The sequence below is a fragment of the Dama dama genome, chromosome 15 (genome assembly GCF_033118175.1).
Source record: "Dama dama isolate Ldn47 chromosome 15, ASM3311817v1, whole genome shotgun sequence".
In the NCBI taxonomy this organism is placed as follows: Eukaryota; Metazoa; Chordata; class Mammalia; order Artiodactyla; family Cervidae; genus Dama; species Dama dama.
Window position 1 is genome coordinate 82,576,771 of NC_083695.1, and position 107,500 is coordinate 82,684,270.

At 38.9% G+C, this 107,500-nt stretch overlaps 2 protein-coding genes across 3 annotated transcripts; both read left to right on the plus strand.

Annotated features, from left to right (window-relative positions):
• Positions 1–12,472: 12,472 nt before the first annotated feature.
• Positions 12,473–41,791, plus strand: PNLIPRP3 (pancreatic lipase related protein 3). The gene is made up of 12 exons (XM_061161346.1): positions 12,473–12,692; positions 16,018–16,178; positions 21,211–21,330; positions 21,980–22,111; positions 23,656–23,764; positions 28,776–28,895; positions 28,979–29,101; positions 32,146–32,264; positions 35,129–35,261; positions 38,255–38,366; positions 41,277–41,444; positions 41,728–41,791. Exons 1-12 carry the CDS (start codon positions 12,473–12,475, stop codon positions 41,789–41,791), a joined length of 1,581 nt encoding a protein of 526 aa, XP_061017329.1.
• A 43,384-nt stretch (positions 41,792–85,175) lies between these two features.
• PNLIP (pancreatic lipase) lies at positions 85,176–104,211 on the plus strand. 2 transcript variants are annotated; one of them, XM_061163169.1, is made up of 12 exons: positions 85,176–85,221; positions 86,769–86,938; positions 87,671–87,793; positions 89,662–89,796; positions 93,188–93,299; positions 94,538–94,657; positions 94,772–94,891; positions 95,395–95,513; positions 99,050–99,179; positions 100,510–100,618; positions 101,719–101,883; positions 104,138–104,211. In XM_061163169.1, exons 1-12 carry the CDS (start codon positions 85,176–85,178, stop codon positions 104,199–104,201), a joined length of 1,413 nt encoding a protein of 470 aa, XP_061019152.1. In that variant the 3' UTR covers positions 104,202–104,211. The 2 variants fall into 2 exon arrangements, with proteins under 2 accessions (XP_061019152.1, XP_061019153.1); XM_061163170.1 differs by having other exon boundaries at positions 86,769–86,923.
• Positions 104,212–107,500: the final 3,289 nt, after the last annotated feature.

Consider the following 107,500-nt stretch of genomic DNA (forward strand, 5'->3'; position numbering starts at 1 on the left):
ACTGAAACAAATCATCACCCTCTCATTTCTTACCTATAAGTCACCTTCTTGTCCTTGGACCTACTTTTCTTGTTCTTCTTCCTAAAATCCCTGCCCATCAACTAACCCTTTGCTCACCCATGCCTACCTACCTCATCATCCTTCCTCCTGAGTCAGTCTTCCGTGACTCTCCCTGTGGTTCATTTCTGTTGGGTCCACATTCCCTCACAATTGCAAAAGCCATTTACATCCAGACTTCCCTATTGTTATTTCACTTTCTCAAAACACCTACCCACTAATGATCCTCTCTTTCAGTCCTGCCTTTGTCCTAGGCTTGTTTGGACAAGTACCTAGCCTTTCTCAATGACATTCACTGAATATCTCCACACATTAACAGGAGACTGGATTGGACCTAAAAATAATTATTATAGCTCCTAATTATAGAATGTTTGCTATTTGCCTTGTGCTAAGCTAAGCCCTATATGAGCATAACCTCATTTTATCTTGACAGTAATACTCTATGGTATATAACTCCATATCACTCAGTCATGGTGATCATTTCATGATTTATAGGTATATCAAATCATCACACTGTATACTTTAAATATATACAATTTTACTTTTCAGTTATACTGAATATAGCTAAAGGAAAAAGAGAAATGAATAATTGGATTAAGGATAAAAGGCAAACAATAATATTCAAAATAGAATTAGTGCAGGCAAGATATTGAGACATATACTTACTACTTAACATACAGAGGGAGTCTGAGGCTCAGAAAAATTAACTAAGTTGTCAAAAATAGTGCTGCTAAAGAAGTCCTGCCTGGCTTGAACCCAGATCCAATTCTAAAGTCCAGGCTCCACATCACCATTTCTTCCCCTGATTCTAGAAGTGAAGCCTTTTCAAACTATATTGAAATCCCACACATGATTTGCCAGTACTTAATGCAGGTATAAATCCTCCCAACCTCTCCTTTCTTTACAACTGCCTCTTCGATTGTGACATTTTTCTTTATTATATTATTCTGACTTTGCTGAATGTGAAAGAATTTAACTTTCCAAAGTGTAATTTTAATATGTCACATTCTAGTATGGCAAATTACTATTATGAGAAGTGTGCTACTTGGAAACTTCAAGTAGCCTTCTAGAGTAACTTGTAATTATAATGAATTGTGTTGATGTTATGTGCATTTTTATTGTATATAATTTAACAACTATGTGATGACTATCTAATTATAGTCTATAGTTCACAAAGTAATAGTTTACAACAATATTTCCTCAGTAGAAGTTATACTTCCACATGAGGTTCTTGTTTTATGTCTGCATACAAGTGGTGTATTACTACAAAATGTGCATACAAATAAAGCCTTACCAACAAAAAGAAAAAACTTTGGAAGTATAATCTGTTTTAGAAACATATTTTCCAAAAAAAAAAAAAAAAAGAAACATATTTTCCAAAATTTGCAGAGAAAATTACATCCCTTAAACCAATCAAAGTAAACAATTCATTAAAAGATTTTTGTCCTGTCAAACATTGTAAGGAATATCCTGGCAATAATTGTGAGAGAAAAATACATTATTCAAGAATAAATCGGAGGAAAAAAAAGTAAATTTGTCTACCTCTGCAAGATGCACTGGGTATACACCTCAATCATTACATCCCTTAAGTGCTAAATCAAAGAACAGAGACAACAACAAAAGGAAATCTTGTTGACTCTTACCTTCAAGCTACATCCTGAGCCCATCCACTTCTTACCACCTCCATTGGTACCTTCCTGTCCAAACCACCATCATCTTCACCTGGATCACTGCAGTAGCTTTCCAACTGGTCATCTGGCTCCTTCCTTCCCTCTCCTACAGTCTGTTGGCAACAGAGCAGCCAGAAAGACCCTGTTATAACCAAAGTCAAATCAGATTCCTTCTCTATTTAGAGGCTGCCACTGGCTTTCTTTTCTCTGAGAGGAAAAGCTGAAGTTGCTACAATGACCAACAAGACCTTGCCCACTCTGGCCTCCAGACCCCTCTCTGACCTTGTCCTCTATTATCCCCTCCTTCTCCCTCTGCCCCCGACACACTGGCCTTTCTGCTTTCCCTCAAAAATATGAGGCAGATTCTTGCCTTTTGACCTCGGCTTACCTGTCCTTTTTCCTGAAGTGTTACTTAGTCACTCTCTTTTGCTCATATGTCACCTTTTCAGTGAAGCCTCCCTGGACCACCAAAATTAATAGCAATCTACTCTGCCAATAAATTCCCAGATGCCCCAGTCTCCTTTACTCTGCTTTATTTCGCCATAGTTTAAGCCACCTTTTCACATACTTTAGAATTTACTGGTTTACTGTGTTTATTGGCTGCCCCTGGTAGCTCAGTTGGTAAAGAATCCTCCTGCAGTGTGGGACACCTGGGTTCGATTCCTGAGTTAGGAAGATCCCCTAGAGGAGGGCATGGCAACCCACTCCAGTATTCTTGCCTGGAGAATTCCATGGACAGAGGAGCCTGGCAGGCTACAGTCCATGCCGTTGCAGAGTTGGACAACTGAGTGACTTGCACTTTCACTTTCCTCACTATAATATTCAAGAGGGCAGGGTCTTTTTTCATTGGTGTATCACTGGAAACCAGAAGAGTTCCTGGCACATAGCAGCCACTCAGATATTTGGCGAATGAATGAATGAATGAATGCTAAGATTACTCAGGCACATGTCTTTGTATTTCACTCTTTCTTTGCTTCCCCAAAATAGCCATGATGCCAGCCTCCCTGAAATCTTGGATAATTCAAAGAGCTGTGCATTAAGAAATAGCCTAAAAAGTTATTTAAGAAATTATAGCCATGTTATTCAGGGTTCTGACATTAATACTGAAATATTCATCATTACATACTGAAAGGTTCTCTGCCTTACTAAATTTTCAAAATAATTTATCACACCAGGGACAGAATTAATTGAATTATTTTCTACTCTTGAGTCAAGAATTCAACCGATATGCTGTTTTTCCTCCATTTTAGTGTGCTGTCATATATAAGCACAGATCTGATTTTGTGATGAGCTTTTAAAAGCTATTGTTAATTGTTCTATGTGACATTTTTCAGGCAGAACTGCCACAATTCCAGTGAGCAAATAGGATTCACCAGTATCTGAACCTCGTTAAACATAATTGTTAAAGTATAATGAGTCTTTAACTCTCAGCATGATAATCTCTCTAGAGGAAGAATTTCCTTGAATGATATGAGATCAATGAAATCTAAGACTACATGTTTTTCTCAACAAAGATTGACCATATGTCTACTATGATAGAATTATTGCTAGATGCTGGAGCCCAAAGATAAACAAAAACCTGCCCTTGTCCCAGAATGATTTAGTCTGGGGAAGGAGACTAATAGGTAATTGCCTAATAAGTCTGTGATATGCTAAATGCTATAGCAGTTTCATTGAAAAGTTCTGTGAAAACATCAAAGAGAGATTTTTTTTTTTTTCATTTAACCATGTTTATTAACCACCTCCAGCACTGTGGTGCTGGAGAAGACTCTTGAGAGTCCCTTGGACAGCAAGGAGATCAAACTAGTCAATCCTAAAGGAAATCAACCCTGAATGTTCATTAGAAGGACTGATGCTAAAGCTGAAGCTCGAATACTTTCTTGGCCACTTGATGTGAAGAGCTGACACATTGGAAAAGCCCCTGATGCTGGGAAAGATTGAAGGTAGGAAGAGAAGGAGCTGACTGAGGCTGAGATAGTTGGATGGCATCACTGACTCAATGGACATGAGTTTGAGCAAACTCTGGAGGAGATAGCGAAGGACACAGAAGCCTGATGTGCTGCAGTCCATGGGGTCGCAAAGAGTTGGACACAACTTAGTGACTGAACAACAATATTAATCACCTGTTCATGTAGACATGAATAAGATGCAGTCTTCTGAGAGGTATAGTTTATGTTATTCATGCTGGTCCCACATGTGTGACTGAAAACATTGGATCTTGAAATGCCACTTGGGAACAATGTCCAGTTATAACTGGTGAAACTTTTAGGGCACACCTTTTTTGTGGTGTAGTTACTGGACTCAATGTGCCAGGCACTGAGCTTGGTGCTGCTGGGTGGTTTAGGCTCTAATCACTAGATGTCTGCACGCCAGGGTGGACTGGCTACTATGAGTTCCAGGAAATACTGCAACCAAAAAACACCCGAGACTTGTAACTAGTCTTATTCAAAATCTCTCCTTTGTCTGATTCTTGCACAGTGTTACAAGTTTTATATAAAAAGGCTGAATGCTTCATAAATAATTTAAAATTTTAATGCTATTAGGGTGAGAGTGAAAAATTAAGAAACACTAAGAAATACTTTCAGCCATCTTCCATGAACATTTAAAAATTGAGAAACTGACCAAGGGATATCTGTGAGTTGAATTGCTCATCACTTAATGAAGTAGCCAAAAAGACAAATTTGTATTACATTCAAGTGTATTATGAATCCTGTGTACAATGATGTATACCAAGTGTACAAGGGTATACTTAGCTATATGTGAACATAAACTTGCTCTTAGAACAATTAACATACTTGAAAATGACAATAATAAAATTTACACAATATAGTACTTACTATATATTAGGTACTATTCGTATAGTAAGTAATTCAGTCATCTAAATGACCGTATTAGGAACCAGGATTATCCCTGGTTTTTTACAGGCAGAGGAAAGCACAGTGAGCTTACTAGCCCAGGGTCATTGCTAATAAGTGGCACAGCCAGAATTTGAACCCAGGTGATCAGGCTCCAATCACCAGGTAAATTCTATGCTATATTGCCACACAGGTAAGACAGCCAAATAAGCCATGTTCATTGTTTAATTCATAGCATATTCTGGCAGGGCCTTGTATTAAGTGGATGTTTTCACTCAGAAATGTGTTAGATAATATTCCATTGTTCCCTTTCTTTATCTATTCATCCATCAGTGGACATTTAAGTTGCTTCCATGTCCTGGCTATTGTAAATAGTGCTTCAGTGAACATTGGAGTGCATGTATCTTTTCGAATTATGTTTTTCTCTGGCATAAAAAAGAATGAAATAATGCCATTTACAGCAACATGAATGGACCTGATTGTCATCCTGAGTAAGTCACACAAAGAAAGACAAAAATTATGTGCAATTGCTTATATGTGGAATCTAAAAAAATTGATACAAATTAACTTATTTATAAAGCAGAAATAGAGTCACAGATGTAGAAAACAAATTTATGGTTGCCAAGGAGGAAAACTGGGGGTGAGGGATAAATTGCAAGATTGGGACTAACATAAATAGACTACTACATATAAAACATATAACTAATGAGAACCTACTGTGTTACATAGGGACCGCTTCTCGATACTCTGTAATGCCCTGTATGGGGAAAGAATCTGGAACACATGTAAATCCATGGCTAATTCAAGTCAATGTATGACAAAAACCACCACAATATTGTAAAGTAATTAGCCTCCAACTAATAATTTAAAAAAAAAAGAGTGAATGTAAGTGTTTGTATAACCAATTCACTTTGCTGCACAGCAGAAACTAACATAACATTGTAAATTAACAACTGACATTTAAAAATTAATAAAAACTTAAACAAAAATTAAAGAAATGTGTTAGGGGAAAATACATAAAATGTATAATCCTAGTTTGGAAAATTTTTGCTTTTTTTAATGTTTCTTAACTATAATACCATCCCAAAGTACTAAAATAACTTTCAAGAATGACTCAGTTTATGCCTAACCAAAATATTGCTAATGATGAAACAGCAACACCTCAGAAGTTTTAATTACCCATCACATAACGCAAGGCACACCCTGCTAATTATATCTCTTAATGTGAAGTTAGAAGTCCAGACTATGACATATTTACTTTGCAAGGCAGAAGAATTAAAGGTGGTGTGAGTCCCATGCTCTTCTGGACCTAGAACTTAAATACTAATTGATACCATTTTGAAGAAAACTGCTTGATATTTTTATAGTGCAGTGACTTTGCAAGCAAAAAATTTCAAGATTTTACATGATTTTAAAAAAATCAACTCAGATGTTTGGAATTTGGATTGCTGCACTTTTATTCTTTGACAAATCACCAGGTAAGACTCGTAATTTATAATTTCTTTGAAACAGAGTATATTGACATCTTAAATGTAATTGACATGGACTTTGAAATATTGGCTCTGTTTATATTTTATTCTTCATAACGTTATCTAAAGGAAAATGCACCAGTTCCATAATAATGAATCTGACAAGCATATGAAAAGCATCAATTTCCAATAAAATAAAAGTCACTGGACAGTCTTGTACTGGGCCTCCAGCTTCATCATTTAGTAGCTTTATGGCCTTGGACAAATAATTTATCCATTGAAGTTTCAGTTTCTTCACTTCTAAGATGAGTATGTAGCAGTAAATAAAGACATACATATTTCCATTTTCAGTACCTGATTCACAGTAGATGCTCAATAAATGTTTAAATGAATGAATGAATGATTAATGCTGATTGGAAACTCCACATTGATTTTTTCCATTTGTGTCATGATCTTACACCTTAGCTCAGTATTTATTGACCTCTGAACTTTATATTGTAAACTCCTTATGTATTAACATTACCTATGTAGTAGTTATTGGTTTCTTTTGTTCTTACCACCCTGCTTCAACATTGTGCATGTAAGCACAATAAAAGTTAGTTGATGCATTTTAGCCAAAATAGAATCAAAGGATTTCAGTGTGTTTTAGTCCCTGCTCTCCAGCTCTCCCTATGGAATAAAAATAAAGGGATGGAGCTCTTGTTAGTTTTAGTATATGCCAGGAACTGTGCTCTATTTTCCATGATTTTCCTACCCCAGGACAGTTCCAGTTGAATGCTGAAAGCAGATTAATGAGTTCCAGAGCAGAATTAACTGAGTCAGGTATGCCCTGGTCTATTTTCTTGTATTGTCACATCTCTTCTCAGTGGTATCACCTCCTCCTAGAGTTCAGAGACCTTCTTCTATCTCTACTCCCAGCCCACCCCTCAAAATCCTCTCTGAACAAGGATATGAATACATTTTTCTTTTAAATCAACAAATACAGTCGCCTGCTATGTGCCGAGTACTATGTTAAGCTCTGGAGACCCAGTTATGATTGGTAAGTTCCATATCCATCAGAAATACGTGTTTTTCAAATATTTGCTTTTCAATAGGAAGTGACTTCTGTTTAGAATCTCACTGAATTAAGCACAAAGTATAAAATGGCAAGTACCAGAAGACTGAAAACAAACAGACTCTATTAAAAATTGAATAGGTGTGATATAGTTTACAAAACAAATGTGATATGGACTCAGTTTTTAAATTATGGCAGCTAAGATATGTATGTGTAATAGAAATATATATAACCTAAATTTTATATAACTATTTTTAAAAAGGCATTTGATCTGGCAGCTAACTCTCTCCTCAGTCCCCTCCTTACCCAGGTTAAATGTGATCAGTCATGCTTTTTCCTTGGTGTGCACACTGGACTTCTCTGCTGCTCTTGATTCACTTGGTCAACCATGACCCTGATTAAATCTGACACTTTGCAATATTGTGACTGCACTTGTATAGCTGAATGTGCCTGGAGAAAAACACATACCAGGCTGACTGTCTCACTGTGAAATCATGGTTGTTACACTAAAGTGGAGCACGAATCTGCCAAGCCATCATATTCAGCTTCCCTGGTTGTTTCATTTTCCCAGGCTCCTGGGTTACTTCATTCTTCTCCCTTCTTCTCCCCTCTACTCAAACCTCCAGTGCCTTCCTGTGCACTAACACTCTTGGCCGATGGGCTCATTTCCTATTTCGAAAAGAAAATAGAAATAAAAAGAAGAGTCCCTTCATAAATCCCCAGTACCACACTTATCCAGTTACCTGTATTTCTATAGTAAAACTTATATGTTCACATTAAGTGGAATAAAGAAAAAAATATATATATATGGCTTTAGACCCATTTTTTTCTACCGAGTTTGCTGAAAACTAAAAAAAGGAAACAATAAAAACCCCACTTTTTTCCTCAAAGACTTTTAGATTTTGAATTTGCAGACTAAGGTGTCGTGGACCTGCTTCTCCCCACACCCCCCATCCTATTTCTTCAGTTCCATTCAGGGCAGCCTCCTCGTAATTCTTCATCATACCAGATGTGCTTGTACTTCTTCTTCCCTCCACCTGGAATGCCTCCCAGGAAATCCATAAAGTTTACTCCTCATCTCCTCCAGGTATGGATTCAAATGCCACTCTTCTTCGCTAGGTCTTCCCTGGCCACTCTATTTGAATTGTAACCCCTCCTTGACAGAAACACACTTGCACCTTCACCCCTGTCATGTTCTGTGTTTCTCCCAGCACTTGCCACACTTAAACATATACCGTATTTAATTTATTCTTATCCATTGCCTGTCTTCTACCCCCAACTAGATTACATACTCCATGGGTGCCTGAACTACTTTCTCCACTGCTGAGTCCTCAGTGCTGAGAACCACCCCTGGCATATAATAGGCACTCAGATAAATACTTCTTGAATAAATTAATGAGTCTATTTTCCAGCTTTTCTATGTCATTGAAAAAGGCTGTACACAGTACCATAAAGAAAAGACTCATTTAGAAAGTGGAAATTAGGGAATCTGGTCTCATCTCTTTATGGCAAATAGATGGGGAAACAATGCAGTGACAGACTTTATTTCTTGAGCTCCAAAATCACTGCAGATGGTGACTGCAGCCATGAAATTAAAAGACGCTTGCTCCTTGGATTGAAAGCTATGACCAACCTAGACAGCATGTTAAAAAGCATAGAGATCTTTGCTGACAAAGGTCTGTCTAGTCAAAGTTATGGTTTTTCCAGTAGTCATGTATGCATGTGAGAGTTGGACCAAAAGAAAGCTGAGCACCAAAGAATTGATGCTTTTGAGCTATGGTGGTGGAAAAGACTCATGAGTCCTTTGAACTGCAAGGAGATCAAACTAGCCAATCCTAAAGGAAATCAGCCCTGAATATTCATTAGAAGGACTGATACTGAAGCTGAAACTCCAATACTTTGGCTGCCTAATGCGAAGAACTGACTCATTGGAAAAGTCTCTGATGTTGGGAAAGATTGAAGGCAGAAGTAGAAGGGGATGACAGAGGCTGAGATGGTTGGATGTCATCACCGACTCCATGGACGTGAGTTTGAGCATGCTCCAGGAGTTGGTGATGGACAGGGAAGCCTGGCGTAGTGCAGTCCATGGGTCCACAAAGAGTCAGACCTGAATGAGCAACCAAACTGACTGAACAGAGGTGGCTCAGCAGGTAAAGAATCTGCCTGCAATGCAGGAGACAAAGGAGACATAAGTTCCATCCCTTGGGTGGGGAAGATTCCCTGGAGGAGGAAATGGCAACCCACTCCTGTATTCTTGTCTCAGAAATCCCATGGACAGAGGAGCCTGGTGGGCTACAATCATGGGGTTGCAAAGAGTCAGACATGACTTAGAAACTGAATGCACATGCCAATTTATCATTTCTTAGCCAATTAAAGCTAGTTTCATATAATGTGCTATATTTCAGATGCTCCTGTAAAGAACTTTTAGATCAAAGAGGAAACAAAACATTTCAGTTGAAAAATACAGCAAAATATGACTCAATAATAGAAGAAACTATAAAAGAACAATTAACATTGAAAGAAAATTTTAATTAATAAAAATATAGGTTAATGCATTAGAAAAACAGTAAGAAAACAATATAATTGATAAATTTAAGTGGTAGTTGCCACATAAACGTGAAAAAAAAAAAAAAAGAAGCCATCATGGCAGTTTTAAATAAACAAAGGGAAATAACCATGGATGTGAAAGACATTTAAATGATTACATTTTATATAAATTTATGCTAACAGAACTGAAACTCTGTATCAAAGTAAATCCCAGATAAATGAACATTTAAAAGTAAAAGAGTAAAACAAAAATATTATGAAAACAGAGTGAAATTGTTAATAATCTTAGAGTGCAGATGGTTTTTCTAAACAAGAAAAAACTCCAAAGCCATAAAGGAAAAGATGAATTATGTTGTTGAATAAAATGCAAACTTCCATATGACAAAAAGTAAAATCTATTAAACAAAAATATATAACAACTAGAATGTCTTTGCTAAATATCTGAGAAAGGGTGTAAATATTTTTAACTGTTCAAAGAGTTTTTAAACATAAATAAAGAAAAATAACCTTTTAGGAAAATGTGCATACAGCATGAAAAATCTCACCCGTTAGACAATGTGCAAATGCCAGAAATGCACAAAAAGATGTTCAAGTGTATAGGTAGTTAAAGAAATGCAAACTAAAATGGCAAAAGTTGGTGCATATGGGAATTTAATGTGCATACCCTTCTGCGGTAGATTTTATTCTTCCCCCTTATTTACCCTGCTGCCGCCCCCAAAGGGTTCCACAGAGCCGCCTTTGTCCACAGGACACCGTACAGCAGAGAATAGTGCCACGTCTGAAGGCCTGCTTGAAATCTGCCTGGTTCGGCTGTTACATCCATTTCCTTGGCCCCAAGAGTGCTGAACTGGGTCTGTTCCTTAAGCTTGGATCCTGGAATAAAGAAGACTGATAGCTCAGAGCCACATCCAACCTAAAACCATTGCAGTCAAAATACAACATGAATAAGAAATGAACTTAATTTTTATAAGCCAGTGAGACTTGGAAATCATTTGTTACCACAGTGCAACCTAGAAAAAACTAATTGACGACATACCTCCCAGTTCTGTTTAGTGATAGATTGACCTGCATTATGGTTTATTTTTGCTTATGAAACATTGAACAAGGTGATCACCTTTCCTAAGTCTTCCTTTCATCACACATGACACATAGGGCTTAATCTGTTTTTGCTTTTTTAATTATCATTATTATAAGACAAAGAAGCCAATGTGGACATAATTTGGTGGAAAAATACTTTTTAGTTTTGTGGCTTTTTTCTTACTACAAAGGTAATTTATATTCATTATTGAAAATTTGAGACCATAAATGAATAACATGTTGGAAAAAAACAAAAACAATGCTAACACCATTGTTAATATTTTGGTGAATTTCCTTTGAATTTTATCTTTTCCCTCATACATTTTAAATGAAACTGTATATTCCAAGTAGTTTGCTTATCTGTCTTTTCCCACCAACACTGTCATTCTCACTTTCTTTAAATGTTTCATTACAAATTCTCTGTAAACATTTAAATGGCTAGATAATATCTTTAATTCTATAATTTTAGAACTATATCCTTTTGTATTTAGGCTATTTAAATTACTGGCCCAGTTTCAAGATACTAATTTTATACCAAATGTGTATTTTTAAACAGCTATTAATCTTTCAATTTTTTTTCCTAAATAGTTTTAATAGCTTATGATGTTGATAAGCTATTGTGTATTAGTCGCTCAGTCATATCTGACTCTTTGTGACCCCATGGACTGTAGCCCGCCAGGCTCCTCTGTCCATGAAATTCTCCAGGCAAGAATACTGGAGTGGTTGCCAGTTAAATCACATCTAATTTTTAACCACATCTAATTACTTCTACTTTAATGCCCTTTCTGTTGCCCTATGGGAAAAGGGCTTGATGACCAATACCCCTGATAAGTTACAAACATAGAAAACATGCAGTATTTACAATCTTCATTTTTAAACCCAAACTCTCTTTCCTTGACTGAATAATGTAGTTGAGAACTTAAGAGTGTTGCAGTGGTGGGTGTGGGGGCGTGGGGCATGGAATGGAAAAACTAAGGCAGCTGGACTTTCTATGAAAAATAGATGGTTGTATTAGAAAGCTATTATCCAATATGAAATCATTGGTTCAAATTGGATCTGAATGTATATGTGCTTCAAGAGGAAAAACAGAATGGATTCCAGGCAGGAGAAATACTGATTGAGACGCGGCACTGTTCTAGGGATATATTGAAGAAGGCACATGTTCACACTTCCAACAGGAGGAAACAAAGTCAGCCAGAGAATCCTAGAAAACAGAAATGGCACACAAAAAGCATGATCTGAATGTGGAGCCAGATAAAGTGACACTGACCTGGAGGAATTTGTGTATTGTGGGAAATAAGAGTTCATTTGAATATTCTCCTTTGAAGGGAAGGGGTATGTGAACAATGGAAGTGCCGAGAAGGAAATAGCATGCTGGCTGGCTCTGAAGAGAAGAAATATTTATCTGGTCATAGTAATATAAATTTGGTTTATTGATTTTCAATTTTTTTAGAGGCAGTGTACAGATAAGACAGGGGTGATTTAATTATCATCATAGAACAAGGACTGAATATTATCAGTCTTGACAGTATGAATGTAAAATTGCAGCAGACAGATATCAGAGATGGAAGACAGGCAGAGATGCAGTATCTCTTCAAACTTTGTCTTGCAAAGGCATGGAGACCTGGGTTCGATCCCAGGGTTGGGAAGATCCCCTGGAGAAGGGAAAGGCTACCCACTCCAGTATCCTGGCCTGGAGAATTCCATGGACTGTACAGTTCACGGGATTGCAAAGAGTCGGACATGACCCTCAGACACTCACTTCGCACAGACACCCATCCGGGAGCAGCAACAGTAGTTTACGTTTCCCTAATACTCGCAGGGCCGGGTGCAGGCTGCCCGCTCAAAGAGGCCAGCCCCAGCCAGCCAGCACCCCTTTCTCAGAGGCCTGAATACCAGCACCAACCCTGCCACCTCTTCTGTTTCTCTCACCAGCCCTTCTGCTTAGAGCCGCTCCCTGGAGGTTGTTCTTCCTTTCCTCTTCAGGTCTCCAAAACCTGATTAGTAACAATGTATTGTATTAAACTCTCACAGTTAAAGTAACTAGAGTGGTTTCTGTTTCTTGCCCTGGATGATCCAGGAAATAGGTAGATTAATGAAATCCTCATTTATTATTGCAGCAAGTTAATAGATCATGTGTGACTGACGTTGATAAATCAAAACCTAGTAGTGTAAGCACATCATTTAGAGATATGGAGGTAACCATAAGAACTGCAGACATGTGTTTTAAGTTGTTGCCTCTGGGGAGAGGGTTGGGTGTATGGGTGGGTAGGTGAAAGATCAGAACATATTTTTAGCATACACACACTTCTTTGATTAAATATATATTTTAATTTCCTCTCATCTATATTTATATTTAATATAAATGTATTTAATTATATTTATATTAAATATAAATTAATAAATATACAATAAATATATATTTAATAATGTATAATAAAATATATTAATTAATAAATATATCTCATATATATTTACTATGGAATCTTATTCTTAGGGAATGAAGCAAAGCAAAATTTCCTAAAACTATGAAGTTAAAAAATAGTGGACTTGAAAATCAAGATTTATTTAATATATTTTGGTAAGGAATGAAAGAAAATCCTCAAATTCAAGTCTTCAAATAGCTCTAACCAATATTAATAAATAATCATAAATTGAATAAATTATCAATTTTTGAATTGAATAAATCATAGTTATAAATTAAGATCATAATTGAATAAGTTAAACTATCACTCTGAAAAACAGTATGAAATAAAGTTTTTAAAGCATTTATTTATACAAAACAAAAAAAACAGTTGACCTGTTTATCCCAGGCCCACAACCTCCTGCCTCTGGCAACCCCCGGTCTGTTCTCTGTATTTATGAGCTTGATACATCATCGTTATCTGATTTGTTTCATTTAGCACAATACCCTTGAGGTCCATTCATGTTGTTGCAAATTGCAAGATTTCATTTTTTAATGGCTGAATAATGTTCAAATGTATAAATGTATGTTCTACACTTTCTATTCACCAACTGATGGAAACTTAGATGGCTTCTCTCCTTTTGCTATTATAAATAATACTAAAATGAACATGGGTGTGCATGTGTCTTCTGAGGTTCATGTTCTTATTTTCTTCAGATAAATACCTGGAAGTGAACTTGCTGGATCATATGGTAGTTTTGTTTATTTATTTGAGGAGTCTCCATACTACTCTCCATAATGGCTGTGGTGGTGATTTAGTCACTTTGTTGTGTCTGATTCTTGCTACCCCATGGACTATAGCCCACCAGGCTCCTCTGTCCATGGGATTTCCCAGGCAAGAATATTGGAGCGGGTTACCGTTTCCTTTTCCAGGGGATCTTCCCAACCCAGGGATCAAACCTGTGTCTCCTGAATTGCAGGCAGATTCTTTACTACTGAGCCACCAGGGAAACCTATAATGGCTTTACTCATATATATAATATAGATATATCATATATATAACATCAATATATAATATTATATAATATATAATATACTCATATATATATATATATCATATATATAGTATCAATATAAATGGCTATACTCATTTATATTCCCACCAACAGTGCATAAAGGTTGCCTTTTCTCCACATGATGCCATTCTAACAGGTCTGAGGTGATATTTCATTGAGGTTTTGATTTGTATTTCCCTGATGATTAAGCTGTGGGCCTGACATATATGGCCTTTATTGTGTTGAGGTATGGGCTTCCCAGGTGTCACCAGTGGTAAAGAACCTACCTGTCAAAGCAGGAGATGTAAGAGACGCAGGACATGTATGATCTTTTTCATGTATTATTGAATTCTGTTTGCTAAAATTTTGTTGAGAATTTTTGCATTGATGTCAATCAGAAATAATAGCCCCTAAGTTTCTTTTCTTATGGCGTTCTTGTCTGATTTTGGTATTCAGGGTATTACTGGCCTCGTATAATCAATTGGAAGAGTTCTCTTCTCTGCTATTTTTTGGATGAGTTTGAGAAGGACTGCTATTACTTCTTCTTTGAACGTGTGATAGAATTCACCGGTAGAGTCATCTTGTCCTTTTGTTTACTGGGAGCTTTTTGACCACTGATTCAATCTCCTTAGTAATTGATCTGTTCAGATATTCTATTTTATCATGATTCAGTCTTTGTAGGTTTGTGTTCCTAGAAATTTATCCATTTCTTCTAGGTTGTCCAATTTGTTAGCATATAATTGTTCATAGTAGTTTCTTATGATCCTCTGTATTTCAACAGTGTCAGTACTGGCTTCTCTTTCTGTTCTGATTTATGTTTTTGAGTCCTCTCTTTCTTTCTTGGTGAGTCTGGCTGAAGGCTGGTCAATTTTACCTTTTCAAAGAACCAGCTTTTAGTTTTTGTGTTCATCTATGAAACACATGAAAGTGTAAGGGCATAGTGAAAAATGAATTAGAGTCAATGAATGAAAGAAATGATCAAGACCTAGTTTCCCCCAAACCTCTCATTTTAAAGATGAGTAAAGTGAACTCCAGAAAGAAGAAACAGTTAAAACTGAATGAAACTTTGCCCTCATTTATACTCTCTGAAGGGATTCCTAAGTGGTGCTAGTGGTAAATAATCCACCTGCCAATGCAGATAAGAGCCACAGGTTTGATTCCTGGGTGGGGAAGATCCCCTGGAGGAGGGCATGGCATCCCACTCCAGTGTTCTTGCCTGGAGAATCCCATGGACAGAGAAGCCTGACTGACTACAGTCTGTATGGCCTCAAACAATCAGACACAACTGAAGCAACTTAGCACGTAGGCATACACTCTGAAACATTTTTCAGACTGTGTGCTGTGTGCCAGGCATGGTACTAGGCTCTGGAGACACAAAGATACCTTTCATCAAGAGTTATAAGTCTTATAAGAAAAAGAAGTCCCTCAGGGAAGACACAGTATCCAATCTTATGTCTCTGGCCCATTTTAATGAGGACTATCCTGTGTAATGGTTCATTTAATCTTCATAACCAGGCTGTAAGGTAAGTGGAATTATCTCCATTTTACAGAGAAGGAAACTGAGACTAAAAAAGGTAACATAATTACCCAAAGCCAGGGATGCATCATGTCAGATCTCCTACACTCTCATCTGCGGTGCTGAAGTCCACATGGCCATGGCCGTGAGATGGAGAAGGGGTGGGAGGGGAAGCGGAGGGGAGAGCGTTTTTTTTGAAAAGACTCTCCCTGACTCACACTTGTTTAAAGACTAATTTCAATAAACCCTCTTAGTGTGAAACACAGCTGTTCTCTGGGCCTGGTTCCTATAATACTAACACTCTATCTTTTAGCTGCAGGGGAAGAAGTTTGCTATGAAAGGGTGGGATGCTTTAAAGATGGTCTGCCATGGACTGGGACCTTCTCAAGACAGTTTGCAGGGTTACCCTGGTCTCCAGAAAAGATAAACACTCGCTTTCTGCTCTACACTAGACAGAATCCCAAAGTCCATCAGGTAAGTTAACCCACTGCCTTCACACACGTATTATTCTAAAATAGAAGATGTTACTCCAAGCACAGAAACCATAGATGACCTATTCTGGTAGAAACTCTTGAGTTAAAGGGAAACATTTCTTTTTAGTGTTGTGAGCCAGATATTTCTCTCATTATTTGCCCTGTTATTTAAAAACAAGGATTGCTCTGAATATATGTTTCATATGGGATAAATTTGATATTTCGTTCAGTTAATATATTAATTGAGAACCTTCCACATTGTAAGACTAAAGAAGCAACAATACCTATTATGTACTAAATTGAATAAACAAGAGAGTGCCTTAAATTTACTACACTAGGAGAAGTGAGATATGTAACCTAACAGCTTTGTTGCAGCATGATTTTGATCTGTGATGTAAGTAACAGATCAAAGACTTTGGGAACAGAGAGAGGAAGGAGTGGGGATGGGAAACAGGAAAGACTTTTAGGAGGGTTTGAGGTGTGTCCTGAAGGAAGGGCAGGGTTTTCAAATGCAAAGACAGGGAAATGGTGTGAATGCGCGCGCACACACACACACACACACACACGCACACACACACACACACACACACACACACACACACAGAGGAGAGAGACAAGAGGGAGTGTTTGATAAATGACACAATGTTGGGTTAGACAAGGCAGAGAGGAAGTCTTCAAATGTGGAGTGAGTTAGAAACACAGCTTTAGAAACAATTTGTATAATTCCTTCCTGGGGAGATGGGCTATTACCCTGGGAGCCATGAGGACCCCCTGTGAGTTTTTAGGAGGCTTGAAGACCTTTATTCTAGCTGCAGTGTACTTTCTGGCTTGGAGCTGGGAGAGCAGGGGTTGGGGGTGGGGAGAGGGAGGCACTGCCAGCCGGCTTAGTCCTCTGCTGCCTAGTCGCTAGCCACATGTGGCTCTCGAAATAAAGCTGAAAATTCAGTTCTTCCGCCAACCACATTTCAAGTGCTCAAGAGCCACACATGACCAGTGGCTACTTTGTTGAACGGCACAAATATAGGACATTTCCATCATCACAGAGAGTTCTATTTGACAGCACTGAATAAAGCTCTAGTGCGATTTGGATCAGACACGGGAACTAACCAGAGCCAGAGTAATGAGAGTGAGTACTTTAACAAAAGACTGACATGTTAAACATGTCCTGAGATTTCACATATGCATGATAGGAAGAAAAATTACCCTCTTATCTGAAAAATTTAGGGCAAAAGAAAAAGTTCAATTTTTGACAAGTGAAGTTGGTTTAGACTATTGGAGATGTTAGTCGTACAACTTGGCAGGCGGTCTGGAGCTGCAGAAATACATTCAAAATATTTTATGCAGAGGTGAGAGTTGAAACTCAGAGTGCATGAGATCTCAGGGGAGAGAACAAAGCATGATAGGAGACCCAGGTGGAGCATCTATATTTAGGGGGCAGGTGGGAAAGGAGCCAGGGAACGAGCAAAAATCATCTCCAGTCTTTACCTGCATCTATAACCTTGAGGCTTGCTTTCCACCAGACCCGTCACATGCAGGGCAGGTCTCACCAGCCAAGACAGCCTTCTTCTAGGCCTTCACACCCTGCAAACATAGCTATCTACTTACCAGACTCACACATACATATGTACACATAACTCTTTACTCAAATATACCATCTGCTCTATAGATTATGGCTCTAGTGAGAACAAAGAAGAAAAGACAAGACTTTAATTTGAGTACAGAGAAACTTATAAGGAAAATGTCTTCAAAAGTCTGATTTCTATAACTGTCAAAAAGGAAAGAGAAAAGTATTACCCAGCTGTAGAAAGGAAATGAAATTCTAATAGATGGTACAATATCTTGCAAACGTTTTGCTAAATTGAATATGCCAGACACAAAAGGACAAATATATGATTCCAGTTATATAACATACCAAGAATAGTCAAATTCATAGAGACAGAAAGTAGAATATCAATAGTTACTAGGGGTTGGGGGAGGCGGTGATGGGAGTTACTGTTTAATGGGTACAGAGTTTCAGTCCCAGATGATGAAAAAGTTCTGGAATGGTGGGATTGCTTGCACAATGTGAATGACAGTGCAAGTGAATTTTACTCTTAATGATGGATGAAACAGTAATTTTATGTTATGTGTATGTTACCACATTTTTAAAAAATGTAATACAAATGTTTGGGGGCACCTCTATCCATTTGGGACTTTCAGGGTGAATTTTTCTGCTCAGGACTAACTATATCCCCTGATGTTGACCCTCAGCCCTCATAGGACTTGCTGATCCGTTATCCTTCTGGACAGAGACATGCACTAGAACTTTGTAGAGCATAGGCAGTAAAACAGAAGGTGATGAAGACCAGTCTTCAGGCAAGGCTGAGCCCAATGGGCAGTGGAGAGAACATCAGAAAACTGAATACTTTCCTAAGAAAAGGTCCATAAAAACAGTGCTTTCCACATCTTTCCCACTCCCTTCCATTTGGAAAGAATCATGTGTGACAACACAGATCTGTACCCGAATTTTGCAATAGATAGACACCTGAGGGTTTGTTGTTAATGTGGTTTTTAATAATAGCTAGGTTGTAGACTGAGTCATGGTGTGATGCTAAAAGCAAGGATCATCACAGGTTTGACTCATATGCTATACTGTATACATTTGATTACCTTTGTTTATGAGAAAGAAGTAAATCATGCAGTAGCTTAGCAGTTGAGACTTAGCAATTTGGGAATTACCAAATAAGGAACTAGTAATCAAGGCTTAGCAGTTGGTGAATTGTCAAGGATCAATTTGTTGATGTAAATGGTCTTCTGAGGCGTAGGTCGCAGCTACCTTCCTGGAAGAATAAAACCAACTTTTTTTCCCATCAATCTGTGACTTCTTTTTTTCTTTCTTTCTTTTTTTATTTTTTAAATCATGAGAGTATAGTATCCGTGACTTCTTAACCTTAAGTGACTCATTGCCATTGCTAGTCGTGATGCATGGTTGTATAATTACAGTGGTTCCTGTTCCTGCAGCTTTTGTCAAGACTAGAACATGCCCAACTGGTGACTGTTTTTGCCTCACTTATAGGATGGGTTGATTCCATGTCAGTTAGGCTCCATGACCACTCAAAAATAAGAATGTTAAGAGAAAACACCCCAGCACCCAGCTAGACATCAATACTCTACTCTTATCTCTAGATAACCTGTTCTGTCCTGACACCCTTTTTAGTTTCTGTCCTTGTGGGATCCAAATTGTCTGCTTTTGATTCCATGATGTTGTTTGGGAGTTTCCCATTTCCTAAGTTAGTGTGTCATTTTAAAGTGGTGTGCTAGATTGAATGCACAGTGAACAAAGTTGTTTTGTTGCCTTTTCCTACGTTAATAAATCCTTAGTGGTTTTTGTGACAACAAAGAATGCTTGGATACCATAATACTTGTCAGATTGCCATTCTGAGGCTTGTTCGAGGTCCCACTTCTTCAAACTATTCTCATGACAGTGGAAAACTATACGTACTTTTTCTACTAAATGACATTTCCTAAATAGTTTTTTTTGGTGTAGAAACAGGAATACAGTAGGTGTTTAAGGGGCTCCAGCCAGAATTGGAATGGGCATTAAGTTCTTTTAAATACATAGATATACAAACATCTTTGCACTTGGATTCGATTATTTAACAGAGAAGTGCTTGCTGAAAAGCCCCAGTACAATAGATTTTATTATCTACATCACAAATTCTTCAGCTGGTATGCATCCCATCAGGGGAAAGCACTATGATCAGATCACAACTTGAAAGCCCAGTGGTGAAGTGCATGGCTTTAAAGAGAGACCATGTGGGTTTGAATCCTTCTCCAGGATTCATCAGCTGCAGTACTTTTGGACAAGTGACTTCCTTTCCCATTACACCCCTTCCTAACCTGTAAAGTTCGTACCTACGTCACAGCATTGAGAAGGCCAAATGAGCTACTCTATAGAGTACCCATAGGGCTTCCCTGGTGGCTCAGAGGGTAAAAAATCTGCCTGCAATGCAAGAGACCTGGGTTCGATCCCTGGGTCAGGAAGATCCCCTGAAGAAGGGAATGGCTCTCCACTCCAGCATTTTTGCCTGGAGGATCCCATGGACAGAGGAGCCTGGTAAGCTTCAGTCCATGGGGTTGGATAGAGTCAGAAACGACTGAGTAACTAACACTTTCACTCTTTCACAGAGTACCTATAATCTAGATAGATACGAGTTTTATCTGTATTATAATTATTGCCATTTGTAAACCAGCTTGGGATTCTCTTAATTGTTTGTTCACAGTCTTGGAGAAACTTTAGTAGGTCGTATGATTAATCGTATATACCATTAAACACAGGTAGCTAGTAATCAGCCATTCATTTCAGTTTCATGAGTATCTAAATTTGCTGCTTTGTAGTTTAAGATCACCATTGTCAAACTTGCTATTTGCTGATTTGACCTTTTATTTTTTCTCTACTTAATTGCTTATACTTTTGACTTATAATTTTTCTCTTAATAACAAAATCACTTAAATTAATAGTATTCTAAAGCCTTCAAGAGTTTTGTCATAAAAACCATCTAACAAAGTACAAGAAATACAAAACAATATTTAACACCATCACATAAAATATCTTAAATATGCTGTTGTATTTCATGTGATAAGGATCTAACCTCTACTCCTCGTTCATAAAGTGTGGTGGACAATCTTATCTTGTCACCTTTGGAATATGCATCTAAGCCTTGGATAAGGTAATTCTCATGAGTTATGTTGACAACTGAAAAATGCTGTACAAAAGTAAGGCTTACTGAAATTCTAACAAGCATTACCTTGAAACCAAACATTTTGATTTCTTTTCCATATGATAAAATTTGTATGTTGCATTTTGTAATGCATTAATAATTCCTTGGTACTTTTGCAATATGTAGCAGTAACTATTCCTTTGATAAAAATGTATTAAAGATGGTTATTAAAGTCAAACTTAGAGGAAAACTTTTTAGCAAATTTAGAATATTTCTACTAAATGTTAAATAACTTTCAATTATTTTACCTTAATTTCTTTTCACCTGAAACAGGAAGTCAGTGCAGTTAATTATTTAACTATCCAAGCCTCACACTTCACAACAGACAAGATCACACGTATCAACATACCTGGATGGAAATCAGATGGCAAATGGCAGCAAGACATGTGCAATGTATGATGTGAATAATCTCTTCTTTATAGTGTATTAAAGCTTTATGTTTAATGTGAATGTACTTTGCAAGGTACTAACGTGTATTCATGGAAATTCTCCATTCAGTTATTCACATTAACCATATTCCAAGACCCAAATGAATTACCCATTTCACATTTATTTTCACTGGTTATGAATTGCACAGATTATGATAGAAGATTTTTATAATTAATCTTAGTAAATTCTCATCTTTGACAAAAGATTGAATGGTATGATAAATTTCTCATTTAATTTAAGGAAAACATTTCCAAGTTCACTCCAGGAAATTAATTTTCCTCTCTTCTACTCAAGATTAATAGACTGCTAACGTAGTAAGCAATTAATTATTTACAAGCCATACAGTGTGGTAGAGTCAGGCTGTCTGGAATATTATGGTTCTATTGACTAGCTCTGTGGTCATGGGCAAGTTAATTAACCCATATTTGCCTAGGTTTGCTTATCTTTAAGTGAATATCAAATAAGTTAATATATGTACAAGTGTTAGGACAGGGCCAAGCACACGGTAGGTCCTCAATACTTGCAGATGTTATTTCTTGTTGTAGAATCAGTTGTTTGGGCACTCTGGTTTCCTTTATTTCTTATTTTTAATACTTACAATAAATCTTTTTAGGTACTGCTAAAAGTGGAAGATGTGAATTGCATTAATTTAGACTGGATTAACGGTTCACTGCAATATATCCATGCTGTAAACAATCTCCGCGTTGTTGGTGCTGAGGTGGCTTATTTTATTGATGTTCTTGTGGTAAGAACAGTTGATTGCTTTAACATTACACTGAGCCAGCTTTGTATCATAACACCAAGAATTTGGGGGCAAGTCTATGTACTTTTTTATTCGTTTACACAAGTACCGAACATGTGAAATAATAAGTTGGTGTATGGTAGCCAAAAAGGGAATGTTAGGTTCCTTCTGGTGAAAGAAGTGCCTGTAGTTCTACAAGTCGCCACTTGGTGGCAGTGTGTCTTCACCGGCTCCTCACCAAACCCATCCCCGCCCCTCAGGGTCGCCGCCTGGGTCGGCCTGGAGGACCATCTCGGTGCCTTTTAGCGCAAGGTAAACCTGTCCTTAACGGTAGAGAAGAAACCGTTTCTGCGTTATGGGCGCTATCTGCGCAGAATGTGAAGTGCGTTTTCCCCACAGAAACTGGGTTCTATGGCAGTGAAATAGGTCCCTCGGCCAGTCCAGGCACAACTCTTGAAGCTACACATTTTCAGAGAATAAAATAGGCTTTGCTATTTATGAGGGCTATACTCTATGAGACATTTATAAATCTCCAAATGCTCCACCATAATAGAAAGTAGTTTCCCACCATGCAATGCGGTGAAGTAAAAAAAAATCTAAAGATTTATGACCCTTTCAGATTCTTAAGATTTCACTCCTTACAGTCAACAAATATTTCACTCCGCACTTGGAGGGACACGGTGAGCCAGACAGCGTTTCTGCCCTGACGGAGTGTGGGGACAGGACTGTGGGGAAATACAAGGCAGCGGGAAGGGGACTGGCCGGCGCCGCAGCTCACTTTGAGGGTCGCTCAGGAGAGCGGGCCCAACACTGAGCCCAGTTAGGACTCAGGCCGGAGAAGAGTCAGGGAGCCGGATACTCACGGCTGCCCTCCCTCTTCTCCATCCACTCTTCCCGCTCATGAGGGGAGGCTAGGCTGCAAGGAGGAACTTCGACTGTGTCTTTGTCCACAAAGGATGGAAACGGATTCATCTCCTCTTCAGAGAAAATCCAGGTCCAACTAAGCTTTCGTGAATTTCTTCCTTGATCTTGGGGCCTCAACTATGGGCTCGTAAAGGCTCATTAAAAAAGTCGGAGGAGATTTTGCTGAACTGAAGGGGAATGTGTTGGCTGACTTAAATGTTCAGTGAATCGTTTACCCCCCCCCCCCCCCCCCCCCCCCGGGCGTGAGATGCCTTTAGCCCGTGTGGGGGTGTGCGGGATGGTTTGGGCCTCAGGAAGGATGAACATGGACTGGAAGCTACAGAAGGGTCTCTGGGCTGGTCTCCTTCCTGTTCCCAAGAACTGCGAGGCCCTTTAGCACAGGGAGAAAGCGCCGACAGAAGGTATTCCTCCGGCCCACATGATGTTCTCTCCCTCAGCTAGATAAGGATGTAGGTGGACATGGGGTTGCTTTGTCATTTTACCAGTCTCCTCATCCTGGGGGGGGAGAGGGAGAAACATGTCAGCTCCTTTTTCATTTTAAGCCAGTTTCAGCCATTCCACCTGCTTTAAAAAAAAAAAAATAATAATGCTTGTTCTGTTTTCCTTTTAAAATATCCTCTCAGAAAAAATTTGGATATTCTGCTTCTAAAGTACACTTGATTGGCCACAGCTTGGGAGCTCATCTGGCTGGGGAAGCTGGGTCAAGGACGCCAGGCCTGGGAAGGATAACTGGTAAGCCTGCCCTGCAAATGGTCCTTGGGTTTGTTTATGTCTTTGTTTGTGTACAAAGTATCAAATATCTGAACACCAAGGAGGTCACAGAAGCAAATGGAAGACAAGAGAAAATGTGACCTTCCCTAAACTAAAACATGAAATGCTTCCAAAGGGTGAGTGTGTGAATCCATTTTCAAGAGTGTTCACCGTAGCATTATCTGTGGTGACAGAGGAATGGGACCTGTGATCATCCACCTGTCGGGGATGGTCGACTGAAGGATGACACATTCCATGCTTTGCGATTCCATAATGGCTTCTACACAGACTGAGACAGAAACTCCACCGTGGTCCTGCTCACCCAGTGTAGCTGTAATGCTGGACTGTTTTGTTTAAGGCCCATGCTATTCTAGTTGCTAAACTTTGAATGTTGTCCCTGAGTGTGCCTGCTTCAACAACACATATACTAAAGTTGAATATTGTTCCTGAGTATAATGTTAAACCTGAAAACAAGTTGCGAAGTGAGTCCTACAAACAAGGTGTTGGGAATGATATTTAATTGCATCCCTTCCCTGTACTCTTGACTTCCAAACTACTTGAGTCCATTGACTAGAAATCAAAATATCAGCTCCATTATTGGTAAGTTGGGCTGACCCCTCCCTACTCTGTATCCCCCACCAACAGTCAGTCATCAAACCGCTCATCTCCTCCATCCTTCAATCTTCTCCTGCATCTGCGTTGTGCCTCTTTGTGGCCCAGTCACTGTCCCAGCTCAGGCCCTCTCCATCTCCTGAGTTTTTGCCATTCATGACTGGTGCCCTGCCTAGTTCTGCCTGCCAATGAAACATACGCGATGTGGGTTCGATTCCTAATTCAGGAGGATCCCCTGGAGTAGGAAATGGCAACCCACTCCAGTATTCTTGCTGGGAAAATCCCATGGACAGAGGAGCCTGGTGATTACAGTCCATGGAGTTGCAAAGAGTTGGACACTCCTCAGAACAGGCTGGTACACCAGCCTTACACAGGTATTGCCAGTGTCATTATCTTTCTAAACACGGGCTGTGCCACTCCACTGCTTGAAACTTTTCATTGTCTAAAGCATCTGAACTTGTTGTATGAATGTTTCATGTTTCTTCACATATTTTCATGATTCTGTGCCTTTGCAAGTCCTGTTCCCCCTCACCCTAAACACCCGCTGGTCATCCTTTGAGAATTTTCTCAGATATTTCTTCCTCAGACAAAGTTAATTTTCTGCTTCCCACACTCTTTGAAATATGCCTTTATTATATATGAAGACACAAATGTTGTATCACAAAGTCTAATTAATTATTCATGTGCCTGTTATTTTCAGTAGACTCTGAACTACTTAGAAAGACTTCCTTACTGCACTCCCATCCCAGTCCTGGCACATAGTAGGTACACACTTTGTGTTCATTGAAACAGTACATTGCAGCTCTGGTGTACACACACACACACACATACACACACACACGTGCTTTAATTTCAGATTTAAATTTAAAATATTTTTTCCAAATTCTAAATTGGGTTTAAAGTATTAATATATTGCCTCTGCAGTCTCATGGTATAACAGGCTTTTCCTGCTGAAAGTTTCCTCTTTTTCCCAGATCTCTGATTCTAACTCCAGCCCTAGCCCACCACTACCATTTCTACATAGAATATTAAAATTTGTATATTTACCCTGAAGTTGTTGTTCTTTATTCAGTCACTAAGTTGTGTCTGACTGTTTGCAACCCCATGGACTGCAACATACCACTCTACGCTGTCCTTCACCATCTCCCAGAGTTTGCTCAGACTTATGTCCATTAAGTCGGTGATGCCATCCAACCATCTCATCTTCTGCCACCCCTTCTCCTCCTCCTGCCCTCACAATAATAATCTTTCCCAGCATCAGGGTCTTTCCCAATAAGTTGGTTCCCAAGTTATTGTGTAGCAAAAATCTTTGCCAGAGAATGGAAGAAATGGGCCCACCGTGTACGAATGGAATCTCATGGGGCCTAACAGCCTAGGGGAGCATTTCAGCTGTAAATTAAAAGGAAGAACATTGCCATAAATGTGTCAAAAATTCACACTAGTTTGCAATAAATTTATGGAGATTTTGTTTTCCTGAATTCTTATTTCACAACTCGGATAATTTTTAACTTCAGGGTTTCCTGCCAAGTGAATTATCCTATTGAATAAATAGACAATAATAGGTTTTTAAAGGCTCTAGTCTAAACATCTGAAGGATCTGCATAATTTGGATGTTGCAGTCTATATTCCTTCTAAGTGGTTAGTCTTTGAATAATCACTTTCCTTGGATAACAAAAGAACCGAGATCTCAAAAAAAAAAAATGTTGGCTTTATAATAAAACCAGTTAAAATATGGTAGATTTTAGGATATGCATAAGTTTCTGTGTCTCTGATAATTCTCTATAACTGGTAGGCAGTTATCATAGATGACTATAGCATGGGGGTTACTCAGTCAAGGTTTTGTTTTCCTTTTATCTATAAATAGCATCAGTGTTTTCCTATTGGAGAAGAGGTTATTCTCTATGCTGATACACTCATGCATCCAAATACATACATATTAACAAACTCAGCTTCCAAAGGGTGAAGCTTTCATTCATGCAATAGGGGTCATGCCTCCCCAACTCAGATCAATGAAGAGGTTGAACCTTCTAGTTCTCCCCTCTGTTGATCTTCCTCCTGAGATCTTTTAGAACCACAGATCCAAGATTCTCTCTTCCCTGCATCTTGAAAACACTAGTTGTCTTTTTAAAAAAAACATATCTGGTTGCCTTGTCCTCACATCAACATCATCTGAGGTGTACCTGCTATATTTGGATACATCTCTACCGAGCTCCCGAAGATTGTATCTAATTAGCAATTGTATATTAGCATAAACAATTCTCCCTAGAGTTGAAGATTAATTGTGAGACAAACACTTGGGCAGCTTTCTTCTGTTGGTTTGCTTCATTGGCCCTCTGTCTAATTTTATTTTTCACCTGTGCTCTGAGTCCCTTGCCAGCTTTGGGGACCTGACTGTCATTTGTCTGCTTTTCTTCCCATCTTGTCAAGTTCTTTTCCTCAACTCTATTAGAACTGACATGTCAAAAAAAAAAAAAAAAACTGACGTGTGCCGGTTCCTGCTTAGGCCACAGCCTCTTCTCACCAATACCCTAGCTTGCCTCACTCAGATTCCAACTCCTCTAAAAGGAAGTGGCCATGTTTCCTTGAGGGCTGTGCTCTCCTCAACCCACTGCAGTCTGGTTTCTTCCCCAGTCCTGCTTGCAAAACCACTATGACCACCAACGGCTTCTTAGTGGGACTCTTCCAGGCCTTTCCCATCTTTACTTTCCTTGGCCCCTCTGCAGAATTTGACTTGCTAACCCCTCCTTGCTGTTGGAACACCCTCTTTTGGCTCCTGTGGTTCCCCGTCTTGCCTTTCCTTGGTTGTCTTTGTTCTTGTCTGACAGCTTCTTTCCAGGCTCCCTCGCAGGTTCCTTTTCTTTCGCCTTTCCTTACATGTTGGTGTTCTTCAAGGTTCTATCTAGGCCCCCTCTTCTCTCCTCTCCTTGCCTCCTCTCATTCTATCATTTCTTTCTCATGATTATATGATTCAGAAAAATAAAAACAAAAATGGAATCATTTAACAGTCTATCATGCCGAGGTAATAAACACCCCACAGCTGTGGAACATTCATCACTCACTCCTGCTGCATTTCCCAAGGGGTCAGATACAGCTCAGCTCTGAGTCCCCTCCGCTCTGAGCCCTGGTCTCCACTTCATAGCAAAGAGGCTTTGCTAAAATACAAATCTGACTGTAAACCTCCCTTTTGGCAAACTTGTAAGAGCTGCCCATTGACAACCAGGTCATGTCCAAACTCATCATGGCTCAGCTAGTTACATCTGGCTCCTGACTACAATGCTGTCTTCATCTCTCTCCAAATTCTGAAATCCTATGCACCGGCCCTTGAAAGCTAGTTGCAGTTTCCCAAATGTGATTAACCCTCTCGCCTGATGGCCACGTATACTCTCTGTCCTCTTCCCAGGATGCTACCGACCTCATCTTCACCCTGGCTGACTCTTCTACTCGCTCAGATCTCTGCTTGCATTTCTCATCTCTAGCAGAAGCATGTCCCAGTTTCCCAAGCCTGGGTTGCCTGTTGCTTCTCTGTATTGCGTAACACCTGCGCTCGCCTGTCTCAGCACTGAGCACATTGAATTGCGGTGCCTTCCCCTCCAAACAGAAAGCTCCTTGAGGACCTTATTCCTTGTATCCAGTTGCAAGACCCTGTTGCTGGCACATAATAAGTGCTTGATAAATAATCGTCAAATATGTAAATGAAGAGTTATGTGAACGATCATAACATTTTAGAGACCTTAGATATCTTAACCTTTGCTTTAGTAGACATTTGAATGGGAGACAATGGACTGAAGTCTGACCACCATTTTGCATCTAATATATGATGGTCCATTTTGCATCTAACATATGATGGCCTTGTCAAGTCCCTTCACTTCTTTGGGCTTCAGGCTTTTGTTTGTAATACGATGAATGGAACTAAGTGAGCCTTAACTGAGGACTATGATTCTATTATTTTAACTGTGTTGCTTTGTGATTCATCTTTACATTTTAAAGAGTTCTTAGCTTTTATTTTTTATTTTTTTACATATAAATGTTGCTTTTAAGGTGGTCTGCAATCCATAACCTTAGTTGTCTGTATGGTATTCCATGTACAGACCCTAGAGTAGCTGCTTTGACTTTTCTGACTTTGTTAGCTGGTTTGGTATTATCCAGACACAGCCTTGCTTGTGTGTAGGAATCTGACATTGCAGTATATACAGATCCTGCATTTATAAATATAAACACATCCTACAGTTTATGTATCTGTCCTTCAGGCTGAGTGGTGTTTGACCTACATAAATCATATAAGAAAGAATACTTTGCCTTCACCATCTATCCTTCCAAAATAGCAACACTGTCAGTGTACTTTTATATGTCTTAGTTTAATACACATTATGCTTTTTCCTAGGGTTGGACCCAGCAGGGCCGTGTTTCCATGACACTCCAAAGGAAGTCAGGCTGGATCCCTCAGACGCCAACTTTGTTGATGTTATCCATACAAATGCGGTTCGCCTCTTCTTTGAGCTTGGTAAGTTTTTAACACAAATCAAAAGTGCACTGAAAGATGGAGGAGAGTTTTAGAAGCATGTATCTTGCTTTTTTAAATTTCAGGTGCTGGAACTATTAATGCTTGTGGTCACCTTGACTTTTACCCAAATGGAGGGAAGCACATGCCAGGATGTGAAGATTTAATTACACCTTTATTTAAATTTGATCTCAATATTTACAAGGAAGGTAAATACTTTCTAAACTGCAGTTATAAACTCAATGAGCACCCTTCTTGGATAGAATATGCTTTTGAATATAATATAATGTAAAAATATATTTTAGTCCAAAACACAGTAGCATGTATGAAGTTCCTAGCCGTCGTGAGGTCTGCAAGGTCAGGGTCCATGTTTTAGTTAAGTCTGTTACCCCAGGGTCTAACAGGATGTCTCACTCAGTATGAACAAGGAGGATGTAGTCATCCAATAGGTATGTATTGAGTGCTTACTATGTGCCAGGCATTATTCTAGGAATAGCAGATGTAGGAATGCATACAAAAGACAAAAATTAGTAGGAGTTAATACCCTACTTTGCTAGAAAAACAGTAATAGAATAAGTGCTCAGGAGACAAAAAGAAGCATGTAATGGGAATATGATGTGTTGGTGACAGTGCAGGTGACCTAGGGGAAGGAGGTTTTTGATAGAGTGGACAGGAAGTCCTTACTGAAAAGATGACCTGAAGGAGTTAGCCATGCAGGTACCTGGGTGAAAGGCCTTCCAGGCTGAGGGGTGGGAATGGCAAGTGCAAAGGGCCTGGGGCAGGAGCCTGTGAGTTTCATGGCAGCGAGGAGCCTATTGTGGCCAGAGTGAAATAAAAGAGAGGAGAGTAGCAGGGCATGAGGTTAGAGAAGGAACAGGGCAGGGGGAGATGATGTAGGGTCTTATGGACTGTAGCAAAGACTTCAGCTTTTTCTTAAGGGGGATGGGAGCCATGGGAGGATTTTGAGCAGAAGAAGTACATGGTTTGATTTTCTTTTTGACAGAATCACCCTGGATCACAAGTTAATTTAATCACAAATTAAACAAATAGTATTTAGCCCTTTATAGCAGTTTCCAATAATAATAATAATAAGGCACTTTATAAGACACCAGAAAGTTATTATTTGGGAGTTCCATTCCTCCCTATCTCTATATCATTATCATGTAAATAATGATATGTATCATCCATAATATATGATAAAGCCCAGTAATATAATGTTTGATGACATGATAGTAAATTTTTGGATGATTCTAAATATCCCACTGCCTGATCCCATGTGGTCAGAATGTCTAGATGATGTAATTATTCTATTTTCCATCTGGCAGTTGTAGAGGAAAAAAAACACAGATCCCGGCATTGAGAGTAGCTTGAATTTCCTCTTAACTGGCACTAAGTTACAAAGTTTTACTATCTGTTTTGAAAGTAAATGTCATTAGAAATATCCATTTGCAATGACTGCTTAAAACTGGTAAAACTATAGATACTCAAAATGAGAATTAAAGCCAGTTCTATCTAGTGCTGGTTAGCAAAATTCTTTCAAAAAAGACCTATTGTAAAACTTCTTTCTCATTATTTGTTTTATTATGATTTGAAATCATTTCTATTAGGATAAAACATAGATCATAAGACTCCTTAACATAACTATATTAATTGTTATATACTGAGTACTTGAAATTCTATAAAATAATGAATTAAAATAAGCCAACATTTATCATAAGCTATCATTTTGAGATACTATAATTTCTACAACTTTATTAGATTAAAAGCATGTTTATCATTCATATCTTTAGATGACTTTTCAGCTTCAAAATATTTTATTTTACATTATATTTATTACTAAGAAGTCATTTACTTTTAAAATTCATAGTTCCCTATGTCTTAAAGAACCATCTTGTCTAAATCACAATTAGTTATGAATACAAATTTGTATGTAAAGAAACCTGATATAAGAGAAGTCCTCCTTAAAAAAAATGATGTCAATTCTTTAACACTGCTATGTTGCATTTCTGAAATGATCTCAGTTATCTATTGTATAACAAACCATAGTGGCTTAAGAGAACAGTGGTTTATTGCCCATGATTATGAGGCTCAAGATTCAGGCAGAGCTCTGCTTTGCTCTGTGTCCATTGGGTGAATGCACGTGATTGCATCCAACTGGGAGCTGGGCTGGGCTGGGCCAAGCTGGGTGGGAAGGTCCAAGATGGCCTTGCACGTGCAGTGTCTTGGTACTAGCTCTCCTCTCTAAGTGGTCTGTTTTCCTTGGAGCCTCTCTCCCCAGCCAGTTCACCTGAACTTCTTAACATGGAGACTGGGTTCTAATAGAGCAAGAATAGATACTGGAAGGTCACTGAAGACCAAGGCCTTGATACTTGCTCACTGTCAGTTCCTCCACATTCTATTAGTCAAAGGAGTCCCAAGACTAGCCTGTAATCCAGAAAGGTTTTTCAAAAAGTCAGTTCCATCTCTTGATGGAAAGAGTAGTAACATTATTTTGCAAAGAGGTGAGGACCTAGGAAGGAGTGACTCTTTGGAGTCCACATTTATAGATAAGTGATTTGCCACATACACCAAAACCAAAATCGAGTGACTCAAAGGTGAGCCAAGTCATGTAGGTCATGACAAGAATAGCCCATGCCATGTAGTAAAAATGTTATGTAAGGAAAAGAGAGCATAAATGACTGGAGTGTATTTCAGAATACACAAATGTACTTAGAATTTTTATGAATTATTGCAGCAATCCTAACTACTAGTGGCAGTAATGCTGTGCCTGACAATGACAAAACCAATTTGTCTATAGCATTCTTTACAATACATTCCACCTGTCACATCTTGAAACTCAGCTGAAGGTGTGCACTGGTTAACCTTGCTGGCTGTTTTATGACTGAATAGGAGGGAGTCATAAGCAGAAGCAGGGAGACAAGAGAATTAATTGGTCTAAGGCCGAGATACTGTGTACACAGTGATACTTAAAACTCTAAGTGCTATGTCAGATATCTGGGAAGTGTTGGGGATATTAGTATCAGAACACAGTCATCTACATTAAATGTCCCTTTAGACTCACACAAAGAATTCTTTGGTACAAGGAAATTATATGTAATATTAATAAATGTGCAGTATCTAAGACTACACACAAGGTCTGGTGACCCAGATCCAAGTCAAGAAACTATCATTTAACATTACTCTTTCTAGGAAATGTTTCATACTATCAGTTATCAGTTCATTGCTACCAGTTAATTGGAAATTGTTTTCACAGAAGTGTTTTCCTTCTTTGATTGCAACCATGCCCGAAGTCATCGCTTTTATGCTGAAAGCATTCTCAATCCTGATGCATTTATTGCTTATCCTTGTAGATCCTACAAATCTTTTAAAGCAGTAAGTAAAGCATTTTGCTGTGTAATTCAATTAGCAAGTCATTTTTTGAAGCATGATCAGCCAACTAAAAATTAGAACATTGAGTATGTAGCAAAAAAAATGCATCTGCCATTTTGGTAAATAATAGATTGTTTCTGTGCTGAGTACTGAACAGTAGCTGGGGTTGCTGAAGGGCTTAAATAACTAAACCAACTCTTTGTATTCTGGTTGTTTCAGTTCTTTTGAATTATATCCAATTTTGCTTTTTTGGTCATTTGTTATGCAGTTATTAGGTGTTGTGTACCAGGCATAAGTCCAGTGCAAAAATTTTTGTGTGTATATATTTTAAATGTCATCCTCTAAGATGCCCTGAGAAGGCTGAACCAATTAATAGCTACTATCAAACATATTACTGTTTACCTGGAACATGAGAATTATTTTATTAAAATTTGATTATTGATACAGAGCAGGACTGAGGCATAGATAGCTCACAGGAATTCCATGCAGATCAGTATACATTACAAAATACCAAATCTGGTTTTACTTGAGTCATGAAGCACGTGGTGCCAGATCTGAGCTGACCATATTTTTCATTTGCTTATCACTATGAAAAGGTAAAGAGGAAATCTGTTTTGAAAGTAGAAAGATTTTCCTGCTTGTGCTTTAGAGACCTATCCCCTGTTTTATCAAGGTAGAAAAATGTGGAGTTTCAAACCAAAGTGTGTTATAAGCAATAGCATTTTGTGAATAAGAACAGTGTTGGGACAGGAGTAAGTGTTTCCCTCCTGTTACAGATCAAGGTGAGTGAGCCCTCAGGCTGTCTTCTCAGTTCCTGGGCATGTCTTCTTTGTTAGAAGAATGTGGCTGGTGAACTGCTATTCTCAGAAACCTTGCCAGACAAGCACTGACATTTCCCCTAAACCGCCTTGTCCCCAAACTCATCCTTCTTCAAGCCCCAGGTGCTGCTCTGAATGGCTAAGGGGATCCTGACATTCACTACATCAAAGGCAGGTGAAAGCAGGTTCTCAGAGTCACAGTATATTTAGAGTTAGTGGGGTTCTATCGGCTAAAAACTGGAGAACCATAGGCTCCTATGCCACATAGATGCTAATTATGGCAACAAACTAGAGAATGTTAAGTCAATTTCCTTGACTTGTTTTATTGTGCTTTTACCCAACAGTCATAAAAAGTGAGATGGAATTTTAAAAAATAAGTAAATAAAATAATAGGGGTTTTAGTGCTACGCCATCTGATTCACATTCTTGCGCCTTCACTTAATAGACAAACAAACTCAGACAAATTGCTTACTTCTTTGGGCTTTAGTTTCCTCATCTGCTAAATAAGGAGACTAAAAATATTATAATAATAAGCAATTTTGTGAGGATTAATTGACCTAAATGCATATAAAGTGCATCAAACAGTGCCTTGCACATGGTAAGCACTCAGTCAGTCAATATGAGCCCTCATTATTTTGTTAGTATTTTTCCTCATTAAAAATGGAATTTTAAATGGGGTGTTTTACTATAATCCTAGGCTTCCCCAGTGGCTCAGCAGTAAAGAATCTGCCTGCAGTGCAGGAGAGGCAGATTTGATTCCTGGGTTGGGAAGATTCTCTGGAGGAGGAAATGGCAACCCACTCCAATATTCTTGGTTGGAGAATCCCATGGACAGAGGAGCCTGGAGGGCTGTGGTCCACTGGATCACAAAGAGTCGGACATGAATGTAGTGACTGAGCATGCACGCGTGCACTATAGTCCTAGCCTAAATATCCATAGTTTATAAGTCTGAAAGTTCAAAAACCTAAAATAGCAAATACTCCAACATTAAATTAATATTTTGTTAGTTTTGCTTTAGATTTTAAAATACACAGATAAAATTTAAGTACCTTATATTCGCTTCATGCCCTTCCCCAAGGCAAACTTTGAGGGAAATTTATATACATATATACATGGCAACCCATTCCAGTACTCTTGCCTGGAAAATCTCATGGACGGAGGAGCCTGGTAGGCTACAGTCCATGGGGTTGCAAAGAGTCGGACACAACTGAACGACTTTACTTTATTTCATTTATTTATATATATATAAATATATATATATATAGAGAGAGAGTATCTTACTATAAGTGTCTTTCTGAATTTGCTTTTAAATTAAAATTTATAAGGTCTACATTGACATATATGGACCTATTGCATTTAGTAGGAATTCTGTAGGAATCGGCCACATTTTATTTATTCATTCCCCTACTAACGTGCATTTTGGTTGTTTGCAGTTTTCGTTATTAAAAGCAATTCTGCAATAAACACCTTTGCGTATCTTCTTATGTACTAGTGTAGAAGTTGCTTTATGACATACAATAGAAGTGAAATTGTCAAAGCATATATGCATTTCCATCTTTATTAGACATTACCAAATGTCTGTCTGCAACGTCTGTTAATTTATATTCCCATAAGAAGCAAATGAGAATTCCCCACTCCATATCTTACCAATACTTGGTATTTCCGATTGCCTTAATTTTTGCAAATCTGCTGAGTATGAAATTGTATGTTGTTTTAATTTGCACTCCTGACAGCTAGTAAGATTGAGCATCTTTTTACATAGCTATTGACTATTGACTTTCCTCTTCTATGGACTCTCTGTCTATTCATGTTATTTACTCATTTTTCTGACAGCCAACCCCTTTCCCTTATCCCTCAGTTGTTTTTGTTTTATTATGTTTTGTTTTTCAAAACAGGCAGGATGGTCTATTAGGCAACTTAGTCATTCTTAAATGCATATACTTTATTTAGACTCGAAAGATTTATTATAGTTTAATAGTACATTCTGAGTTTATTGAAAGTCAGCATTTCTAATTACATGTCTAATTACCTCTTATTTTCTGTCACCAGGGAAATTGCTTCCATTGTCCCAAGGAAGGTTGCCCTACAATGGGTCATTTTGCTGATAGATTTCACCTAAAAAAAATGAAGCCTAATAGATTATATTATTTTTTAAACACAGGGACTCTTGCGCCGTTTGCCCGTAAGTATCATAGCTGAATTTTATTGTAATGCCTTAAGGCACTTACCTTTAAATATTCAACAGTTTTTACTGAGTGTCTACTAAATCACTGGGCATCGGGCCAGACTCTGAGGATGCAGTGAAGAACAACACAGTGAGTTTAGGCTGGGGGAAAGAAAAGGAAAATTCTCAGTTTCAACCCTGAGTAATAAACTTTCTGTTGGGAGATGCAAAGAAGGAATTTCTGCACTCAGATCAGGGAGCCTTCCAAGGAAAGATGCCTTTGACGCTGATTCCTGAAAGGTGAGTAACAGAGGGAAGGAAATAGAGTGTTCCAAGCAAAAGGAACTGCATATGAAAATGCCTGGAGATAAGGGAGAGCTGAAACTAAAAAAGATCCCCCTGCTGAGATTGTAGAGACCAGGAGGAAGGTAATATGAGGCAGGTAAGATGAGAGAGGTAAATCGGGTCAAAATGAAATTGTGCTCCATATGGGAAGTTTGGGTTTTATTTTTGGGCAGGAAGAAGCCAAAAGGACCTGAGTGAGGAGTTTCCCTGGTGGTCCAGTGGCTAAGACTCCATGCTCCCAATACAGGGAACGTGGCTTCAATCCCTGGTCAGGGAACTAGAGCCCACATGCTGTAACTAAAGATGGAAGATCCTGAGTGCCACCACTAAGACCTGGCATAGCCAAATAAATAAAAACAAATAAAAAGAGTTTTAATTAAAAAAAAAAAAGGAACTGGGTGAATGGGTTTGTCAGTTCAGTCACTCAGTCGTGTCCGACTGTGTGTGACCCCATGGACTGCAGCACACCAGGCTTCCCTGTCTATCACCAACTCCTGGAGCTTACTCAAACTCATATCCATCGAGTCGGTGATGCCATCCAACCATCTCATCCTCTTGTCATCCCCTTCTCCTCCCAGCTTCAATCTTCCCCAGCATCAGGGTCTTTTCCAATGAGACAGTTCTTCACATCAGGTGGCCAAAGTATTGGAGTTTCAGCTTCAGCATCAGTCCTTCCAATGAATATTCAGGAAAGATTTCCTTTAGGATGGACTGTTGGATCTCCTTGCATTCCAAGGGACTCTTAAGAGTCTTCTTCAACATCACACTTTAAAATCATCAATTCTTTGGCGCTCAGCTTTCTTTATAGTCCAACTCTCACATCCATACGTGACTACTGGAAAAATCATACTTTTGACTAGACAGTCCATCTAGTTTTTCCAGGAGTCTTATATGGGTGTGAGAGTCAGCCTTGTCTAACTCAATGAATGGGTTTGAGGGATGCAGAAAGTGGAGAAGTCAAGGATGATTCTAACTGGGCGGATGACATACCATATGCTGAACTTGGTAACCAGGCAGAGAGGCTGGTTTGAAGTAAGTTGATGGGCTCTGTTTGTTACATATTAGGTCTGAGATGTTGTTAGGATTTGGGCATGTGCAGTTAGATTGGCTGTCAGCCTCTGGAGATCACCGTGGTCCACAGTCAAAGATTCGACTGTTTGTAACCTAAGCTATGAAGTGGATGATGTAATTATCCAAGAAGAATGTATCAGATGAGAAGAAAGAGAGCAGAGAAAGTGGTCCCTGTGAAGGACACTGAGGAATGAATAAAGAGAGAAAAGATAAAACCATGTGGGAGTCAAGAAAAGAAAGATGATGAGGAAGGGAGAATGCATTCACTGTCCCCAAAGATAGGTCCAATGAGACAGGGCCCAAAGGAGTTCGTGGGATAAGTCCCGTCACTGGTGAGTTTAGCTTTCAGTGGAGAGGTGACGGTGGCAGCCATAGTGCAGTGGAATGGTCAAGGAGAGAAACGGAGCTTTCTGACGATGATTAATTTGTGAACTGAAAATTCTCTCTAGTAAATTTTTTCCTCATTCAGAGACTTTTCAAACAACTTTTTGAAGAATTGCATTTTTTTCTGTGTTTTTAAGCATACAACAATTTTAGAATTCAGAATGAAAGATCTGTTTAGTTCTAGAGTTTTTTAAAAGTTACACTGGACTGTTTGCAAGGGATTTATCCTGCTGGCAGGCTTTGTGTTGACTCAGACCTGTACTGACTGGGAACTCCTAGCACAAAGCCTGGCGGGAGAGGAAGGGACAATTCATTCTGCCTCTGAGTCATTAAAAAAAAACAGACTTTCTTGCTCAATAGGTTTTCTAGATATTTTTCTGGATTAATTGTCAAACTATAGCAAATTAGAATTTGGCTATGGAAAGCAAGGAGTCCCTTGGACTGCAAGGAGATCCGTTCAGTCCATCCTAAAGGAGATCAGTCCTGGGTGTTCACTGGAAGGACTGGTGTTGAAGCTGAAACTCCAGTACTTTGGCCACCTGATGCGAAGAGCTGACTCATTTGAAAAGACCCTGATGCTGGGAAAGATCGAGGGCAGGAGGAGAAGGGGATGACAGAGGATGAGATGGTTGGATGGCATCACTGACTCATTGGACATGAGTTTGGGTGGACTCCGGGAGCTGGTGATGGATAGGGAGGTGCTGTGGTTCATGGGGTTGCAAAGAGTTGGACACGACTGAGCGACTGAACTGAACTGAACTGATGGAAAGCATACACACCACAGAATACAAATGTAATGGATGGAAGAAGACACACACATTTTTCTGAAGTCCAAAAAATGTATGGAAAAGTAAATAATTTTCTCTAAAACATATCATTAAACTATTTACTCTGCAAAATCAACATGTGATAGTTTATATGTCTTTAAAAATATAATCTCACCAAATTCACTCAAGCTATATAAAGTTGTATTATTATTTTCTCATGAACATGAACAGCCCTCTTCCACTTTAACCCTGAAAGTTACTTTTACATTAAAGTAGCCAGGAGATAGTGAAGGACAGGGAAGCCTACTGTGCTACAGTCCACGGAGTCTCAAAGGGTCGGACACGACTTAGCGACTGAACAACAATAACAAAGATGTCATGCTTTCCACGTGTTTTAAACCCTTCTCTCTCTCTCTCTGTCTTTCCTATTTTCTCTGTTTCCAGGTTGGAGGCACAAACTGTCTGTCAAACTTGATGGGAACAGTGTCACTCAAGGAAGTATATTTCTCCGTGTAGGTGGAATGACTGGGAAGACCGGGGAGTTTGAGCTTGTCAGGTAGGCAAGGATGATAACCTGGCAGGTAACAACGCTGCCCTGAGTTCGTCATACTCAGTAAGGCTCAGTCTTTTCTTTTCCTACAGTGCCATCAGCTATCATCTGATAATAACTTTTCTTTTTTCCCAAATATAAAATAGAAATCATAGTATCTATTTCATCCACAGTTCCAGCTACAAACAGAAAATATTAGGAAATGTTAAGATGGAAATACAGATCTAGATAATAAAGCAAGTGGGAAAAAAACAGGAAACAAGATAATGCTTTTAATTCAGTCTATTATTGTTATACAAATTTGGGGATATCACTTTACTTTTAGGGCTTCCCTAATAGCTCAGTTGGTAAAGAATCTGCCTGCAATGCAGGAGATCCTGGTTTGATTCCTGGGTCAGGAAGATCCACTGGAGAAGGGATAGGCTACTCACTCCAGTATTCTTGGGCTTGCCTGGTGACTCAGCTGGTAAAGAATCCACCTTCAATGCAGGAGACCTGGGTTCAATCCCGCAGTTGGGAAGATCCCCTGGAGAAAGGAAAGGCTACCCACTCCAGTATTCTGGCCTGCAGAATTCCATGGACTCTACAGTCTATGGGGTCACAAAAACAATATATGCTTTTAATTCAGTCCATTATTATTATACAAATTTGGGCATATCACTTTATAGATTCCATATGAAATAAAGTATTTATATGAATGGCCAAATTTCTAATAAGCTCCCTAAGTAGTACTCACAGGTATAGGATATGTGGTAAGATAGTCAAAGGTAGGAATAATTCAGTAGAGACATTCACCCTGCACTCTCATAAAAGGCTACAGTCTCCTTTTATCTTGAGTTTTCCTTAACTTTTTCTTTGATCAGCCTTAAAATTTTTGAATTATGTCTTCCACTTCCATCACTTAATTCTGCAACTCATTTCAGAATTAACATTGTACACACTAATTAGATGTTACCATTTTGTGAACTGATTAATTAATTAGATGTTTTGGCTCTGTGATTTACATCATCTTCAAATACAAGGCAGAGGCACAAAAAGCAGAGGCTTTGTGGTTGTCGGTTGAGGGATATGTTGGATTAATCACTCTGGCAGCCTTTGTGCTTGTTATCTTGCCTTGGTGCAGCTGCCTGTAAAGATGAGTTCAGTCAGTGATTGTCTGGATCCTGGTTCACACACAGGCTCCAACCCACGATTTCTAGCCGTGCCTCCCACCATTTGGCTTTGTTCATCTTTGGCTTAGCCACATTACCCTGATTACACTACCCGGCATTAAAATACATCTCACCCTTTCCTCCCTTCCTGACTTTTATCCATGCTGTTCCATGTTCCAAATACCCTTCCCTGTCTTAGCAAGTCTCATGTCCATTTGTTCTTCACATCTGCATTAAGCTATTCCTCTGAGGACAGTTCAACACAATCTTGTGTCTGTGGCTCTAGGCCCACAGTGCACTCATTGCCTGAGGCTGTGGGATTTGTGTTCTGCACAAAGGCAGCTGACCTGGGTCAGGTGAGGAGAAGTGCGTGGTCCCCACCCCTTCTAAAATGTTTTGTCATCTCTCTACTTCTTTTGCTAATGTCTAAAGAAACTATTTGTCATATCCTTGCATAATTATCCAATCCTCTTTTTTAAGAATAATTAAGCATTTCAGGTCCACAGTAAATGTTTCATCTTGCATAGAAGTCTGCTAAGTGAATTTGTGTGCTGGTCTAGTCCCACTCTTCAGTCAAGCTTTGAGTCTGGCTTCACCATAGATTGCATGCTTGCATGCTAATGCACTCAGTCGTCTCTGACTCTTCTGTGAACCCATGGACTGTAGTCTGCCAGGCTCCTCTGTCCGTGGGATTTCCCAGGAAAACATACTGGAGTGGCTTGCCATTTCCTTCTCCAGGGGATCTTCCCAACTGAGGGATCGAACCCACATCTCCTGACTTGGCAGGCAGATTCTTTACCTCTGAGGCACCAGGGAAGCCCTCACTGTACATTATATTTTAGTTATTTGGGTTTCCAGTGACACCATCATGACGAGCTGTACTGTGTGTGTGCTGAGTGAAGGCAGTTCATGGAGCAACAGGGAAATGACCCCTTATAACCTGAAAAAAAGTTGTCCTCTAGTAATGAAATCAATTAATTCTACATGTAATGGAACAAGACAGACCCTAGGAATAGCAACATCCATTCATGCATTCAGCAAACATTTAAATGCCTATTGTATACCAAGAATTGTTATAACTGCTGGGGAAACAGACACGGGTCCTGCTCTCATGGAACTTTTCCTCCAGTTAGAGGAGACAAGCAATACATTAGCAAAGTAAGGAAATAGCAGAACTAAAGATATCTCATCTAGAGTAATTTTGGCTTGCATAAAATATGTCTTATGTCTCAAGTCTCTTATGACTTATTCTCTCTAATCTATTTCCACACTCACCAAAACACCTTTCTTTATCATTAGTTTGGTTACCCAATTCTTTTTATACAGATGAAGAAGGTAGCAAGGGAAGGCTAGGAGTACATTTTGGTTAATGAAAAGGAAGCATTGCACCAGTGTGAGCTGATAACAGGCTTCTAGTTTTTCTTTAATTTTTGTGTGAATTTAGTCTATCATTGATAGTCCGATGATTTTTGGGGTGTCAATAAACTCTAGTTTCTGATACCATGAAGCCAAGACCAAAGCTTCACTGGAGAACTAGCCCCTAAAAATCAACTAGTCAGGCTTCTCATTTACCTCACTCTTTTTTTAAGCTTTAGAATTGTGCTGTTCTGAGATGCTGACCAAGGTGAATGGCAAGAATAAATCTCCTATAATCAAATGCAGGGAAATGAAACTTTCTCTTCCATGATACACACAGATGTTGTCTTCAACTTCAATATTATGAATACCCAGTGCAAGCTTATGAGTTTTATTTTTCTATTGATAGTGGAACACTGAAGCCAGGCATGACTTATACAGATTTAATTGATGCAGACATTAATGTTGGAAACATTACAAGCATTGAGTTCATTTGGAAGGAGTATTCATTTGAACATTCTCAGAGTAAGCTGGGAGCAGAAATGGTGATAGATATATCTGGAAAATATGGATATAAGTAAGTCTTACTTTTTCCTTTGCATTTTCAAACACAGTTTAAACTTTGTAAATGACATTTAAAATCCGTATATAATTTTAAATTTGCAAATAGGATAAAAATGTGTGCCCCTCAAAAGTTTGCAGTTAAAGAGAAGAAAAATTTAAGAAACCAATACTGTATTTGTGAAAGTGTTTATTAAATAATAACTACTCATTAAATTAAAAGACCTACCTACATTTTCTACCTCACCTACACTGGAATCATATTAATATTGTCTTTTTTCCCCCTTTAAATTTTTCAGATCTGCTTTCTGTAGCCAAAACATCGTAGGACCTAATATTGCCCAGATCCTGAAACCATGCTAATCTCAGATATAATCTTGATGGATTTATTTAATGGGAGCAATGGGAAAATTAATCTCCTTCTAGCTGGCATCCAGACCAAACTTGGCCCTTGTAAATAAGATAGAAAGGTACAGTTGCCTTTTTTCTAAATAGGATGTTTTTCTTATTGAAAAGCTTTTATCTGAACCTTAAAACCAGACTGAGCCCTGGGACGAAGTACAGTACTGTGACCTATAGGATTCTGGTTTTCAGTGACCAAATAGAGTTGTGTTACAATTTCTCTGAATTAAGAAGAGGTGCTCCAAGAATGGTGGTACAGACTTGTCAGTGAAAATGAGCCTCTGTCTGATTGAGTGTTTGAAGTACACTTAGAGCATTTCCAGGTGGAATAACCATTGTTCAAAACTGCTTGAAGAATATTTACTATGTTGTTAAATCTTGCTAAGACAAATTATGTCTATAGCTCATGATGTATAGTAGATGGTAACCCCATGGGTTGGTACATCTGTTGATTAATAATGAAAACTAATGAGAGCACATTAGTATTTTCAAGGTGTTCCTTGGTCTTCAGAGTGAATGTGAGGTAGAAGAGATTTTGGAGCTTATCTGTGATGTTTGCATCAGTAAGTAATAGGTCTTGAGGATCTTCAGCATCTTCTTCTAGAAGCCTCCTATCACAGAATTACTTATCCCTCTGGGCCTTGAAGGTCCCATTAAAAATTTGTATTTATTCTAAGGCAGCATTTCATTTCCAAAGCACTTGATGAATACTTTGCATTTATAATAATAATATTGTAATTTCTAAATGTGTTTTCTCTTTTATTTTGCTTCAATTTCATCTAATTCAGGTGTCTTCACCCAGTGAAAATAAAAGACGAGCGTTTTTATTTGTTCTGTTTTCTGTCACTGGGCTCAGTGTTTAGCACTAGGCTATAAATATTATTGGAAAGAAATAATGACAGATACTCTGCAGGGTATTTCTTGATTCTCCTTGGTGCCTGGCTGCCAACTGAACCTTAAGAAGAGACCCGTGGCTGTACATGAGCTTGAGTTGTGGTGGAAAGCAGAGAACAGAGTGGGGTTACTTTCCCATTGAACAAGGAGGAGGTAGAAGGTTGATTGGAGAGCCAGGCGTAGTGGAAGGAGGAAAGGATATGAGGATGTCTTTAGCACGGTCGGGCTGAGCGTCCTACCTCCCTGGTGCCGTATCAGCCCGAGGCCCACGCCAGCCCAGGAACAGGGTGGCCAGGAGCAGCCCCAGCAGGAGGGCCTGACCCCTACTCACTGTGTCACAGCCCCAGTACTCCTGAGCGCCCTGGCAGTAGAGTCAGCTGCCTGGCTCTTGGGGCCAGAAACCTCCTGTGAGAGCAGCTGCCCTAAGCCTGCACCACTCTCTGCTCAGCCTTTCTTCCTTTCAGGACGGTCTCCCCAGCTGGAAGGAAGAATTATGAGCCAGGATGCTGCATTAAACTCTGTGAGTCCTGGCTTGCTTCCTTGTTCAAGGGATCTCTGGGCTGGCTCTTTCTTAGCTTGAAAAGACAAATTGGAGTCAATTAACTTCTGGGATTCCCTACTTTAATTAACTATAGAATTTCTGTCCTATTGTTCTTATATCTGTCCCCTTTTTTGCTTTATAAGAATGTTGTGAGTATGAAAAATAGCGCAGGAGCCAGCCAGGCAGATCTGAGAGTGCAGGGTGACAACACTGAAGTACACTTAGAGCATTTCCAGGTGGAATAACCATTGTTCAAAATGATTTGAAGAATATTTACTATGTTGTTAAATCTTGCTAAGACAAATTATGTCTATAGCTCATGATGTATAGTGCATGGTAACCCCGTGGGTTGGTACATCTATTGATTAATAATGAAAACTAATGAGAGCACATTAGTATTTTCAAGGTGTTCCTTGGTCTTCAGAGTGAGTGAGAGGTAGAAGAGATTTTGGAGCTTTTCTCTGTATATTGCGACCTAGGAAAGCTCCTTCTAAAAAATTCTTTTTCTCTCTGAGTGCCCCGCGTTACTATAGAAGGGTATTTGTGGTGAAGACCGTTAGGAAATTCTTCTGCTTCTTGAGTGAGCTGCCCTTAGTGCTGAAAAGTGACTTCCCATCCCATTAGCCATCACTTCCTTCACTGCCCATTGCCATCGATTTACACTCCAAACTTGTTATCACATCACCCACAAACACCGCCTCTAAACTTGCACGTGGGAGCATCTTGCTCTTGGACCATATCTGCTTCCTCTTTAGGCCAATGGAGTGAACTTCAGATCTTACATGTAATACCATCTCTCCCACCTACACATCAGTATGAATCTGTAAACAATAGATTTGTTGAACATAACCATAATATCTATCTTATAAAAATTGACTAATTTTAAAATGGATTTAAGATTAATTAAAAGAATTAACAATAATTCCTTAATATTATCTTACATTCCAGTTGTTTTTACTTTTCCCAGATTGTCTGAAAAAGGTCTTTGGGCCATTGACTGGTTTAAATTTTTATCCAAACAAGATCCAAAAATTGTATATGATTAGTATGTCCCTGTCTCTAGCGATTTCCCCTCCCCCTTCTTTCCACACAAGTTTTTAAATAAACCAAATTACTTGTCCTGTAAAATTTCTCACATTCAACTGATGGGATTCCCTTGATATCTTTTAGTACATTCCTCTCTCCTGTGTATTGCCTATAAACTAGTTACTTAGGTCAGGATACTTGTTGGGATTCAGGTGGGCATTGACCCCTTCCATGCTCGTCTGCAGGATAGACACTTTCTGCACCTTACTTACAGCTTTCAAGTTAACTGGTGATCTTTCTTTTTAAAAAAAAGTCTTTGTTGAATTTGTTACAGTATTGCTTCTGTTTTTTGTTTTAGTTTTTTGGCTGCAAGGCATGTGGAATCTTAACTCCCCCACCAGAGATTAAACCCACACCACCTGCATTGAAAGGCGACGTCTTAACCTCTGGACCACCAGGGAAGTCCCTGCTGGTCATCTTTTATTCATTCAAAGGATTATGTCTGTACTAGCACTTCATAGATTTGAAAGGGCTATACCAGGTAGAGTTGTAGGTAAAATAAAACAGTGAATGTCTTTGACTTTAGTTGCTAAATGGCGGGGTAAGAGGAGAAAGGTGACTTGAAGAAGGTTTACAAGGGTTTGTGCTCTGGGAGGACTGGAAGAAAGGGGCAAATTGTGTAAAGATCCAGTTACGGAGGAGGCATTGACCTCTGCACTATGCCTAGGGCTGGAGGAGGTGCATCATAAATGTTTCTGCAGAAGTTAAGGAAAATTCACATAGCTGCTTATGTTGTGTGTCTGTTTCCCCAGGCTCCTCAGATCAAAGTGAATAATAGAAATCACCCTGTGTAAAAGAGCCCTCAAGTTTTGTTGACTCTGCAAGTCTTCAGAACAAGCAGAGCATTTCAGGAACAGAAGTATAATTTATGCCAAGTTACTGTTTGCCAGCCTTTTAACATCTAAGCTCATGTTAGATAAACATAAAAATCTCATGTCCCTTCTGGGATCTTTATTCTTCTACTTGGGAAAATCAATTTTTTTTTTCTTATACCCTCTGGCTAAAAAGATTTCGTAAATCTTTGCTTTCTGCAGATTGTGTAATAAAAATAATAGGTATGTTTTGTGTTATGTTGTGTGATTTTCCCCCCCAAATACATACTTATATTATAATACCAGATGGGCTTCTTGATTTTACACATGATTCTCTAGAGTTCTGCTCTAAGTGATTTAAGTCTTATACTCAGGAGAGTGGAATGTTTCTAACTAGATTTCACTCCAATATGAGGGAATGTCTGAATGCCTATATAGACGGGGCCAGAGATCTTTGGTAAATGTTTTCTCACTTATACAGTCTATTTTTAAATTTTATTTTTATTTTTATTTATTTTTGGCTATATTTGAGTGGGCGCTATTCTCAAGTTGTGCTGAGCAGGCTTCTCATCATGGTGGCCTCTCTGATTGTGGAACCATGGGTTCTAGGACTGTGGGCTTCAGGAGTTGTGGCACACGGGTTTAACTGCTCAGAGGCATGTGGAATCTCCCCCAGACCAGGGATCAAACCCTTTTCCCCTTGTACTGGCAGGCAGATTCTTAACCACTGGACCACCAAGGGAATCCCAGTCTATTTTCAAAGTTTGAGTTTTGCAAACATTTCACCTTTACATAGTCATATATCTTTCTTTTATTTTCATAGGCTTTTAAAAATTCATTCATTTAGAAAATATTTAACGAGTTACATTTTATGTGCCAAGCATTGTGGCTAAGTCATGGGGTTATTTGAAATATACAAGAGAGCATTGCAGAGGACATAGGAAAATAAATCTTTGATCATAATACATCATGGTAAGAACTATACAGAAGCAGACACAGAGGTGACAGTGACACAGAAAAAACCAGCTTATTCAGCTAATCTCACACCTTCACCCTTCACTCATTGATCTCCTATAAAAGCAATAATGATAAAGATAGAGCAGTAGGTTTTCATTTCTGAATTCTGTGGTTGTCATAAGTATTTTTATAAGTGATTCTATTTTGGAATTCAGTGTACTTTATTTTTCCAGTGTCTTTGGTCCTGGAGAAACAGAACTGATATTTCACTCAAACATTCACACATAAATCTATCCATCACAGATCCACTGACTGTCAGCTGTGGCCAGAAGAGCAATAATTTCCTTGAAGGTCCCAGAAAGAGAGAGCAAATGTCATGCACAGTAGATTTAGGATGATGCCAACCAGAGCATGACTAGTCTGCTCATCTCAGGCTCCTCTAAGACACAGTCCAGTGGTCTTAGTGGAATCAACTGTGGAACAATGCCCATGAGACATGAACACAGATACAGTTATCAAACTTCAATCCATCATTTAGGTATAACCACAGCAAACCTAGGCTTCTCAGATGGCGCTAGTGGTAAAGAACCTGCTTGCCAATGCAGGAGACATAAGAGACGCAGGTTCGATCCTTGGGTCGGGAAGATCTACTAGAGGAAGAAATGACAACCTACTCCAGTGTTCTTGCCTGAAGAATCCATGGACAGAGGAGCCTGGCAGGCTAAGGTCCACAGAGATACAAGGAGGCAGACAAGACTGAAGTGACTTCACATGCACAGCAAGCCTAACATTTAAAGTAACTGAAGGCTAAAGATGTATGAGTGTATAGAGATGGGTATTTGTGTTTGTCGCTCAGTCGTGTCCAACTTTTTGCAACCCCTTAGACTGTAGCCTGCCAGGTTCCTCTGTCCATGGAATTCTTCAGGCAAGAATACTGGAGTAGGTAGCCATTCCCTTCTCCAGGGGATCTTCCTGACCCAGGGATTGAACTCGGGTCTCCTGCATTGAAGGCAGATTCTTTACCATCTGAGTCACCAGAGAGATGCGAATGCTGCTTTAAAGTAAATGAAACACCATTTTTTCTGGACTTTTACCTCAAAGAGCTTGTGGGCAGCAGGTAATGCTTTTGAACCTTGTTCATTTATATGAGACAAGACCTTTGTTTAAATAAGAACTCTATTCCAATCGTAACACAACATGCAAGAGTGAGAAAAAAGGAAGTGTTAGTGATTCCCTTCTGGCTTAAAATGAAAAGATATGCACACTTAGAGCTTCTGGAAAGCAGAACAGAATTTAAATTTTATCTCCACAGCCAAATGTTTTTAAGTCAACCAATCAGATTTAGACCTTTTATAGGGCGAGGGTTATTGTCACAGGATATAACATCACCATCTAAATTCCAGGTATTTTACTAACATTTTCATTATACACAACGCGATTTGCTTTTTCTCTGAAGCTGCAGGAGACAATACAACATTTTTCCTGTATTATTTACAGAGGTTTCTTTTACCAGTACTTCCAAAGACTCATGGATTTTCAAGGGTAAAAATTGTAATTCTGTTGGTTGTCACAAAAAGAGAGACAGGCCCAAGGAGTCCAAAACACACAATTTGGAGAAAGAAAACTACAGAAAACAAATGGAATACAAGACACATACTGTTTTGTACCAACAATGCGGATGATGTTTTCTGAAATCTCAGAAACAGAAGGCTATTTCTTTTTGAACTTCCAAAATATCTTAAGATTTAATGTAGTGAATACAGAGCATGGAATTGTGAATTGGAGATCTGGTCCTGATTTCAGAATCAACTAACAAAGTGAATTCAGGCAAACAGTTTCATTTTGAGCCCCCGTGTGTGTCCACCTTTAAAATGAAGATCATATTTATGACTTCTGGGATTGCTTTTCCATTTTTAAATCCTTTGGCTAATTAGGTGAGGCTTTACAAACACAAAGGCTTCACTGTGGTTCAGATGGTAAAGAATCTGCCTGCCAGGCAGGCGACCCAGGTTCAATGCCTGGGTTGGGAAGATCCCCTGGAGAAGGGAATGGCAACCCACTCCAGTATTCTTGCCTGGAGAATTCCATGGATAGAGGAGTCTGGTTGGCTATAGTGCATGAGGCCGCAAAGGTTGGACATGACTGAGTGACTAACACACACATGTATACATGAATGAGTGGATAGGTGGGTGAATCAATCATTTAAAAATAAAGTTTAGATTTTTTTCAGTGTTAATAATTTTTCCCAACCATATAATGCTCTCATTATATGGTTTCATAATGTACAGTAATTGTCCCTAATAAATTCATGTTTTCTTAAAGTTTGATTTATCTTTCTATTGCAGAAAGCCTTGCTTACTTAATATATTATTTATTAAGCTGCCCTCTAGTGGAGGAATGAGTGTTTTATGTCATCCAGTGATAGCTTAATGTCAACAAACCACTGAACGACATGATACATTTTTAATGAATCAAACTTCTGTGCTATATGCAGTGAAATTTTTAGTTCTCAAGATCTCAATATGGATTAAAGACCTAAATGTTAGACCAGACACTATAATACTCTTAGAGGAAAACATAGGCAGAATACTTTTTCACATAAATCACAGCAAGATCTTTTTTGACCCATCTTCTAGAGTAATGAAAATAAAAACCAAAATAAACAAATGGGACCTAATTAAATTTAAAAGCTTTTGCACAGCAAAGGAAACCATAAACAAGATGAATAGACAACCCTCAGAATGGCAGAAAATATTTGCAACTGACAAGGGATTGATCTCCAAAATAATACAAACAGTTCATGGAGCTCAATATCAAAGAAGCAACCCAATCAAAGAACGGGTGGAAGACCTAAATAGACATTTCTCCAAAGAAGACATAAGATGGCTAATAAACACATGAAAAGATGTGTTTTATTATTAGAAATGCCAATCCAAACTACAATCAGGTATCACTTCACACCAGTCAGAATGGCCATCATCAAAAAATAATGTGTAAACAATAAATTCTGGAGAGGGTGTGGAGAAAAGGGAACATTTACATTGTTGGTGGGAATGTAAATTGATACAGCCACTATGGAGAACAGTATAGAGGTTCCTTAAAAACTAAAAATAGAATTACCATTTGTCCCAACAATCCCACTCCTGGGCATATACCCAGAGAAAACCATAATTCAAAAATATATGTTCACTCCAGTGTTCATTGCAGCACTATTTACAATAGCCAGGACATGGAAACAACCTAAATGTCCATCATCAGCAGAATGGATAAAGAAGATGTGATACATATATACAATGGAATATTACTCAGCCATAAAGAGGAATGGAGTTGTGCAATTTGCAGAGACATCAAAGGACCTGGAATATAGAGTAAAGTAGTCAGAAAGAAAAAAACAAATATCATATAATATTGCTTATATGTGGAATCTAGAAAAATGATGCAGATAACCTTATTTGCAAAGCAGAAATAGAGACATAGACATAGAGAATGGACATGCGGATATTGGCCGGGGTGTGGGGGGATGAATTGGAGATTGTGATTGACATATATATAGTGCTATGTATAAAATAGGGCTCTACCCAGTGCTCTGCGGTGACCTAGATAGGAAGAAAATCCAAAAGGGGGATGCATGTGTACATATAGCTGATTCACTTTGCTATATAGCAGCAACTAACACAACATTGTAAAGCACTATACTCTAATAAAAATTAATTAAATATGTATATATATATATCACTCTGGTTAAGTTCACTCCAAATTCTGATTTTGAACCTGAAATTTAAGAATAACAACATATATTAAAGGTAGAATATAATTTTTAACCCCCACCCTGATCATTGAATTGTTGCTCTTGGAGGAACAGTGTGTGCTGGATTATATAAAACATGGAGGACATTTTGTTTACCAAATGCATGAATTATGTCAGTAAAGAAGGAGAAGCTTGTGGTCCTGGACTCTTTGCTGGTTTGTTGTTTGTTTTCCCAGCATACGTATCAGGTCAGACAAGGAGTGTACCCGTGGAACTGAGAAGCTGAGCACTAACTGTAATAGTGATGGTCCAACCTGGTGGCTCAGACGGTGAAGAATCCGCGAGATTCTTTGGGTTCAAGAGACCTGGGTTCAGTCCCTGGGCCAGGAGGATCCGCTGGAGAAGGGAATGGGAACCCAACCCGCTCCAGCATTCTTGCCTGGAGAATCCCACGGACAGAGGAGCCTGGTGGGTTACAGTCCACAGGGTTGCAAGTAATCGGACACAGCTGAGCACCTAACACTTTCATTTTCACATTCAGCTTCTCAGAATGTCTAGTATACAGGAGGAGAAACAGCAGACCTTGTGGGCATTCTTCAGGTGTCTGTCCTCAGGTCGTATAGGAACTGAGAGGTCTTAGTCACTAGCCTCTGTTTCAGTGTAATTGTTCTTGGTGTGGTAATCAATAAAGATATTTCTCTCCAGAGACTGAACTTTCCCCTTGGTTGAACAGCACCCAGCAGTGTGTAAACACAACATTTAAGCTCTGTCCACAAGCCAATTTAGCACAATTAACCAGTTTTATTTTTGAAAACTAACAAAAGCATTTTAGTCAAGCAGCAAGTTAGTTTTTTAAACAGAATTTCACCAGCTATTGATTTAATTTTATTAATAATATATCAATTCACTAGTTCATCCAAAAAGATAACATTTGCTGTACGTATAGACTGTTATGGAGAAAATAGAAAGCTGTAAAGAGATATGGTAACTTGAATGTCACAGAGTTACATAGCCACCTTGAGTAGTATTTTATGGGGTGACATTTGACATAGTAAGTTTATATAACAGCTCTTCATATTAAATTTATATTATTCCTCACAGCAAAGGACAGAAAATAAGTAGCTCTATGACAACTGATTTAACGTAAGATACATTTCTATTTTATGGAAAGATTTTATGATTAATGAATCTGAGGCTCTGATTTTTTTTTCTTTGCATTGAACAGGGCAAAACCTTACCATCTCTTTGTAGCTTTTGTCATTAGATTGACTTATATTTGCAGGGATCCTCTGCATCTTTAATCCTCACCCTTTATATCCTATCCTTCTGTTGTTCACCCCATTGATGATAGACTGGGCTGAGTGGGTAGCCTTTCCTTTCTCCAGGGGATCTTCCCAACCCAGGGATCGAGCTCAGGTCTCCTGCATTGCAGGTGGATTCTTTACCAGCTGAGCTACAAGGGAATCCCAAGAATACTGGAATGGCTAGCCTATCCCTTCTTCAGCGGATCTTCCCAACCCAGAAATCGAACCGGAGTCTCCTGCATTGAAGGATGATTCTTTACCAACTGAGCTATCAGGGAAGCCCAGTGGGGTGCTAGAAGGAGGATAAATGGGGCCTTGGTGGGTGAATCATATGTTGGTAAAGTGAGTATAACCCAGGCCACTATATAACATGGACACCACCAGGAGAAGGACTTACATGATTTGTTTCCATTTTCCTCACTTCACTACTTCATTTCATTTCACTTCACTTCATTTTTACTGAAGTACAACAAACATACAAGAAAGTGCGCAAACCATAAATGTGCAGTTCTGTGTATTTTTAAAAGGTAAACACAACTTTGTACATTAAAAAAAAACACACTAATGACATTACAGAAATCTCCTCTGTGCATATCTCAATCATTACTCACCCAAAGGTAACCCCTCTTCTGATTCCTGTTACCATAGGTTAGTTTTGCTTGATTTTCTTAATTTGATGTAAATGCAGTCATAAGCATCTATTCATTCTTAGTGTGGCCTGTTGGTGGACACTTAGATTGTCTCTAATTTGAAGTTATTACAAATAATGCTGCCGTAACTATTTTTGTATGTGTGAGTATTTATATTTTGGGTGCATTATTTTGAGTATAAACCTAGGGATAGACTTGGAAGATTCATGAAATGTGCACATACTCAGCTTTACTAGGAACTGTCAGGAAGCTCTGCATGTGAGTGTAGCAATTCATACTCCTATCAGCACTGTTGAGAGTTTTATGTTTTTATTTTTTTGGGTTTTTGCCCTCACATCTTCACCACCTTGGTATTGTCAGTTCTTTTAATTTAGCTATTCTGGTGAGTGTGTAGTGATATCTCACACCACTCTGTGGTTTTCATCAGTTCTAAAAGATTCTCAGCTAGTATTTTTTAAAACAAGCAAAGCACCATACCTTCCAGCTTGAGGTTTATTAATAGGGGATGAGATCAAGAACCCAAAGATATCTTTTGAGCTCACATTCCTTGTAGTAAAAACAGGCTCAAGTCACAGTATTACAGAAAAGCTTATGAATCCAGGATCAAGGTCAGAGACAGACATTTTTGAGAGAGCACAGAATGAGCTATTGGTGAAATTCCTTTATCAGATGAAATTGTTGGACTTGCATAGCATTGTAGGGGAGGAAAATGATACCTTTTTCCTCTACCCTTTGCATTGTTGACTGGGACCTCTGTAATAAAAAACATTAACAAGAGAAAAGCATACAATATAAGATTAATGTGACACAGGAACCTTCCTAAGGAAATGAAGACTTGAACAAACAGTTACACTTGAGCACTTTTATGCTGTTTGGTGAGGTTTGATGAGAGTGGAAAGTCATGGAAAGATGTGATAAGGCAAAGAGTAGGAGCTAAGTGCAGTAAACTGGGGGAAATTGTCAAGGCTTGTTCATTCACATTCCTCTCTGTGTCCCTTCTTCTGAGTACAGAAAATCACCTCTCACATGGGGGTTTAATGACCTGCTTTGAGGGAAGGGCAGAAAACCCTTCCTGTGCATGCCCTTTCTCAAATTCCTTCAATTTAAAATATTCAGTATGCCGAAGGGTCATACTTTGGTGTAGTATGTCCTAAACCCCATTGCTACCGACAGCACACAACTCATGGAATTGCTATCATTTATGTTGGGGAAGACTCTTGAGAGTCTCTTGGACTGCAAGGAGATCCAACCAGTCCATCCTAAAGGAGATTAGTCCTGAATATTCATTGGAAGGACTGATGCTGAAGCTGAAACTCCAATACTTTTGGCCACCTGATACGAAGAACTGACTCATTGGAAAAGACCTTGATGCTGGGAAAGATTGAAGGTGGGAGGAGAAGGGGAAGACAGAGGATGAGATGGTTGGATGGCATCACTGACTCAATGGACATGAGTTTGAGTAAGCTCCAGGAGTTGGTGATTGACAGGGAGGTCTGGTGTGCTGCAGTCCACGGGGGTTGCAAAGAGTCGGACACGACTGAGCAACTGAACTGATGTGAACTGTAGGCATACAGGTGTAGAAAACCAGACATGTAAAGCTGTGCGAGGGAAGATGTCTGATGACTTCTCCTCCCACTATAAGTCCATGCTGCAGGCAGAAGCACTGTAAACGACCAGTTTGTGAGTTGTAAGATAAACTGGAAAAAGTATACTGGGCACAGTATGAACAGCATCAGCTGTGTTGGCAGCAAAAACACTGTGACTACACAACTGAGAGTCACCAGAAGGCCAGCTGACGCGTGGCTGGATTCATGGGGAACAGCTGGTTGACAAGACACCTTCTGATCCTGACTTGGTGTTGAAAAAAGTGGTGACATTTTGAATTTGATCGTGTTGTGGCCGTGGAAGCTGTGTTTGGCGTGCTGTGTGCAGAGAACTATGCTTAAATTCCAAGGGGAAGTGTGTTCACATGAAGGAGACCAAAACACTTTCAACACCTGTTTTCAATGCCCCAGTGATACCTGATCCTGGATTTTAAGTGAGGTACCTCGACATTGTGTTCCTTTTCCTGAATAGCCTGAACTTCTCACTTCTTCGATAACTTAACTCATAAGTTTTAATGTTGATGATAAAATTTTAAATTTTCTAAAAAGAGCAAATTCTGGTAGAAAACTGCTTAATCTCCAAGATTTCAATATTTCCCAACACTTGTTAATTTTCCCCTCCATCCCCAGAATCCCTATTCCTGCCCCCAAAATAGACATATTTTTAAGAATAAAGAAGAAACCTCCTAAACACCCTCCGTTAGGATGTTTAGAATGCTGGATTCTCAGATATTCTTTATTCTTTCTGTAATCACACCAACTGGTATCTATAGCACAGTGACTCAGCTATATGCCTGTTCTCGTGCATTATCTCCAGGATATTTGCCCATTGTAACTTGTTGGTATAGGGACCCAGTTTAATTAAACATTGTGCCATCATCCTTATAAATGATTATATCATCTCACTTTAACTATAAAAATACACCCCAAAATCTCATGGGAGCGTTAAAAATCCCAACATCTAGATCAGTCTCTAGCCCAGTTGATACCAGCATCTCTGGAGGTGAGTCCCAGGTATCAGCATTTTTTAAAAGATCTTCAGATGATTTCAATGTGCAGAAACAAAGATTGATCACAAGGCTAATTTAAGTAGGAAACAAAAGAAAAATTTCTGCACAAGTTATTAGCTTGGTTTTATTTCTCCTCGTTGTTTTTTTTTTTTTTTTTAAATCACAGCTCTCAGTGACCAGACTATCTTCACTGGTTCTGAGGAGTTCTACCTCTTTCTTTTTGGGATCCCTTTTACTGAGTGTGGCACTTGACAAGTCTTCTCATTACCATTTTGGAAACTCTAGGATGTAACCTAGCTTTATATAATTGCTGATGAAGTTTGAGATAGTGTGAAAGGCCATTTTCCTCCACCTACCCTGTGTCCCCCAAAAGTCCTATATGCATAGGCATAGTGTCCTTTTATGTTGTTGTTTCATCACTGTCTGTCCAACTCTGATTCTTCGTGACCCCATGGACTGCAGCACGCCAGGCTTCCCTGTCCTTCAGTATCTTCCCAGAGTTTGCTCACACTCGTGTCCATTGAGTCGATGATGCCATCTAACCATCTCATCCTCTGTCTCCCTTCTCCTGCTGCCTTCAGTCTTTCCCAGCATCAGGAAATGAGTCAACTTTCCAGTGAGTCAGCTCTTCACATCAGGTGGCCAAAGTATTGGAGCTTCAGTTTCAACATCAGTCCTTTCAATGAATATTTGGAGTTGATTTCCTTTAGGATTGACTGGTTTGATCTCCTTATCATCTTCTTAATAACATGCTAAATAGACATAGAATACTTAAAGAGGTTGAGAAAAAAAATATCACAGCGGGGCTGGGGTGGAACACAACACCAAAGGGCAAGATTTCATGGCCTGGAGGGAATTACTGTACAGATACCCTCGTAATGCCAGCATAGCTGCCTGAATCATTGATGAGGGAGGCTCCCGAGTGTTACCAGGTATGGTGTAGGCAAGAGGCAATGCTTCTGCTTGAGCAGAATGAAGGAGAGAAAAGAGAGGGGAGAGGTGATACAGATGTCAGCCCTGTATCCCCTGGCCTTTGGGGAATTCCACTCCTCTGCTGAGCCTCATTCTCAGAATCCAGCCTCTGCCACCTCTCTAGAATCCATGTGGGAAGACACAAGAACAGCTGTTGGTCTTTCTGCAAGTCTTTGTTTCTTATCCTTTCAAACTCATGCTCACTTACTTATTCAACAAATACTTGTTTCAAGTAAGAACTTGCTTGTTGTGTTTGAAGAACAGTGCAGGGTTCAGGGTGGTCAGAGCCCAGAGCACAAGGAAGAAGGTGAGAGGACATGACATCAGGGAGCAGAGTGACCAGCCTTACAAGACGTGGTGAGAAATTTGGAGTTCACTCGAAGAAAGTTGGGGGACCAGTGGAAGATTTTGTGCTTTCTAAAAGTTAACTCCCTAATAAAATAACTTTGCCATTAACTTTTGCAGAGCTGTTGGCTAAAGATGTGTCCAATTTTTGTGAAGAGGTTTCCTATTAACAGACTATATCAGCCTGGGAAATTTGGTAATCTTTCGTGCTTTTTTAATTCTCAACTTCTTATTGGGTATTTTATTTAATGAATTGATTCTTTTGAAGAATGACTTCCTTGCAACTTATCTGCAAGTAAACATCTTTTCTTTTTTAAATGCTTCTGTTTCCAAGTCATTCTTTCATCCAACCCGCAAGCCTTAGTGATTTCGCTGTGCTCAGAAAGGAGAGCAAATTCACGAGAACTGTCTTCCCTCCTCCAGCAGCTATAATGGGTGTGGACCTGAGCTGGGCAAGGGTGATTGCTCATGGCTGGGCTATCTCAAGATGTGATGTATGTTTGGAGGACAGGTTTTGGTGGCAAGTCCACACAGCCCACCTTTGGTATCTGAGTGCTGTCTGTGTTACTGATCCATTGGGCAATTCAGCCTCACAGAAATGGTGTCTGAAGACCCAGGCAGACACTGGGTGTCCCTTGATCTCAGACTGCCTGGGAATCACAGTTCCCACAGGCATGATAAGTAACAAGCATTGTAACAAATGCTCTACAAATCATGGATTTTAATTTAGTGACAGCAAATGGAAAGGGATTTTTTTTCTCATATGCTCTTTTTAAGATATAAGGGTTATAAGCAAATACTGTTTCTTCAGAAATACTGATAAGAATGGCCCAAACCATTAATGATGTTTGCAACTTGTAGGAGATTTTTTTTTCACTTGAACTTTTAATGGACTTTAGGGGGAAATCACTGGAAAATGAAATACTGAAATATTCTAAACTACTTTTCTACTGGGAAATAAATGGCACTCTAGAGGCCTGAATAAATCATTACAGCTAATAAAATTTCCTGATATTGTCTCCTGTAAATTTGCACCGGGAAGATTGAATTTCCACAGATTTATACAACCAAATAAGGTCAGTCTATATGAAAGACTGCTGTTTATCCAGCATGGGGGCAACATAAATTTAGACTATTCATTATGTAACCACACCTTCAGTGGGAGCCCTTTGTAGTTTTTCTGAGACTGGAGGCTAGAAGGCTTACATTGCTAGTAGTACTTATTACTGCCAGTAAGAGAGGGCTCTATAGGATTTGTTCCAGGAGATTTGACTCAAAAGTCTGTGTCTTTAGTCATGATGGGCTTATTTTTTTACCTCATCAAACTGATATCTCATTTTAATTTGCATCTCTCATTACTATACTTCATTTTTACATTGATATTTTGTTTTTACATATAATTTTCACTTTTTATTATTACATTTACACAGATTTTAAATTTCTGAATATCCTTTTTATGTGCTTTGCCTATTTTATCTGAATGGTTTGTCTTTTCCTTATTGGTTTATAAAAACTCTTTGTATATAAGAGGTTTAATTTTTTGTCTGACCTACATATTGCACTTATTTTCCCCAGGTTGTGATCTGTATTTTGTTTTTATACTGTGGAGATGTTTCTAACTCTTATGAACTGTCAGGTTTGGCGTAAGAAATGAGGTTAGGATGGACTTTAATTTTTTTTTCGAATGGTCCATTAATTATCTAAAATTCATGATGTTTCACTGGTTTAATGACACCTTTTATTAGATTATACTTTGATAGGTAGTTGGATCTAATGCTCCTTTCTCTACTCTCTTCTATTCATTTTTGTCTGTTTTAGTTTCTCTGCCTTCCACTATTGCCATTTGTGAGCCAGATTATTCTTTGTTTAGAACCAAATTATTGTCAGGGATGGGAGTGAGGGTTGTCCTGTTAGATTTTTAGTAGCATCCCTGACTTCTGTATACCAATCCAGCCCCCATCCCTGAGTTGTATGATCAAAAATGCCTCCAGATACTGCCAACTCTTTAAGGGGCAAAGCTGCACTAGTTTGAGAACCCTGGTCTGTATCTACCCCAGTCCCTCATTTTTCTAATAACTACAGCTTTCTAGTATAGGTGGTGCAGTGGTAAAGAATTCACCTGCCAATGTGGGATATGCAAGAGACGTGGGTTCAATCCCTGGGTCGGGAAGATCCCTTGGAGTAGGAAATGGCAACCTACTCCAGTATTCTTGCCTGGAAAATTCCACGGACAGAGGAGCTTGGTGGACTGTAGTCCAGGGGTTTTGCATAGAGCCGGACACAACTGTGTGACTGCGCACACAAGGCAAATTACCTTTATTTTTTCTCAGAATTTCCATGTTTAGGTTTCCAGAATTTAGAATCATTTGGCAAATTAAGAAAAAAACCCTGACATGAATGATTATAAATCAATACAATTTAACATTAAAAATTCTGTCAGGATTTTATTGGGTTTAAATTAATTCAAATATAATCTGTTAAGAATTGACATCTTTCATGACATTCAGCCATCCTCTTCACAACATGTGTTAGCATTGGTTGGTCGGTCATGTGCAGCTCTAGAACCCCATGGACTGTAGCCCACCAGGCTCCTCTGTCTATGGAATTCTCCAGGCAAGAATACTGGAGTTGATAGCCATTCCCTTCTCCACGTGGTATTCCTGACCCAGGGATTGAACCCTGGTCTCCTGCACTGCAGGAAGATTCTTTACTACTGTCTGAGTCACTAGGTAAGCTCTTCTTTGCAACATATCTTCCCTGAATTAGGTGTTTTTATGATCTGTTAGTAGAGTCCTTTGGTTTTCTTTGTAAATAGTAGGGCGGGGGGGGGGGGGACCTATGAAAGAAAAAAAATAACCCAGTAAAAATGGTCAAGACTTGCCTAGCGGTTAAGATCGTGAACGCTGGTTCAAATCTTTACTGTGTTCTATGGATGACCTTGGCAGGTTACTGAGTTCTTCTGCAGCTCAGTTTTTCAGTTACAAGATGAATAGAGTAATTGTGCATAATCATAGTTTGCTTTGAGAATTAAGTGATAAATCCCTCACCCTCAATAAGGGCGTTAGTGGCAAAGAACCCGCCTGCCATTGCAGGAGATGTAAGAGTCTCAGGTTCAATCCCTGGGTTGGGAAGATCCCCTGGAGGAGGGTATGGCAACCCACTCCAGTGTTCCTGCCTGGAGAATCCCATGGACAGAGGAGCCTGGCGGGCTACAGTCCATAGGGTCGCAAAGAGTCGGACGTGACTGGAGTGACTTAGCACACATTAGTTACTCTTGGAATCCCTAGGTATCTAGTGTCATTGTTTTAGTGAGCAGAATCTCTTCTTTTGGATGTGAATTATTTCCATAGAAATGAATCTGTTGAATTTTGCATTTAACTTTTACAACTGACCATGTTACAGAATTTTCTTATTGTTTTTGGTGATTTTTTTCATAAATATAATGATAGCTTCTGGAAATAAGAAAATATCACCTCCTCCTTCCCAGCTGGTATATTACTTGTTATTGAAATGTTGCATTATTTAGCACCTTCACAACAACTTAAATTATGGTAAATAACAAACATCTGGTGTAAATGAAAATGCTTCTAGTCTTTCATCATTAAACATTGGTTCCTGAGAGGTATTATTGTTATGTTAAGGAAGTAGCTTTCTATTCTTACTCTCTAAATTGTTTTTTTAAATGAGATGTTGTTAATCAGCAAATGTAAAGTTTCAGTTATTTTCGTTGCTGTTTAGTCACTCAGTCATGTCCAACTCTTTGTGACCCCATAGGCTGCAGCACACCAGGCTTCCCTGTCCTTCACTGTCTCCCAGTTTGTTCAAACTCATATCCATTGAGTCAGTGATGCCATCCAACCATCTCATCCACTGTCACCCGCTTCTCCTGCCCTCGATCTTTCCCAGCATCAGGGTCTTGCCATGTAGGGCCGCCTAAGACAGATGAGTCATGGTGGGGAGTTCTGACAAAACATGGTCCAATGGAGAAGGGAATGGCAAACCACTTCAGCATGCTTGCCTTAAGAACCCCATGAACGTGTGAAAAGGCAAAAAGTTTCAGTTATACAAGATGAATAAGTTTGAGAGATCTGTTGTATGATATTCAACCTATAGATAGCTATCTGTACTGTACACTTAAAATATGTTAAGAGGGTAGGTGTTCTTATCATATAAAGAGTTCTTATCACAATAAAATAAAAATTAAAATAATAAATGTTGAGTAAAAAAGCAAAGAGATCTATGGAACAAAAGATGAAGACCCACAAAAATATAGAAATGGTACAGTTTTGAACTGGAATCTGCAGAACAGTAGGAATAGATTGGATTTTTTAACAAATAGTGCTTGAACAATTGGTTATACATATGTGGTTGGAACCTCTACATCATACTGTGTAGTTAAAAAAAAAAATCTATTCCAGGTGGATTAAGACTTACATAATAAAGGAATAACTACAAAACAATTAGATATTATAAATCAAATATCTTTGCAACTTTTTCTTCAAGAAGGATAACTGACAAAGGAAATACATATTTAATTACACTAAAATTATATGACATAAAAAAAACCAGAATGATACTAAGAGTAGACAATACAGAAGAGCATTTCTGAAAGCAGAGTAATAGGAACTACCAAAAATGATACATAGAGAGAAAAGAGAAGAAGAACTTTTGAAATGAACAGAATATCAGTGAACTATGGAACAACTTTAAGCAGCTTAATATACACATAATTGGAGCCCCGAAAGTAAAGAGAAAGAAACAGAAAACATATTTGAAGATATAAAGGTCATTTTTTTTCTAAATGTGATGAATTTCAACACATCCCACGCACAAGAAATATGAAGAAAATCAGACCAATGTACATCATTATCAAATTGCTTAAAGTTAGTGATAAGAGAAAGTCTTAAAAGCAAGGGATATAGTTACAATACCTACAGAGGAATAAAGACAGGATGATGACAGATTTCTCATTGGAAACAGTACAAGTGAGAGGACAGTGGATCAACATCTTTAAAGTACTGAAAGAAATAAAACTGTCAACCCAAGATTCTACACCCAGCAAAAAGAGTTTTAAAAAATTAAGACTTTTTCAGACATACAAAACCTGAAAGAATTCATTACCTGCACTATAAGAAATGTTGAAGAAAGCCATTTAGGCAAGATAAAAATGAAACCAGATTGAAATCAGAATCCATGCAAGAGACTGAAGTACATAGTAAGTAGTAACTAAATACTTGAGTTGTTATGTGATTTATTTTCTTATTATCTAAATATGTTCAAAAGATAATTGACTAATAAAAATAACAATGTAAAAAAAAAGAACTTCTGTTCATGAAAAGAAAACATAAAGTAAAAAGTCCACTATCCCATAGTCAGAAGAATATAGTGACATGTGTAACTGATAAGTTATTTATATCCAGAATACGTAAGGAATCCTTACAAATATGAAAGAAAAAAATAACCCAATAAAAATGGTGAAGAGGCACTTTACAGAGGAAGAAACCTAAATAGCCAAAGAAAAGATGCTGAATGTCATTGATAATCCAGGGAACACTGACTGAAACCACGAGGTGATTTTGTTGCCAACAGACTGGCTAAACTGTCAAAGTCTGATAACATCTAGTTGGTGTAAGGATGTGGAGCAACCAGAGTAGATGTACAGTGCTGATGGAAATGTAGATTGGAACAGCCTCTTTAGAAATATCAGGAATTTGACACAACCACTAAAGAGCAAGAACAAAAGACCCAACAGCCTATCAAGTCCAGTCCTAGATATGTAATCTGAAAACACACAGTCACACAGGTAGTGTGTAAGAGTGTTCACAGTGACAGTTTTTGTAATACCAAAACCAGATATAATCCAAATGTCAATAAACAGAAGAAAGTGGATAAGTTAGTGGTGGTATAATCACAAAATTTTATAGGCCAAAGCTACTCACAGTATGGATGAACTTCAAAAACGCAATGTTAATGGAAAAGCCAAATCGCAGAAGAATGCATACATACAGTATGATTGCATTTATAGAAAGTCAAAGCTATGAAAAACTAAACCATATGTTTTTAGGCATACAAACACATATTGTATTTCAAACACACAAAGTTGTTTTTAAAAATGCAGGGTGGTGATAAACAAGGTTAGATTCATGGCCACCGCTGATTGAGGAGGAAAGGGTGGAGTGGAGGAGGGTCACGGAGAGGATTTGTCCTGTTCCTTCAGTTGGGTGCTAGATACAGGGGTGTCTTCTCATATACACACACAGCAAATATTTACCCAGAGCCCTATGTGTATGAGGGGAGACGACTATGAACAAGACAGACATTGTGCTCTTTGGAGCTGACTTCTGGCGCTAAAGTGATAAAGAACCCGTCTGCCAAAGCAAGAGATGCAGGAGACGTGGGTTCAGTCTCTGAATCAGGAAGATCCTTTGGAGAAGGAAATGGCAACCCACTCCAGTATTCTTGCCTGGAGAATCCCATGGACAGAGGAGCCTGTTAGGCTACTGTCCATGGGATCACAAAGAGTTGGACACGACTGAGCATGCACACAACTGGAGCTTAGAAATAAACCAAAAAATATGATTAATAAATAATATATGTTATTTAGTGATAATAACTAAAGATTTTTTAAATGAAGTACAGAAGGAGATGAGGAAGGAAGTGTTGACTAGGATGAGTTGAAATTTTAGGTAGGGTGACCAGGGAAGGCTTGCTGTGGAGGTGGCATTTTTCCAGTAGTCATGTATGGATGTGAGAGTTAGACTATAAAGAAAGTTGAGCACCAAAGAATTGATGCTTTTGAACTATGGTGTTGGAGAAGAGTCTTGAGAGTCCCTTGGACTGCAAGGAGATCCAACCAGTCCATCCTAAAGGAAATCAGTCCTGAATATTCATTGGAAGAACTGATGTTGAAGCTGAAACTCTAATACTTTAGCTACCTGATGCAAAGAGCTGACTCATTGGAAAAGACCCTAATGCTGGGAAAGATTGAAGGTGGGAGGAGAAGGCGACAACAGAGGATGAGACGGTTGGATGGCATCACTGAGTCTATGGACATGAGTTTGAGTAAACCCCGGAAGTTGGTGATGGACAGGGAGGCCTGGCGTGCTGCAGTCCATGGGGTTGCAAAAAGTCAGACACAACTGAGCGACTGAACTGAACTGAACTGACCAGGGAAGGCTTGCTATAGAGGTGGCATTTGGATGAAGTCCTGAAGGCAGTGTGACTCAAGCCCTGTGGCCATGTGGGGAAGAGAGCTGCATACGGAGAAAGGCCAGAGGCTTGCTATGGGAGCAATCAGCCCTCCAGGAATAGGGAGAAGTCAGGTGGCTGGAGCCCAGCTGAGGGATGGAGGGTGGGGAGGTTAGGGGTGGGGGGTGGAGGGTGAGTAGGAGACATATTGGAAGGTGCCAGGTGGGAGTGCATCACAAGGAAGATTTTGGTTTTATTCTGAGGGCAACATGATGCTATTGTGGTTTTGAGCAACGAATTAACCGTCCTTTATCATGATTCTTTATGCCACACACATATTTTACAAGTATTCTTTTGTGACAATTCAATATGAATTTTTAAGCATATTTAAGAACTAAAGTAAGTCCTTCTCCCTCTGCTCCTCTCCTTCTCTCTGCTTTATTCCCATGGACTTATGAAACAGGAGACAGGTGAACATGCAACTCAAATGTTTAATTAGTAAATAAGCTTTGAACACAACTATAAATAGCAATAGTCATCAGAGACTTGAAGGTGTGCTTTCTAAAGCAGCCAAAAGAAGCTATGGAGAACTCACTTTTGTAACAAGCCCAGACTTAGTCTCTGGCTGTGACTGAAAGGTTAGCTTGATATTCACATGACCAAATGCCTTGAAGAATTAGGACTGTGATTCTTAGAAGTTTCTGTTCTCTGATGTTTTAACCCAGTTCTGAGATAACGAGAGCTCATTAAAATACCCATGCAAGATTTTACAGACAGCTGGTGTGATGATGCCTATTGAACACGATAATTCACTCTTCCTCTATCCATAACTAATCTGACTTTATCAGAACTGGTTCTTTTCTCTGTGTGTGTCACTACAAGCAGGTCACTCACCAAACTTCTCGATCATTCATTATACACAAAAGCCTCTGCCCTTTTATTCCTCTTGCTTTCTTTTTTTCTGCACCTACTCTCTTATCTGGGTATGGAGTCATCTTTTTTAGAGACACATATTCAGGACTCAAAGGCACCGGCTCTTTGTCATGAGGCTCGGCTCCTGGCCTCACAGAGCACATCTGAGCAGGTAGACTAGAGAGATGCTGTACACATAAACCTCCAACTCTCTTCAAGAGAATATTTTTTCTGACTTTTTTTTCCTGGACAGAATTTTCTAAGTTGAATCTCAGCTTATTCTTTCCCTCATAATTTCATCCGATGGTCTATAACTTGTTCTTCCATTATGCATTAACCATAGCTCCTTCACTTAGCTCACTTTTTCTTCTGCATTATTGTTGAGAGGTTAAATTGGTTGGGCATCCTTTATTCTAACTTAAAATACACTCATTTTTCTAGAATGACTGAATGACTTGGTTGAGTTTGCAGTGAAGAATTATCTTCAATCTCCTGTTTCTGAATTTACTGAGGTTTAGTCAAGCTGTTTATAGAAAAAATACATGGGCAGGTACTTTTTAGGGTTTATTTGGCAGCCTTCCCTAACAGGCTCCGTGGTAACAAAGTCTTTTTCAACCACAAGCATATTCCAGAATTATGGAATTAAAAAGAACCACAGTGAAATAGTGACTCATTTAAGCATTGCTTACTCAGATGTAAGAAGGGCATGGCAACCCACTCCAGTATTCTTGCCTGGAGAATCCCCATGGACAGAGGAGCCTGGCGGGCTGCAGTCCATGGGGTCGCAAAGAGCAGACATAACTGAGCAGCTAAGTACACACACACTCAGATGTAAAGATAAATTTAATGGATACACATGACTTTCCCTCAATGTTGAATGATAAAAGTTTTTCAATGGGTAATATTGGAAACATTTTATGTTCTCTTTCTTTGGAATTACAAGCAAAGGGAAACATTTACCCATTAAAGGACATTTCTATTCTAGCACAGTATACGGAACCTCCTGAAACTGCCTGGTGAATGGGGAAATTTTGTCCTATTTAGTCAGATATTGCAAATGCTTTTCTTAAAAGAATAAAACATACTTCATACCTATCTACCTTTAAGTTAAATTTAAATATATCATGGCTTTGAGTATCCTGTGTCATATACACTTAAAAAATGTCACTGTTAAATATCCTTGAGAGTTTTTAGGTATAATTTATGTAAAGCAAAGTGTACGATATGGCTTGAGTGTAGGGCTTGATGCACTCTTATGTATACTGTGTAACCTTTACTCAGATCAATATGTAAAACATTTCCATCACCCTAGAGAGTTCCCTTCTGGCCCTGTTCTCTGCCTCCCCCACTCAGAGGTAGCCACTTCTCTGACTTTGTCACCGGATGATAGTTTTCTGTTTGTGACCTTCATATAATAGGAATCATACAATATTATTACACATGTTTTAAAGTTTTTAAAACTGAAATTATTAAGTAGAATAACCATTTGATCCAGGAATTCCATTTCTGAATATAGGCCCAAAGAAATTGAAAGCAAGGCTTCAAACAGATATTTGTACACCCATGTTCATAGCAGCAGTATTCACGATAGTCAAAAGGCAGAAGCAATGAAGTGACCATTTGTGGATGAATGGATAAGCAAAATGTGGTACATAAAAATATTACTCAGCACTAAAAAGGCAAAAAAGAATACTCAAGTTACATCATGGATGATACTTGAGGATATTGCCAAAGTGAAATATATCAGTTACCAAAGGAAAAATACTGTGAGTCCAGTTACATGAGATGCCTAGAGTACTCAAGTTCATAGCACAGAAAATAGAAATGTTGGTTGCCAGGAACCGTGGGGAGAAGAGAACTGTAGAGTTATTCTTTAATGGCACAGAAAATCAGTTTAAGTGAAATAAAACTGAAAGAGATGGATGGTGGTGATGATAGCACAGCAATGTGAATGTTTAATGCCACTGAACTATAAACATCAGAATGATTAAGATGGTAGACTTTGTTATTAGTATTTTACCACAATTTTTAAATCAAATTATTTCAGTCATTTTTCCAGTCTTTGAAAGCTAAATTCAACAGTTTTTTGCACTTGTTTGTAGATGCTGCTGTTGGGGGCAATGGCAGAGAAACACAAATACTGTGTTTCAAGAGTTATCTAATGAAAGCCTTTGTAAAGTGCTAAAACCCTATACTTTCAAATTACTCAACAGGTAAAAGTTTGGTTATGCTGCATATTTTTTAAATTTAAAGCCTGTATTCATAAAATAGCCTTAGAATCTTGAAAGAAAGCCATACACTGTTTTATTTATAAGTGCATTTGGATCCAGGATATCTCCAGATCAAGCCAGGGATGGAAAAGTTGATGCATGAAAAGGGAAGTCTTCTGACCAGGATAGGACTCTTATGCTCGAGTTTAAAGCCTAAACCAAGAAAAATCAAAACCCAGTATTTCTCCTGCCTCTGAATTAATGGTCATGGCCACCAGCATTCAGTGGGAAATAAGGTTTGAAAGTATGACTGACCTGAAAAATGTCAGGGATAAGATACTTCTCTGCTTAGAAAAGAGCATTTTTGCTGATGATATTGCAGATGATTGTTGACACATTTGTTTGGATGTTTGGATATGAGTTGCTCTGACAGAGGAGAGAGGGGAAAGACATACCTGCTACAATGTGTGTGTGTGTGTGTGTGTGTGTGTGTGTGTGTGTGTGCACGTGCGCATGCATGCACGTAGGAACACAGTATGAGATCTTACCCTGATAACAAGTCCTTCAGTGTACAATACAATATTGTTGACTATACGTACAGCACTATACAGCAGATCTCTAGAGCTTATTCATTTTGCTTAACTGAAATTTTATGCCTTTTGATTATTAACTCCCCATTTCCCTTTCCCAGCAACCACCATTTCACTCTGTTTCTGTGAGCTTAACTATTTTCAGTACCTCATATAACTGGAATCATGCAGTATTTTTCCTTCTGCAACCTTATTTCATTTAGTTCAGGTCCTCAAGGTTCATCCATGTTGTCACATGTTACAGGATTTCCTTCCTTTTAGAGGCTGAATAACATGCCATTGTGCACATGCGCCATGTCTTTATCCAATCATCTGGCAATGGACACAACTCAATATCATAAAAACTAATAACCCAATTTTAAAATGAGTGAAAGATTTGAGTATCCCTTTCTCCAAAGAAAACATTAAAATGGCCAACACCTGTGGCTGATTCATGTTGCTGTTTGACAGAAAACAACAAAATTCTGTAAAGCAATTATCCTTCAACTGAAAAATAAATAAAATTTTAAAAAATTTATGAAAAAGTGCTCAGTATCTCTAATCATCAAGGAAATGCAAATCAAAATGACAATGAGGTATAGCCTCACCTGTCAGATTGGCTATTACCAAAAGAACAAAAGACAACAAGCTGTAGTGAGGATGTGGAGAATTTGGAACCCTTGTAAAATGTAGATGGGAATACAAAATGGTACAGCTGCTGTGGAAATCTATATGGGGGTTCCTCAAAAAATTAAAAATAGGACTACCATGTAATCCAGCAATTCCATTTCTAGTTAATTATCCAAAAGAATTGAAGTCAGGAGCTCAAATAGGTATTAGCATCCTCATGTCCACTGCAGAATTATTTACAATAGCTGAGATGTGTAAACAAATTTTATTTTGACTCTCCATGTTCCATTTGGCAGAGGAAGGTCCTTAAATTATGTTCTGGATAAACTTGAAGCTCATTTTGGAATGCTTTCCACATAATTTTCCATGAGCAGCCATTTGGAATCCTCCTTGGGGAAAGATTTGAATATCTGCTCCTCTAAGGATAACAGAAGCAAACTTTTAGGACTACTTTTTTTTTTTTTTAATGCCTATGTATTTTATCTAATCAAAATGAAGTTAAACTTATAAACTTTTTTTACTTATGATGCTGTAATTCTACTTTTGATATATGTTCACCTGAAATTGCAGTTTATTTTTGCCAAAGAGCTGTGTTCCCAACTCGTAGTATACTGCAGTAGCCAAAAACCAGAGACATCTCACTGTCTGCCAGTAACAAGGTGGCTAAATAAATTGTGGTATGTTCATGCAATGAAGTAACACACAATTTTTAGAAAGAAAGGACTACTGATATATTCAGTATATCAGTATACTGGGCTTCCCTGGTAGCTCAGACCGTAAAGCGTCTGCCCACAATGTGGGAGACCCAGGTTCGATCCCTGGGTCAGGAAGATCCCTGGAGAAGGAAATGGCAACCCACTCCAGTATCCTTGCCTGGAGAATCCCACAGACGGAGGAGCCTGGTAGGCTACAGTCCACAGGGTCGCAAAGAGTCGGACACGACTGAGCGACTTCACTTCACTTCACGTCACTGATATATTCAACAACACGAATTATTCTCATAAACATAATATTTAATGAAAACTGTCAGGCACAAAATAATACATACCATATGAGTCCACTTATATGAAGCATAAAAACAGGCAAAACTAATAAACAAAGGTGATATAGGTCAGAATAGGATTCTTGGGAGTAATTTCTGACTCAAAGGGCTCCTAAGGAAGTCTTCTGGGTGCTGAAATATTCCATGTCTTGATTTGAGTAATGTTACATGCATGTATACATGCATAAAAATTCATCAGGTGGTATGCTTTTTTTCTATATAAGCCCTTAATTTTTAAAATGCTAAATTTTAAAGTCTAGAAAACTTCAAATAGTGAAATTGTATGTTTGGGGATCTTTAGAGTCAGTAAGCCCAAGTCATTTATGTAATTTAATGTTAATTAATATATTACATTGGTATTATTTTTGTTCTTCCATATAATAAATATATTCTATTATTAATTGCTTTTTTCCCATGAAATGAGGCTTTTGGTAACATTTCCTCATAGGTCTATTTTTAGTCAACTTTGTCACAAATTTTGTTATTTAAAATAAACTGCATTCAATTAAAGTAGATGATTTGATCAGTTCTGACGGTTGTATAAGCTGTTAAAACCTTCACCATAATGAAGATATACCCTCAAAAATTTCCTTCTTTCCCCTTTACAGTCCATTCTTCCCTCCACCCTGGCTCTAAGCAACCATTATGTTTTTGTATATGCAAAAAAGATTCACTTGTATTTTCTAGAACCTTAAATAAATGGCGTCAGACAATACATATTCTTTTGTTTCTGGCTTCTGTCACTCAACATGATGACTTTGAGATTCATCCACGTTCTTGTGTGTGTCAGCAAGTCACTCCTTTACATTGATGAGCATTACTTCATTGTATAGACATGCCACATTTGTTAACCCAGTTATCTGTTGATGGATACTGGGTATTTCCAGGTTTGGCTATTGGAAAGAGAGACACTATGAACTTTCATGTAGAAGTCTTCCTGTGTACATATTTTAATTTTTCTTGTGTAAATACCTGGGAATCAAATGGCTGCATCATTTGGTAAGTGTATATTTAACTTTAAGAAACCAAGAAGTATTTTTCCTAAGTGGTTATATATTATTGCATACCTACTAGCTTTGTATTTTTCAGTTTCTCCATATTCTTGTCAACACTTGGTATTGTTAGTCTTTTAAATTTTAGCCAGTCTAATAGGTATAGTGGTATCTTATTATGATCTTAATTTGCATTTCCCTGATTATGCTAATATGTTCAATGGTATAAAGGAAATTATGTCATAAGAAATGAACAAAGAGAAAATCTTAGAAGAGAAGTAAAAACTATACAAAAGAATCAATTAGAAATTCCAGCATGAAACCGTAAAATATATTAAAAATTCCACAAATGGCTTAATAGGTTGATGATGACAGAAGAACTTGACTATAGATCAGTAGAAATTATCCAATTTTAAGAACAGAGAAAGTATTGAAAAATAATAAAGAACAGAACCTTAACAACCTGGTGAACCATATAAAAAGTCTAACATACTTATTACAGTTTGAACCCTGGAAGAAAAGGGACAGATGGTACATTACAAATATTTGAAGAAAAATTCCCAAATTTGCTGAAAGATATAAATTTACAGATTCAGTAAGCTTAGCAAACTCCAGGGAGGATAAATGCAAAGAAACCACACCTGGGCACAGTATAATCAAAATGCTGAAACCGAAGGTAAACTCTTGAGAGCAGCTGGGGAAAGCAACATATGACACATGATTTAAATAACTGCTCACTCCTCACTGGAAATCTAAAATCCAGAAGAAAACAGCATGTCTTTAAAATGCTGAAGGGAAAAAGCATCAGCCGTGTATCTATATCCAACAAAATACCCTTCAAGACTGACATGAGAAGAAAACAAAAATACTGACTAGAAAACAAAAATACTGACTCAAAAAGATACATGCATTCCCATGTTTAGAGCAGCATTATTTGCAATAACCAAGAAATGGAAGCAACCTAAGTATCCAACAGATGAACGGATAAAGAAGATGTGATACAGCACACAGACACACAAAAAGTGAACAATGGAAGACTCATGCTCAGTCACTAAGTCATGTCCAACTCTTTGCAATCCCGTGGACTCTAGCCTACCAGGCTCCACTGTCCATGGAATATTCCAGGCAATGATACTGGAGTGGGTTGCCATTTCCTTCTTCAGGGAACCTTCCCTACCCATGGATCAAACCCAAGTTTCCTGCATCTCCTGCATCACAGGTGGATTATTTACCACTGAACCATCACGGAAGCCCAGTGGAATTCTACTCAGTCATTAAAAAGAATGAAATATTTTCATCTGCAACAACATGGATGGACCTTGAGAGAATTATGCTAAGTGAAATAAATCAGACAGAAAGACAAATACTGTATGTTCTCACAAGTGGAATCTAAAACCAAACTAAGCAGCAGCAAAGAAAACCCCAAGCTCATGGGTAGAGACCAGATCAGTGGTTGCCAGGGGTGGGGGTAGGAATGGGGCAAGTGATATGGGTTAAGGAGATCTAAAAATACAAACTTCCAGTTATAAAATAAATAATTCATGGGATGTAATATACAGCCTGGTGACTGTGTATTCATATTTAAAATTTGATTAGAGATTAGATCTTAAAAGTTTTCATCATAGGAAAAATAATTGTAACTATGTTTGGAAATGGATATTAACTGGACTTACTGTAGTGATCATTTCTCAGTATATACAAATATTGAATCATTATCTTGTATACCTGAAACTAATGAGATGTTATAAGTCAGCTATATATGGTGTGCTAAGTCACTTCAGTCGTATTTGACTCTTTTGTGACCCCACCAAGCTCCTCTGTCCATGGGATTCTCCAGGCAGGAATACTGCAGTGGGTTGCCATTTCCTCCTGCAAGGGATCTTCCTACACAGGGGTCGAACCCATGTCTTTTATGTCTCCTGCATTGGCAGGCGTGTTCTTTACCACTAGCGCTACCAGGGAAGCTCCTCCCCACTAAAAAATAAGTGGTGTGCCAAGTCGTTAAGGTGACAGAGAATGAGATAGTTGAATGACATCACTGACTCAATGGACATGAGTTTGAGCAACCTCCAGGAGATAGTGAAGGACAGGGAAGCCTGGCATGCTATAGTTCATGGGGTATCAAAGAATCAGACATGACTTAGTGACTGAACAACATGTCAACTATACCTTGATTTTTAAAAAAAGATTTTAAAAACAGTTCAGAGAATTAGGGAGCCTTCTCTAAGAAGAGTAATGCAAAATTATGAGTGTAAAATTAGGCATAGAACCTTGAAAAGACTCAAGCACCTGAAAGGAGCTCTAAAATCCAAGCTCCATTGGTAGATCTGGCTTGAGATGGTTCCTGCTGGCATTCTGCTTGCAGAAAAGTTTCTCCTTTTTCAAAGACGTAATACCAGTTCTTAAAATATAAGCCTTCTGTCCTGTCTGTCTTGACTAGGGCTTAATAACTATACTTCTATTCCTCATTCTATTTCTATTTCTGTTCCTAATTGCTATTTCTCAATTTGAGTTAACTTGAGAGCTGTCAGAAATGGAAGTTTCCTGGTAAAGTCCTTTACAATGCAAAAGTCCTCTGCTCTCAACAACCTTTCTTTTGTGGCCTGAATCTTATTGTGTCCCATGATTTTGGGCAAGAACAGTATCTTTATATTGAATTTCTTTTAACTTAGAGGGCACTTGCATTTGTATCCAGAGCACTTTCCTCAGTAATCTGAAGTCTTTCTTGTTAAGAGGTTTTTCTTCCTTTTCTTGTCATCTCTAATCCATGCATTAGTTACTTTTCTGAGTTACTGCAATTTCATTGGTTCTCGGGTAGCACTAGTGGTTAAAAAAAACAAAACCCTGACTGCCAATGCAGGAGACATAAGAGACATGGGTTCAGTCCCTGGGTGGGGAAGATTTCCTGGAGGAGGAAAATGGCAACCCACTCCAGTATTCATGCCTGGAGAATCCCATAGACAGGAGTCTGGCGGGCTACAGTTCATGGGGTAACAAAAGAGTCAGAAACAATTGAAGTGACTCAGCATACCCGCATAAGCATGAATGCATATTCTTGCTTATAAATAACTAGCTTAGTAGAAAGATTGTGGAATTTCAAGTCAGAGGATCTGGATTTAAGTGCTGACTTACTCTACGTACAATCTGTATTGTCTTGAGTAAGTCACTTAATACCTGTTCTCAGTAATTTGTCATGAAATGGGGATAAGGTTACTGCGAGAGAAAATCATGTGGGAAAGCAGTTGTAAAAGAAAAGAATGTGTTTTAAAAACAAGAGTGAAGTGAAATGAAGCCAGTTTTAGATCAAAGAAAACAAAGTGAATGTAGGCCTGCTAGACTACAAGAAATTCCAAAGATGGAAACTTGCAATGAAACACATCAGAGATGGTAAATATGTGGGCAAATAAAACAGATTATCTTTCCACCCATAAAATTTTTAAAATCTGTGGCTTGATTGTAACATTATCCTGTGAGGTATGTCTTATTATATACATGTAATAGATATGACAACTATAGCATAAAAGGACAGTGAATGGTACGAAATGAACCTACATAGTTGCAAAGTTGTTAACATTTATGTGAAGTGGTACAATGTTAACTCTAAGCAGACTGTGAAAAGTTAAAGATACATGTCTCCCTAGAGCAACTACTAAAAGCCAATAGAGAGGTTAAAATAACACAGTAGAAATTAAAGTCGATGAATTTGTATAATCAGAAATAAGTACCTGAAGGGACTCCTGGGGCATAACTTAAGGCCAGAGGTGTGTGGGAGGAGGAACACAGTTCCACCTCAATGAAAACAGCAGTATTAGTGCTCAGCCCCAAAGTCAGAGGTTTCAAGGACTTTTCCTGGGTAGATAGATAGACTGACAGGTATTGACAGATATCAATAGAGGTGGAGAATAAAGCTACAATACAGACAGTTGGGGAAAGCCTGGCAGTGGGGCTTGGAGTCTGGTCTGGACTCTGCAGTAATTGATGCTCTCTCCCTGTGCAAATTACTTTCCCTCTTTGAGCCTCGACTTCTCTAATTTTGGTGAAATTGAGAATGTTAAAGATTATTTCACAAAATACTTTGGCCACCTGATGTGAAGAACTGACTCATTTGAAAAGACCCTGATGCTGGGAAAGATTAAAGGTGGGAGGAGAAGGGGATAACAGAGGATGAGATGATTGGATAGCATCACCGACTCAATGGACATGAGTTTGAGTGAACTCTGGGAGTTGGTGATGGACAGGGAGGCCTGGCATGCTGCAGTCCATGGGGTTGCAAAGAGTCAGACACAACTGAGCGACTAAACTGACTGACTGACTGAAAGATTATTTCTAAGACTGCTTCATTTAAACGAACAGGATTTGGAATGAGGTTAGGATAGTTCTAAATTAATTACTTTTAAGTTTTGTTGTTGGTGGTTTTAGCTTTCCCTCCAGCTCTAACATAGTACGATTTCATTTTTTATTTTGCTTATGACATTCTCCTCTATCATAGACTCCCCACATTATAAAGCTCTGGTGAATATCTGTATGTTTTCATTCGAAATAACTTTCCATTGATATGTATTAATGGTAGAGATGTAAAAGTCATTTGATGTTTTTTTAATGGTCTTTTAATCATGGGAGAAAAAAAACTTTTTTCACTTCCCTTCAATATATTTAGTTAAGGGGCCCTCTAGTGGAAGAATCTTGCATATAGCACTACAGTAGTTAAAGATGCTTACAGATTGATGGCTCAGATGGTAAAGAATCTGTCTGCAATGCAGAAGACTTGGGTTCTATCCCTGGGTCGGGAAAATCCCTTGGAGAAGGGAATGACTATCTACTCCAGTGTTCTTGCCTGGAAAATTCCCAAGATAGATGAGCCTGGCGTGCTGCAGTCCGTGGGGTCGCAGAGTCAGACACAACTGAGCGACTGAACTGAACTGATACGTTAAAAAATAAAATATCTATGCTTATATTACAATAAAATTCCCAAAATTCAGGCCCTTATTTAAATTAAACTTCTAGTGAATTCAATATCAAAATATAAGACTGCATAGATAAGATTATAAATTAAATTCTTTCTGTCCCAATTATTGTTTGACTACACATTATCTAATCTACCCATTAGATTACGCATGAGAATGTATAAAATAGAAGTGATATTATGTTTTTCCCCAAAAATGTGTCCAAAGAAAAGACACTTGAGTCCCATATCATTCACCTCTTTCCTATAGAGTGTCTGCATTTTTCAGGTGAAATAAAGACTGTGTTGACCGGAGAGAAAGTACACTTAGGACCCGAACTTGGGTTTCACAGAGTGATGGTGGGAGCCGACACGCATCTTTTGTGGGTGTCGGCCAAGTAACTGCGGAGTGGGGTAACACTATAAAGTGGTTTCCCGAGGCATTTCCCCTTTTGTTTACATGGTCAAAGGAGAATCACAAACACTTCTAACTATAAAATATGCCTTATGAAAAAGAAACAGACAAAATCTGACATGTTACCAGGTTCCACAGGTTTCACCCTTAGGGGTTTGTTCTAAATCAGTTGTTAAGTGTGATAATCTATACACATTCTCCCCTTAATTCAGCAGAAAAGTCCTGTGAAAGACAATGATTTTTAAGCTTCATTCAGAAGCCAGTTTGACCTTATTTTCAGTCAATTATGCTTAGCAGCAGCAGCAGCATACTTAAAAGATATAAATATATCTAAAGCAATTTAATTAATCAATCTGGTGTTTATACTGAATTTCAATCCATTATTAGTTTTAGCTTTAACAAATTGATATAATCCATCTAAAATATCAAATTGGTTGTATTAAAAGGAACCTCAAACAGCAAATGAAAAACTGAACCTAGCAGAAAGAGATATGAAAATCATCTTAGACTTGAATTTCATGGGGGTAAGTAACTATTTTAGGGCTTCCCTGGTAGTGCAGTTGGTAAAGAATCTGCCTGCAGTGTAGAAGACCTGGCTTCAATCCCCAGGTCAGGAAGATCCCCTGGAAAGGGAAATGCAGCCCACTATAATATTCTTGCATGGAAAATCCTATGGACGAAGGAGCCTGATAGGCTATAGTCCATGCGGTCACGAGAGAAGGACATGACTTAGTGACTAAACCACCACCAAGTAACTATTTCATTATTAGTTTTAAAACAGTTTCCTAAATTGGTTTCTGATGAGAAGAACCTTAAATGACTCATCAATAAATTTAGCTTTCTTTTCACAGTAGAGGGGCAAGATAATGACTCATGGCAACTGCCTTAAGAGTTAGATGTACTCTTATTTTCTTTATAAAAACAAAGGAAAAAAAAACATGGCTAAAAATATTTGGAATGCTTTTCTATCTTCCCTTGAGTGGACCTAAATCCCACTGTTCCTCTTAGATATTACCGTCGGATTATCTTGTTAAGTCAAAGTGCCAGAGGTTTCCACTGCATATGCTATTTTATTATTGACTCATTTGGGCACGTTCTGAAGCAGTTTACTGTCTGAAAATGGACACTTGTCTTCTGAGGTTCACGTCACTGGAGACTCCTGGCTCCCAGTCTCCTGGGAGGGCTGAAGGGAGGACAGATGGGGCCACCAGGCAAATCACAGCCTGTCCATCCTGCAGCTCCGAGTAGGAAAGGCAATGCATTTAAGTCCCCTGATTATAATCCAACTGATAGTACTCTATCCCACTGGTGTATCCTGACCAGGATAATAATTAGGAAAAAAGAAAACTATCTTTAATGTATAATCAAGTCTGATTTCACTAGAGAATTTAGGATGTATAAACATTTAAGAAGTAGTTATTCTAGTAGAATTCTCAACTCAGAGAGTTTTGCAGGATATCCTTGCCCTTCCTGTAATGTTTAATTGAGAAAAATATTTATCATGACGTGGAGATGACTAGGGAATGGATATCACCCATAAAAAATAGGACAGTATTTCCAGTAATTTTTATGACTCATACAATTTTCTCATACATTTAAGAAATTCTTTATATAACTGCTTATCCAGGAAAAGGTATTTTAGAGAAAGTGGAATTTTAATTTAACTGTAAACTATATTTAATATAACTTAAGTTATCCAAATGATTGCCTTATCTAAAGTATTTACTTTTCAGCAACGTGCTCAGTACTCTCTAGACAAAGTTATAGTCATTCTGTAAATGAAGAAAACAAATTGGCTTAATTATCTCTTACTGTGTTAACTGTGATTTTCCTTATGTGCTTTCAATTACTTGCCAATTATTTCTCATAGTCAAGTACAAAAATACACATATTTATTAAACTCAGACTTGGTGAATATGTATCGTTTCACAATTAAAATATCAAATTATGTGTTAAGCATGTACTTTTAATCAGAGGTAAGATATTTTGGCCTAGAAGGGTTAAAGATTGAGTTTAATTAGAAAAAAATAAAATTAATTGTTAGTAAATTATGCAAAGCTTTATAGAAGCACAAATAAAATAGGAAAAGTTCATCAGAATAACAATAATAATAATAAATAAATCATCTACTCTATACCAGGCCCCATTCTACATGGTTTCCTTTATTTACTTCTCACAGGAGCACAGTGAGATAAGTTTTATAGCATCTCTATTTTATAGATGAGGAAATTGAAACACAAAGATCATTAGATTTCATTAGTTTTTCTATGATGAGCACCTGTGTGATTTTCATTGGATTTATCCTGCTTGGGGATTGTTGAGTTTCTTGTATGTATGGATTCATTTTTAAAAACCGATGTTAGACATTTTCAGCCATTATATCTTCAAATATTTAATTTAGCATCTTCCCCAGGATTCTAGTTTTGTATATGTTAAACTGCTTATTATTTTCTCACCAGTCACTGCGGTTCTATTCAATTTTTCAGCCTTTTCTTCTCTATCTACTTCAATAAAATAGTTTCTACTGCCATGCTTCAGTTTACTGACCATTTTTGCTGTAGTGTGCAATCTTTTGTTATACCCATTGTTAAAATTTCTATTCCTAACTCATATGTCCATGTTTTCCTTTAGATCTTGAATATATTTATAATGTGTGTGTGTGTGCTCAGTCATGTCCAACTCTTTGTGACCCTATGGACTGTGGTCCTCCAGGCTCTTCTGTCCATGGGATTTCCCAGGCAAGAATACAGGAGTGTGTTGCCATTTCCTCCTCCAGGGGATCTTCCCCACCTAGAGATCAAACTCATGTCTCCTGCATTGGTAGGCTGATTCTTTCCCACTAGCACCACGTGGGAAGTTATATTTATGATAGATATTTTTAAATTTTTATTTGCTAATTTTATTATTTCCATTAATTCTGGATCTCTTCCTATTAACTGGTAAGTCATATTTTTCTGCTTCTTTGCATGTCTAGTAATTTATCATTATTGCTGGTCATTTATGATTTTACATTATTGAGTATATTATTGTCTTCTACCAAAGAGAATTTTATGAGTTTAATTTTTCTTTTTTAGTTGAAAGGAGCACTCAGTTAATTTAGTTGCAGATCAGTCTAATCTTTTTGAAATTTGTTCTTATGTTTTGCTAAGATAGATTAGGATTAACCTTTATTCTTGGGCTATATTAGCTTTCCTCCTATGGCATGGGCTCTTGGAAGATATCTGTTGAATGCCTTGATCATTCAATTAAATCTTTTACGTTGTTATGCCAGATGTTTCCCAATTGTGTGTGAGCTGCAGTTGTTCAGATTATAAATTTTTCCCCAAACAGTTGATCTTTCCCTAATCAGTTCAGTTCAGTCATTCAGTCATGTCTGACTCTTTGAGACCCCATGGACTGCAGCATGCCAGGCTTCCCTGTCCATCACTAACTCCCAGAGCCTACTAAAATTCATGTCCATCACGTCAGTGATGCCATCCAACCATCTCATCCTCTGTCATCCGCTTCTCCTTCTGCCTTCAATCTTTCCCAAAATCAGGATCTTTTCGAATGAGTCGGTTCTTCCCATCAGGTGGCCAAAGTATTGGAGTTTCAGCTTCAGCATCAGTCCTTCCAGTGAATATTCAGGACTGATTTCCTTTAGGATGAACTGGTTGGATCTCCTTGCAGTCCAAGGGACTCTCAAGGGTCTTCTCCAACACATCAGTTCAAAAGCATCAATTTTTTGGCATTCAGCTTTCTCTATGGTCCAACTCTCACATCCATACATGACTACTGGAAAAACCATAGCTTTGACTAGATGGGCCTTTGTTGGTAAAGTAATGTCTCTGCTTTTTAATATGCTATCTAGGTTGCTCATAGCTTTTCTTCCAAGGAGCAAGCATCTTTTAATTTCATGGCTGCAGTCACCATTGCAGTGATTTCGGAGCTCCCCAAAATAAAGTCTGTCACTATTTCCATTGTTTCCCCATCTATTTGCCATGAAGTGATGGGACCAGATGCCATGATCTTAGTTTTTTGAATGTTGAGTTTTAAGCTAACTTTTTCACTTTCCTCTTTCACTTGCATCAAGAGGCTCTTTAGTTCTTCTTCACTTTCTGTCATAAGGGTGGTGTCATCTGCATATGTGAGGTTATTGATATTTCTCCCAGAAATCTTGATTCCAGCTTGTGCTTCATCCAATCCAGGCATTTCACATGATGTACTCTGCATATAAGTTAAATAAGCAGGGTTATGATATATAGCCTTGACCTACTCCTTTCCCAATTTGGAACCAACCTGTTGTTCCATGTCCAGTTCTAACTATTGCTTCTTGACCTGCATACAGATTTCTCAGAAGGCAGGTCAGGTGCTCTGGTATTCCCATCTCTTGAAGAATTTTCCACAGTTTGTTGTGATCCACACAGTCAAAGACTTTGGCATAGTCAATAAAGCAGAAGTAGATGTTTTTCTGAAACTCTTGCTTTTTCGATGATCCAGCAAATGCTGGCAATTTGATCTCTGGTTCCTCTGCCTTTTTTAAATCCAGCTTGAACATTTGAAAGTTCATGGTTCACGTACTGTTGAAGCCTGGCTTGGAGAATTTTGAGCATTACTTTGCTAGCGTGCAAGATGAGTGAAATTGTGCGGTAGTTTGAGCATTCTTTGGCATTGCCTTTCTTTGGGATTGGAATGAAAACTGACCTTTTCCAGGCTTGTGGCCACTGCTGAGTTTTCCATATTATGCAAGATTCAAGTGGACCCCCACGCCATTTTCTGAAAACTCTTCATCTTTATAGCTTCCTGCACTCCAGTACTTTGCTCTGCACCTTCTATCTACTTTAGGCTCCGTGAACTCTGCTCTTTTTCTCCTTGGCTCAATTCGTCTGCCTTGCTCCAGCTGGTACCTCCCTCCTTGTGCTGAGGTTCAGGAAATGCCTCTAGGCATATAGCTAGAGTGATCAAAAGTCTCACCTCATTTGTTTTTCTTTTCACCCCATTTATTACCTATTTACCCCATTTATTACCTATTACCTGTTTACCCCTATTACCTATTTTACCCCTATTTATTACCTATTACCTATTTACCCCATTTATTACAATCTTGCACTACCCATTGTTCAGTCTTTGCAAATCATTGTTATATTGTCCAAGCTTTTAATTATGTATGGTAAAAGAACAGTCCTGATGCTTCATCATGACTTGAAGGAGAAATCCATTAGCTTATAATTTTTTAAGTGGATTTTGCCAACCTTAAAACGTTATTTATGAAATGCACATGGTGAGACAGCCTCTGGCTTTGCCTGCCCTCTGTCAGTTTCCTCAGATCTTTTCTAATTGTTTGATCCCCAAAACATCTCAGGTATAGAAAAAAAAGATTTTTGTACAAATTATTAGTTTAGTATTTTTCTTTTCCTTTTTTTGTTATCTCTGTTTTGTCCCTCTTTCATCATAGCTCTCAGTACCCAAGCTGTGACCTCTGAGTCTGTTGAATTTTGCATCTCTCTACCTATTTGCTATTTCTTCCTGCTCAATGACATCTGCTGAATCTTGTTATTTCATTCTTTAAGTACCTTGTAGTTGCATCCTATTAAAACCTCTTGAGAGCTCATGTCTTGAAAGGAGTTCAGAGTGGCTAGAAAAAGGTCCAAATGGGTATGCAGCAAGGTTGGAGACCTCAGAGAAGCTAATCATATCTATAAAGTCTTACTTGAAGTGAGGAATACAGCAGACACTAGCTACACGTGGCCACTTGAAATATGACACATGTTGAAATGATAATACTTTGGACATTTTAGATTAAGTAAGTTGTTAAAATATATTCACCTATTTCTTTTTACTTTTCAAAATGTGGCTTACAATACAATATTCCTATCAGGCCGTGCTGATCTGGAAAGCACAGGGCAGGGAAGGAGGCTCAAGTTTTAAGAGCAATAGTGTGGCCAGTCTGTGTTTTAAACCTGACTGTCAGGCAGTGTAGAGGATATACACTGTTCTCCTGGGGACAAGGAAAGCAGTTAGAAGACTACTGTAATGGTCCAGGAGATAAATGATGATCATATTTAATATCACAATGGTTTTATTTCCATTGGAAAAAAAATTGCCATTTGCTGCATTAGTAGTAAGGGAGAAAAATACAAATAAAGCAAGTTATCAAAAAAATATGTGTTATTTTCTTTTGGAAAACAGATACCCAGTCTTATACACAAATATATACATACACATTTAATATCGCCTACTATACCCATTCCTGACCATTTTTTTAATCACCTCTAGACTAACACAGTCCTGGAGGGAACGTGGCCTTTTGTGAATTTACACAAGTCATCTGGGGCTGGAGGAAAGAAATTGTCCCCAAGACACCTCTGATGCTTACCAACAGCATGGGCCTGGAAAGCCTCTGAGTCTCACCATCCTCATCAGTAAAACAGCTGAAGTGTCAAGGGTTCTGCAGGAGATTAACTACTAAAACTTCAGAAGTACGTAAAACTGAATAACTAATGCTCTAAAATTTTAGTTATGCTTGTTCTTCTTTTTCATAATGTAAACCATCTTCATGCATAACAGAGGAGGGTTAGCTATAATTTCAGTCCCTAAGTCTGGGAGACCTGAAACCCCTCACACTTGGCGGGACAGATGCTCCGGAAGGTTTAAGCCACAATGACCCCCAGATGACTGCCGTCTCTGTCTGCTCAGGGGGCGTCTGGCTTCCCAGGCAGGTGTGTTCTGCATGCCGCTGAAGGCCTTGGTGGTGGGCGGAGCCAGATAAGGGAAGATAGGACAGGCTCTCTGAAGGTTAAGTAAATGAGACTCTGTTTGGCTAACATGCTGGTTATCTGGCCACGCAGGTGTCCCAGGGTCTTTCTTTCCCTCACCTGGTGTTTGGTATCACGAGGTTGCCAGAATCAGAGCCTAAACATATTAATATGTCAATATTTAACCCCTCTGCAAACATAGCTCCTGGCTTAGAAACTTCTAAGTTTGGATTTTTTACATTTAAATGTCTAAGGTTTGAGGGTCAAAACTGAATCAATGTTATGTAGTGCTCTGCTGAATCCAGGAGAAAGGAGTGTTTTGAATTATTTTTCAATGAAAGGCCACTTCAGCGCCATACAATACCTGGGGAAGGACTACTATGGCTCTATCACCCCTTCCCAGGGCCCACCCTGTAGCCTGCAACCCTGAGATGTCAGGAGTAATAAAAACTGGTGGAGAGCAGGGTTCTGGTGGTAGCTCCAAGCCACCTACCTATGATGTTTGAGAATTTCCTCTGTGTCCAGCACACCAAATTGCTCTAATTACACATAAATTGCATCTGGGGACCCAGGCAACATTGGTTGAAATTTTACTAAAACTCGAGGTATCATTTTGGCCTCAGATTGCTTTTGAAAACAATGGTCAGCATCAGGGTCTGAATGGGAAAATGTCCATTAAAATTAAAATTCTTTAAAAAAGGAGTGAAGAATAATTAATTTTTATAATTTAGGAAGAAAGGAGTTTTTTTAAAACCAAGAATTGGAAAATAATTGTCAAAATATTAATGTTTTGCATCCAAATCTCTCGGTAAAGTTTGCAGCCCAGGGTGAAAAATCCCATGGACAGAGGAGCCTGGTGGGCTACAGTCCATGGGGTCACAAAGAGTCGGACACGACTAAAGCTACTGAACACACACACATTCAGTGTTTGGTACCAAAGCTGTTCTTGGAAGTAGGAGAAATTACACAATAAAATAATCTCCATTAGTTAAGTTAATGCTTGTTGATATAACCTGAAATATCAGTGGCTTAACATAGTAGGAATTTATATCATGCTTATGTAAAGTTCAAAAAATGGGTGTTTGTGATTGATGAGCAGCTTTCCTCTAAGCAGGGAACCCAAGCTCCTTCCAGCTGTGGCTCCGCCAGCTTCAACATGTAGTCTTCAAGGTCACTGTCTTTGTCTGCATCAAGCCATGGGAAAGAAGTAGCATGGAGGGTCATGTGAGGTTTCTTATGAACAGGACTAGAACTGATACACATCTGTGCACTCACATCTTATTGGCCAGTTGGTCTTGTGGCACATCTTGCTGCAAGAGAGATTGAGCAGTAGAGTTTAATTCTATTCTCTGGGAAGAGGCGAGCACTCTGCTACAAACCCTATAAACAGCCATTCCTAGATAGCACTTTTGTGATATGAATGAAACAATATGGTTCACAAAATTTTACAACCCAACTAACACATGCAGCAAGACTGAATTTAAGGGAAGTTATTCATCCAAAGTGGACTTGATAGACTGCTGATTATGTACAATTCCTTTCTTAGCTTTTATAACAGTTTTGGAAATTGACTCTTCCCAAAGCACTCTAAAATTTAAGCCTATCTCAGTTCATAAAAAAAAATTCTCCATGGACGCTATGTTTCAGAACTTAGTGACTTTTAGTCCTAAGTCTACAATATATACTGAACAAAGATCACCTAAATCATGGATTAAATTTGTACTATCTAAAATGCCTACTTAGAAATTCTGTATGAATTACTTGGTAATTCACATGGAATGCATTTTATTTTATAGTAAACTCCAGTATAAAGAAAGCTGAGCACCGAAGAACTGATGCTTTTGAACTGTGGTGTTGGAGAAGACTCTTGAGAGTCCCTTGGACTGCAAGGAGATCCAACCAGTCCATCCTAAAGGAAATCAGCCCTGAATATTCATTAGAAGGACTGATGTTGAAGCTGAAACTCCAATACTTTGGCTACCTGATGCGAAGAGCTGACTCATTGAAAAAGACCCTGATGCTGGGAAAGATTGAAGGCGGGAGGAGAAGGGGTCAACAGAGGATGAGATGGTCAGATGGCATTACTGACTCAATGAACATGAGTTTGAGTAAACTCCGGGAGTTGGTGATGGACAGGGAGGCCTGGCATGCTGCAGTCCAAGAGGTTGCCAAGAGTCAAACATGACTGAGTGACTGACTGAACTGAAACCCCAGTGTGAACTCTGTTTCCCCTACCTCTTTTTTTTTTTTTTTTGGTTTGTTTGTTTGCTTGTTTTAAGTTAAAAATCACAGTTCTTTTCTGTGAGTTTGTGTAGGCAGTTGTTACTATAGCAATGATTCAAACTGTATTGTTTTTTGTATTCATTCCCTCATTTCTTTGGCCATTCTTTCAAGGGGGATGTGTTCAGGGGCCGTTTTGTGCCAACCTGGCTAGATACTGAGATGTGACATGGCCTAGAGAATCCCAGCCTGGTCAGAGTTTCTGATCCACAGCTGCTTGTGATGGGTGTCACGTGAGGCTAGTTCTGAAGGGAAGTGTTTCTAGAGGGGAGAGGGAAACCAACCTCATCAGGTTTGGAAAAGAGTCCCTAAGGATGGGATTAAATGCTGAGACCGGAAGGATCCAGTGGGACTTTGCCACAGCTCCCATCCATGGAATTCCTTCCTTGAAACTTCTGTCCTGGTGTTCATATTTCCCTTGTTCAACTTTCCTGAATTTTCTTCATGCACAAGTCATTTTGTGCTTTTTTTCTGTATCTGTAAACTCTGTCAGGGAACTGGACTATTTGACCATTTTTTACCTACAAACGTGGCTATTTCTAATCATTCAACCAATATCTGTGATGCTGTCAGGCCAAATGCTGTGGTATCTTAAAATTATGGTATCCTATCATAGTCTTTCTAAAATTAATTTTAAGCAATCTGTCACCCAATGAACACATCCTAGTTCTTTTCTATCAACTACTTCTCTTCCATATTATATTTCCCAGACCATTTTCTTCCAAGTTGGATTTGGTTCTTCTCTCATGGGTAATTTCATTTGGTGATAGGGTCACTGATTTCACCTCTATGTTCTTAGAAGTACCCCTGGTTCCTTTCATCAGTTCATTTATTCTGTCTTCCATGTTATTGTTGAGAAATAAACTATTCCTGTGGACTATCAAAATAAAATATCAACAGCTTTCCCCAAAGAAATGAAATCTCTTGAAGAATTGCCTCTATTTCATTGTTTTGGAGGGTAAGGCAAGATTGTACAAAATTGCATGAGCTGGTAAGCTCTTAGTATTTGTTGTCAAGACTATGGCTGTCAAATCAGTGGAAACAATTTAATTTCTTACATACCCACAGACCAGCCCAGAAAACTGTACACTAAGAAAGGGACAGACCAGAAACTTCACTACAATGAACTTAGGATGATTCTAACCGTTATAGTCCCATTAAAACAGACCGATTCATATCTACCGTTTTCTCATCTTTCGAAAACTATGGTGGAAAACTTTACCTACTCTATCAGTCGTGGTTTATTTATGACTAAAATTAGAAATACATCCTTGGAACCTCCTCTTTTCTCTTGCTACTTTTCCATGGCACTGCTCAAAAAGATAAGATTTGCCCATAAAAGGACCTCTAGGTGCTATCTGGTTGTGCGCAGAACTCAACAGAACTGCCACGGTGAGTCTGAAGCATATTGTCTAATTTATTCAAATTTACCCATTCAGACTTGTATTATGCCAATCTTTTAAAAACTTACTTCCCTGGACTCAATTATATTTTAAAATTTTATTTAGATGCTGCTAATCTGGACATTTTCAGTGTTGCTGGGAACAGTCGTAGGTAAGAAAAAATATTTATGTCATGCTGGAAGAGACTTACTGCTCAATACTTGGAAGAAAGGCTACAACAGCTGAATTCAAGCCACTATGAGGATGAGGAATAAGTGAGTAGGAGAGATTCATGATTAGGAGCATAGGTATTGGGTAAGGCTGCTAGGTGAAAGCTAAGATGTCCTGTTAAATTTGAATTTCAGATAAAACCAAGAATATATGCCACAGTCATATAAATAGTAAAATTTATCATTATAAAAAATAGAATTTAAGTTTATTGCTATTCTTACAATAAAAATGTATTGTTTATCTGAAACTCCAATTTAACTTGCATTTTTCTTTCTGAATTTAGCACTCCTAGCTTGGAGTCATGTGTAGAGTTTGAACCCGGGTTCCACCAGCCACACTGCATTTCCCTGAGCAAAATTCTTAACCTCTCTGTGCGTCCCTATCTTCATCTGTCAACTGGGCACATAGTACCACCTCGACTGTAAGATAATTGTGAGATGTAGGTATGATAATGTATGTAAATCATCTTGCCTAGTACCTGGCACACAGTAAGTTTTCGAGAATGCAGCCCCCACAACTGCTGCTCCTAATGTTAATGGAGTAACTCCTGGATAACCCTTTGTTCTTTTAGGGGTTAACATTCGAGTGCAGAGTTGTGTCACACCATGGGCTTTCTTTTAATTTTAATTAAATTAATTAATTAATTAATTTTTGGCTGTGTTGGGTCTTTGTTGCCGCACTGGCTTTTCTCTAGTTGTGGCGCGTGGGCTTCTCGTTGCTGTGGCTTCTCTTGTTGTGGAGCACGGGTTCTGGAGTGTGGGGGCTTCAGTAGTTGTGGCATGTGGGCTCAGGGGTTGTGGCTTCTGGGCTCTAGAGCACAGGCTCAATAGTTGTGGCGTATGAGCTTAGTTGCTCCATGACATGTGGGATCTTCCTGGATCAGGGATTGAACCCATGTCTCCTGCATTGGCAGGCGGATTCTTTACCACTGAGCCACCAGGGAAGCCCCACCATTGGCTTTATATTTGATTATTAGCGAGCAGCCTTTTTCATCACAAGAATCTAGGATGCCCCTAAATGTATCCAATAGGGTGAGACCTAAATACTCACCCAGGTGGATATATAAAGCTTGGGCATTTGCATGAAACTTAAGCTTTCAACCTCAAACCCAAAGTCAGAAGATGATTATAAGAGGGAAAGCGCTTCATCCCCTACTCCAAGGCCTGGGGACACAAAGCTACTCCTTTCTTGGGCACCAGAGGCCCAAAGAAGACATCTGAGTTGAGAGTCTTAATCAAGCCCTAGCATGGGACCGGACAGGGACAGAAGTGGAGTGAGGCGGTCCTACGTGGTAGAAACGAGAAGCAGCAGCATGTCCTTAGTTGGGACGTTGTGTGTTGAAGCTGTTTTGTGACTGTGTGGATAAAAAGGTATCTGAGGATGTGGAGGAAGAAAACATGTCACAAAAAAGTAATTTAACTCAAACATTGGCAGGGAGACCATTAAAAAGAGCATTCTGCTGAAACTAACACTGCTGTGTGATTGCAGGAAAAGAGGTCTGCTACGATAGACTTGGCTGCTTCAGTGATGATTCCCCTTGGGCGGGAATTATAGAAAGACCCCTCAAAGTATTGCCTTGGTCTCCAGAAGAAGTCAACACTCGCTTCCTCCTGTACACTAATGAGAACCCAGACAACTTTCAAGTAAGAACGCTCATTGTTTTCAGAACTAAGTTTCATCTGTTTTATGTAATAAGGATACTGAATTTTGCCTTCTAAAAAGAACAAGTCACACAGTGGAGATTTTTAGGGCAGAGAGCTTAAGTATTTTTTCATCTAACTTGTTTATAAAAGTCTTGTTTGGTAACTTGTTTAAAGTATCCATTTACTTGGTATTATTCTTATTCTACCTCTGTGGTACATTTAATACCATATTCTAAAAATGGTTATTATATATAATCTCCAGATGTCATGTGTAATCTCCCAACATATTTTGTATCTATAAAATACATACATATGTAGTTTTCCATTGGTCAAAGACAAGACCCCACCACCAGTATTGTGTTGTTGTGTTCAGTCACTAAGTCGTGTCTGACTCTTTGTGACCTCATGGACTGCAGCACACCAGGCTTCCCTGTCCTTCACCACCTCCCAGAGTTTGCTCAAATTCATGTCCGTTGAGTCAGTGATGCTATCTAATCATCTCATCCCCTGCCTCCAGTATCATAACAGACATATTACCCAAGTAGACCAAAGGCAAAAATTTTAGACATCTGGAAAGTAGTGACTTGGTAATGTTTGGAAATAGCTTGGTTGTAATGAGAGACTCTTTACTCCCAAGGACCCCGAGACTCAGTAGTCTTCTCCCACCTGCCACTTCCCTCCTCGTACAGGCAGTCCTACTGGATACTCTCAGAAACTTGACGTTAAACATTTTTCTCCCCCAAACAGGAAATCGTTGCAGATGCATCAATCATTGCAAGCTCCAATTTCAAAACAAATAGAAAAACCCGCTTTGTTATTCATGGATTCACAGACAAGGGAGATGAAAACTGGCTGCAGGGTATTTGCAAGGTGAGACTGTAAATCTCTTAAGGAAATTTGTTTCCAGGGTGATAATTGACAATGTAGAAGGCAAGGCCCCACCCAGTGAGGACAGATTCCAGTCAGCAGGAGGTTGGCGTATCCTCTGACCTCACTGGGCCTGGGGTTCCTAGAGGAGGTCCAGGAGGTGCACAGGGTGGAGGTCAGACCAGCAAAGCTGGCAGGCACGTGGTGGCTCTAGATAATGATTATTTAGTAACTAATACAGAGATATTTCAAAATTTTCACAACAGATGCTGTCATATTGATGCAGCATTTGTTGCATTGTCGATAGCTTTCATTTCTTCAATAGGCTTTGATTTCTGTGTGAAGAACTAAGATAGCTCATTTTGCCCAAACTGATTATTTTCCTGTGATTTTCACTTGCTACTCCTTGATCTCCTATGGTAGTGATAGCTTGAAAAACTGTGTAGATTTTCATTTCTGGCTCCTGTTGTTTCAACAGTAGTGATCCTATTTTCTTGAATTTGCCTTTGGCTATGTGCCCTGTGATAATGAAGATTTAAATGACAGAAAATCAAACAGAGTACATTTTCTGAGTAACTGCTAGTGCTGGAGGAACATTATTGTTGATTCATTTCTTCATCAAGCTTTTGTGGCCAACTGTGGCACCAAGATGCAGTCTTTTCTTTAGAGGTCTTATTTCAGGCCTGCCTATGACTCAAGTTAAAGGCCGAATTAACTCCAAGAGTTTTGACTGATCCTGAAGACAGTTAAGGTTAGAAATAATCAGTAAAGTCACAACTTGTCTTCTAAAATACTTTATAGTTGATTATTGAGCTGGGGAATGAGGGAAGGTAAGTAATAGATTTATATACTACAGTGAAGAAAAAATAAGTTTACGATTCTCAACTCCAAAGATATGTAGATTTTCAGATATATGTATAGTTTATTTTTGAGATCCCAAATGCAGCTGTGTTTTTCTTGCATGTGATCGGCTTTGGTCATCAAGATGGAGGAGTGAGTATGTTAAAGTAGAAGATCAAATGACCCAAATTCCAGTTCTGACTCTATCCTTAGCTAACCAGGACACTAGCAAATTGTTTCCCCTTTTTGGATTTTACTGTCTGTAAAATGAAAGAGTTGGAGATGGATTCTAAGATTGCTTCGTTCTCAAATTCTTCTTGGCCAAAAGGTGGGGATATGCATAAATACATACTCAAATAAACAAAATTTCTGCCAGGTCTAGCATTCATGAGACTATCACTGATCCTCACTTCCAGTAGATATCTGGAAGGTTGTATTTTTCTGTGAAATAACTTCAGTGACATACAATAAAACATGTTCATACAAAAACTTAGATTTATCTTTCCATCATGGAAAAGCCTATTCATTTGCCTTCAATATCTTTATTTAAAGGGTCTTAACACAGTCTTTCACTTATTCCATTATTTAGTAAATATTTACTGAATATCTACTGTATGCCAGTAACTATCCGAGGCACTGAGGATACATCAGTGAAAAAGACAGGCGATGTCCTGGGGTGCATTCTAGTAAGAGACAATGTAGTCTTGTGAAATCGATGATGTGATCATGAGACAAACCACTGTACCACATTTTATACACTTTTCCCCGAAACAAACATCCACGCATCTGTTGTTGTAGACATCCAAGAATCCATTTCCCATTATGGCCAAACCTTTAGTTTAGAGCCCGTGTTAAGCTTTAAAAAGTATTCCATAACTGTAACAGAAGTTTTGTTTACTGATTTCGAGTTAAAAAGCGAGCTTGATATTGTGTAGGTCAAGAAGAGAATTCATCCTAGTCTTCAAGAGTGTTAATTAGTAGTTAGTTAAGATCCTGAATTATTTACCTATTTATTGTGTCCCTCCCCCCAGAACCTGTTTACCGTGGAAAGTGTGAACTGCATCTGTGTGGACTGGAAAGGCGGCTCCCGCACAGGGTACACACAAGCCACACAGAACATCCGGATTGTGGGTGCAGAGGTGGCGTATTTAGTGGATGTTCTTAAGGTAACTAACTCTGGGTTATATAAAAGCCCATGAACATGGTTCTCTGAATTCTCTTTCCCCCAAAATTGCTGCGTGTATGAGAATTGATAAAATATTTTTCTACTGAGAGTTGCATTCTCCTTGATTGAAGAGAAAAATGCAAAAAAAAAATCTTTATTTAAGCTTCATCAATTAAATCAATTTGAACTTCATCAATTCATTGCCCGTTAAGTTAAAATTAAACTAATTCTAAGTGCTATTATTCAAGCAACCAGGTAAGGTCTTTCTACTGAATTCCACTGTTAGTTCTTTTAACATAACCAGTTATTAAGCCAAGTTGACGTGATAATTAAACTAGGGGTTTCGTTTGTTTGTTTGAAGAGAAGCACAGTGATAACAAGTTAACCTGATTGGGTAACTAAAAACTGAGAAAATATGAAACTTGAAAATGCTTAAGTAACTGCTTTCATTATTCTTTTCTTGTCTTTCTTGTTTAATTTTTTTTTCTTTTACTTTTTTTAAAAATTGAAGGAAAGTTGACACACAATATTCCATTAGTTTCATGTGTCAATATATATAATTGCAATGTCTGGTTGGTGGAGCTAGCAGAACATTTATTGATTAAATTCACCATCCACATGAGTGTGGTTTGTGGCACCCCAAAACAATTACAGTAGTAATATCAAAGGTCACTGATCACCATAAGAAATACTATGATAGTGAAAATTTTGAAATATTCTGACAATTACCAAAAAGTGGCACAGAAACAAAGTGAACAGATGCTGTTGGGAAAATGGCAGTTAGACTTGTTCAAAGCAGAGTTGCCAAATGCTGTAGCTTGTAAAAAACAAACAAAAAAAAGAACCCACAGTGTCTGTGAAACACAATAAAGCCGAGCTCAGTGAAACACGGTGTGTCTGTACCGCGGCTCCTTTATGCACCTACTGATACACCCTGAGGTTGTTTCCATAGCTTGGCTGCTGCAAATAATTCTGCAATGAACACAGGAGCGCACGTATCTTTTGGAATTTATGTTTTCATTTTCTTAGAAACAATACCCAGAAGTGGAATTGCTGGACCATATGATAGTTCTATATTTAATTTTTAAAGAACCTCCATACTATTTTCCATAGTGGCCGTATCAATTTACATTCCCACTGACATACTTGAGGATTCCCTTTTCTCCACATCCTTGCCAACCCTCAGTATCTGTCATCTTTTTGATAATAGCCGGTCTGACAAGTATGAGGTGTTGTCTCACTGTAGTTTTGATTTGCACTTACCTAATGATTAGTAACCTTTTTCAGTCAGAAATGGCCACAGTACCGCACAATTGCACTCATCTCACATGCTAGCAAAGAAATGCTCAATATTCTCCAAGCCAGGCTTCAGCAATACATGAACCGTGAACTTCCAGGTGTTCAAGCTGCATTTTGAAAAGGCAGAGGAACCAAAGATCAAATTGTCAACATCCATTGGATCGTCAAAAAAGCAAGAGAGTTTCAGAAAAACATCTACTTCTGCTTTATTGACTACACCAAAGTCTCTGACTGTGTGGATCACAACAAACTGTGGAAAATTCTTCAAGAGATGGGAATACCAGACCACCTGACCTGCCTCCTGAGAAATCTGTATGTGGGTCAAGAAGCAACAGTTAGAACTGGACATGGATCAACAGATTGGTTCCAAATCGGGAAAGGAGTAGGTCAAGGCTGTATATCATCACCCTGCTTATTTAACTTATATACAGAGTACATCATGTGAAACACTGGGCTGGAGGAAGCACAAGTTGGAATCAAGATTGCTGGGAGAAGTATCAGTGACTTCAAATATGCAGATGACACCACCCTTATGGCAGAAAGTGAAGAACTAAAGAACCTCTGGATGAAAGTGAAAGAGGAGAATGAAAAAGTTGGCTTAAAACACAGCATTCAGAAAACTAAGATCATGGCATCTGGTCCCATCACTTCATGGCAAATAGATGGGGAAACAATGGAAATAGTGACAGATTTTATTTGGGGGGGCTCCAAAATCACTGCAGATGGTGACTGCAGCCATGAAATTAAAAGACGCTTTCTCCTTGGAAGAAAAGATATGACTAACCTAGACAGCATATTAAAAAGAAGAGACGTTACTTTCCCAACAAAGGCCCATCTAGTCAAAGCTATGGTTTTTCCAGTAGTCATGTATGGATGTGAGAGTTGGACTATAGAGAAAGCTGAGCACCAAAGAATTGATGCTTTTGAACTGATGTGTTGGAGGACTCTTGAGAGTCCCTTGGACTGCAAGGAGATCCAACCAGTCCATCCTAAAGGAAATCAGTCCTAAATATTCACTGGAAGGAATGATGCTGAAGCTGAAACTCCAATACTTTGGCCATCCGATGTGAAGAACCAACTCATTTGAAAAGACCCTGATGCTGGGAAAGATTGAAGGTGGGAGGAGATGAAAGTGGGGCATGACAGAAGATGAGATGGTTGGATGGCATCACCGACTTGATGGACATGAGTTTGAGTAAGCTCCTGAAGTTGGTGATGGACAGGAAGGCCTGGCATGCTGCAATCCATGGGGTTGCAGAGTCAGACACGACTGAGCGACTGAACTGAACTGAATGATTAGTAATGTTGAACATCTTTTCATCTGTCTGTTGGCCGTCTGTATGTCTGACTTGGAAAAATGTCTATTCAGGTCCTCCCTTCATTTTTTAATCAGATTATTTGGATTTTTTATATTAAGTTGTGATCTCTTCGTCTGTTTTCAATGTCAACCTCTTATGGAATATATAATTTGCAAATATCTTCTCCCATCTAATAAGTTGCCTTCTTGGTTTGCTGATGGTTTCCTTCACCGTGAAAAAGCATTTCAGTTTGACTAATTCCGTTTGTTTATTTTTGCTTTTGTTTCTTTTGCCTGCTTTTGACACATCCAAAAAAATATTGCTAAGATGGATGTCAAAGAATGTAGTTTCTATGCTTCTTCCGGGTGTTTTATGGTTTCAGGTCTTACATTTAAGTTCTAATCCATTTTGAGTTTACTTTTGTGTATGGTTTAAGAAAGTGGTCCAGTTTTATTCCTTTGCATGTAACCATCCAGTTTTCCCAACATCATGTGTTGAAGAATCATTATTATTTTCTAATCCAAATACTTGCTTCATCGCCTCAAGACAGCAAGTCTTCATACCATCAAAGGTTTCCTCTATGTAGTGAAACAATAAAAGAGAGTACTACTTCCACCAGTTTAAGCACCAAACCATCGCCGTTTTCTATTATAAATGAAAAGAATCCCTGAAAATTGATTGTTTTGAAGGGGCAGCATGTCTTCTTAAAAGTTGAGTTTTCAGAGCTCTCTCTTTTCTGCCCATCTGGAAGTTTGCCAGTTTGAAAACATTCTGAAGGAGTTTTCTTTTCAACAGTCATCATTTGAATACTCACTTTCTGACGTCCACGTCATTGGCCACAGCCTGGGTGCCCACGCTGCTGGGGAGGCAGGAAGGAGGACCAATGGGGCTATTGGACGTATCACAGGTAGGTCAAAACAGTAAAAAGCTGCAAAATTGGACTAAGTGAAGCCTATATGGGGTCTGCAAGGATAGAAATTTGACAGAGAGACCTGTTTTTTACCTGAGAAGACAAGTTTTTACATTTTCCGAATTAGGTCACAGGATCAGAGAAATCAGTGTGTTCTGAGACCTTACTAATTGTTTATTAATACTGATCTTTGGTCTACAGAGCCCTGTTTAGCATATAAATACCCACATGTGACTAAAACGTGAATTAAGAGCATCTGGCAATCTTATTCATATCTACTCTCTCTTTGTCATATATTCACAAAGGATGAGTTTAGTGAATAAAATAAATAGCATAAATAATGGAATAAATACAATTAAACCCAAAGAGATAAAAAATGTATTCATTAGTTACATTCTGCTTCACAGCAATTGGTAATTATTCCAATCCTCATCAACCACAACCCAAGTGGTGGGGACAGATAGTCTGGGTGCCTGGGCTGGCAGAGCTCAAGCTGCTAGTTAGGTCAAAAATATTATTTTATCAATCTCAGACTGGTTGCATTTAGCCAGTGGAGTCATGTGTTGGATACCCAGGTCCTGCACAAACCTTGTAACTTTCTAAGAAAGACTGCTCTCCTGGATCTGAGAGGTGACTATTTCAGGGAATGATTAGTTATTCTTGCATCTTCTGACTCTGTCCCCAAACTCCTGATTCTCTTTTTTAATACTTCAGATAAGCTGGTTATATTTGGATTGGTGAGGGCAACTGGAATATCTCTCTTTAATTTGTTGGAAAGAACTTTCCTTTTCACAGACCATTAACGTCCAGTGGAACCCGCTCAGTCAGGCACTTTGTCAAGCTGTGGTCCCAGTGACTGTGAATGCCAAGATCCTTGCCCTCAGGGGAGTTAGTGTAGGTGGAACTTTTTTAGCCTGAAAGTCTCTTAGGAGTCCAGTGCGGTCTCCCGGAGTCTGGCCTCGTTTGTTGTAACTACGCTAGTGACAGAATTGACCCAGTGACTAAGTATCCACGAATATTCCATGGCTCAAGGAAAATTCACTTTAAAGCAAATAGTAAATTAGACATAGATTTCCTTTCAGAAAATGGTACGTTATGGAAGAACTGACTCATCTCTTTGCACACACTACTCATGATTACCACCTGTGCATGCACTCAGGTATGTTACTGGCGAGAGAGGTAAATATGCCTGTCCACTGATAAGACACTGATATGAGACATCCTGTCTGTTTTAGGGTTGGATCCAGCAGAGCCTTGCTTTGAGGGCACACCTGAATTGGTCCGATTGGACCCCAGCGATGCCCAGTTTGTGGATGTAATTCACACAGACGCTGCCCCAATAATCCCCAACCTTGGTGAGTTCTTAAATTCATCCTCCTGGAGTGTTTTTTGAATTTACACATGAGCATTTTAGAGTGTTTTGAGTCTGTATGTTGACGTCAACTTTCCCATATTTTAAAATTTCTCAGGGTTTGGAATGAGCCAAGTTGTGGGCCACCTAGATTTCTTCCCAAATGGAGGAAAAGAAATGCCTGGATGTCAGAAGAATGCTCTGTCTCAGATTGTTGACATAGATGGGATCTGGGAAGGTAAACCTATTTGTTATGTACTTAAGGAGATTTCCTTGGGGGCGGAATCTGTGTTTTCTTTTGGTAAACATGCTGCATATTTTGATATGGTACAGGTGTCACATTTTCTATAACCAAAGGACTCTTCATTGTATCCCCATGATACACATTTTCACTGGGAGAAGTGGACATGAGCAGACTACAGGAAAAAAAATGTACTTGTATTCAACTTTCCAAGAATCTAATTCAGGGAATATATTACTACATTATACTTGTATCTTTGTGGATGGATCTTTTCTTCCTAGAGTTATTTTTCCATTTCATTCATCTGTGGCATAACTATTATAATCTTAACTTCTGATTGCATCTCAAATAATAACAAGCCTTCATAAACGATTTTGTTCTGTGACTGCCAGGAGTTTGCACTAATTAGAGAAACCTATTCAACAACTATGTTCCAAACATGACATTAACTTGGAAAAATAACATCTGTCTCTGATGTGTAATCACGTCTGATTTCAAAGGAACGCGTGACTTTGTGGCCTGTAATCACTTAAGAAGCTACAAGTACTATGCTGACAGCATCCTCAACCCTGATGGCTTTGCTGGGTTCCCTTGTGCCTCTTACACCGCTTTCAGCACAGTAAGTACATCATCTCTTGCACCTGAAGGGTTTTGTGACCATCACTTCTCATGACAGTTCACTGCACCCAGTATGCTCTCAGTGAATGTTACTATATGACTGATACCTTATTTATGCTTTCAATCATATGTGTTTATTCTAATAGAGATAAGGCAAGGGAGAACTTTAGAGAATTGCACTTGTAAACTGAAATGCCTGCATCCACCTTGTTCTTTATCACTTCTGTGTGTGTTGGGTAAATGTGAAAACTTGCTTTGGAAATAATTCCAAGGGCAGACATTGTCTCTGGAAACCTGAGCTATGGCCACAGGACACTGATGATCATGGAAAATTTGTCTTAAATGTTAACCTTACAAAGGAATAGGATTGTGGGCATGTGGACATTTCTGTACAATCACATAATTGCCCAGATTTTTTTTTTTATCATCTTTTTTGGTAACCTCTGGATATCTAAGTTCAGTCCAGTTCAGTTCAGTCGCTCAGTCGTGTCCGACTCTTGGCGACCCCATGAATCACAGCACGCCAGGCCTCCCTGTCCATCACCAACTCCCGGAGTTTACTCAAACTCATGCTCATAGAGTCGGTGATGCTATCCAGCCATCTCATCCTTTGTCGTCCCCTTCTCCTCCTGCCCCCAATCCCTCCCAGCATCAGCGTCTTTTCCAATGAGTCAGCTTTTTGCATCAGGTGGCCAAAGTATTGGAGTTTCAGCTTCAGCATCAGTCCTTCCAATGAACACCCAGGACTGATCTCTTTTAGGATGGACTGGTTGGATCTCCTTGCAGTCCAAGGGACTCTCAAGAGTCTTCTCCAACACCACAGTTCAAAAGCATCAATTCTTCAGCGCTCAACTTTCTTCACGGTGCAACTCTCACATTCGTACATGACCACTGGAAAAACCATAGCCTTGACTAGACGGACCTTTGTTGGCAAAGTGATGTCTCTGCTTTTTAATATGCTATCTAGGTTGGTCATAATTTTCCTTCCAAGGAGTAAGCATCCTTTAATTTCATGGCTGCAATCACCATCTGCAGTGATTTTGGAGCCCAAAAAAATAAAGTCAGCCACTGTTTCCACTGTTTCCCCTTCTATTTACCATGAAGTGATGGGACCAGATGCCATGATCTTAGTTTTCTGAATATTGAGTTTTAAGCCAACTTTTTCACTTTCCTCTTTCACTTTCATCAAGAGGCTCTTTAGTTCTTCTTCACTTTCTGCCATAAGGGTGGTGTCATCTGCATATCTGAGGTTATTGATATTTCTCCCAGCAATCTTGATTCCAGCTTGTGCTTCTTCCAGCCCAGCGTTTCTCATGATGTACTGTGCATATAAGTTAAATAAGCAGGGTGACATATACAGCCTTGACAGGAGACAGGGATCAAGACCATCCCCATGGAAAAGAAATGCAAAAAGGCAAAATGGTTGTCTGAGAAGCCCTTACAAATAGCTGTGAAAAGAAGAGAAGCAAAAAGCAAAGGAGAAAAGGGATTTATAAGTTAGGATACTTAAATCTGATCTTGAATGTGTGCCTGTGTACTAAGTCGCTTCTGTCATGCCCAAGTCTTTGCAACCATATAGACTGTAGCCTGCCCAGCTCCTCTGTCCATGGGATTCTCCAGGCAAGAATACTGGAGTGGGTTGCCATGCCCTCCTCCAGGGGATCTTCCCGACCCAGGGTGGAACTATGTTTCTTTTGTCTCCTGCATTGGCAGGCAGGTTTCTTACCATCAGGGCCACTTGGGAAGCCCTGATCTTGAATATAACATATCAGTTGCCTTTTTTATTACTACTGCTTTTCCTTTCACTATAATTTTTTTCAAATAAAAATGTATACTGTGTGTTATTTAATATGTAACATATGTACATATTTACTATGTACAATATTTAATATGCATTTGTACATATTTAAATATGTAAATTTTCAAGTAACTTGCCATGTGAAGTTATAATTATCAAGCAGATATACTTTAACAATGAAGAGAGAGGATCTGATTCCTAGTTCCACAGTTAAAAAGGTGAATGATTTGGGGCAAAACATTCAACTTCTCTAAATCACTTTCTTCATTTAAAAATGTAAATAAAATGGTAAATCCCATATATTTGGTAGGAATTAATGAGATAACATGTTCTAATTACTTAGCCCAGAACCTGAGATATAATAATTAGCACTCAACAAATGTTAGCTCTTATGTGTAAGGAAAAAGAGATGGGTACATATTTATTCACAATATAGCTTGCATGTACAACAAGAACATCCTGGCTTCTTTATTTTTATTTTATTCCCAAACTCCATTTTCTAGGTAATGGGGAAAACAAACAACACAGAAGCTTTAAATTTCATCCAGTTAAAACTTAACCTGATTCAGTAATATAAACAGTCCTTTTAGGTGATGCTCAGGCACCTTTATAGGAAAGCATTTTCAGTTTTGCAGATTTCTCAGCCTTTGGGCCACCTATATCCAAGTTGGTATTGGGCAGGATGATCTTGGTGGTGGTGGTGGTGGTGGGGTGTGTTTGTGTGTGTGTGTGTGTGGTGGTGTGTGTGGTGGTGGTGGTGGTGGTGTGTGTGTGTGTGTGTGTGTGTGTGTGTGTGTGTGTGTGTGTGTGTGTGTGTGTGTGTGTGTCAGAAAGGAAGACTTGGGAGATCCACCACATTGATGGGCTCACTGCTGCCATCTGCAGGTGATATCTAGGCCATGTCCACTCTTGCAGGTTGGGTATTTCTCCTGGACTGACTCCATTTCCCCTTAGCTTTCTCTGGATGCAGACCCTGAGATTTGGCCCAGGCCCCACCTGATCCATTGATTCAGGAGTTCACCACTCACCTCTTCTGTGGGGCAGCCTTGCCCTTTCATAGTAGGAATTTCTGTATCTCTCTACCTGTCTACCTCCCCTCTGTTCATTTCTGTCCCTCTTTTCTTCCCATTGATTCTTGATCCAAAAAGAAAGGACATCTTCCTATATGATATCCATCTTCTTCAGACCTTCACCTCATGGCTAAGCCTTAATAACCAACGAGGACAATTTCCCTTCACACTGGGAAAATTCTGAGATTTGAATCTTTCAGACCTTGATATGCTAAGTGGGAACTAAAGAAATTGAGAAAAATGACTTTTAAGTCTATTGGCCTCCCAGTGGATTCTATTTTGTATATCAGAAGCTGATTATCACCTTGCTCTTTCTTTTCCAACTTTTCTAAAATAAATTCTGACCACCTAAAACAAGAGGGATGTCTTGGGGCAACTGGAGCAACTTAAGAGAGGCAAAAGAGAAAAGGTGAAATATATATATAAATTATCTTAAGTGACTTTTATAATTTTTTTTAATATCGTATTATTTAACAGTGAAATAGCTGATTTATTGTTGTAAATAATGAGACTCATCTTTAACCTTTGTTGAGACACCATTAAAATCTTCTGTTACTATCAGAACAGGATTGGGATTAGAGTATTTGAGAATTCAACAATACATAGAATAAGATAGTATGCTATTTTTAAAAAGCACATCCTTGTTCACCATTTGCTTATATTCCCTAGGACAAGTGCTTCCCCTGTCCAAGTGACGGCTGCCCCCAGATGGGTCATTATGCTGACAGATTTCCTGGGAAAACAAAATCAGAGGGCCAGACATTTTATCTAAACACTGGTGATGCCAGCAATTTTGCCCGTAAGTTCCTATTTTATTTGTCTCAAATTCTCAATACTATGTATTTTATCATGTCCAGTGGAAATGTGTGAAATTGCTTTTCTGCACAAAAGTTTTAAACACTCCTCTCCAAAATGGAGAAACATTTCAATGCCATGCTTACTGTAAACATGGCTAAATTTGAGGGGCAGAACGGAATTTAGAGCCTGATCCGAGGTGGCACAATGGTAAAGAATCCACCTGCCAATGCAGGAGACATAAGAGACGCAGGTTCAGTCCCTGGGTGGGGAAGGTCTCCTGCAGGAGGAAATGGCAACCAACTCCAGTATTCTTGCCTGAGAAATCCCATGGACGGAGGAGCCTGGTGGGCTACTGTCCATGGGGTGGCAAAGAGTCAGACACAACTGAGCAACTGAGAAGGCATGCATGCACGATATCAAAAGATACAAAAATAAATTTCTCCACAATTGACACTGGTGCTGAATTCAGGAGGCTTCTTCTGCTCCAGCCTCTTCATACTCTGTTAAAAGTTTAACTGTGCAAAATTATGAGGTTTTTTTTACAAACAGAAAAGTAACCCATGAGAGAGAGCAGGGATTATGGAAATGGAAAGGAGGTGACAGATTCAAGAGATATCAGGATTGTAGACTCCATGGGTGATGGAAATCAGAGGATGTGGGGATGGTGAGGCTTGGGGACAGACCCTGGGTTTCTTTTCTGGGGTAGCAGAGGAAGAAAACTATTTGTATTGGAGTTAATACGGTTAACTACATAATAAAAACTAAAGCTAAATTTTATTGCCTTCCCAATTTGGCCCAGGCTAGCTCTAAATGGCAAAAAATGGCAATTCACTATTGACTAGTACTATAAAATGATTACCATAAGTCAATACAATTCCAGTGATGATGGAAAGTTGACTCATAGAATATTTGAGATAAATGTAGATTATTTAGACCAAAAGATGATAGTACTCTAAACTTCTGTGATCTATAAAAATGAAATAAACTGATGAAACATCACATTATCTTTTATTTTGTATTTATTTTTTTTTACATTATCTTTTAATATAAAGTTCTTCTAAGATTCAGAATACATTGTTAGGTTTAAAAAGTTGAAAGCAAAATATATTACTTAGTCCCTTGACTTGAAATCTTTTGACCTTGGGAAGAGTCTGTGTTCCTCCCCCACCTCCTATTGTTAGCCCTCTGAACATTTAGTTAAAGGAATATCCATCACTATTTGATTAGAACTACCAAAACCAGACAAAAGTTATTCAAAATTCAGCAGTAATGGAATCCTGTTTTCGGAGTAATTTTAAAGTTGATATTTTGCAAATATTTCCCCTTTGTAGGTTGGAGGTATAAGGTGGCCGTCACACTGTCCGGAAGGAGAGTTACAGGACACATACTAGTTTCTTTGTTCGGAGATAAAGGAAACTCTAAGCAGTATGAAATTTTCAAGTAAGTAAGCTCGTTAAATGTTGGAATCCTTCATACATACAATGTATGTCATAGACATAAGAGCTTATTCATTACCACATGGGAATGCAGGGAAAGAAAGGTTTTTGCTTTACCTTTCTTGGCTCTTTGGCTAGTCTAGTAATAAAATTAACATAGGACAGATAACAGGAGAAAAGCTAATTTAATAATGTACATATGGGGCTCCTGTAACATGAGACCTACAATCAAACAATTGAGGCTTATATGCCACTCTGAGCTAAGGAGAAGGGAGCAGGGGTCTGGGACTTGAAAGGGGAGAAAGGAAGATAGGAAGACCAAATATTTGGTGAACAAAGGTTTGCTGTGCCGGGCAGAGACAACGGGATATGGAGAGGTATTTGGATATCCAGGCCCAACCGAGCTCCCTGCCAGCTTATCACACCCAGGCCATATTCCTTGTTCTTATCTCAGGTGATATTTCTCTTCCTGAACCAGGCGTTCTACCTAAATTCTTTTAGGCAGGTAAGGGAAAAGCAGAAGTTATTCTTGAATCTGGCAAATCCTGATTTTCTTCAGCTCAAAATAGTCTACCTGCCAAAGTGGCACATTCTGGAGAGACTTGCTCTGAACCCCTTCAGAATTATAGAAATGCCATGTGTCATTAAAAGGAAGATATTATTTCACCCTTGTGCCTTAATATGTTTTAGAATTCTGTTCCTAAATTTTTTCCCTACTATTTCCTGAGAAAACCACAGTTATTTGTTTTGATGTATGGCATCTGATTTATAATCACTAAATAATTATTCTACCCATGAAACAACTGGAATGACATCATGATGTCATCATTTATTAAACTGTGGGAGGATTGTGACTAAAATATGTTTGACGTTTTATCAAAGGAAGGCTGACTTTAAAGTAATATGAGTTATTGATGGCAAATGAACTACCACTGACTAAGTATACATGTCTATATTTATTTAACCATTAGACTGACAAATGTACTATCAATCATCTTACTAGAGATACATTGTAAGCTGGTTTTAGAAACATATATATATATGTGTGTGTGTGTGTGTGTGTATTTATGTATGTTCATGTATGTGTTTAACTTCACTCCCAAGCGGTACTCTCAAACCAGACAATACTGAATCCAGTGAATTTGACTCAGATGTGGAAGTTGGAGTTTTGCAAAAGGTTAAATTTCTTTGGTACAACAATGTGATCAACCCAACTCTACCCAAAGTGGGAGCATCCAAGATCAGTGTGGAAACAAACGATGGACAAGTGTAAGTAATATAAATCCAAAAAGATTGGAAGCATTGTCACATTTATAATTCTACTCCCACTGAAAAGCAACTTTAAGTTAAATAATCTGCAGTGGTTCTCCTCTGTCTCAGCAATAGCTGCTTCCTAACACCTTTTATTTCTTTGGGAGAAAGTGTAGAACTTTAGGAAAACAACTTTAATAGATTTGTGGATGACCATATGGGTTTCTCTAGTATCTCAGCTGGTAAAGAATCTGCCTGCAATGAGGGAGACCTGGGTTCAATCCCTGGTGGAGAATGAAACAACTACCCACTCCAGCATTCTGGCTGGGAGAATCCCATGGACTATACAGATCACAAAGAGTCAGACACTACTGAGTGGCTTTCACTTTCATTGTGTGATCTGATACAAATTAAGTGTTAGATTGAGAATCTTGTTTCATGATCCTAACGTGAAAAGACTGATTTCATTTAGCAGTTGTGCTTTGTGCTATGTGTGTGCTTAATATGTGTATCTTCCCCAAACTTCCTGGATTCACCAAATCACCACTTCAATTACCAGGAAAACATGCAGTGTATCAAAGAACACAAATAGGTTGTCCCGTATCATTGGCCCTTTTAGTGAAGACAAAGATCAACCCTTGGTTCTAATCAAGACTAAAGTGTGTGTGAATCAAAGGACATTTACCATAGAGTATCACCAGAAACAGTGAGTTGAGAATGACGATACTCATAAAAGTACCGATATCAGCCCAGTGTATTGAGTATAAAGCCCGACTCTGAGGTACAGAGCTATGTGGCTTCTTCCATCATATCATTCAGTCCTCCTGTAAGTCGAAAGAGGAGCTTTTGCTTCTGGAAAAGATGGAGACACAAGAGACCAGATTTACCTTCCCCCTGAAACAGACAGAAATTCAGACAAAATATATCAAACCACAGTTTTCAAGATACTGAACATTAGGCAACAAAGGGAAGTGACTGCTGAGAAATAATAAACAAATAATGTAGTCTTGAAATTGTCCTGGCTTACAGCCTCAAGAGAGTAACCAAGATGTCCCACAAAGAGGAAAAATTCAGGCGGAGCCCACTACCTGACCTGAAGAAACAGATCTGAGAATCCAGAAAATCCAAGACAAGTAGATTTCATAGGACTGAGTACCAGCAAGGAGAAAGCTTCAGAGAGGGAATCTCAAAGAGCTGGAAAATTTCCTTAAATATTCAGTAGACTGCTGATCAGCACACATATGTGAGGAAACTAGCCAAGGCTGTGGGTGGAATAGGATGGGAAGGAGAGATTGCAAAGGACAGGAGAAACATTTCAAAACACTGGTTATGTTTACGCTCTTGATGGTGGTAATGGGAGGTAAGTGCTACTAATATCCCCATTTTACAGATAATTCAATGAAGGCTCAAAGCCACAATTCAGGGGCAGGAAATCTGACTTCAGCAAATTCTTCACTACCCCAAAAGAAATTCAATTCAACCTTATCGATATTTATAGTGTGCTCTTCGTTTCTTGTGATGCTTTCGAGATTAGTTTTTAACCTTTAATTTGCTATTTGCACATCTGCTAGCCATTACATTACAGGGAAGAAAATGAAGAGAAAAGAGTCTTTTCTGAGCATTTTTTTATGCCTCAGGCACTTTACATATGCTTATGTATTTTGTTGGACTCCCCTGGTGGTTCAGATGGTAAAGAATCTGCCTGCAATGCAGGAGACCCGGGTTCGATCCCTGGGATGGGAAAATCCTCTGGAGGAGGGCATGGCAACCCACCCCAGTAAGAAAATGAGCCTCCTAAGTATCATTCAGTCTTAATGAGCAAAATTATCATTTCAGTCGAATATGAATTAAAACAAGAATACCTGGCCAGAGTAACACCAGGACCTCAGGATTTTTACTCTAGCTTCTTTTTTTTCCCTTTTTTTTAAAACTCTGGCTGATTTCTTGACATTCTGCCAACCCTCTTCTTCCTCACTGCATTCATTGACAACATGCCATATTTAGTAGGTGCTCTGGGGATGTGACTGGTGGACCTTCCCTGTCTTTTGAGAGTTCAATAATATCTTTTCTGTCTGCTATTGCATAGTCACGGCCTAAAATTGGAAAGGAAAATGCAGTCCTTTATACCCAAGAGGTATCCCCTCAGCCAGTATCTAGTCTCAGGCATAAGGGGTCACACTCACTCAGACTGAGGGCAGAGAAGAGGCTGTCATCTCAGGTGACACACCAGCTGTGAGACAGGAAGGGCTGACGTCTTGTTTTCTCTCCCCAGGTTTGACTTCTGTAGCCAAGACACTGTGAGGGAAGAGGTTCTGCTCACCCTCAACCCATGTTAGGAACTGCGGCCATGTGAATACTGAATCTTACTGCTAATAAAATCTGGTGGTAAAGCAATACATTCCTTTTTTTGCTATCATGTGCATTATTTCCAGTGAAATTTCTGGATAATAGGGTTAAAGATCCAAAATTTGGAGTTGGTCTGAAGAACCACAAATAACTTGAATCTTGCTACATGTTACTTGGCATTTGAACTTGGGAATGTTGTTTACTCGATACTGGCATCATGCTCGTTATTGATGTTACCGATGTCATTCTGATCACTTAAGGAAGACTTCCAGGTCCAAAATGAGCCTTCTGTTGGTTGTGGGCATATGTGATCAGTACCCACCGTTGCCACTTTTTCCATCATCTTTAATCAAATGATATGTTATGTGTTGTGGACCATGTTTAGACAGAGGAGTTGTAGGAGATGGGACTAAATGGGTCTTGATTGACCATTTATTCCCCCAATGAGCACCTGTTGAGCACATACTGTGTGTAAGGCACTCTGCTAGGTACTAAGTATACACAGTGAGCAAAGAGTGGGCCCAGTGCCTGGCCCATGGCCATCAGATGATGGAAGACTTCCATGATGACGAGCAGAGACCCCAAAGCGCATTGAAAAAGGCAATGACTTGACCTACATATGGGGTTTATGTCAGTCCCTTTGGTACTTGCACAGAATGCAAATTCTGATCATGTTCTAAGCTAAATCCTGCTCCACCTGGCCCAGAACTTTCCTACTCTGGGATTCTGAAAGTTGGGGCTGTTTTGGAAATTCTCTCACACCCTACAAAGGTTATAGACTTCGGGGCCTAATTTTCCCCAACTGGCACCAGGTCTACTGATATGAGACTTTTACTTAGTAGTCAGTCCACAAGAACTGGTGGAAATCTACCAATGGCCATCAAGGGCTTTGGGAAGTCTTAAGATACACTCAGAATCTGAATTCACTTCCCATAGATAGGGCATCTCTGATAAAAGAAAAAGAAAGAGGTCAATAGTTGACAGATGATAAGGCAAAGTCTTGCACCCCACTTTCCTTTACAACAAACACAGGGAGAAATTCAACCAGGTCAAGGGATGTTTTGAATTGTGATTCAAACAAATGTAGCTGAGGGTCCAGGCTATGAAAAAGACTCAGAAAACAGATTTTTCAAGACAAAAACTTCTTTGAAGTTAAAGGCCTCCTAGAACCCAGCTTGAACCAACCTTCTCTTCCCCTAGAACGTACAAGATCATTGTCTTATGAGATGACAAGATATCTATACGTAGTGAACTTGAAATTGAAGGAGAAAAAAAAAAATAGAGCTGATTGGCTGGAGGAAAGCAGCTATTTGGCTTCATCTGGACATGTGGACATGACAAATGATGGCTAACAACCTTATTCACTACCTTTGTGACTTCTAAGGAGTCATACATCTTGAAGACTGGAGGGCTGTCTGGTGGAACTGAAGTTACATTTTCAAAAGAGATCCACAGATTCGTGTGCCTTAAATCCCCGAATCTGACCAGGATACAAGTTCATTCAACATATTTCAGTTGTTATTCTCAGTTAAAAGCCCCAAACAGGAATCTTTCCATCTTGTTCAGTCACTAGGTTGTGTCTGACTCTAATCTTATCTGAATTTCTCACATACTTAGGAGTCAGCTGGCTTTGAGCTGGTCCAAGATGTTGCTGCCATCACATTTAACAACCAAACCAAGTCACACAACCAACCAGATTCAAGTGGTGGAGAAACAGACTCCAGTAATTGATGAAAGGAGCTACAAGATCATGTGGCAAAGGGCAGCTTCGGGAAGGGGAGGGAGTAAAGAACTATGACCATTTTCACAACACATCCATCATCATCTCTAACCTATTTCCTCACTCCAGGGAAGCCTGAGGCTGGGAAAGGAACAGGTCAGGTGTCAGAAAGGTTTTCACAGCAATGGGTCAACCCAGGCTCCAGACTCCAGTCTTCTTTACCTCATGTGATTATCAGAAGTGAGGGTGCCTTTTAGGTTCATTTGCTTTTGTCTTTTATAGAATACTAAGTGCTCTAGTATAGCACACTTCTTCTTAGACAACTAATGCCCATGAGTACTGATGGCTTCTTCTTAACACAATTCAACAGTACTAATCAACTTTCCTGATCAGCAAGTCCAATCTCCAGAGTTGCCAGTCACTCTCGATGGCTCAGTGGGTAAAGGATCCATCTGCAATGCAGGAGACACAAGAAATGCAGGTTTGATCCCTGGGTCAGGAAGAACCCCTGGAGGAGGAAATGGCAACTCACTCCGATATTGCCTAAAAAAAACCCATAGACAGAGGAGACTGGTGGGCTAGGACTACAAAGAGTCAGACATGACTGAGCATGCATGCAAGGACAAGGACTTGATGACTCAAAATGAAGAGATCGTCCCTTTATTATTTCAAATTCTGATAAGCACAAGCAATACTCTTAAAGAAATCCCCTACCCACGGGCACTGCCCCACCCCCTGTGCACTTTGGTACAAAGTGAGTAGATCAGTTGATATAGGATTGTTATTTGATTCTGCAGAAACACATACCTCTTGCAGTGGCTGCCCAGCTCACAAATTCACCTCCATCTTTGGGCATAAAACCAGACCTGCCCAACAGGTCCCATATCCTATTACTAATTAATTCAGGGACAGCTCCTGGCCTCACCAGACCAATCATCTAATAGACTAAAAATTCTGGGCTGAGATGTTCAAAGCCAGGGAGACCTTGTAGCAGAATCAGGCTTAAGGCAGAGGGGCTCTGAGGACAATTTGCAGAGGTCTCCAGGGTGGCCACATTTCTTGGTCTTGGTCCCTGGGTGTCACAGTTCAACAACTTCATGGATTCCATGAGGTGCCCCAGTATTCATCCAACAAATATCTTCTTTTAAAAAAAAAAATAGCTATCCAGAATTGATTTCTGTTGCCTACAACTGAAAGTCTCACAATTAATATACCTCTAAAACGTTACCTGTTTAAATAGCGAATGGTCTCTCCTTCACTCTCGTTTCAGGAGTGAGGGGGAGAGAATAGCCAACATACACAAAGGTTTCTAGTAGAGTTATCAGAACATAGAAACAGAGTGGTAACCACTAACAAATGTTAAACGTACTATCTTTTGTCCCTTAAATGCCATATTTTTAGGAATTTACCCCACAGATACACCATCCATCCAGAAAACAGATGTATTATATTCATAAGGCTCTATTTCTAGTAGTACAAGATTGGAAACGACCAAATGTGCATCAGTAGAGAACTAATAGTAAATACCCAAATGTCAGAGGCTATGCAGGTGGTAAAAAGATTGGACTT

Excerpts from the sequence above, each read along its gene's own strand:
- PNLIP (XM_061163169.1), top strand. The coding sequence starts at position 85,176 with ATGCTGCTAATCTGGACATTTTCAGTGTTGCTGGGAACAGTCGTAG. Across the intron at positions 87,794-89,661 it reads GGCTGCAGGGTATTTGCAAG|AACCTGTTTACCGTGGAAAG; the intron begins GTGAGACTGTAA and ends CCCTCCCCCCAG. Across the intron at positions 94,892-95,394 it reads CATAGATGGGATCTGGGAAG|GAACGCGTGACTTTGTGGCC; the intron begins GTAAACCTATTT and ends CTGATTTCAAAG.
- PNLIPRP3 (XM_061161346.1), top strand. The coding sequence starts at position 12,473 with ATGACCCTCAGACACTCACTTCGCACAGACACCCATCCGGGAGCAGCA. Across the intron at positions 16,179-21,210 it reads AGAATCCCAAAGTCCATCAG|GAAGTCAGTGCAGTTAATTA; the intron begins GTAAGTTAACCC and ends CACCTGAAACAG. Across the intron at positions 28,896-28,978 it reads TCGCCTCTTCTTTGAGCTTG|GTGCTGGAACTATTAATGCT; the intron begins GTAAGTTTTTAA and ends TTTAAATTTCAG.